Here is a 121095-nt window from a genome sequence, read left to right on the forward strand (position 1 = left end):
AACTAAGACCCAGTGCAGCCTAAATAAATAAATAAACTACTGCAACCCTGATGACCAACCAGGCCCATGAAAAGATGCTCGACATGACTAAGCATCAGGGAAACGCAAATCAAAACCACAATGAGATGTCACCTCGCACCTGTCAGAACAGCTATCATCAAAAAGAACACAGATAACCAATGTTGGCAAGAATGTGGAGAAAAGAGAACCCTTGAACACTGTTGGTGGGAATGTAAATTGGTGCAGCCACTGTGGAAAACAGTGTGGAGGTTTCTTAAAAAACTAAAAATAGAACTACCATATGATCCAGCAATTCCACTCCTGGGTATATACCTGAAAGAAACAAAAACACTAATTCGAAAAGATACATGCACCCCAATGTTCATAGCAGCATTATTTACAATTGCCAAGATATGGAAGCAACCTAAGTGTCCATCGATGCATGAATGGATAAAGAAGATGTGGGATATAGATAGACAGATAGATAGATAGATCGATAGATAGATATAGGTGAATACTCTTCAGCCATAAGAAGGAATGAAATTTTGCCATTTGGAACAATATAGATGGACTTGGAGGGTATTATGCTAAGTGAAATAAGTCAGACAGAGAAAGACAAATACTGTACAATGTCACTTATATGTGGAATCTAAAAATACAACAAACTAGTGAATATAACAAAAAAGAAGCAGACTCACAGAAATAGAGAACAAACTAGTCGTTACCAGTGGGGAGAGGGAAGGATGGAGGGGCAATAGAGGAGCAGGGAATTAATGGGTACAAACTATTATGTATAAAATAAGCTACAAGGATATATTGTACAACACAAGGAATATAACCAATATTTTACAATAACTATACATGGAGGGTAACCTTTAAAAATTGGGCATCACTATATTGTACACCTGTAACTTACATAATATTGTACATCAACTATACCTGAATAAAAAATTGCAGAGGAAGGAACACTCTCAAACTCATTCTATGAGGCCACCATCACCCTGATACCACAACCAGACAAAGATACTACAAAAAAAGAAAATTACAGACCAATATCACTGATGAATATACATGCCAAAATCCTCAACAAAATACTAGCAAACAGAATCCAACAACACATTAAAAGGATCATACACCATGATTAAGTGGGATTTATCCCATGGATGCAAGGATTCTTCAATATACGCAAATCAATCAATGTGACACACCATTTTAACAAATTGAAAGAGTAAAACCATGTGATCATCTCAATAGATGCAGAAAGAGCTTTTGACAAAATTCAACACCCATTTATGATAAAAGCTCTCCAGAAAGTGGGCACAGAGGGAACCTATCTCAACATAATAAAGGCCATATGTGACAAACCCACAGCAAACCTCATTCTCAATGGTGAAAAACTGAAAGCATTTCCTCTAAGACCAGGAACAAGACAAGGATGTCCACTCACACCACTATTATTCAACATAGTTTTGGAAGTCCTAGCCACGGCAATCAGAGAAGAAAAACAAATAAAAGGAATACAAATTGGAAAAGAAGAAGTAAAATTGTCACTGTTTGCAGATGGCATGATACTATACATAGAGAATCCTAAAGATGCCGCCAGAAAACTACTAGACCTAATCAATGAATTTGGTAAAGTTGCAGGATACAAAATTAATGCACAGAAATCTCTTGCATTCCTATATGCTAATGATGAAAAATCTGAAAGAGAAATTAAGGAAGCACTCCCATTTACCACTGCAACAAAAAGAATAAAATACCAAGGAATAAACCTACCTAGGGATACAAAAGACCTGTATGCAGAAAACTATAAGACACTGCTGAAAGAAATTAAAGATGATACCAACAGATGGAGAGATATACCATGTTCTTGGATTGGAAGAATCAATATTGTGAAAATGACTATACTACCCAAAGCCATCTACAGATTCAATGCAATCCCTATCAAATTACCAATGGCATTTTTTACAGAACTAGAACAAAAAATCTTAAAATTTGTATGGAGACACAAAAGACCCCGAATAGCCAAAGCGGTCTTGAAGGAAAAAAACAGAGCTGGAGGAATCAGACTCCCTGACTTCAGACTATACTACAAAGCTACAGTAATCAAGACAATATGGTACTGGCACAAAAAAAGAAATATAGATCAATGCAATAGGATAGAAAGCCCAGAGATAAACCCACGCACCTATGGTCAACTAATCTATGACAAAGGAGGCAAGGATATACAATGGAGAAAAGACAGTCTCTTCAATAAGTGGTGCTGGGAAAACTGGACAGCTACATGTAAAAGAATGAAATTAGAACACTCCCTAACACCATACACAAAAATAAACTCAAAAGGGATTCGAGACCTAAATGTAAGACTGGACACTATAAAACTCTTAGAGGAAAACATAGGAAGAACACTCTTTGACATAAATCACAGCAAGATCTTTTTTGATCCACCTCCTAGATTAATGGAGATAAAAACAAAAATAAACAAATGGGACCTAATGAAACTTCAAAGCTTTTGCAAAGCAAAGGAAACTACGAACAAGACGAAAAGATAACCCTCAGAATGGGAGAAAATATTTGCAAATGAATCAACGGACAAAGGATTAATCTCCAAAATATATAAACAGCTCACGCAGCTCAATATTAAAAAAAACAAACAACCCAATCCAAAAATGGGCAGAAGACCTAAATAGACATTTCTCCAAAGAAGACATACAGATGGCCAAGAAGCACATGAAAAGCTGCTCAACATCACTAATTATTAGAGAAATGCCAATCAAAACTACAATGAGGTATCACCTCACACCAGTTAGAATGGGCAGCATCAGAAAATCGACAAACAACAAATGCTGGAGAGGGTGTGGAGAAAAGGGAACCCTCTTGCACTGTTGGTGGGAATGTAAATTGATACAGCCACTATGGAGAACAGTATGGAGGTTCCTTAAAAAACTAAAAATAGAACTACCATATGACCCAGCAATCCCACTACTGGGCATATACCCAGAGAAAACCATAATTCAAAAAGTCACATGCACCGCAATGTTCATTGCAGCACTATTTACAATAGCCAGGACATGGAAGCAACCTAAATGCCCATCGACAGACGAATGGATAAAGAAGAAGTGGTACATATATACAATGGAATATTACTCAGCCTTAAAAAGGAACGAAATTGGGTCATTGGTAGAGACGTGGATGGATCTAGAGACTGTCATACAGAGTGAAGTAAGTCAGAAAGAGAAAAACAAATAACGTATATTAATGCATATATGTGGAACCTACAGATGAACCGGTTTGCAGGGCAGAAATTGGGACACAGATGTACAGAACAAACATATGGACACCAAGCGGGGAAAGTGGCTGGGGGAGGGGGGAGGTGGTGGTGTGATGAATTGGGAGATTGGGATTGACATATATACACTAATATGTATAAAATGGATAACTAATAAGAACCTGCTGTTTAAAAAATAAATAAAATTAAATTTAAAAAAAAAAGAAACTGGACCACCTGGCCCATGTACTATGTGTTCAATGATATGCTTTTAACTTTTAAAGGATACAGCTGGTATTACACAACCACACTTTGTGGTGACCATGAATTCCCAAACTTGTTCTCTGAAAATCAATATCGAGCTTCCCTGGTGGTGTAGTGGTTAAGAATCCACCTGCCAATGCAGGGGACACGGGTTCGAGCCCTGGTCCGGGAAGATCCCACATGCCGCGGAGCAACTAAGCCCGTGTGCCACAACTACTGAGCCTGCGCTCTAGAGCCCAAGAGCCACAACTGCTGAGCCCGCGTGCTACAACTACTGAAGCCCGCACACCTAGAGCCCGTGCTCCACAACAAGAGAAGCCACCGCAATGAGAAGACTGCGCACCACAAGGAAGAGTAGCCCCCACTCGCTGCAACTAGAGAAAGCCTGCGCGCAGCAACAAAGACCCAATGTAGCTAAAAATAAATAAATAAATAATTTTTTTAAAGGTGACATTTAAAAATAAAAAAATAAAAATCAATATCAATCCTTACGATAATAAATAATGCAGAAATAATGTACAAAAGTAAATGTTGTTATCAAACAAATTAAATTCAAATTGAATCTCACAAAATGTGAAATAGATGACTACAGGTAAACTAGATGTGAAATATCAACTTGGTAAACCATTTTAATGAATATGAAAAATAGCACAATATGCAAAATGTATGGTCGCTAAATGGGCTTTTTTATTTCTTAAAGTTGGTCTGAAAAAGAACATGTTTAAGCTTGAAGTATTAACTCGTAGATCACATTTACATTGCCTATCCTGGATTCAGTACATTTATTTGCAATAGACCAAAGTATTAGAATAAAGTAACTAGCTAGTATAAGGTGGTGTGAAAATGGTACTAAATTAGGAATCACATGGTGTAGGTTCCAATTCAGGCTCTCGAGCTATCCAGAGGTATTAACTTTGGGCCAGATACATCTACTCTTTTGCCTCTGTTTTCTCATCCATAAAACTTTGGGGCTGGGTTTGGAGAGTCCCAACTATTAAGTCCCAAGACTTCATAGTCTTCATGGAAAAAGAATAGAACATTAGAAACTACCTAGTTATCCAAACAAAAGGAAACTGGTTAAATAAATCATGGTATTTTCATATGATGGAATGGTATATTGCCAATGAGAAGCACATTCTCAAAGAACATTTATTAATATTAGAAATGCTTGTGAAATGCTTGCTTCTTAAAGGGGGGTAAGATTCAAAGGAGAAAAATGCAGCATAATCTTAACTTTGAGAGCAGAAGGAAACATACCAATGGTTATCTCTATGTCACTCTCTCTGGGTGGCAAAATTATCTTCATTAGACTTCTCTGTATTTGTTAAGGTTCTCTACAATAAAGCTTAGACTTTATAATCAAAAGAAAATAACAAAGGCAACTGAAATTTTATTTTTAAGACAAGTTTTTGTATATCAACTGATCTTTCAAACTAGTATGAGTAAAGCTACTGACAACTCCACTAAGATTTCTGTTAATTTGCAAAATTCTAATTAATTCCTTTAGGTATATGCATAGCCTTCAGAGGCAATTTTTAAGACATTATAATATTTAGAAGTTTTTTGAAGATTATGCTCCCAAGGTGCAAGGAACTAAGTTGCCATGAACTTACCAGACAAGGCATAGTTCACAATGGTGAGGGCTGAAACCTGCGTTTCACATGACAACTACTGCAAAGAATATACACAGCAAAACAGGGCAGATTACAATAGCCAGATCATTCCGATTTTTTTAGCAAAACTCTGCGTCAGTACACTGAACAATCACTTTCTAAATCTCCTGCCCAGGACTCTAAAAAGCAGCCCTTCTACTCTCCTAGTCAAACTTTAGAGACTACAAAGTCGGCCCGTTGGGGGATAATACCACCAAAATGTGTCCCATCGCCCAGCACTTGCTGCAGGCAGGCTTGAAACTAAATCGAGCCCATGCCCTGCGTTATAAAACAATGCGTAGAAAAGTTGCTTGTAAAATCTCTACTTGTAAACATTGAACCAGTTGACCACTTCGTGTCATAAAACCCCAGAGCAGTCCTAATTCGGGGAGAACCGGGTAGAAGAGGGAGGGAAGCGATCCCCAGCTGACTAAATTAGAGTCTTTTCTACCGGACGACCGTGCTCGACCATACTGCCGGCGGGATGGGTCCTGGAGCTCGCGCCGAAGGACTCCCCTGCTTTACAGCGGTCCTCACATTTTGCAGTGTTCTGACTCCCGCATCTGCCCTCTTGAAGCAAAGAACAGGCTCTGTGCGCGGGAATTTCTCCACACACACATCTTTATTTTCTTTCTCCTCATTTTCATATTTACTGTAAAACAACGAGGCTGCCCAATCTGTCTTTGGTCAAACGCAGTTACGATCTAAGCCTCAGAATCAACGTCTCAATCTCAAAAGATGTTATAATAAATCAACTCGCTAGTTTGTCAATTCTTTAAACTCAAAATTCTATATAAACTTTTGGTGGTGAGCATGCTGTAGGGTATACAGAAGTACAAATATAATGTTGTGCACATGAAACGTATAATGTTATAAACCAATGTTATCTCAATGAAAAGCAAATCTAAAAAGAAATAAAAATAAAGTAACATTAAAAAAAATTCTATATGACGTCTGAGAGTCTTGGCCCTTCCTGGACCCCTACCTCCTCCGACAGGGAAAGAGAAAGGATAAAGGATCAACTTGTCCCAGAAAGTCAGCACCAAGTACTTAAAAAATAAGTAGCCAAATCTCAAAAGCTCACACGTTCTGGCATCCCGGGAGAGATGGTGGGAAACACACCCCACCCCCCGCAGCACTGCTGCAATTTGAGGTTGCCAAATGCAGGCTCGCTCTTCCAGCAAAGCAAATCCTCTTCCTCCAAAGAGTGTCCCAGCCGCTAAGCCAAATCGCTTTCCTGGAGCAACAAGCGGTGCTCAGCAGCTGCTTGTGACGCATGCACACGAGGCCTTGAAAAAAAGTTCAAAGGAAAAACCGCTGCTGCACAGAACTGCTCTGGAGCTAAAGCGTGGCACGCCGCCCTCTGGAGGGCGCAGGAAACAACCGCGGTGGCCCACCCTCCTGCGTGAGGACGGCTGTTCTACGGCCACGAGAGGTCCTGTAAGGAAACACCGCCCTCATGCAGGAAACGAGGCCGGGCCTCACCACGTGCTGGCGCCACGAGAAAGCCGCCCGGGGACGGAGCCAGCTAAGGGTCACCTCAAGTCCCAGGGACGCCATGAACCCTGGAGACCTGAAAGCCCCAGGATCCCCTCCATCCCCCAGGACGCCATGAACTCGGCAGACACCTCGAGCCCCAGGATCCTCTCAAGCCCCTGGGACGCCATGAACCCTGCGCCCCGCTGCAAGCCCCAGATCACCTCAAGCCTCCGGGACGCCATGAACCGTGGGATACCGGAAGCCCCAGATCTCCTCGTGCCCCTGGGATGCCATGAACGCTGGGACCCCGGAAGCTCCAGATCGCCTCAAGCCTCAGGGACGCCACGAACCCCGGGGACCCCAGAAGCCCCAGATTACCGCAAGCCCCTGGGAGACCATGAATCCCGGGACCCCTGAAGCCCCAAATCACCTCGGATCTCAGGGACGCCACGAACCCCGGGGACCCCAGAAGCCCCAGATCACCTCAAGCCTCCGGGACGCCATGAACCGTGGGATACCGGAAGCCCCAGATCTCCTCGTGCCCCTGGGATGCCATGAACGCCAGATCACCTCAAGCCCATGGGAGACCATGAATCCCGGGACCCCTGAAGCCCCAAATCACCTCGGATCTCAGGGACGCCACGTACCCCAGGGACCCCAGAAGCCCCAGATCACCTCAAGCCTCCGGGACGCCATGAACCGTGGGATACCGGAAGCCCCAGATCTCCTCGTGCCCCTGGGATGCCATGAACCCCAGATTACCTCAAGCCCCTGGGAGACCATGAATCCCGGGACCCCTGAAGCCCCAAATCACCTCGGATCTCAGGGACGCCACGAACCCCGCGGACCCCAGAAGCCGCAGATCACCTCAAGCCCCTGGGAGACCATGAATCCCGGGACCCCTGAAGCCCCAAATCACCTCGGATCTCAGGGACGCCACGAACCCCGGGGACCCCAGAAGCCCCAGATCACCTCAAGCCTCCGGGACGCCATGAACCATGGGATACCGGAAGCCCCAGATCTCCTCGTGCCCCTGGGATGCCATGAACCCCAGATTACCTCAAGCCCCTGGGAGACCATGAATCCCGGGACCCCTGAAGCCCCAAATCACCTCGGATCTCAGGGACGCCACGAACCCCGGGGACCCCAGAAGCCCCAGATTACCTCAAGCCCCTGGGAGACCATGAATCCCGGGACCCCTGAAGCCCCAAATCACCTCGGATCTCAGGGACGCCACGAACCCCGGGGACCCCAGAAGCCCCAGATCACCTCAAGCCTCCGGGACGCCATGAACCATGGGATACCGGAAGCCCCAGATCTCCTCGTGCCCCTGGGATGCCATGAACCCCAGATTACCTCAAGCCCCTGGGAGACCATGAATCCCGGGACCCCTGAAGCCCCAAATCACCTCGGATCTCAGGGACGCCACGAACCCCGGGGACCCCAGAAGCCCCAGATTACCTCAAGCCCCTGGGAGACCATGAACCGTGGGATACCGGAAGCCCCAGATCTCCTCGTGCCCCTGGGATGCCATGAACCCCAGATCACCTCAAGCCCATGGGAGACCATGAATCCCGGGACCCCTAAAGCCCCAAATCACCTCGGATCTCAGGGACGCCACGAACCCCAGGGACCCCAGAAGCCCCAGATCACCTCAAGCCTCCGGGACGCCATGAACCGTGGGATACCGGAAGCCCCAGATCTCCTCGTGCCCCTGGGATGCCATGAACCCCAGATTACCTCAAGCCCCTGGGAGACCATGAATCCCGGGACCCCTGAAGCCCCAAATCACCTCGGATCTCAGGGACGCCACGAACCCCGCGGACCCCAGAAGCCGCAGATCACCTCAAGCCCCTGGGAGACCATGAATCCCGGGACCCCTGGAAGCCCCAAATCACCTCGGATCTCAGGGACGCCACGAACCCCGGGGACCCCAGAAGCCCCAGATCACCTCAAGCTTCCGGGACGCCATGAACCGTGGGATACCGGAAGCCCCAGATCTCCTCGTGCCCCTGGGATGCCATGAACCCCAGATTACCTCAAGCCCCTGGGAGACCATGAATCCCGGGACCCCTGGAAGCCCCAAATCACCTCGGATCTCAGGGACACCACGAACCCCGCGGACCCCAGAAGCCGCAGATCACCTCAAGCCCCTGGGAGACCATGAATCCCGGGACCCCTGAAGCCCCAAATCACCTCGGATCTCAGGGACGCCACGAACCCCGGGGACCCCAGAAGCCCCAGATCACCTCAAGCCTCCGGGACGCCATGAACCGTGGGATACCGGAAGCCCCAGATCTCCTCGTGCCCCTGGGATGCCATGAACCCCAGATCACCTCAAGCCCCTGGGAGACCATGAATCCCGGGACCCCTGAAGCCCCAAATCACCTCGGATCTCAGGGACGCCACGAACCCCGGGGACCCCAGAAGCCCCAGATCACCTCAAGCCCCTGGGAGGCCATGAATCTCGGGACCCCTGAAGCCCCAAATCACCTCGGATCTCAGGGACGCCACGAAACCCGGGGACCCCTGAAGCCCCAGATTACCTCAAGCCCCTGGGACACCATGAATCCTGGGAGCCCTGAAGCCCCAAATCACCTCGGATCTCAGGGACGCCACGAACCCCGGGGACTCCAGAGGCCCCAGATCACCTCAAGCCTCCGGGACGCCATGAACCGTGGGATACCGGAAGCCCCAGATCTCCTCGTGCCCCTGGGACGCCATGAACCGTGGGACCCCGCCAGCCCCGGATCGCCGCCAGCCCCTGGAAGCTATGAACCCTGGAACCTCGAAAGCCCCAGAGCTTCCAGTCCCCGGGACACCATGACCCCAAAAGCCCCAGGACCAGCTTCAGCCTCTGGAACGCCATGAACCTCGGGTACACCCTGAGTTCCGGGGATGCCTCAAGCCTCAGTGACGCCCTGGACCCAGGGCTAGACTCTGCCCGCAACACCCAGGTTCCCACGCGCGCCCTGACCAAGCTGGGACCGCAGCCGAGAGGCCACCACCTGACGCGCCGTGGCCGACTACCAGCTAGTCCCGCGGTCACCTGTGTAGCCCTCTGGGTGGGCTGGGTTCGAAATCTGTTAGAGCCGTTCCCCGGGCGGGGTGAGGAGAGGCAGAAGCTATTGGGAAAGCTTCGGGGAGGGCCCCTTACCCTGCTCCTCAGACATCGTGAGGCGGGGAGCCCAGCTCTGAGTGCCTCAGGCTCGGCGTCTGCGCTGCGGCCGGATCGCGACTGAGCCCACCGGATGACGGCAATACCCTGAGGCGTCGAACAGAAAGCGCGCCAACCGCCCAGGTTTCTGCGCCTGCGCAGTAGCGCCGGGCGTGTGCACTCGCCTGCAAGGGAGGGGGGCCGAATGTGCGACGGCAAGTGTGGTGCCTGGCTTCCCTCACTTTCTACCTATATGTAGATGTTTTTAAGTGTACCTTTTTCCACACATACAAAAAGCAATGTGACCTGGTAGCTACCAGGGTAATTCCACCCTTTCCAAAATGTTCTTCACATACAACACGTCATAGAAAAAGTGTAGACTGTAAGAGATTCGAGTTCAGACTTTGTCTAACGTTTTCCGGGGTTTGTACTCACATCCAACACCAGCTGTGGGAACAAATCCGGGAATAATCCAACTTTTGAAATGTGCCCTTAATAAGGCCCACTAAATCTGTGCCACCCTGCCCTTCAGCTGCACCACTCTCTATTTGCCATTTTCCACTGTAAGAAGTCAGTATTGCTGTGCCATATTAAAGATGAGAAAACTGAGGCTTAGATAGTTTCATTAACTTGCTCAAAGCCACAAGGCTAGTGGCAGAGCTATCATTTGAACACACGTATTACCCCCACCCCATAGCACATGCTCACATCCCCTGTTATTCTACCTCCTGCTCAATTGCTTCTGGAACTTTCTCACATCCCTTGAAGCCTGTTCCAGTAGGACATCTGTTCTAATAAAACCTACACCAAGACACTTTCCTACAGCCCCCTGGTAAGGAATGAGTAGCTCTTTCTCTAGGATTCCACAGTGGGTTCCCGTCACCTCCTTTTAGCACTTAAGTCACTTTGCCTGTTATTAGAAATCTTTGTAGACAGTCTTCTCGCCTAAGTTCCTGGAGAGAAGCACCACATCTTAATTATATTTAAATGGCACTTCCTTCACAAGGTTCTAAGAATTAAATGTTATGAAATATAGAGCACCCACCACAGTGCCTGGAATTTTGGTTCCGTTTCACTGTGGCAGTTATACAGTGACTCTTGGCACTGTGCATCTCCTCATTTGGGGGGAAAAGTGAGAGAGAGTTTCTTCACTCGTAAGTTTCTACCCACTCCTTGGGTAGAAATGTAGAGTTGCTTCACTGGGGTGTGGGAGTGCAAATATGTGTAAGAGGGTGCACAGGGAAGCTGAGTAATAGAAAGGATGCACTATGCTGGTGTTAAAATCAAACACAAACAGAAACCAGTCTTGAAAATTCCCTGAGCATACAAAACCAGTTTAGTCACACAAGCAAAGCTTAATTTAGTTTATTTTGCAAAGCAAGTGAGACTAACTTAACCTGGGTCACTTCTTGCTTATGCCTCTGAAAATCATAGGTGAAACTTAAGTTATTCCCCAAAATTGATGAGGTGACCACTAACCAATTCCCCTTCATTTAAGAAAATTCTAATATTATAACCAATCACTGTGAAGAAAATCACTGCCTCCACACTATATAAGCTGCTTTATAACAATATACTTCTGAGTCTCATTCTATGTTTTGGTTTCAGTGCTCCTGGTTTGAAAACTGTCCTTTTGGTGTGTGCAAAGTAAATTTTTTACTAATCACTGCCTCAGTGATTCATCGGTTTCACTTTTTTTTTTTTCCTGAACTTTTGACACTGGTACTCCCTTTCAACTTCACATTCACCATTTAGCCTGCTCTGTGGAAATGGATATGGACCCTTAATTTTTCCCTTTGCCAGTAGCACAGTTTAAGCTTCTTTCAGTAGGAGGTGCTGGAGAGAGGTTGTAGAGGGAACAAGTTTTATCCTACAGGGCATATTGCTGGCAAGTTCCAGAGGGTCGATTTACAGCAAGTTCCACCAGTACAGCAGCACAGTGATTTGTATCATTCAGTCCTAGTTGTGCCCTCTTGGGCCCACTATCAGCCTAGAGGTAGTAAGTGTTCCTCACAGCTGTTATTCCTATATTCTTTGGAGTTTTCTTTTTTTCTTACTAGCCAATCCCTCATTACTCCAATCCACTGTTATACTTAATACGTCTTTGTATTAAACTTTCTCTGTTCCAATTATTGTGTGATTTTTTTTCTCTTCATCGTACACACAGACTGATCCACTTACCCAATGTACCCAATGTCTGTTCCTGGAATGTAACCGAACATCCAGCAGATGCTCAACAACCCCTTCACTTTCATTTCTAGTCAGACCTCTCCCTTCTTTCACTTGCCCCCTCTTCTCCATGAAGGGACACAGAATGGAAGGTGGAAACGCTTTCTTAACCGTGGTTCTCTCCTAAGGCCAGCTTTCTTCTCCTAGTCTACCTAAGCTGCATCAACCTGACTGAGTAGGGTGGAACATAGTGCCCAGGAGACCTTGCAGATATGGGAGAAGTGGGAGGAGACGCTGGTAGTGCCATCAACCTAGGCTTAGGTATGAGCTGAGCCACCGTCCCTACAGAAGAGGATGTCTTTCTTTCTTTCTTTCTTTCTTTCTTTCTTTCTTTCTTTCTTTCTTTCTTTCTTTTCTTTCATTTTGGCTGTGCCAGGTCTTAGTTGCGGCACGCAGGATCTTCATTGCGGCATGCGGGATCTTTAGTTGCGGCATGTGGACTTCTTAGTTGCAGCATGCAAACTCTTAGTTGCAGCATGCATGTGGGATCTAATTCCCCGACCAGAGATCGAACCTGGGCCCCCTGCATTGGGAGTGTGGAGTCATGCCCACTGGACCACCAGTGAAGTCACCAGGTTGCAGTAGTTTTGATGGAGTTGGCTGGATGGAGTTTTGATGGATGGTTCGATCCCTGGTCCGGGAACTAGATCCCACGTGCATGCCGCAACTAAGAGTTCCAATGCCGCTACTAAACATGCCACAACGAAGATCCTGCGTGCCGCAACTAAGACCCAGTGCAGCCTAAATAAATAAATAAACTACTGCAACCCTGATGACCAACCAGGCCCATGAAAAGATGCTCGACATGACTAAGCATCAGGGAAACGCAAATCAAAACCACAATGAGATGTCACCTCGCACCTGTCAGAACAGCTATCATCAAAAAGAACACAGATAACCAATGTTGGCAAGAATGTGGAGAAAAGAGAACCCTTGAACACTGTTGGTGGGAATGTAAATTGGTGCAGCCACTGTGGAAAACAGTGTGGAGGTTTCTTAAAAAACTAAAAATAGAACTACCATATGATCCAGCAATTCCACTCCTGGGTATATACCTGAAAGAAACAAAAACACTAATTCGAAAAGATACATGCACCCCAATGTTCATAGCAGCATTATTTACAATTGCCAAGATATGGAAGCAACCTAAGTGTCCATCGATGCATGAATGGATAAAGAAGATGTGGGATATAGATAGACAGATAGATAGATAGATCGATAGATAGATATAGGTGAATACTCTTCAGCCATAAGAAGGAATGAAATTTTGCCATTTGGAACAATATAGATGGACTTGGAGGGTATTATGCTAAGTGAAATAAGTCAGACAGAGAAAGACAAATACTGTACAATGTCACTTATATGTGGAATCTAAAAATACAACAAACTAGTGAATATAACAAAAAAGAAGCAGACTCACAGAAATAGAGAACAAACTAGTCGTTACCAGTGGGGAGAGGGAAGGATGGAGGGGCAATAGAGGAGCAGGGAATTAATGGGTACAAACTATTATGTATAAAATAAGCTACAAGGATATATTGTACAACACAAGGAATATAACCAATATTTTACAATAACTATACATGGAGGGTAACCTTTAAAAATTGGGCATCACTATATTGTACACCTGTAACTTATATAATATTGTACATCAACTATACCTGAATAAAAAATTAAAATTATAAAATTAAAAAATTAAAAAACAAAAAACCCCAAATGAAATAATTGATTATATTCAATTCAAATTATTCAATTTTAAATAAATAAATTTTTAAATTATTGATCCAGCAAAAAACAACAACAACAACAACAAAAACCAACGCAACCCGGGGACGGATTTCACAAGGCAGTACTGAAGGTTGCCAATCAGCCTGAAACGCTGGGGGCTGCAGAGCCCAGGTGTGGAACCTCACACTTGACCAAGACCTCTGTCCCTGCATCCTTGCTGCCCCCTCCCAACTCCCACCCCACGGGGCCACGACGGGGCTGTTGGATCCAAGGCCTTAAGAACACTTCCCAGTGTGGGGGGGCGGGGGAGGGGTGGCAACAACACAGGAACAAGTTTGACCAACTTACACTCTCTTTGTAGAGACAGGGAAAGGCCCAGGAGAGGCACAGAGCACAGCCTGCGTCCCAGCGGTTGTGAAACTGGATCCCATTGGGTCATTAACGCCGAGATGTGTGTGTGTGTGTGTGTGTGTGTGTGTGTGTGTGTGTGTGTGCGCGCGCGCGCGCGCGCGCGCGCGCGCGCATGCGTATACGTGCACGTCGGGGTGGGGGGATGTGCGTGAGAGAGAGTGGGGGGGAAGATGGGGCTACGTTGGGGGCTGAGAATAGAAAAGACACTCGAGGGGGGACACAGGGGTAAATAAGAGCCAACCCCTCTCCACTGCTGTGTGACCTACAAAGAGGTGGTGGCGTCGGGCGACGAAAGGGTGACAACAGCTTGTGTGCCTCCCAGGCTGAGCCTGGGCCTGGGACCCCGGCTCCGGGCAGCAGTGCGGCGCCCCCACCCCGCCCCCGTCCAGGTGGTGGCACAGGACTCGGGGCCTCTCCTCACGTGCCTTCTTTCTGGCGGCGACTCGAGCCCCACGTGGCTTCCTGGCCGCGGTGCGTGGCTCCTGGGCGCCTGGGTGGGGTGGGGAGACCCGTCCACACCCCATCACCTTTTCGTGCCAAGAAGCGGCCGCAGCGCACGCCGCCCTCCCCATCGGGCCCGGAACTTTCTGCTCCTGAGCGCGGTGCGTCCGGGTCGGCAGCGTGGGACCCAGATGGCCGGCGGTCGAGGCTTCTGGGTGCCTTCCTGGGTTCTTCCCCGGCCCGAAAGCTCGTCTAAGACCCCTGCCAAAAGCTGGCCTTCCCAGACCTCGGGCGATCTGGAAAGTAACCGCTAATATCATTTGAAAGGAAAAGGTGGTTGTGCTGGACCGTCTTCGGGCTGTGCTGAACCCAACAAACAACTCGGGCCGCCCTCAGAGGGACGCCTACGCCTCTGAGAAGAGCTCAGAAAAGGTGGAATGAAGTCGCTGGAGTCGCCCGCAAGGACAATACGTGGATGGGATGACGTGGAGGGCACGGCGCACCGTGGGCGATCGGTTCCCTTTGCTGAGAGCTCTCCTCCCCGCCCCCGAGAGCTGCAGGTCCGTGTGACCCCTCCCCCATTTATAATCTTTTAATTGCCTCCCACAGCCCTTGAGATTCGTCTGAAACTGACATACGGGCCCTCCAGTTCCAAGTTCATAATGGCTCCCCAACACCCATCCCTATTTCATTCTTTCTCAACACTTTGTGGTTTCCCAAATGCCTAAAGATTACATAGCCTGGCAATGACCTGGAATGCAAGGAATCTGTTGTCCTTTAAGTGTGGCTCCAAGTGCTCCAGCGGTCAGCTGAGCTTGTGCAAGGACGAAGGAAGGATTTGAACCTTGAACCAGGGTGGGCTGAGGGAATGCTCACAGGCAGAGCCAGATTCTTAGAAATGCAGCCCTACCTCACAGATAAATAAAGGGCCATTCAAGATCCCAAGTTCCTAGGCCAAAGAGCTAATTAAGATCTTAATGTTGGTGGCACATAGGTCCAATGAGACCTGCAAGCACATTTTGTTTGGCCTGTGTTTTCATATACTTCAGCCTACATTTTTAAATCGGGAGATTTCACATTAAAATCTGCTTTTCCACTTGCTTTTGAAAAATTGGAAGAACTGTAACATAAGACTCAAAATCTTGCATGGCAACGGTTGGGCTCCTGCCAGACGCAGCCCCTCCAGTCACCTGTGCACACCTATGCACTACACCCAACCAGCTTCTCCCAGTTAGGCCACCAACCTGGCCCAGCCCCAAAGCATGTCTGCAATCATTTTAGCCTGAAAAAAATGTTTAAACCCTTGTGGTAGAAACAATGTTATGTGTTTACCAAATCTTGCATTTTCTTCTTCCTCTTCTTGAGAAAGCCACTCTACCCAACTCTCTTGCACTTAAGTAGGGCCATGTAACTAGTTCTAACAGTGGGCTCCAAGTAGAAGTGCCACATGTCAGCTCTGGGCAACAAAAAGATTCTTGGAGGCCATGTGTTACATGGACAGAGTCACAAAAGAAGTGGTAGCTCTCAGGACTTCCCTGGCTTAGACTCCGCACTTCCACTGCAGGGGGCACAGGTTCGATCCTTGGTCGGGGAACTAAGATCCCACATGCCGCATGGCAAGGCCAAAAAAAAGAAAGAAGAAAAAAAAAAGCAGTAGCTCTGGAGAGTCAGACTTTGCCTGGGAGAAAAGCAAAACCACTGAGATTTCAGGGTTGGTTTGTTACTGCAGCAAAGCACAGTTTATCCTGGCTGATATAAGCGTAGTCACCAAAACCACACTTAATCAGGCAGTTTACTTATTACATAATAATAAAGCTTAAAATCCTTTGCACAATTGTCATGAGCGTGTCCCTTTAGCAGGTACTTAAACATTGGCAATGTCTGGAGTGGAACTGGGTGCTAATTGCCGCCATTGCCCACCCTGACCAGGGCCTGTTCATAGTGCCCAGATGGGGGGAGGTTCATATGTCACTGACTAACTCGAGCATTTCAGGAAAGGATTATATCAAGACACTCTTTTCCGACCAGAGTCATTCCTTACGTTCTTGCACTTTTTCTAAGAGCAACGTTGCTATTGATTTGGCCAGCATCCATGCTAACTTCTGAAATATACTGATACAAAAATTAATAAAGCCAGATGCAACACTGGAAACCAGTAAGCCTCACTTAATGAACACTTCTAAATGGTGACACTCATATGCTGATTGTACATCATAGATCAGTTTTCCACATAGAAACGAGATATATACTCCTGTGTGAGGAAAGCAAGCAACAACAAAATATTTTTAAAGGAAGAAAAGGCAAAGAAGAAAAAGTAGAAATCAATCTACATGGACATACATAACTTCCCCTTAAAGCATATGCCGTAACTCCTTCTCTCTGGGAGTTGACGTTCGGTCACACACAAACATTGAAAGACAAGTGAAAACAAGACCCAGGCACTCATCAGAGATAAGATCTAAAAATAACTACTGGAGCAGGTTGCACATATCAAATATTTCATGCACCAAGAAGAAACTTTACATATTTTCCTTTTCAAGGAAGAGCAGTCACTCCCTCAAAATCTCACTGGGACTTTTGGCGAAGATTTTCACACTTCAGATTTGAGAGATCAGGGCTTTAAACAGAACACTGCATGAATGTAGGATGATAGAAGGGAATTGCTAAGTTTTTAAATAAACTTTTAATTTTAGAACAGTTTTAATTTACAGAAAAGTTATTAAGATAGTGGAGAGAGTACCCACACCCATTTTCATCCATTATTAGTATTTTATATTGTGGTACATTTACCACAACTAATGAATCAATATTTGTACATTATTATTAACTAAAGCCTACACTGTATTCACATTTCCTTTTCACCTTTTTCTGTTCCAGGATCCCATATTATGTTTACTCTTCATGTCTCCTTGGGCTCCTCTAGACTGTGACAGATTCTCAGACTTTCCTTGTTTTTGATGACCCTGACAGTTTGGAGGAGGACTGGTCAGGTATGTTGCCGAATGTTCCCCAATTGGGATCTGTCTGATGATTTTCCTCGTGATGAAACTGGGGTCATGGGTTTTGGGGAGGAAAACCTCAGCGATAAGGGGCCATTCTCATCCTATCATATCAAGGGTACATACTATGAACAGGACTTCTCGCTGTTGATGTTGACCTTGATCCCCTGGCTGAGGGTGTTTGTCAGGTCTCTCCCCTGGACAGTTCCTCTTTTCCCCCCTTTCCATGCTGTCCTCTTTGGAAGGAAGCACGTACTTCTCTGCACAGCACACACTTAAGGAGTGGGGAGCAATGCTCTAGATGACTTGGGATTCTTCTGCACACATTTCTCTCTTCTCCCCTATTTACTTATTCAGTCGTTGATTTACAGCAGTATGGACTCAGGGATATTTGTTATACTTTGGGTTATAATCCAATACTGCTTTATTTTGTTGCTCAAACCGTTCCAGACTCCTTGGCCACTGGAAGCTCTTTCAGTTCGCTCCTGTGTCCCTTTGACATTCCTCATGGTTGTGCTTTTTTGGAGCACATCCTTCGACACTTACAAGATGCTCCAGACTCAACTTGTATATTCCCCGTCCCAGTCCTAGAATCGGTCATTTCTCCAGGGAGCCCTGGTTCCTCTCATTACAGCATGGTGTTAGAAATGAATTATTAATTTTTAAAGTGTGATAATGGTATGGTCACTTTTTAAAAAGTTTATCTTTTAGATGTACATACTGACCTATTTATACATTAAATGATCTATCAGATTTGCTTCAGAACAACGTGGAAATGGGAGATGTGAGTGGGAGTGTGGATGAAACAAGATAGATTATGAGCTGATAATTATTGGAGCTGGGTGGTGTCCCTTCGCTATCCTTATTTTCACATGTACTTGAAATGTACTACAATAAAGCTTTTTTAAAAGAAAGGAGTAGTTGATAGAGCTAATATTTGCTCATTGAGTCAGGTGTTTTACAGGAGCTGTCAACAGCGAGCACAACTTTGACCTTCTATATTTATAAGTTCCAACTCCAAAGCATGAAAAAGGCGGCTCCTAAATAGGAGAGAAAAATATTAGCCTGGCTCGATAAACATGGAGCCACCCAGCAACTGGTTTGCAGACATAAGATATAAATTGTCAGTAGGACATGGGACAGCTTTGTTAAACTTAAGGGTTTACAGCTCACAGTTACACCTTCAAATCCTAGTTAAACACACACACACACACACACACACACACACACACACACACACATACGCATGCAAAACACCAACAGATTTACTGAAAGCACTTCGTTTGTGTCTCTGACAAATCTTTCAGTATCTTCATAAAGATGAGGGATTTTTTCAATTCTCCTACAACAAGCCCAGAATCTCTGGGCCTAACTGCCTTTGCCCTGAGAGCCCTCTGCATCGGCCATCTCCCATTACCGTTCAGACACATCTGAGCTGCTCCATGGTGGTGGCGGGGAGCCACACTGCATTAATGAAGCACAAGCATCAATAAAAATGAGTTTCTTGTAAACTGGGAGAGGTACTGGAAACGGCCGTGTTTCTAAGAAGAAAATTTGCTTTTGTGTTTTTTTCCGTCAACCAACATCTAAGTATCTATTATGTAGGAGATAGTATGCTAAATCCTGGGAATACAATAATAAATAAAAGTATCAGCCCTGGAAGTGCTCACAGGAAAGAAACTCAGCACTTCTGAAGTGGCATCTGGCAGCAAACTCGGGAAACAACAGATTGGGGGGCCCAGACAAGAGAGAGCCGTGAGAGGTAGGATGCCTGGGACCAGGTGACCTCAGGGGTGTGGTGGGCTGTGGGCAATGAGGAGCGGAGGCCAACCCCGGCAGTCACTCTGTCAGGCGCCCGGATGCATCAGCGGGTGAGGCGCTGTTAAGGCAGGGACTGGAGACGGGCACATCAGCAAAGGAAGATGGGAAAAGATTCAGGTGTGATGAGGAGGAGATGCTGTGGGCTTGCAGGTGGAGACGTCAGTAGACAGTGACATACCCAGGCCTAGAACTCAAGGAGAAAGTTCAGGAAAGAAGCTGTGGCTACAAAGGTAGGGGTGCTTATTGTTTTTCTTGTTAGCGTTTCAGAAGTATCTCATTAACTTCTGAATTTTATGTCCCAGACTGTAGCCTGTCCTAACTTTGTTTCCTGTGATTCAGAGTGTTCTATGTAGCTTAGCATGTACTCAATTTTGTGAAAGCTCCATGGATTCTTAACAGTGAATTTTCTTTTTGAATCTAATGTCTATCAATAATGCCTTTTTAATTATACCAGTATCTGCCGTTTAATTTTGCTTCCTTATGTCAAAGACTGATTGATACAATAAAGTCTTTTTGCTGTTGCCTCTTGTACAGCAGGGAGAGTGGGCAAGCTTGGTCTTAGTATGCGCTCATTGTGGAGAGCTGCTTTCAGGGTTCAATTTCATCAAAATGCTGGACAAAACAGGGGAAACGTCAGGAGGGATCAGATGCAAACTGTCCACCATGTGTTCTGAAGGTGGGCCCTGGCTTACATGTCCTCCCTAAGAGCTCCCTCCATTCCCTGGATCAGCGTCAGAGCACTTAAAAATATAAGCAAGTCCTAGCATCACACTGTAGAAAACAGCCCCAGAGATTTAAACATACTTCATTTACTCAACCAACTGTGAGTACAGTCCCTTATGTAGCTTGAAAAAGCAGCACTTTTCCTCCCATAATCACTGTTCCTAGTCATGATGTTTAATTTTTAATTTCTAATATTACAGAAGGGCATGGTTTTTTCATGTTTACAGAGGGAGTCCCAATTTAAAAGTCTGGGAAATTCTATTCTGAACCATGTACCATAAGACTGTCCAACAATTAGAAATCACGTAGACAAAAGACAGAAAAGCACATGCTCAATGTGCCCAGAGGGCTTTAGAGCTCAAGTTGCAGAATCCTGCTGCCCACAGAAAGTTGAAGAATGGACTGAGGGGGAAAACTAGAGCAAAGATAACTAAGTTCACAGGTAACCCGCGCTAACACGGCATGATAGTTTCTGGACAAAAATTTACAAACCAGATAGTGAAAATCGACACCTCCATTCCAGTTACTTGAGCTCATCATCCCTGGGGCCTCAGTTAGGGCCCGGTTGTCTCCAATGAACAGCAGTAAGAGTTTCTGGGTTCCAAGGCAGCAGCTCCTGGTGCGGGTGGGCTGAGGGGTCGGATCTTGAAGGTGATTCAACCACAACCCTGAGCCTCTAGGGCTTTTCCACCAGGTAAGCTGGGAGAGCTGAAGGCTGAGTAGCAGTATGGCTTCTGGCCCCCAGTGGTAAAAGAGCAGCCAGAATTGCCAGCCAGATGCATGAACTCAGGTAGGATGAGATATATGGGGGCACTGGCATTTTCTAGCACACTTGCATCACTGCCAACTAACTTGAGTACAGATAAAGCTCATTGATTTAACTTCTTACTGCTTCCCTGGGGTCTCATTTAAGGCCCCTGCAAAAGATCAGCCCCTTGCTCCTAGGAATGGCAAGTGTTAAAACCAAGTATTTGGACATATAAAGCCACAAACTTACTAGAGTGCTGCTTTTTCAACTATAGCTGATTCATACATTAATATAATGTGGTGAAAGCAAGTAAAATCAAATCTGAGGCTTTGACATTAATGGCTGTGGTTATTAAACTTTATTATATTTTAAAATCTGAAAACTGTAAAACAGTATTTATACAAACACCTGAGGACTGTTTAACTGGGCACAGCATCTTCACACAAACAATTTGAGAGAAGACCAAGTTTAAATTAGAATTTTGTCTTATAACACAAAATGAATAACATAGATGAAACCACCCTTTAAATAGTAGCATTCTCATATAAAGTACATTTGGTTTTCTAAAAAAGAAAATGTACATTCTTGCCCCTGGTGTACATTTTATTGGCATTTATAACAAATGGCTAATACTTTTAGCACAGATTCTCATAGCTTATTAACATTACACCAAACTTATACAAAGTAATAACAATAAACATATAGCACCATTTCCCCTTGAAAGTTCTAACTTTAAAAATAAAGCCCAAAATGATAAGTCTGAATTAATGCATCTTCCAAAATTTAGCAGAATAAATGGCTCAGAACTAAGCAAATTAACTAGCAACATTGCATAGGACAGAGAACTTCCCTGTATGGAAACCAATCTATGGATTGTTTCTTATCCCCTGAAGACTAAGCTGAGAGGTACTAGTGATAGCAAATGATGCACATATATTTTTCAGAATAAAAACATCCAACTATATAAATAGTTCACCATTACCTCTGTGGCAGTGCAAAGTGCCATATTAAATTCAAAAAGAACAGATTTACTTGTTTGAATACCTACGGGTATAGAATAATATATAAATATGGTATAGTATCCATATGAAGAATAAACACAGACAATAAAATATATATATTTTAAAAATTTGGGCACAGGTGTCCTCATATAGAGATATGAGAAATGAATGCCTAGTTAAATGTCTAAGCTTAGAGAAAATATGTAAAGTTTTGAAATAATAGGTATTTCACTGAAAAATTTTAATCAGACTCCATCCAAACCACCCTTGTAGTAGTATAATATCTCCTGCATAAAACAACCATTCTATCTTACAATTGTTTGAAATTTATCAAAAACTGGTAAGAACACTTTATGAAAGTTTATAAGCTTGTTTTTTTTCTTTAAATATGAACAAACACAACATACAGAGAAATAAAAACGAAAGGAAAATAATTTATATGGCTATTCCCTTTCCGGAAATTGGTAGAACACGAACAGAACATTGCAGTAACAGACATAAAATATTTGAAAAAGAGGTGATATCTACAGTTGCATCTTTAAATTCTTTTCTAAGGAAAACTTCTCATGGATTTTATTAGAGAGCCTGTCAGTCCCTGATACTTTCCCCTTTGGGATGTAGCTGTTTTGGTTTTATATATGAACATTAATCAAAATCAACGGTGTTTCTCTGTTTCCTGCATTAAGTATATTTGTAAACTGTACAATTAAATAATAAACTGTAAAGTGTAAAATAATAATAAGACATAAAGGACTGCCAAGTTGAATATGCTAATACTAACATGTTAATGTGTTTTAAAGAAGTAGACTGGACTTGCAATGTAGTTCTGCAATTCTGGATATAACGTAGTTTTAGAGGAACCGTCTACAAAACAAAAACTGCTACGAGAATAAAAATACTTTTAAATTAAAAAGTTATCAAGACAATTGAAAATTATGTCTAATCTAAACTTATACATTTTTTTTCAATTATATTTGCCTTCTTTAAGTTTTTCAATATAGTAACATAACTTTAAGGCTGGCCCCAACTTCAGCCCCATATACTTCATCATCACATCACTTTTGAGTAGTAGCAGAGCCTTCCCATCAATCTCCTACAGAGAGAAAGAAATTATAATTACTAATACTGATTTCATGTTTTGTCACGTTACGTACATATAAGAACATGTAAAATAGGGAGCAGCTGTACATTCTCAATATATATTCTCTGAATATGCATTTATTTCCTGAAAACTATTAAAAATATAACTTATATGCGAAGCATCATTTGCAAATTTCTAAATTCACTTCAAATTTTAAGAAAAAGGAAATTTAACCCAGTATCTTTGAAAAGTGGCCTTAGCATCAAACTCTGATTTTAAATACTATATGTTGAATAAAATACCACGTATTTATGACAAAGGGTAGAAAACTGTGAACTGTAGAAATGAATTTCAGACAGTCATTAACTTTCTTAGAAAGGCTGGGAATATGAGTATATCAGCATTAATGCAAACTGTAAATGTGCTATACAGTGTTGTCATTATGTTGAAAGCTATTCAGTTAGTTGTGTGAAGCTAATTAGATACGAAAACTTATTACTGATTTTCTTACAATGTCAAAAAGGAATACATAGATATTTGGTCATGAATTTGATTTATTAGAAAAGACTATAAACATTATTTAACAGACACAAGGCATCCTCCTAAAATTATTTCCTTAATGAAGCAATTTATGTCGTGGAAGCATATTATTTGGTTTTCATGAGTTCCTATTTAAAATAAAGCTGCACTTAATCTTTTACAGTTACTGGATTCATCGGGCATCATAACAAGGAAGACACCCTGTCACAGCTGTGGTCACCCCTCCTACTCACGGTCCTGGGGCCGAGCAGGGAGCAGGTGGGGAGGAGGATCCTTGTAACTGTTGTTACAAAGGAGAAGACACCTGAGAGCGGCCATGCCGAATCATCTTCTCTTGAGAACTTGAAGACTTGTAGTATTTTAGGTACTCGGGTACCCATTTAAAGCACAGATCCAGCCTCCACCCTTTAAGGCTCTAACTTTGGGCAAAGTAAACTTTCTCGCATATGGAAAAATCAGTTGATAGGGTTCCCCCACCATCCACACTAATCAGTATCCAACTGAAGGGCCTGCACAGAGGTCATTCAAAGTCATTACGGCAGGAAAACCGGATCAAAAGATACATTACATGTTGCATGAAGAGGTCGGCGAGGGGGCCTGATATCTGAGGATCTTTATGTTTCATAAACTGTATCACTTCATCCACAGACCAGGTTGAAGGGTCCTTAGAGAAGCCTTGTTTCAGGACACTGGGGTCAGGTACAGCTATATAACTTGGAGCTTCAATGGGGGGAAAAAAGACAAATCATACTTGACCTGATCATTATCCTGAAAGAAGAGATGTTAGGTAGGGAGTAATTGTCTCATTCCTGGAACCTTCTGTGAAGTACCCCGGCATGGACCCAGGACTCCAAGATAAAATCCAGGGAAAGCCTAGTAAAGATGACCTGAGGATGGCTACTCAAGAATGTCCCACCTGACCTCCCCCAAACAACAAAAGCAGCTTCGGAAGACACCTTGCAGTTCCAAAGATCATAAAAGAGACTGAGCAATCCGAGGCCACTTTGGCCACAGGAAAATACAGCAAAAGATCTGTTACTTGGGTTAAATTAGGTTAATCTAAGCTAACTTACTGCTTTCTTACTTTAAATATTTCAAAGAATTTCTCTCAATCTTTCTCCTCTTGATATCTCCAAATTAGGTTTATTTTACTAGCTAACTGCAATGGAAATCCCCAGAATTTACAGTTTGATCATTGCTTAAATTTATTCACTTTAATGTATTCAATATGGATGGTTTTTAGCATCACTCTATTCTTTAAATTCCTGTCTCTCAAGCCTGATATGCTTATCTGAATTTTGAAGAAAACAAGATTATTTTGTGCTTAGCTAGGTCAGAAGTAACTTTAACATTATACTGAATGCCTCTTTCAAGTTTCACTGCATAGTAAGAGATATTTTGGTTGAAGGTTTATATGTTTAAAAAAGAAGTAACTAAGACATGAAACAATTCAAGTGCTCATACCTCAAAAAGTTATAGCTGTGCCGTTCACTACGTTGTATTGAAATTTCTTTGTGTCCAGACAGGTATTCATTTACTCAACCAGAGTGCTTGACTCTCTAAAGTTAGTGTATGATAAGAGAAGTGGGTTTTGTAATTTGCTAGGAGGATTTGTTTCTCTAAACAAGGACCGTCAATACAAATTTAATATTTTTGTATGTGTGAATTAGCCAAAAGTGCACCTTTTCTTTCCTATCCTCTGGGCTCTGGCCATTTTATGGGTATTTTGAGTATTCACCCAGGGAAAGGGCAAAGAAAATCAGAAGATAAAAGAACTCACAATGGTAAATTTTACTTATTTTCTTTTTAAATAGCGTAACTTTGATATGAAATAAAAACTCTTTAGTAAAATCTATCCTACTTTCTACTTGTCAGAGATAAAAATGTTGGTCTACCAAGAAATGCTGCTGGGCTGTATCAACCCAAGTAAAAACGATGATGGTATAGACCATGCCATGCCTAAGGCATTCTAACAATCTAGACAGAAAAGTCTTCTCCTTTAACTCAAAACAGACTCAATTTAATACTTAAAAAACTACTGGCAAGGCTAACCATACCTCTAAATTAACTTATATTTGTGTGGGATTTTTGGTTTCTGTCATCAGAATCTGGTATAGTTATGTTTTGAAAAACATATAACTACTTTTACGGATTACTACAAATAAACTATATGTAAAGATATGATTTCTGGTATAAAACTATAATTTTATATTAAAAATAAAACAGGGGCTTCCCTGGTGGCGCAGTGGTTAAGAATCCGCCTGTCAATGCAGGGGACATAGGTTCGAGCCCTGGTCCAGGAAGATCCCACATACCCCGGAGCAACTAAGCCCTTGCACCACAACTACTGAGCCTGCGCTCTAGAGCCCGCGAGCCACAACTACTGAGCCTACATGCCTAGAGCCCATGCTCCGCAACAAGAGAAGCCACCGCAATGAGAAGCCCGCGCACCGCAAGAAAGAGTAGCCCCCGCTCGCCGCAACCAGAGAAAGCCCGCGTGCAGCAACGAAGACCCAACACAGCCAAAAATAAAATAAATAAAATAAATAAATTTATTTTAAAAATTTAAAAAATAAAAAATTTAAAAAATAAAAATAAAACAACCGTGAGCTCATCTATTTCTAATCTATCATGGAAAATAATTTAATTGGGCCCACATCTTCCAAACAATCAGAGAAGGCTATGAACATTATTTTAGTGTTATTCAAATAATTACATGAAATAAAAAATTATGTGAAAAATAATCAAAGTCCAGTCATGCTCTTCTCCTTAATGGCTCTGTCTCATATACACTAGGAGATCAGAAGGCCTGTCTTCATAAACTCATATATTGTGAAAATATCTAAAAATTCAGGGTACATTACCCCTTTATAAAATGAACATCTATCTTCAGTCTCTCTACAAAAATCACTCCAAAACCAGAGACAATCTACACGGAGTAGGAGATGGGGGTGACGATATTAAATGTATCACAGCATGTGTACAGTGCAGTTGCCCATAGATAATATCCATTATGAAAGGCAGGGGAGTTAGTTGATTCCTACTTCCTTTACTCCTCAACCTTGCCTAGATGCCTATCTGGTGACAAAAGACAAAACACTTATTCCCCCCACCACAGCACCCTTAACCCTTTTAAAAGGGTACAGGATAGTAGCTATCTTTGCACATGGAAGGCTGCTCTGGCTCTTTCCAAATGAAGAGTAGGATACTGTCCTGTTTATACATATCATGTTCTCCTGGGGGGTCTGAGGGAACGACTGGGAGTGTGGAAAATGGGGAAATGGCTGCAGCAACAGGATGCCAGAGCCTAGATCTGGGAACCACACACAGGCTGGGGCCAGGAAAGGTCTCAATAGGGACAAGGAAGAGAGTACGTCAGAAAGAAGAGGGAGTGCATCCTTCCAGGCCTCAGAGTCATGCGAGGGTTGTGAGTCCAGGCAGTAACCAAGGAAATGATAAATTACAATGGATGGAAAAGCACTAAACTGCGAAGTCTCCATCAGAAACATGGTTGGTGATCCAGATTCCCAGAAATAGTTCTGTAATGCCATGAGGATTAGAGCATGTGTAGCAGCTTGGCCCTGAAAATGATGTGAAGGGGAGGACTCGACCTCCTCACTTTTGGCACTTTCTCCAATGCGATAAACTCTCAGGGGATGTTGTGGGGCATGGAAACCTTAAGGGGAAAGACAAACACACTGGCTGAGAATCACTGTTTTTGAATATACCTTCACTTTTCCTCTGCTTCTGGAATGTAACTTCATGGTGACCGCTCTTGGAAGATGATTTGGTCCCCACCAGTGTTGAACTCGAGGTGCATGGCACACTTTGAAAAACACTCCTGGAGACTGGAGTATGAGTGCTTACAGGACTTCTGCTGGCAGGATTCAAAGAACTTGCTGGATTTAGTGGTGAGTTCTTGGACTCTTCAGAAAGCATTTCCCCTTTGGGCATGCCATTTCCCTCAGCAGATAATACTTCTTCTACAAGAAAAAAAGACAAAGGCAATAAGAAAAAAGACAAAGGCAATTATCTTCAACAGACTTACAGCTCGAATACTATTAAAAGGTCAAAAATCCCCTAACTGCCAACAACAGTTCACTTAAGCCATACTATACTGAACCACAAACCTCTAACACAAAGCACATGGCCATCCCTTTCTTGGTGTTTATAGTAATGGACACTGTCCTGAAATCCAAATTGATTCTAATGACATCACCTATTTTTCTCATGGCAACTAACCCTTGCCAGTCTTGCCACCAAGACTATGAACACCTCACTAAAGCATTTATTTTTAGGAATGCAGTTCTTCACAACTCTTTGTTACAATATGATCACACAGTTGGTTTCTAACATTTGCTTACTCCTTGGGCACTTATTAAAACTTTCACTGGAGAAATGTACTAGGTTTTTCTATTCCTCTTTCTATCAGCTTTTAGCAATACAAAGCCGAATGGAAAATACGCCTATAACTGTTTTTCTTTAATCTAAGGAGAAATGACAACTGTGCACTTCTGAAGGGAATGAAGTGCTCAACAAAGCTGCCAAAGTAGCAGCCTAACTGCCAAACTGATTTGGGGGAATATACTCCCCTACTTCCAGCATCAACACTCAAGAGCATATAAGTGATAGAAGAGTGACTTTTCTCCCCAATCTTGCAACATGTAAATACTATTTACCTTCAGAGGCATGCACCTTTGTTTTGGGGAGCTTAGGAGAGAGAGGAGCAACATAAGGCAGAGGTTGCTGAGAAGGTCGTTTGGTGCTTTTCTTTTCTGTTGTATCTTCTTTTACTGTTTTCAAAAAAAGAAATGTCTGTTATAACTAATTAATATACTCAAGCGTTTTCATATCATCAGCATAAAACACTTTTGTTTCTAAATCATTTGCCTACTATAACTTCATCAATAATTTATCGATTATTTATGAACAAGATGTGTTCATTTCATCCTATTAAATATTTCAGTGATATTATATTCAAGGGTTAAAGGCATTATGTCTAGGCTTCATTTATTCTCGGGTCATCACATCTTTCTAACTCTCTCAGGCCAACAGTGAGGCAACCAATTGTAATGTGTCTAAAAAGACCTGGGAAAATTGCTCCCATGAGCAAGAAAAGTTAAGAATTCAGAGAAGTTAAAGAGAAGATAGGGTACAATGAACACTCCATTTTACAGGCAACAATCCTGGCCTAGGGGTACCCTTACAACAATTCTACTGCTTACTTATCATTCACCCAAATGCATTTCTTCCTAAAGGACCACACTTTAAGGCATAATCCTGAAAGTAAAGACATTTCAATTTATTAATTACACTATTACACTATATTAGACTACATTACACTACATTATCGATCGATATTTTGATTTAATCTCCAACTAAAAGGAAAAATAAAGTGCAATAGAAATCTATAAAGTAGGATAACAGACCTCCAGAGAGAAGAAAGACTGCAATGAGAAAGTACCAAAGTCAAACTTCATCTAGTTCAAAATGGCTGGGGGCCAGGCATGCCTCTCAAAGTCGTCTGATGAGCAATCTTTAGCCATCCAGTTACTGACTGATTACTAATGAGTCTAAGAGAGCTCTCACCATTTGATTTTATTTTTAATCATCAACTACAAAACCAACGGGCAAAACATACTTCAGTGAATGAGAGATATTTCTACAATTCGGACAGTTAAATTCTAAGAAGAGAAATAATTGACTTTTTTCATACCCATTTAATGATACAGAAAATTGGAGTACTAAAATATACAGTTTCTAAAGTTTTCTATACATATTTACCTCAGAATCATAGCAAGATCAGAAAAAGTCTTTACTTATCTTTTACTTGTAATATTATAATACTTTCTTTATGAAAAGTTTATGAAGCTGGTATATGGTCTACTATCTGGGGTTGATACAAACATAAAATTGATTCTTGACTTCTGCTTCTGGGTATCGTAGTGAGCTCAGGCATGAAATTGTTCCTGCAGAGATAACTAGAAAAAGCCAGATAATTTACAAAGTACTTCATAGAGAAGTCATCATAGAGACGCAACTTCCAGGATGACTGATTAAGGACTTCAGAAAATCCACTCCTTCATAAAAATAATGACAGCACTGGCAAAGTTAACTTTTTCAAAATTCTGGACGTTAACTAAAGGATTACAACAACCCAAAAAGCATTTATTCAAGAAAAATGGCTGAATCTCAGAAAGAACAACAAATTCTGTGGCATTTTAGCTTCCCTAATATAATCCCATTCACCCCAGTTTTGCAGCAGCCTTGCAAACCAACAGCTTCGCAACTACAGTAGCTGTGAAAGCCAGCAGCCAGCCTAGCACTGGAGGGGGCACAAAGGATTTGGAACTCTCCAAAAGCTCCACCCCCAGAGAACTGTCACTATTTGATCAATCTTGCAGCTCACTGAAAACCTCTGATCTCTGGGCTTGTTTTATTTGACCTAAATCAGAGCCTGCTCTGTGTAAACAGCCCTATCCAAAGCACTGGTCAAAAACCAAACCAAAACCAAACCAAAAAACCCACAACAATGGCAATTGTTTAACACTGCAGCTCCCAGAGGTAGTATTACCAGTTGGGGCTGACAAGAAGCTGACCAAGAAGCTTAAAAGGAAAAACTGGAGAATGAGATGTCCATGAGGGGACTCTGAAAAGCACTGAGATATTCCTGGGAATCTAGAAGGCCATATGTATGTACATGGTTGTATGAATGCTCAGGAAAGACTTTAGAAGGCCCTAATCTTTCATTTTTTGCTGACCTTGAAGCCCTGCACAAAGCAGATTTGTAAACTGTCTCCTGGAATGTTCAAGGTAAGTCCCAACACACACTAAGAACCCCTTGGCAAAGGCCGGGAGACATACTGGTTCCAGGCACTTAAGAAAATCCCTGTCCAATTATTAGCTGACCACTAAGCTAAGTGAACAGACTTCAGTAGCCACATATAACAAAATTAGACCTGGAAAAGTCATTAAATTAGTCCAGGAGAGTCACTAAAAATCCAAACAGCACCAGCAACAACAACAGAGCCTAGGAAGGGGGAGGGAACCTAATTTTCAGAGTTGCTGCATTATATTACTTTTAAATTTCAATTAAAAAATTAGGAGACATGCAAAGAAGAGGAAAGTATGACCCATACACAGGGGGAAAAAAGTCAACAGAAACTGCCTCTGAGGAAGCCCAGACACTGGACTTACTAAGCAAAGATATCAAGTCAGTTATTTTATATATGTTTAAAGAACTTAAAAAAAAATCATGTCTAAAGAACTAAAGGAAAGTATAAGAACAATGTCTCACACTATCGATAAAGTGATAAAAATTATAAAAAGAACCAAATAGAAATTCAGGACTTGAAAAGTATAATAAATGAAATTAAAAAAAAAAAAAAACCCTAGAGGGGCTCAACAGCAGATGTGAATTAGCAGAAGAAAGAATCACCAAATTTTTTAAGAGGTCAATTGAGATTATATAGTCTGAGGAACAGAAAAAAAAAAGAGAGAGAGAGAGAGAAAAAAATGAACAGACTTCAGAGACCTGTGGGACACCATCAAGCATGCCACAATAAACATAATGGGAGAGTCCTGGAAGGAGAGGACAGAGAGAGTAAGGAGCAAAAAGACTATCTGAAGAAATAATGTCTAAAAGCTTCCCAACTTTAATGCAAAACATTAATCTGCATAATCCAAAAAGCACAAGAATCTCCAGTTATAAATGCAAAGATATCCACACCTAGAGTCAAACCACCAAAAGCAAAAGACAAAGAGAATCTTGAAATCAGCAAGAGAAAAGCAAATCATCACATACAAAGGAGCCTCAGTAAGATTAGCAACTGACTTCTCATCAGAAACTACACAGGCTAGAAGGAAGTGGGATGGCATATTCAAAGCACTGAAACAAAAAGATGGTCAACCAAGAATTCTATATCTAGCAAAACTAATCTTTAAAAACTGAAGGAGAAAATAGGAAATTCTCCATAAAGAAAGACTGAGAGAATTCCTCACTTGTAGAGAGCTACCCTATAAGAGATACTAGAGAGACTCCTTCAAGTTGAAATGAAAATAGAGAATAACTTAAATCCACATTAAAAAAAAAAATAAACAGTACCAGTAAATATATTTGTGTTTATAACTCTTTTCTTCTCCTTTCTCATTTAAAAGACAACTACATAAAGCAATAATTATAGGGCTTCCCTGGTGGCGCAGTGGTTAAGAATCTACCTGCCAATGCAGGGGACACAGGTTCAAGCCCTGGTTCGGGAAGATCCCACATGCCGCGGAGCAGCTAAGCCCGTGCACCACAACTATTGAGCCTGCGCTCTAGAGCCCGCAAACCACAACTACTGGAGCCCGCAAGCCACAACTACTGAAGCCCACGTGCCTAGAGCCCGTGCTCCGCGACAAGAGAAGCCACTGCAATGAGAAGCCCATACACCACAACTAAGAGTAGCCCCCGCTCGCCGCAACTAGAGAAAGCCCACACGCAGAAACGAAGACCTGATGCAGCCAAAAATAATAAATAAATAAAATAAATAAATTTATTTTTTTTAAAAAGCCGTAATTATAAAACTGTATTTGGGAGCTTATAATGTATAAAATATGATTTGTATGACAATAATAGCACAAAGAAGTGGGCAGAAAACAAAACTATGCTGGAGCAAAGTTTTGGCATAACATTAAAATTAAGTTGGTATTAATCCAAACTGGATTGTTTTAAATTAAGATGTTAATTGTAATCCCCAAGGCAACTAACTAAGAAAATAACTCAAAAAAATAGTAAAAAGAACAAGGAAAATAAAATGGTACACAAGAAAACATCTACTTAAAACAAAAGAAGGCAGTGATGGAGGAAAAGACTAGCCCCACCCCCCCCAAAAAAAGAGAGACATAAAGAATGGTAGATGTAAGTCCTACCTTATCAGTAATTAAATTAAATGTACATGAAATAAACACTCCAGTAAAAAATTAGATTGGCAGAATGGATTTTTTTTTAAAGTTGTATTACAAACTTACTACACTTTAAATTCAAACACACAAATAGGTTGAAAGTACAAGGATGGGAAAAAATATACCATACAGACAGTACTTAAAAGAGGACTGAGGGGGCTTCCCTGGTGGCGCAGTGGTTAAGAATCCGCCTGCCAACGCAGGGGACACAGGTTCGAGTCCTGGTCCGGGAAGATCCCACATGCTGCGGAGCAACTAAGCCCGTGCGCCACAACTACTGAGCCTGCGCTCTGGAGCCCGCAAGCCACAACTACTGAAGCCTGCACGTCTAGAGTCCGTGCTCTGCAACAAGAGGAGCCACCACAATGAGAAGCCCGTGCACCACAACGAAGAGTAGCCCCCGATCGCCACAACTAGAGAAAGCCCATGCGTAGCAACGAAGCTCCAACGCCGCCAAAAATAAATAAATACATAAATAAATTTTAAAAAACAAAGAAACCCCACAATGATACACCTTTCAGGTTTTGATTCTCAAGTTAATTATGAATTCAATAAGAAATTACTTTTCCACTTTGAATGAACAAAAACTATATATTATACATGTCTAATTAGTTCACTGTGGCTAAAAGGTTTACTTTGAGGAAGACACAGGAAAAACTGAATTATATAAGATTCTCAAGTTAATGTAGACTCTAATATAAAATAGAAGCACAGTATAAAATTTTACATTTTCTCTTATCTGATTTATTTTGATCATGCTCTGCAGGACTATGACCATTACCTCTGTAAGAGCTAAAAGGCTGGCTACTCAAAAGGTTATCACACTGCAGGCTGTGGCACAAGGTCTCAAGAAAGCGAAGAGCAAATGATGCACTGTTCACTGGAGGGAGCTGGATGGAATGAGTTTCCCCATCAAAGGAGGCTATTATAGGGAAGAAAAGATGTCAGAGTTACATCACAGAAAGATGAGAACCACATCAACAAAAATAAAAGCCATCAATTTAGGAAATGTATTATAAATCTAATGTGTGGTTTTTGTAATTTATAAAGGAATAATCTTAAATTATAAAAGTTCCTCTCATTCAAACACAATAGTCTGAACTAGTAAAAGCATTCTCATTTAAAAATATTCATAAAGTAAACAACAACAACAGAAACCCACTGATGTACAATAGTTCCTGCTCTTCCAAACATTCCATGGGTACAAATGCAGTATCTGATCATACAATCATGAAAGCCATGTGTATCTTACCTCTTACTCACTTCTTGAATCACATTTTTATTTAGAGATTCTTACAGATTAGTCTGTTTTCTAAAAAAATTAAAATATATTAAGCTCACTTTATCTATAGTGAGCTTAATATAGCAGGTAAAAGGAAAAATCTGTACCTCTTACCTCAATATACAGCATTACTCTGACATTATTTGTCTATATTGAAAGTTAAACTTTCCAAACCAGGGTTAAAAGTCTATAAACATATAATTATTATACATATTCTATTACATTAATATAATATTCAAATATTATAGTTAACAGAATATAAATTTATAAAATAATCTATGTATTATAAAATCCTTGCCTTCTTGAAACCTACAAACAAATTAGGGAATAAAACCTCATAAAGGATTAGATGAGCATACCGGTTATCACTTCTCCTCCACGATGATCTGGCTTAAGGAATCCAAAAACAGTCTTACTTTGAATGGCACAATCCACGCAGGCCTGCACCGTCCGCCGGAGCACCACATTGACAGGGCCTGGGCCAAAGTGGTCGGGCAGCTGCTGGATTTTCGTCTGATCCAGGTGAGGGCCACAGTTTCCATGTTTGTTTACATAGACACAGACTTGATGAAAAATGTGTATTATATAGATATAACAAACAATGAGATTGGTTAGAAGGAACATAAACACTACATAATCAATCACTATATATCCCATTAGCCACGCTTCACTCAAAGAGAACCTAAACATAGTTACTATCGGTGATCCTTTCTGCTACCTAAAAATATATATGTAAATATATTTTCACATTTTGTAAATATATTAAATCTAGAAATAAATAATCCAAATGCTTATTCCATTTTCTAGAATTCTGCCCAAACTGATTATAATAAAAACAATACAAGTTTTAGTAGCATCACAAAACAATTCTGCACACATTCTCAGATTATATAAAATGGCTTAAAGACAAGAATATTTTCACTTTTTAACAGTAATCACACTATAAGAATTTTCTTTCAAAACTGGTCATATTAGCACACTCCTTTTGGACTGAATTTATTTTAAATCAACAATATTGCACTCTCATTATATAGTATTTTCTAAAGTAACCAAATAATTTCAGATATGTGTCACAGTAAGTTCTAATGACCTAGAGAAATTTTTTTCATTAATTTTTAAGAAAATAAAAATGTTCTTTATATACATGCTGAGGTTCACGGACGAAAATTTTAAAAATAAATGCTTTCCTTCGTATAATAAAAGCATTTAGAATTTAGAAGCAAATAATCTATAATCACAATCAGTCAAGTTTCTATAATTTTTCTTCACTGAGTATCAACAAATACAAATTAACACACAACGTAATATGATTATTAACAAACAGAAAATATATTGTCCCCCTAAATCAAGAGGCACATTATTTTTATCCACTACTCAATATATTGCAAAATTTTCATGTATACAGTCTATATTTAGTACAATAAAAACCCATTAATCTCACTTTCACTATGTTGAAATATATAATTAAGCTTTGTGGCAATAGCCAGAGGAAGGATGGACTCTGTCACAGAAATGAAACACCTATTAAAAACTTAACTTGAGGTGCTGATGGCATGGACAAAGTTCTACTGAACACAAGTGAGCTAAACAAGGATTTCAATGTTTATACTCGTTTAGCTAGGCTCCCCTCCTAATGGACTAAAAATCAGAAATAATAAAGAGACAAAATGAGGTATGTTACGGGCTTCCCCGGTGGTGCAGTGGTTAAGAATCCACCTGCCAATGCAGGGGACACGGGTTCGAGCCCTGGTCTGGGAAGATCCCACATGCCGCGGAGCAACTAAGCCCGTGCACCACAACTACTGAGCCTGCACTCTGGAGCCCGTGCTCCACAACAAGAGAAGAAACCACTGCAACGAGAAGCCTGTGCACCGCAACAAAGAGTAGCCCCCGCTCGCCAAAACTAGAGAAAACCCACGTGCATCAACAAAGACTCAACACAGCCAAAAAAAAAAAGGGGGGGGGAGTATGTTACAATAATCATTTTTAAAGTGATTTCTATTTCAAAAAATTAAATTAAATTATAATTTCTTTTTAATAAGAAAAGAAAAATTGAGGGGAAATGTCCAAGGAACAGAAGAATGTAAGAGAGATAATTAAGGGTCTAGGAGAGGGAGCAAAAAAACTTGCTTTAAAAAACAGGAAAGGAATAAGGAAATTTGCAGGAAATGACAAATAAAAGGGACTGATTAGTTTGGGTGTCTGTCATTTCACACTCTTCACATAGCAAAGAACAATTTAAAGTCATCATGCCCCCTGACAGGCAAGGATCTGTGAAAATTTTATAAGGCATTAAAATAAGGTTTGAGGTACCTTAAAAATACATGAAAAACAAAAAAGACAAATTGTGAAATGAGATAATGGGAAAACAAGAATAGATTTGACAATAATGTAAATTTTATAAATCTTACCAAGAGGGATAAAATATCTTAAGGGTGTTGAATTTTCAAGTGACTTATGTATTTAAACAGATTGTTTTTCCTTGACATCAAAATGAACAATCAGAATTTCAAAATATTTTAATATGAAAAATGCTAAAAGAAATGTTTACTATCATCTTTTTTCCCTCTTATTTTATTTCCAAGACTTCAAAGACACTGAAAATAATACAACAAAAGATAACTAATTTTATACTCTTTTAAAAATATTAATTTACCTGTAGACATCACTATTTTAGATGACCCAGCAACAGCATCCTTATCATATGAAGCACCACGACGTTCTCTGGTCAGCGTACTGAGAGGAGCTGAAGATGTGGAACATACAACAGGAATACATTTTTCCTGTTAAAAAAAAAAATTCCTAGATAAGGAGGTCATAAAATTATTGGCATCACTGGTTCACAAATGATCAGTTGTCTGAAGTCCTCTGGGTTGGAAATCTCTGTGTCACAAACTGCGGTACTTTTCAAACTGTGCTCCTAAGAGGGGCCCATAAGCTGGTCAGGTAGGAGAGGAAGAGACCAAGAGGCTGGGATTCCCAATGCTACCCCCTGTTCCAACTAGTCACACTTTAGCCAAAATAATTCACTCTGTAAAACTTGTTTTATTTTTTATTTTTTTTTGAGGTTCCCAGTAAGTTTTTTACACTGCTAAAGTAGTTTGGAAATCTAATCCAGCAATCCATCAGATGAGGGTGGGGGACCTCAACAAGGCAGAGGACAAAGTTTGTCTTCAGAAAGCAGTCACTCATCTGGGTTTTACCATATCTAGCCTGCATTTCTCCATATTACATACGATAATTTTGACAAAATTGTAAGTGGCTTGCTAAAGTCCATACAAAATTATGCCTATTGTATGTAAGAACCAAATGTCTTCTGGGTATTGTTAACATCACTAGTGTTTTGTTTATTTTACATCAACTCTTGGGGTTTTCTAGGAGCTATCTTCAAACACAACTCTTCAGTATCAGAGAAGGGGATCTTGTGCCTAGAAAAGGTAATAATAGAAGATATTTTAAAAGGCAGGGAAAAAGGAGAAAAAAACAAACACTCTGTTGTCGGATTTTTCTTTATTTGTTTAAATTAGTGACTGTCATTTGGGTTCACAGTACCTTAGTAAATTATTTTGAAAATACTAAATTACAATTATTGTGTCAATATATTCCCGTTCTTTCAGTATTTTAAAAATCTAACATCTAAACCCTTTGACTTATGACATACCAAAATAGTGTGTTTGCACTAACAATGTAAATTGAATAGTTATTTGGAAAATATGCTTCCATACTTCCATACTTCTAGAATGCTTAAGGAAGGGAAGAAAATAATTGACAAAGGAGAGTACAGCAAGAACAATTCCTACTCTAGTTCAAAGAGTTGAATCTCCATCTTTTTATGATGAAATAATGAAGCTAAAAAAGATGAAGGTGAATTGAAATGCTTCTTTTGCAACAAAAAAGTTTATTATCAAAAAAATTACATTATCTTTCCCTTGCCCCTCCTCACCACCATACAACAATATTTTCAAAAAGATTTCTTTAAAATTGTCAAATCAGCATTGGAATTATTTGAAAGTAAAAGAATGAAGAGAAACTTTCTGGAGTTATCATATCTTGACCATATACCAGCTAATCACAAAGACTTTTTTCAGCAACTGGAAAATATGTACTAAATATATGCATCAATGACACCCTTGATACATTTTAATTTTTAAAATGCATTTAAAATAAATGATTTGCCTTTAAATTTCATTAACTTTCCTTAAGTTTATACAGTTTATTTTTTAAAAATATTTATTTATTTATGTGGTTGCACCGGGTCTTAGTTGTGGCAGGAGGGCTCCTTAGTTGTGGCAGGCGGGCTCCTTTAGTTGCGGCTCGAGGGCTCCTTAGTTGTGGCATGCGAACTCTTAGTTGCGGCATGCATGTGGGATCTAGTTCCCTGACCAGGGATTGAACCCAGGCCCCCTGCATCGGGAGTGCGGAGACTTAACCACTGCGCCACCAGGGAAGTCCCCTTATATAATTTATTTTTAATTTAAAAAATGTCAGCTGCTAAGAATTTACATTAGAATAATCTGCTTATTTGATTTTTTCAATATTTATGATTTTATATTTGAAAAATATTCAGTTTTATTGACTTTTCATTTTTATTTTATAAATTTTGAATGCCTTTTAAAATAAAATACCAATATTAATGTAAGTTTTTTAAATCAAAATGGTATTGTCATTTTGCTCCATACTGCAAACATTAGTTGTAACAAAATAGAAACGTTATATATATTGATATCAGGTGGCTGAACTCAGAAATGTTTAAGGTAATACTGCTGAAATTTAATTCAGTTCTAACAGATCTAGAGAGATTCTATGTCTTTATATTTAGAGTGTATTTCTTGTAGACAGGATGTATTTGGATCTTTTAAAAAATCCATTTTGATAATCTCTGTCTTCTAATTGAAAAGTTTAGTTTACTAATTTTTAAAGTAATTATTAATAAGTTTGGGTCTGGGTCTACCATTTATTATTTGTTTTCTGTTTGTTTCCTCTGTGTTTTGTTCTTCTGTCTTACTTTCCTCTTTTTTGTTGTTGTTGATTACTTGAATAGTCCTTAGAATTCCATTTTAATTTTCCTATTGGCTTTTTAGCTATATTTCTTTGCATTTGTATTTTTACAATATGCTCTGGGAGTTTCAATGTACAATCCACATAAAGTTAATATCGTACTACTTAACAGAAAATGTTGAAACCTTGCAATGCTACAAATCCATATCCCCCACCCTGTGGTGGCCCCCAAGCTGTAAGCTTATTCAGCTTTCTGCTTTCCGGAGAACTGCTTGTCTCTTTCTTGGTATGCACTCCTGATGCTGCGGTATTGAGCGTAAAAAAGGAAAATGGCTTGCGGCCAGTTTCGTTCCAGGTGCCTGCTCTGGATCTAAGAGCCCCTGGTTGTTCCCCAGAAGAAGGACGTGCTGCCCTGAGGAGGAAGTCTGTATCTCCAAAGAATGGCCCATAAGGCATGCTGACGCATAGATAGTGGCGCATAGATAGTGGCGCATAGATAGTGGCGACAGAATTATGTGGAAATACAAGGTTTACTGATTTATTGTCTAATATTCGTTCCGTACTAAACCTATATATACATTCATGCTCTTTGAATAAACTTGCCTTGCAACCATCAGTTGTCTTGGCCCTTCTGACCCCATACTGGTGCTTTTCAGTTCCTTACCCCTCACCGCCAGGAACTTCTAGCTTTCTGCAGCCGGTCTGCGGCAAGTGGCGCCCGCACAGGGACCTGAGTGCGTGAGGCATTTCGGAAGATTGCAGGTAAGTAGAACTCTCGAGTGAGATAGTGTGGCCACAAGAAATAATTTCGTTTTTAGGACGGTAACTCGAGAAAGAGTCAGAAGTAAAATAATATGGGACAAAAGGGCTCTAAGGAGCGTGATTTATTTGCTCAGGTTTTGCTTTCAATGTTAAAAGCCCGTGGAACTAAGGTAACTACCTCACAACTTCTGGAGTTTTTGCAATTAGTATATGATGCTTGTCCTTGGTTCCCTGAAGGAGGATCAGTGGACTTAGCAATTTGGACTCGTGTAGGAGATGAGTTATCTAAATATCATGAAGCACATGGACCATCTTCTGTTTCAGTTTCCATTTTTAGCTTGTGGAATTTAATAAGAGATTGTTTTAATCCAATTTATGATTCAGTTCCAAAATTAACAGCTAAATCTGTAGAACATATTGCTGCAGTAGCTACTGCTCCTCCGTTGCCACCGAGGATAAAGAGTGTTAATTCACTTGATGATGATGACTTTTCTTTTGATTTAGCGGGTGAAGAAGCCAAATATGAGGCTGAAAAATATCCTGATGAAAATATTCTTCCGTGGTTACAGCAATTACATGTCTCTGTCCCTATCCCTCCTAAGCTTAGTCCTTTACAACAAGCAGTACGGGGAGCTCTTAATAGAGGGGAAGATCCTTTATTCTGCTGTCCGGTGGTGGAACGACCCAATCCTCAAAATCCACAACAAAATAATCGGGAATATCAGCCTCTCTCCTTTAAGGTTTTGAAAGATTTAAAAGCAGCCTGTGCACAATATGGGCCTATAGCCCCTTTCACTATTACTATGTTGGATACTATTGCAACAGAAGCATTGCCTCCAGCAGACTGGAAATCTATTGCTCGTGCTTGTCTCACTGGTGGCGACTATTTACTTTGGAAATCAGAATATTATGAAAAGGCTGCTGAACAAGCTGAAAGAAATACTGCACATAATGTGCTAGTAAATTATGAGATGTTGATTGGGGAAGGACAACATCAGTTATTACAGGATCAATTAGCTTTCCCTTTTGTGGCTTATGCTCAGATCAATCATATAGCTCTACATGCATGGAAACATTTACCTGCCTCCACTAGGACTGAAGACCTTGCTAAAATAAGGCAAGGGGCAGATGAACCTTATGCTGATTTTGTGGCTAGATTATTACAGGCTGTTAATAGAATTATTTCTGATGGTCCTTCTGGAGCAATTATCGTCAAACAATTGGCTTTCGAAAATGCTAATAATATTTGTCAAGCAGCTATACGTCCATGGAAAAGGAAAGGAAATTTAGAGGATTATATTCGAGTTTGTTCTGATATTGGATCATCTTACTTACAGGGAGCAGCTATAGCTGCAGCCCTAACTAAGGCAGTATTTGGGCCAAATGCTAAAAGTAAAAACTGTTTTAAATGTGGGAAGCCAGGTCATTTTGCAAAAAATTGTACTGTTGATACTCCTAATATGCCTGTCGTAAATTCTGTGCCTCAAGGTAAATCTCCTCCTCCCACAATTTGTCCCCGATGCCAAAGAGGAAGGCATTGGGCTAAAGAATGTCGATCATTGACTCATAAAGATGGAACTCCCTTGTCGGGAAACTTCCCGGAGGGGCCTGCTCCAGCCCCATCAAACAATTGGAGCAATGTCAATAATCCCCCCACAACCTGCTCCACCGCCTCCAGCTCAGACCTTTGTTCCTCAGGGAATGGAATCTCCTCCCTTCAAAGGGCCACGCCAAATAGTGCAGGACTGGACCTCTGTGCCTCCACCCAATTCTTATTAACCTCGGATATGGGACCCCCAAGCCCTTCCTACGGGAACTTTTGGGCCTTTACCCCAGGGAACGGTTGGTATAATCCTTGGAAGAAGTAGTATGTCTATGAAAGGCTTAACTATTATTCCTGGGGTGATTGATGCTGATTATGAAGGGGAATTAAAGATTATGGTTCAAACATCAAAAGGATCTTTTCTTATCACGCCCGGTATGCGAATAGCTCAGCTTCTATTAATTCCATATATACCAGAAGGAAATATTTTACAACATAACAAAAGAGGAACTGGGGCTTTCGGTTCCTCTGATGCAGTTTACTGGATTCAACAAATTGGTAGATAAGACCACAATTGGTATTAAAGATAAATGGAAGGCCTTTTCCTGGGTTATTAGATACTGGTGCTGATGTTTCTGTTATTTCGTTTATACATTGGCCAAAAAATTGGCCCGTGCACCAAACCATTACACAGTTGCAAGGTATTGGCCAATCTAATTCTCCACAACAAAGTTCGCAATACCTACATTGGCAGGATGCTGAAGGTAATCAAGGAATATTCAAACCCTACGTATTGCCCGGACTGCCAGTTAACCTTTGGGGAAGAGATATATTACAACAAATGGGAATCCTATTGCTTAGTCCCAACCCTACTGTAACTAATATATTGTTAAATCAAGGGTATGATCCTAGGAATGGTTTGGGAAAAAATCAACAGGGAAATAAATTACCCTTACAGACTGATAATAAACGGGATAAAACAGGCTTGGGTTTTTTCTAGGGGCCTTGGATTCTCCTCCACCACATGCTGACCCTATAACTTGGATTTCTGATAATCCTGTCTGGGTGGACCAATGGCCCCTTTCTAAGGAGAAATTAATGGCGGCCCATAATATAATTAATGAACAGCTTGCTTTGGGCAGACTAGAAAAGTCTAATAGCCCTTGGAATACTCCTATATTTGTTATAAAGAAAAAATCGGGAAAATATCGTTTATTGCAAGATTTACGTGCTGTTAATCAAACTATGGTAATTATGGGAGCTCTGCAACCAGGTTTGCCTTCTCCTGCAGCCATACCTAAAAATTATATGATTATTATTATTGATCTTAAGGATTGCTTTTTTACTATTCCTCTATTTCCGGCTGATAAGTTGCGATTTGCTTTTAGCTTACCCTCTTTAAATTTTATAGAACCTATGCAACGTTATCAATGGAAAATGCTGCCTCAGGGTATGGCTAATAGTCCTACTTTATGTCAACAGTTTGTAGCTCAAGTTATTGCCCCTGTTCATAAACAGTTCCCTCAGATATATTTTATTCATTATATGGATGACTTATTACTTGCTTATTCTGATAAACATATTTTACTTAAGGCTTATAATTCCCTTCAAAGTCATTTGTCACGATCAGGACTAGTCATTGCTGCTGACAAAGTACAGATGAACCCACCTTTCTCATATCTTGGTAAGTATATAACAAATTATAATATTACACCTCAGAAGATAGAGATACGGACTGACGTTCTTAAAACTTTAAATGATTTTCAAAAGTTATTAGGAGATATTAATTGGCTGCGACCTTCTTTAAAATTAACTACGGGTCAGTTACAGCCTCTTTTTAATATCCTAAAGGGAAGTCCTGATCCTTCTTCCCCTCGTATTTTAACTTCTGAAGCTCAACAAGCACTCAAGCTTGTAAACAAAGCAATACAATCTGCTCAGCTAACTAGAATTGAGCCTTCTTTACCTATACTATTAATAATCTGTGCTACGTCACATACCCCTACCGCCTTATTATGGCAAGAAACAGGAATTCTTGAATGGATTCATATGAAAAATACGCCTAATAAAGTCATTACACCTTATTATGAGTTAATAGCAACCCTTGTTCAATTGGGTCGTAGAAGAAATATTCAGTTGGTAGGATATGAACCAAATTCTATTATTATACCTTATACTATTTATCAATATTCTTGGCTATTATTTGTCTCTGATTTTTGGGCTCTTGCTTTTGCTGGATATTCAGGAATTATTGATAATCATTATCCTTCTAATAAGCTCCTTCATTTTGCTACTCAACATCTATTTATTTTTCCTAAAACTATCTGTTCAACTCCTATTCTCAATGCCCCAAATGTTTTTACTGATGGTTCTGCCAATGGCATCACTGTTGTTATTTCTGATGACTTACTTCATAAAGAACAAACAGATCATACCTCTGCCCAACGAGTTGAATTACATGCGATTTCCTTGGCTTTTCAAATCTTTTCACATTGTTCTTTTAATCTCTATACGGATAGCCATTATTTGGTTACTATTTTGCGTAACATAGAAACTGCTATAATTGGCAATACTGTTGATTCTCAATTGTTTCAGACTTTCTTTCAACTACAAAAGATTATTCGTCAGCATGACTTTCCTGTAGCCATATTACATATTCGAGCCCATTCAGGTCTCCCTGGCCCATTGTCTTTGGGAAATCAATTGGCTGATGAAAATACAAAGATTATAGCCTTAAGTTTATCTCAACCTCAGGATCTTGCTACTCAATCATATAATTTACATCATCAATCTGCTGCTATGCTTCAAAAACAATTCTTTATTTCTAGAGAAACAGCCCGATACATTGTTAAGTCCTGCTCTAAATGTTTACCCCACCTTCCTGTTCCACAATTTGGAGTCAATCCTCGGGGTTTACTCCCTCATCATCTTTGGCAAATGGAAGTTACTCATATTCCCTTTTTTGGTAAATTACAATTTGTTCATGTAACTGTTGATACTTACTCTAATTTTATATGTGCTACGCCTTTGGCTGGGGAATCTACTAAATATGTAATTACTCATTTATTTCATTGTTTTGCATCTATGGATATTCCTAAAGCTTTAAAAACAGATAATGCTCCAGGATATACGAGTAAAGCTTTTGCCAATTTTTGTGCAACTTTCCATATTTCACATAAAACAGGCATTCCCTACAATCCTCAGGGTCAAGGTATTGTAGAATGTGCCAACCAACAATTAAAAATTACATTACAAAAAATAAAAAAGGGGGAATATGATAGATCTCCTCAGATTATGCTTAATCATGCTTTATTTATTTTAAATTTTTTAACTTTAGATGCATTTAGTCACACGCCTTATGAATGATTGTTTACAGGTCTTTCTGGAACCCCTCCTGAAAAAGCGCTTGTTAAATGGAAAGATCCCATGACTAACCTTTGGCATGGACCAGACCCTGTTTTAGTATGGGGCCGAGGCCATGTTTGTGTTTTCCCTAGGGAGGCAGACTCTCCTCGGTGGCTCCCGGAGCGCTTGGTTCGACATTATCATGCCATCACCAATAAACACCCTGACTCGAAGAATGCGTCGCCTGAGGCTCTCGCAATCGACCACAGCACACCCCAACCGGTTCCCCCGGCGGACGAGAAGAATGCGGCGACGGAGTAGGAGACAACTTGTCAGGGAGGCGAGGGGAGATCGAAATCAAATTACTTGGTATCAATTGCAATGTTTAGTATTTCAAGCACGTAGGATTATGGAGGAGAGTGCTCATCCTCGCTCTCCTCTTACCTTTTTTTTAGCCATGATAGCTGTATTGGCAGCCCCACCTATAGAGGCTAAATCTTATTGGGCTTATGTACCCGATCCTCCTTTATTACAACCTGTTACATGGTCTGAAGCTGACCTTCCAATTTTCTATAATGATTCTACTTTTGGAAGAGTGCTAGGAAATTTGCCTATTACTAATACTTCTGTTAATTACTCTAATTGGTTTAATACTCCCCCTGTTTGTTTAAGTCCTATGAGTACCAATTCGGGTTGTGTTAAGGCTGTTGCTTTAGAACATGCTATTTCTTACCAAACCACTGTAAATTCTCAATTTTTTACTCATTTACGTAAAAATTATAAAGCTGTGGGATCTAATATTTGTCTTCCTTGCAAACAGACTGTTTCTAGACGAGAAGATTTATCCACCTTTGTATTTTGGTATAAGGATAACGTTCCCATTCACATGAATGCTAGAGTAACTAAGCTTGCTTCTAATACTTCGTTGGATCATTCTCTATGCATATATCGCTTGAGGATTGAAGATACTGGACATTATTTGTGTATTGAAACTACCATAGGTAATCAAGGGACGTTATTAGCTGGACATCAAATTACGGTCGTAAAGACTGTCACAGGACTACAATTTCCTGCTTTTATGGCTTCTGAATTCCCGCAGTTTAATTTTCCTGTTTGTAATAATACATGGACTAAAGCCTCTGTCTGGTGTACTTTAGATTATGATAATGGCACCATACTAGTTTCTTCTGTCCCCTTTAATAATAACAGCCTTGTTTTTTACAAGCAATGGGAATTCTGGAAACTTGCCTTATCCTTTTCTTATAGACCGGTGATTACTTGCGTCGCTCCTCCTTATGCTTTATTGATTGGAGATTTAATTGTAGAAAACACTATGAATCCTATAGGTTATAATATTACTTGTGTTAATTGTATCTTTAGTAGTTGTGTTTTGCCCGTTAAAGGATCTACATCTGTTATGATTATGAAGCAACCTTCTTATATAATGTTACCTCTTAATTTGTCTGAACCATGGTATCATAACACTGGCATGCAAGCCTGGCTGGAATTGACTGAAGCATTAAAACGACCAAAGAGATTTATAGGTGTTCTAATATGTGCAATCCTAGCCTTAGCAGCTTTAACTGCTACTGGGGCCACTGCTGGGATTGCTCTTTCACAAACTATTCACCAGGCTCATTATGTTAATCAGTTATCTAAAAATACTAGTGTAGCATTAGCCCTACAAAGTCATATTGATACCCAACTAAAAACGGAAGTAGATGAATTAAAAAATGTTCTAATAGGAATAGGGGATCAAGTTATGGCTTTAAAATTAAAAATGCATTTGATTTGTCATGCCAAATATACCTGGATTTGTGTAACTCAACATTTATATAATGATTCACAATGGGATTGGGAAAAAGTAAAAATGCATATATTAAGTGTATGGACTGATGGACACATTAGCCTTGATATTCAAAAGTTAAATGCCGAAATACAAGCTATTCAAGAGGCCCACCTGGACGAAGATGGACCCCAGAATTTGATTCAAGGATTATTAGATCACCTACAAGGGCTAAATCCGATACAATGGATTCATGGAGGGCTCTCAGGCCTGATATCAATTGGTGTACTACTTTTATTGGTGATCGGTTTATTACCTTGTGTTGTTAGATTTGTAATGGGGCGCTTCGCTGTCTTGCGTCAGGATGTTCATGGCTTAAAACTACATTATCAAGCTTTAAAAAATAATAAAAAAGGGGGAAATGTGGTGGCCCCCAAGCTGTAAGCTTATTCAGCTTTCTGCTTTCCGGAGAACTGCTTGTCTCTTTCTTGGTATGCACTCCTGACGCTGCGGTATTGAGCGTAAAAAAGGAAAATGGCTTGCGGCCAGTTTCATTCCAGGTGCCTGCTCTGGATCTAAGAGCCCCTGGTTGTTCCCCAGAAGAAGGACGTGCTGCCCTGAGGAGGAAGTCTGTATCTCCAAAGAATGGCCCATAAGGCATGCTGACGCATAGATAGTGGCGCATAGATAGTGGCGACAGAATTATGTGGAAATACAAGGTTTACTGATTTATTGTCTAATATTCGTTCCGTACTAAACCTATATATACATTCATGCTCTTTGAATAAACTTGCCTTGCAACCATCAGTTGTCTTGGCCCTTCTGACCCCATACTGGTGCTTTTCAGTTCCTTACCCCTCACCGCCAGGAACTTCTAGCTTTCTGCAGCCGGTCTGCGGCACCACCCCTAAGCCTTTATACTATAATTTTTTTATGTATTATATCTATGTATGCTATAAACCCCACAAGACTGTATTGTATTATAATCATTGCTTTAAATAGTCCTATTTTTATAAAGAAATTAAGAGGAAAAAAGCAAAAAGAAAGTCATTAGTATTTGCCTAGAGATAACTTCCTTCAGCATTTCTTATAGTGTTTTTCTGCCAGTGATGAATTTTTTGTATGCTTTTACCTGAAAACGTCTTTAGTTCTTCATTCTTGAAGAGTATGTTTGCTGAATATAGAATTTCGTATAACACCCCTCCTCCTATGTGTATTCCCCCCAACCACAGTCTGTCTGCTTCCATTCATTCTCCAGTGTCTTCGGGTAGCTGCTTTGTCTATTATTTCCAGGTTTTAGAGTTGTTTTCTTTGGGGGAGAGTCAGCTAGGTAGGATGTGACTTTAGCATCACTGAATTTATCACACTGATTTCCCCCTCACCCCCATTTTACTGAGGTATAATCTATGTACAGTAAAATTCACTTCGCATTGATTTTTAAAGTATACGGAGTTTTAAATAAACTGGCTCGAACATAAATACACCCATGCAGTATTTTCAATGTGGTTTTGAAGAGGTCGAACACTATTCAGTTTTAAATTTATCCAAGAAAAGAAATAACAATCTTGATTGTTACACAGGCCTTAAAAAGCCTTATATACTTTTTTTTTTAATTTTAATTAGGTATAGTTGATTGACAATGTTGTGTTTAATTTCTGCTGTATAGCAAAGTGACTCAGTTATATATCCTTTTTCATATTCCTTTCCATTATGGTTTATCACAGGATATTGAATATAGTTCCCTGTGCTATACAGTAGGTCCTTGTTTATCCATCCTATATATAGTTTACATCTGCTAGTCCCGAACTCCCAATCCTTCCCTTCCCCTCCCTGCTCCACCTTGTAAAAAGCCTTATATACTCTTGGTACATTCCTAAAAGGCATCATAACACTCTTAGTAAGTCCTAAACTGTATGTTTAATAATAAGGCACTACGGAGACCTGTAATACAAATTCGTAGGAGATACAACTAACCTTTCTTCCTGAGTTTGGGCCTTTTTTCTTTGGTGTGATATTTTTAACAGTACTCCCCTTCTTGGGGACTGAAGTAGGTGCAGGTGGTTTAATCCGACTTGATTTCCTGATCTGCTGTGTTGGTAATATTACAGCAGTTTTCTGTGGAGACTTCATTGAACACTGGGTTGCTTTGGAAGAATGTGTTTTTGCTATATTCTTTGTAATAGGAACTGAGGGAAAAAACACACAACACAAAAATACAATTAAAATAAATGACATAATTAAGGTATTTTCTTCTTATGATTCAGAAGATATTTAACTCAATCTTTAAAAATATTCCAAAGGTCATTCACTGAAAACCACTTAAAATAAAGGTACCATTTAAAATCACGTTTTAGGTATTTAAGATTTCAGGTTATCAGGAAATAGTCTGATTCTCCAGAAAAAATAAAGAGGCTTTTATAATAAGAACCAGTAACTTCCCACTTAATTAGCACAGTGAAAATTTCTATCAATTTACTTTTTGTCTGCTTCTCATATTTTTAGTCCTTGGCACAGAAAAGAGTTTTTCCTTCAGAAAATACTATCCAATTATGCCATATACAGGAATCATTTTGCCCACCAATATAGAAAAACATAACAAAGCAGCTACCAACGGCTCCTGCGTCATCTTTTAAACGCCAGGGGAATCCCCCTAACTAGATTTTTTTTTTTTAGTGGCTAAAATACATTATGTTCCTATATGTATGTTTAATAGTAAAGCTTCATAAGCCATAATATAGACTCTACATTAACGTTGTCATGGAAGGACCACTATCATGCCCAAGTGATTTGTATCTATCAGTTATTTGTAGCCCAATCAAAACGATTTTAATATTTCAAATGAAGATTACCTGCCAGGTTACTCTTGTATATATTCATAGTTAAGTAAAAAGAGATATTTTTAGTATTAATCCCTTAATAATTTCATTAGTACAAAAAATGAACTTTACATAGTAAATAGTACTAACGTCAAAAAGTCTTTACAGGAGGAGCTGTATAAGTAAAACATTTATACATCTGTGCAAAAAAAATCAACTACTTTTATTTCGAGGGCTTCATTTTACAACTTGAAACTAATCTACCACTTTGCTTCTCCCATCCTCAAAGACTATGTGTAAATGTGACCTTCTATGGAGAATACCACATCTTCCCTGCAGCCTTTTTATCTACCTCTATCAATTACCTAGTCAAGAGGATGGAACAGCTGCCAGGGCAAATGGAGGACCACTTAACTGCCACCATCACTTTCCCCCTCCCCTTATTTATAGGAATTTACCTACTTACACCAGCCTCTGTTTAACTCTTTACCATCATCTACCTCATACTCCATGCCCACTTCCACTTTCTTCAAATAACTCTAGTAACCTAATTCACATTATTTCTTCTTACAGAGTCTCCCTGTTATCATCTTCAGGAATTTAAATGTCATACTTCTGATGCTCCATCATCCTGACCTCATCAATAGACAATTTGTGAAGCTCTTCTATCTCCAAGATAACCAACTGTGCTTCCCTTCTCCACCTCCAACTTCCTTACCTGTCATCTTTGCTTTACACCAACTGATCATGCTTTTCATTCTCATTATGAGATCTAGCCACAAGCCCTCTCCATTTTCATCCAATCTGCTAGCTTTCTTCTGGCTTTACTTTACCCCCTTATCAACCTGCACCCAACTGTCCACCTCCACCAAAACCCTCATAACTAGTATCCCTTACGTTATCACCCCCTGATCTTTGATCATGTCCAACATGTCAGCTCCAACCACTGAGTCACACTATCATTTGCTTTCTCTGGTCCTAAGCAAGGGTCAGTTCTCTCCTTAAGGGGCCAGAGAGTAAATATTTTAGGCTTTGAAGGTCACATATGGTCTCTGTCACACAATCTTCTTTGTCTCTCTCTTTTTTCAAACCCTTTATGAATATAAAAACTATTCCTAGCTCACAGGCTACATGGGCTAAATGTGGCCCTCAGGTTGTAGTTTGCCAACTCCTGCTACAGAACATTGGGATACTGTAGATCACTGTAACATCCATGCTAACCTCAACTGGGGTGTCACTGCTTCAACTCACTGATTTCCAAGTATGTTTCAATGGCAGAACATTTTCCCCTTTTTAAGTTCCCCTCTCCCTCTCACTCTATTCCATTCAGCAAATGACCCTACCGTCTACTTTATGAGAAGATTAAAGGCTATCTTTTGGGAGTGATCATAACCATCCCATTCCTCCATCTTAAAATACTTTTATTTTCATTCATTCTCATCTCTTCCTCTTATATCAAATGAAGTTTTCTCTCTACTCTTCTAAGCCAAATCCCCTTTCACTTTTGTCCTAATAACTATCTTCTCTGGTTCCTCTGGAACATTACAGTTTCAATGATCTCCTCTCTTCATGGTATTTAATCACTTGATCCCCAACTCCTTGCTCTCTCTTACAACCCTCATATATCCCTTATTTTGAAGTTTCCTTCCCTAGTTTTTGGTACTTTCAAGCCCTTGCATGAATCTTCCTTCTACTCACTACCACGATACAAAGAAGAATCGCCTATACTTCATACTTCAGTTTCCTTATTATTCTGGGCTTCCTTAGTCTCCTATAATAAGCTTTTCTTCCCCCAACCATTTAAAAAAAATTCTTTCCAAGGTAATGACCCCTTCCCAGGAATTAAAGCCAAATAAATCCTCATTCTCTTGACCAATCTATTCATCACCACAGTTCTGGTCCCCACCTTTTAATATATGGCACGAAGAAAAGGAAATAGATTGCGCTCTGGACCTGAGTTTAAATTCCTGTACTAGGTTAGTTTAAGACAGAACCTAGGAGTATAGGAGGTCCTCAAAAAATATTTACTAAATGAATGAAAAATATTTTCAACCTGCAAGCCAATGTTATACCTCCAAAACAAGTATATTTTATATAAAGAATTGTAACAAAATATTACTTTGTGGAACATGGCAAATGTAATGAAATCAATATTTGATCTAAAAAATTTGACATTTGATATTAATAAATCTTGGGACACAAAATATTTGAGCCATAGCTTCAAATATTCCCCCAAAATATAATATTCTATTACAATAAAACTCCTTGATGCATGGTATATATATATGTATGACCAAAGTAAGAAAAATGCGTTATAAAAAATTAAAAAGTTTTCACTTTAGAAAGCAAGCTTTTCAACGGCAAAGACTCAATTTGGTTCACTGCCATATCCCCAGCACCTAGAACAAAATACTTTTTAAACTACTTTAACTAAAGAGGAATGAGTAATCATTCAATACACTGAACAACAAAATTAAACTATATACATTATACATGTATTTTTATCTCTCCTCCAAAGAGCAATCATATAACATATACACACCATGCTAAAACTCTATTCAGTATTAATTAAACTATTGAAAAAGAAAATAGATTTGTTTAAAAGATAAGGTGAAAATTATATATAGCACTACAACCATGTGTTCATAGTGGTAACAAAGGGAGTAAAAACCTCTTTGAAAAAAGTATGTAAAATATACAGAAGGATGTGCTAATCATCTTTAATAAAAGTTTTATGTGAATACCTAACACAAAAGATACCTGGTTCCTCAGCTTATCTTCAGGTAGAACAGACAATGTTTGGGTAAGAAAAATGTCCAGGAGATATGAAGTTACTCAGTTATGAAAATGCAAAAGAAATGACTAAATCTTGGGAAACAATCAGAAGGCAGGAAATAAAGTCAAGAGTAGGCCTGGAAGCCTGGAACAGGGGGAACTGAAGAAAGAAAGGAGGTAGATGCCAACATTTACTGGCTACCCATTACATGCTAAGTGCTTCAATATCTGTTATTGCATGTAATCCTCCCAAATGTCCTATGAGGTAGGTATTATTCCCCACTTTATACCTGAGGAAACTTAGGCTCTGTGAGATTAGGTAACTTTGCCAAGATCACCCATTTGGCTAAGAGACTTTTATCTCCTAAGTGCATGCTTCTTCTAATATGCCACCTTGCTTTCTGTCCTCTAACAAAAAAGCCTATTAAATTCACTCCCCGAGTCAAAGTGCATGTGTTTTAAGAAAGAAGAAGAAGAAGGCCCAAAAGACAACCCTGTGAACTCCTATGATAATTCACTAGTTGCTAGGTGCTCTCTGACAGAGGAAGTCTTGGGTTTTTTTAAAATCAGATGTGGAGGCATACTTACAAGGAGAAAACATTAACAAGTACAGACAAAAACATGCTGGTAAAACTTTTCATGCCTGGGGATTTAACCTTATTTAATATTTATTGCCAAATAGTACTCATTAAATGTACGTTTCTGTTGATACATGAAGATGCTTTATTATTGAAAGATACTGCCTGCATTCTCTGAGCTATGAAAAGAGAGTAGCACATACAATTACCATAGAAAAGGAAATACACTTAGAAATGAACAGCAACCCCTATTTCCAGTTACTGTTATACATGTGCTGGTTTGGCTTACACATGGCTGACTTGAAGAGGAACTAAAATGGATTGGAGATATAAATTAATATGTATCTTGCTTTTGATCTAAAAAGACATGATAGAGGTATGGTTGCTTACTGTTCTCCAGATTTTTCCATCCACCATTTACTTAATACCTAGTGTGTTCTTTTTACCAATCTAGGCAATTTAGGAAATCCAGAAGAAATAAATATGGTCCCAGTCATACAGTTCATATTTTATATGTATATTTGTGTGTGTGTGTATATATATATATAATTCCTATCTCCTTAAGTAGACAGATTTATGATTTCCTTCTCCTCAAATAGATTGAATGCTATATATATAACCATATGAAAACAAGGGCAGAAACTACTGTAAAACCAGATGCCTTGAATTTGAGGCTAGAAATAGACAAAATCAAAATATGAATAGCCAAAAATAGAAAAGCAAAATATGGTTTGGAAAAAACAAAATTGAGTAAAAAAGAAAAAAAATCTGTCACTGTAAACATTTGACTTTGGAAACTTTTTCAGACCGAGGAATTCTTTGCAAGTCATCTTCCTTATTTTTAAAAATGCATGTACAATGAAACTGTCATTATTCTAAGGATCTTTCATACTGGTAACTATAAAAACAAAGAAGCAACACAAGCCTCAATTATGAAAAACATGGAGATATCAACAGAGATGGTTACACCTAAACTATCCAACCTGGAGGCCTGGTATTCACAGAAACTCAGTCAAGGTACCCAATGCCCCTACCTGGAACTTTGCTCCCTGTTCCATAGAGCCCATGTTGCCACAAACTGATGGGTCACGGGCAGCAATAAAAGCCAAGGGGAGGCAGAGTCAAGTGTAAACCCTCTGAACTTCGTTCCTTCATTCCTGCTGCCATCCCACACCATAGCACTGGCCTCCTTGACTGGTATCTTCAGACACTACCCTATTTCTTCTCTCCTCTCCCCACACCTGTACCAGAGAAGCCACAATCCTATCCCAGAAACCTTGCTTTAGGAATCAAACGTTCATAACGGACAGAGTTTGCTTTACCTCTGAAACTAGCTTTTTGAATACCCAAGGACTATTACTGTCACATAAGAGTGACTTTACCTTTTCATAAGCATACTGACAGTCTTTTAAATGCACTTATTTCCTTATTTTTTGCAATAAAAAATCCTTTTAGAAAACCTCAAATAAGCTAAGAAAAACTCTTGAAGGAAACCACAAGGGGTAGTTACTAGTGGAAAAGGAAACAAGGAAGCATGCTCCTGACACTTATCACAGCAGGCGTTTTGGAAGGCAGGAGCTAGCTGAGGACTATGAATTTTCTCGGAAGAAGCAGGGTAGAGATCAGATGGACATGGAACTCTGGTACGAGCCACTCTTTACACCTATTCTCTCCCTTGCTTCTTACTATCTAGTGCAGAGACACTGGCTCCAGAGTAATTACATTCAAATCCAGCTTTACCACATAATATCTATGAGAAATAATAGCTTGGGCAAATTAACTGAAATCTGTACGTGGCACATGGTACACACTCAATAAATGTTAGCTGTTATTATCAACACCATCACCGTCCCTGTCTCTATTCTCCCTCTCCCTTCCCAGATTCTGAGGGTGCTCCTTGCCTTCTTCCATCAATGGATTGGATAATGGGGAAACATTGTTGTCAATGCCTAACAAGTGGAAGAAAGAAGTTTCCTCCAAAGAAGGAACTCCTATTTATCTACATTATCTACAGCTAATACCTTCACTCCTTCCTTTTATAACCAAACTTCTTGAAAGACTAGCTCATGGTCACTATTATTGTCATTTTCTCATTTTTCAACCCTCTGCAAGCACACTTCAGGCACCTCTTTTTAGGGAATCTGTGTGCTAACATCACCCATAACCTCCTAACTGCCACTGACAATGATGCTTCTTCCTGATCTTATTTGACTTCCAGCAAGCACTAAACACTTCTTTTTAAAATTCTTTCTTGGATTCCACATGGCCACTCCCTCCTTGTTCTCCTCGTACCTCTGTCACTTTTCCTATGGTGTCCCCCAGGATTAGCTATCTTCTCCCTACCCTCATCTCAGTTTTGAGCACTTTGGTTCACACCCTTGATTTCAGCTACTGCCTACACATAATAATGATTCCCAAATTGTTCTCTTGCTCATTCAAGCATTCACGTGCCTACCTCCCCCCACCACATCCCCGACAGGCCTGTCTCAAGTTCCAGAGCTGTGTTTTCAATAGCTAACAGATAATCTAAATAGGCATCTCAAACTCAACATGTCCAAAAGGAGAATCATCGTGCTTATCCTATATGCTCTATCTTGATGAATGCCATTACCTTTTTTTCACCAAATTACCAGAAGTCAGAAATCTTGAAGTCACCTTTGTACTCTTCCTCCCTTCACATGTCTAACCAAGCCTACCTCCTTTAAGTATTTCCTTGTTGTGTTCTTCTTTATGCCTGTCAATGACTTGGTCCAAGACCTCATGACTTCTCACATAAGCTACAACACTAGCTTCTTAATTGGCATTCCTGGCTGCCCTTTCCAATACGTACTCTATAGTACATCAGCATGACCTTTCTAAAATACAAATTGTATGTCACTTTTCCACTTAAAGATCTTCAGTGATGCCACATTACCCATATGCTAAAATCTGAACTCCTTGGCCTGGTATCCAAGGCCCTCTACATATCTTCACAGCCTCATCTCATCTCTTCCCCATCTATCATTATAGATTCAGCCATAATCATCTGCTTCAGATCCCCAAACATTCTGACCTTTACTGCCTTTGCAGTGGCTGACCCAAGAAAAGTCTTCCCTCCCTTGTCACTAGCTAAACTACCATACATTATTTGAAATTCTGCTCAATCACCAGCTCTGTAAAACTCTAGCACTAAGCTCCGAGGCAAACCATAGGATCTTAATGGTCATATATACCACACATACGGCATTTATCTCTACTGGCACAGATCTTATTAGCATCTTATCTTTACTTACACGTCTATCTGTCTAGACACACTGTGAGCTCCTTTAGGGGAAGGAACCATCTAAGTTCCATTGTCATATCTCCAACATCTGGTCTAGGGTTCCACTGTTATATCTCCAACATCTGGTTATATCCCCAACATCTGCCACATAATGGGCATCCAATAAATGTTTGTTAAATGAATAAGTGTTTAATATTCAAGTTTTGTCTCTGATCTTATATTATTATGGAGACAATTCAGGTAGTTTATGCATTAAATAGATGACCACAGCTTGATCACAACATTACAGATTTCTTGGAAAAATACGCTTCAAATACTAATCAACCAACTTAAAAATCAACTTCTAGAATACACTCCATTCAAAAATGAAGGCAGGACTGCAAGTCAAAACCACAGTGAGGTACCACTTCACACCCACTAAGATGGCTATAATTTTTAAAAAAGGAAAATAACAAGCGTTGGCAAGGATATGGAGAAATCGAAACCCTCATACACTGCTGGTGGGAATGTAAAGTTGTGCAGCTCTGTGAAAAACAGTTGGGTGGTCCATGAAAAAGTTAAATATACAATTGACATATGAACCAGCAATTCCACTGCTAGGTATGTACTCAAAAGAAATGAAAACAAGGACTCAAACAAGTACATGTATGGGCATGTTCATAGCAGCACTATTAAAAGTAGCCAAAAGGTGGAAACAGCCCAAATGCCCATCAATGGATAAATGGGTAAACAAATGTGTGGTATATACATACAATGGAATACTATTCAGCCATGAAAAGGAATAACTGATACATGCTATGACATGGATGAACTTTGAAGACATTATGCTAAATGAAAGAAGCCAGACACAAAATCACATACTATATGATCCTATTTACATGAAATATCTAGAACAGGTAAATCCATAGGAACAGAATAGAGATTGGTGATAACCAGGGGCAAGGGGGAAGAGGGAGTGGGGAGCAACTGCTTGATGGGTACGGGGTTTCCTTTTAGGGTGATGAAAATGTTCTGGAACTAGACAAAGGTGGTAGTTGCACAACACTGTGAATGTACTAAGTGTTTCCGAATTTGTGCATTTTTAAATGGTTAATTTTATATTATGTGAATTTCACCTCATTTAAAAAAAACACACTGGGGGAGAAAAGGGAAGAGAAATTTGTATACTTCAAATGAGCCAGAGACTTCACATATATTATTAAAATTTGTGTTTACAATTTTGTAAAGCAAGTATTATTCTCTCGATTTTACATATAAAGAAATAGAGGCTCAGCGAGGTAAGTAACATCCAATCCAGTATCACACATCTAGTCTAGAAGTGGTAGAAATGGGATTCAAATTCAGGTCTATCTCACCCAAAAGCCCACGCTCTCTGCTTAAACCGGGTACTATTTTTAATTAGTGAGGGAAAAAATGAAAAGACATGGTCTTTTAATTAAAATATTTTCTATAAACTTAATGAACAAAACGCAGAATTAAGTGGTTGGCTTAAACATTTTTTCAGGTTCAAATCTGAGGAAGCTTACATGTAAACAACAAAGAAAAATATTTAAAGTAATACTGAAAACAAACTATCAACATGCCCTTAATAATCCAGTGTTTTAGGTGCTTCAGTTTTTTCAATTCTCTTGGCTGAATATAAACCCTTAAGGAAAAAAATGGCATCAAATATTGGACTATCTTCTGATAGTCTTTCTTTACTCTTTAAATTTTCTTGTGGATTTTCTCTAATTCAAATATTTACAATCATAACACATTTTATATTTATCTATTAATTACTAGAATAACAGAGTAAGACTACTTAAGTAAATGGGACCAAACCAATACAACTCTGTGTACATGGAACAGAATACAACATATGCTTTTGAAGATGTCCTCAGTTGGTCTCAATGAGTCTTGGCAATGAACATTTCTGATTTTTTAATTAAAGTTTCCTAATGCTTATATACCAAAAATATTATCAGTGATTATATCCAGATGGCAGGAATATAAGCAATTTTTAGATTTTACTCATCACTTACCTTTGTTTTCTAAATGTTCTACAATAAATACCAATTTTTGTCATTAAAAATATAAAATGCCCCAACAAAGATAAACAACCTAGCCACTTTTTGAATAAGAATAGAACCAGTCACTCTAAATATTTCGATGTCTCTAAAGAAAACAATTATTCAACATAAGCATTATAATATTCTGTTTTGATAAAAAGCCATACAACTTTTAGACTAGCGTATATGTATCCACTAAAAATAACATTAGAAAAACCTACACAGGTTCACTGCATACCTATAGAGACCTTTAGAATCTACAGCTCAGTCTCCAGCAGTTTCAGAATTAAAGAGCAGACCCCCTCATTACCAAGGCAGAAATCTTTCAGAGAAGCTTACTCAGCAGAACATAATCATAAAAGCATCTCTACTGCCCAAGCAGTTGACCATCAGAGACATATGGTGCCTACCATTCATAGTAGCAGGGGCACTCTCTGTCCTGGTCAGATACCTTCCCACACCTCAATCCTGCCTCCCACAGGTCTCTGCTTATCATTCTTCCTTTTATCATTACTTAAAGACTTCTCTACCATACCACTTTTTTACTCTATCTCTTACTTGCCCAAAACAAACATAGAAGTCCTTTTTTGACCCCCACCCCTTGTTCACTTTAAAAGGTTTATTTGCTTTACCACTAATCACTACAAGGGAAAAAAAGTTACAAAGGAAAACAAGATCTCTAATTTTTAGTGGTAGCTATCCTGGTTTTTATGGAGACAGGACCTGTCTTTTCAAATTTAACCCTTGTTGGGCCTTGCAGCCAGTTACCTATTCTGACCTGAGGGCTCTGCCCAGTTCCCTGCTCATTGACCAAGAAGAGGTGGTTTGGTTGGCGTGGTGAGAGTCCAGTAGCGTGAACAAACCCTTAGTTCCTCCACTGTCCCTCCTGATTCTCCTTCATGAACCATGTAGGTTTCTCTCAACACGAAGAACCACAGGTTTACAGTATTAAAAACACCTTAAACATATAATAAAAGGTAACTTTCACATAAAAAGAAATAAATCATTCACTCAGAAAAATAAAGATCTCATTTAAAAGAACTTGCTTTTGGGGTCTGAGAGAGCGTCTCCATTTGGGAAGTGCTGCTATGTCTTTTCCAGTAGCCTTCAAAAATTATGTCTGGACAACTAAACCAAAACCAAATATACTGAAAGGATCTGTAGCTTTGAGTCACTCCTTCCCCCGTTTCAAAACAGGGCTTGGAGATCTAAGGTAAACAGATTAAAGAAGAGAGAAGAAATTCTTCATACACATACCTTATAAAACATACATTAATCTGCATAGAATATTCTATCTTAAGGTGATTTAAAACTTGTAAAAATGTTACTGGGAAAATTTTTCCAAACAAAATTGAAAGGATAAAGGATAGCTCTCTAACTTAAACAAATTACACAAGTCCAGTTATTTATCTCCATACCTAAGTGAGAATGCCTTTTTTCCTTGGCATACATACAAAATTAAAACAAGAAAATCTAATTTAGTAGAATTTACATTATTTTTCTACCCTGTTATATAATTATTTCTCATATGTATTTAGTCTAGAAAGGAAATCATAAAAATGCAAGAACAAGCTACAAATTACAATTCGAATTTAGAAGGGCTTTAAGAGTGTTGTTTTAAAAATATACTTGTTTTCTACTTTCGGATCATAGATGCTTTGTAAACCACTCCTGTCAGCTTCATTGGGGGTGCTTCCCGTGAAGATCATTTTATTTCACAATTACTACTCATATCTGCTCAGTTCATGGGAAACCAAGATTTTGGTTAAAATGACATTATTAAAGAAGATGACAGTTTCCAAAATCTTTACTATTTTGAGAAGAAAGTTCACACAAAAAGAAGCAACTTCAGTTGTTTCAGGTCAATTCATAATTCACCTAACAAGACCAGCTTTTTTTTTTCCTTTAATTTATTTTATTGAAGTATAGTTGATTTACGATGTTGTGTTAGTTTCAGGTATACAGCAAAGTGATTCAGTTATATATATATGTATTCTTTTTCATATTCTATTCCATTATGGTTTATCAAGCCTGAGCTTGTAAAAGTCACTCAATTTTTAAACCATAACGTCTTTTTTCTTATTGAATGACTTCTATAGAGTGACTTCCATTATGCTCCTAAAAAAAACATAGCAGTCACCACTATAATTTCCACAAAACACATTAAATGTATTGACACAATAATTAGTAAAATATGTTATCCACATTTCTATATCATAAAAGTCCTTTTAATAAGTCTCACGAAATACCAGTGAAAAATCATGTCATATTCCTCAAAGCTATAGAAAAATATTTGGCAACTTTTGATTACAAACTGGAGATTTAAGTGATCAAGTTTGACTTACAATAGGGTTGTTCCTTTCTTATTTTAAACCATTTTTATCGTGGAAACAACCAAAATCTGACTTTTCCCTTGTACTGTAAAACTGTTTTTAGAAGTGACTAATCAAATAATAGTGCCAACAATTTCAGCACGTAATATTTAGAACAAAATAGAGGATTTTTTTTTATATAACAGAAATGACTGGGATATTTAATATACAAAAGCTAACAAAGCAGACAATGAATTTCTTTAACCACACTTCAACTGCAATAGAAAGAAACTTTTGGGGTAATTCCTACCTTTAGAAATATTCCAGAGAAACAAATTGTTGCTGTATTTACCACAAGGGTGATTTAGGTTCCATTTGATAGCCTTTCTCCTCTACCAGGAATAAAACTGCCTTTCTGGAGAAAGCGAGTTAACAACAAAGCCCATGTTGCTGGAGCAAGCCTGAATTTCTAGCAAATGGGATGAAGCTATTTGCATTTGTTGGTTTGGGGGGGGGAGGGGATTAAGAGGGCTGCTAAAGTAATTCGCATATTGTCTGTGGGCTGTATAGACAGTGATCATCAGTCACCTGCTCAAACTTCCTTCACTCCTGCCTTCAGAAAAGAACCAAAGGTTACCCTGGGTCAGAGAATCTGGAAACAAATGAGAAGACATGCAAAAATCTAACTGCCAACCCATTGCGTCTGTAGACAAAGTTATTCCCGCTGGACCACATGTCCTAAAAACCAAGACACTTTAATAGTCTCAAGAGAACTTGTTAAAATATATCATAGAACAGAAACAAGAAAGAAGCTTCAGGCTCTGCTTGCAATTACTGCAGTATTTAGCTGAAAACAGAAAAAGGACATTTGTTTTTTTCTTCAAGATACTTCTTTGCATCATAATAGCTGTCTCATTTGCACAAGCAAAACATTTGTTCCAAGCTGTACATATGAAAAAGAAAATATCAGCTGTTTAAAATTTCTTGGCTTTTGAGTGAATAATTTGGGTTGATAGCATTTCTACCTATTTCTTTTATACCAAACAGGAAAAGTACTAAACATACTAAGCATATTAGTCTGTATTTTATTTTGAGCTACATTAAGGGCAAAAATCTAAACAAATACTCGAATGTTTATTCAGAAGCTTTCTGATAGGACTGATACACCTCGAACTTTTTACAGCCTTAATTTTATGTACCTCTGCTACTTTTGACCCACTATAACACAGAGAAAGGAAAAGTGCTGCTTTATGTGGTGTTTACTGAACACACACAGTCATATAAAAAGAGGGAAAAATTTGGTAAAGATATGTCCGAAAAACTATAAAATCTTAATTTTAAAATTTAGAGAGAGGTGAAGCACAAGTTATAGAAACCACATACTCCTCTGGTTACCCAAACAAAGAGCAAAAGCAACCATAATTTCTGGTTTTGTTTTTTTAAAAAATGAGAATGAGATGGGGGGGTGGGGAGCAGAGCTACTTCTTGTTTGCACATGGAAGCTTTGAAATATTTCTCAAAAGACTAACTTTGAAAAAGAATATATATATGTATAACTGAGTCACTTCGCTGTATAGCAGAAATTAACACATTATAAGTCAACTGTACTTCAATAAAACTTTTTAAAAAGACTAACTTTTAAATAGTTCCAAAGGAAAATGTTACGTAGGAGAAAATAAGACTACAATATAAAATGACTAATTACATTTTTTTAAAAGATCAAAAGTTTAGATTTTAAAACCCACTCCTTAAAATTTTAATTAAAAGCTAAACCATACACATGTGTGCGCGCACACACGACGTAAAATAAACCACCATTCAAAGAAGCAGCTAACAGTGCCCAGGCTAATTATATTTAAAACCTATTTTTCACTTTAATCTTAAGAAGAAAGTTCCTACTCATACAATTTATGTCTGAATTAACAACAAAGAAAATCTAATATGCCAGTTCTATCAATTATTCATAATCAGAAATGTTTTACAAAGTTGTGAAGGAAATGTCATGTTACCATTGAGTTCCACTTGGAAATTAAAGCTGTTTCCATGAGAGGCAGGGGGTCAGGGACCCAAATAAACTGAAGGATTTTTATCAAGAAAAGAGTTAAAATGATCACTGACAGGATATGGTGCCACTAGACAGGAATGCTTGGCTACACCTTTCTGATTCTAGGTTTTCCCCTCCTCTGCATTTCTCTTTGGACCAGAGGAATTCCTCTATACCCCTGGGATCCTGCAACTTTATACTCTAAGCATCTGGAAGCTTGCTGCCCTCTTTCTTGGTTTGTATGGTCACAAATGCTTAAAGGATTAGACTACAAGATGACACTTCACACTAGTGTGGGTCATTAATTTATAATCAATGATGCATAAATCTGAAACTACGTTAAATAAAACTAATTCATTAATGTTTCAGAAATTATATAAATTTAAAGTTTAATTTATATAGTTAACTTTAAAAGTATTTAAGTAGCTTTAAAGCCAGGTAGAATGGTTTATAATATAGCTATATTTATAAAATGAAACAAAAAACTTTGAATATCCCACAATATTAGAAAAAATTTAACATTGGGTCAAATTTTTAAAAAGAATCCTCTGCTTCTGAATTTCCCCAATTTCTCAGAAGACTAAAAACCTACATTTATTGTGTTTATAAAACAAAATAGTAACCTATTTGTTTACAAACTTTCCCAAATAAAGACAGGGAAAAGAAAAGTTTTTAAAAAAAATCATACATAGCCTTTAAAATAACAGGTGTCCCAGTTCTGATGCTAAGTTGCTGGATTCCAAGTCTTGTCCTTCATGTATTAAACATGTGGACTTTAATGAAATGACTGGCTATAAATTCCTATGACTGTATATGCCAGAGACAAAGGAAGGGCAATATGAGAAGAAACCAATAGTTAACCAATAGTTTACTGGGCATTCCTAAATTTCTATCATTTATTTAGAGAGAACTAAGATATGAGATACAAAGGGAGGGGGAAAAATCGAAACAGAGAATAGCAAGATCAAATAAATTTTGCAAGAAAAAAATCTACAATGAACTTTGTTTTAGTTTACTTCACTCAGCCTTAAGTTGCCAAGGACACAGCAGCACACATACTTCTTTCCTCTTTCTCACCAGACACCTTGTGCAGGTCTCTAGAATAAATCTGATGAGCTGTGACAGCACCAACCAGAAGTAAAGAGCTTTGAAAGACTGTAGAGTCATTAACAAGAGCCAAGAAAGGAAAACCTAAATAAACGAGGAAAAAAAGCCACTCAGCTTGCTTTATTTTCTATTGAAGGTATGTTTCTCAGTGGATTTTTATACCAATGATAGGCCTGATAAGAACTTAGCTGTTTCTGATTATAGAAGTGTTAACACCAGCAGAAAAATTGTTAGAAAAAGTTTTAAAGTAAATTAAACCTTATTACTATTCTTGAAAGGAAAACCAGTAAAGCTTAAATAAGGTTTTTAATGTAAAGTCAAATAAAGTAGCACTCATGGAAGCCTCACTACATTTCTTTAAGAAACTATACTAGTGAATTGTCTTTAGTCATTAATTATTTGAAAAGGTTTTATGTGCTGCAGTCTAAAAAAAAAAAATTGGAAAAGCAATTAAACAAAGGTCAAAAAACAAACATTTCCAATGTGTTTAAGAAATATTCAAAACAAATGAAAACAATAGATTTTTTTAATTCATAAAATTCAATTGATTTAATATTATTTGTGCCTTTTAAAATTATTTAACTCTAAGGCCCTTAAATTATTTAATATTCAAGTCAAAAAATTTAATATTTCTGTACATTTTCTTAAAAGACCATAAATAACATTAAAAAGCAAACGACCGAGAAAAGGTTTTTACTTTTATGACAAAGGGTTGATATGTGCAATAAATGAAGCACTCAAACAAATCAACAATGAAAGGAACACTCTAAGAAAAAAATGGGAGAAGACAATTAGGAAAATGCTAGAGGAATATTAATGGCCAAAATACATGGAAAGAAAAAGATTCAACCTCACTAGTAATCTAAGAAATGAAAAATTTTAAAATAACATTTTTAAAATTAGCAAAAATAAGAAGATAATGCCCAAAGTTGACCAGAGAAGGAAAAAAACATTTTCACCCACCACTGAGGGGGAGTGGAAGTGAGTATACCTTTCTGAACGACAATTTGTCAGCCTTAGAAACGTACCCTCTGACTCAACAAACTTATTCTATGTAGATAATTAGAGAGGTATGCAAAGATATATTCTTCATATCATCTACTTTAATAACATAAATCTTGAAACATTCTAAATGCCAAACAAAATAGATGTTTGGTTAAATAAATTATGGTATAGCCATACAATGGAGTAAAAAACAAATAAAATTGAATTTGTAGGGATATATTTCACATGGGAATACAGTCACAAGATAGCATGAAAAAGTAGACAAGAAAGTGGAATATGCAGGATAATCTCTCTTCAAACTGAAACTGTTAATTAAAGATACAAATGTAACATACCAATACACTCTTGTTTAAAAAAAAAAGGCCACAGATAAAAGCAAAAGTCCCCATTACCACTTCCTTTACCACCCTATGCCCCTTTTCAGAAATTATCACTGTTACAGATTTGATATACCGTATAGCCTTTCAGATCTTTTCTGTGTATTTATATACATATATCTACAGTTAAATATAGAAATACATACTACTTGTTTTGTCTTAACTTAATGGTATTATATTGTATGTATGGGGGGGTTGTTTTTTTTCAATTAATACATCTTGGAGAGTTTTCTTTCTTAGTAAACAGGAACACTTTCATTCTTCTAAACTGTTCTATATGATTTTAAAGAATAAATACACCATAACTTAACATTATTCTACTGATTTGGCTGTGTGCGTGTTCTTAAGGTATATGTGTAAAACAAAAAGAAAAAAAGGCACTATGAACCCAAATATAGATAAAACTGTTTGCCATGGTTATCTCTGCATGCTTTTCTCAACTCTTTCCTTTGAACATTACTTTTCCTATTAGAGAAAAATGATTTAAAACTAATAAAAAATAATTTAAAAATATTTGGCTTTCAAGAATATTTCACATTATATCTAAGAAATGATACTTATATATTATAGCTGCCATTTAATGAATGATATATTGGCTAAAGTAAATGTTTTCTCTACTCAAAAAGAGTATTTCACCTAGTGTAAGCAAGTACAGTACTAACCCTATTAATCTATCTGCAATTAATAAGCAATGCTTGAAAAACAATCAAAATGAATCATATATGCAACGTTAAGTATCAACTAACAATCTTTAACCATACTTTTCCCAGAATCCTAAGGTTCTTCTGGGGATTTCTGTGAATCTTTACAAACCAGAATGTGGCACCAGTGGGCACATCTTTGTTTCTACTCTACTGTTTCCAAATTCTACCTTGGCATGGGTTGATTTATTTGTATTCAAAAAGTAGTCATAAATGATACTACAAAGCTAAGGTAACCAAAACAGCAATGGTAGGGCACAAAAACAGACACACATCAATGGAACAGAATAGAGAGCCCAGAAATACACCTACAAACCTACGGTCAATTAATCTATGACAAAGGAGGCAAGAACATACAATGGAGAAAAGTCTCTTCAACAAGTGGTGTTGGGAAAGCTGGACATCTACACGTAAATCAATGAAATTAGAACACTCCCTCAAACCATATACAAAAATAAACTCAAAATGGTTTAAAGACCTAAATATAAGACATGACACCACAAAACCCCTAGAACAGAACATGGGCAAACATTCTCTGACATTAATTGTAGAAATATTTTCTCAGATCAGTCTCGCAAAGCAAAAGAAATAAAAGAAAAATAAACAAATGGGACCTAATCAAACTTAAAAGCTTTTGCACAGCAAATGTAACCATCAACAAAACAAAAAGACAACCTACAAAATGGGAGAAAATATTTGCAAATGATGCCACCGACAAGGGGTTAAGATCCAAAACAAAGAACTCATACACTGAACATCAAAAAAACAAACAACCCAATCAAAAAATGGGCGGAAGACTTAAATAGACATTTCTCCAAAGAAGACATACAGATGGCCAACAGGCATACGAAAAGATGCTGAACACTGCTAATTATTAATGAAATGGAAGTCAAAACCACAATGAGGTATTGTCTCACACCAGTCAGAATGGCTATCACCAAACAGTCTATAGGGACTTCCCTGGTGGCGCAGTTGGTTAAGAATCCGCCTGCCAATGCAGGGGACACGGGTTCGATCCCTGGTCTGGGAGGCTCCCACGTCCAGGAGGCTCCCACACGCTGTGGAGCAACTAAACCCATGCGCCACAACTACTGAGCCTGTGCTCTAGAGCCTGTGAGCCACAACTACTGAGCCCACGTGCCACAACTACTGAAGCCCATGCACCGCAATGAAGAGTAGTCCCCCGCGTGCTGCAACTAGAGAAAGCCCGTGAGCAGCAATGAAGACCCAACACAGCCAAAACTTAATTAAGTAATTAATTAATTTTAAAATCTATAAAAAAAAGTCTACAAATAATAAATGCTGGAGAGGGTGTGGAGAAAAGGGAACCCTCCTACACTGTTGGTGGGAATGTAGATTAGTGCAGCCACTATGGAAAATAGTATGGAGGTTCCTTTCAAAACTAAAAACAGAGCTACCATATGATCCAGCAATCCCACTCCTGGGCATATATCCGGAAAAGATGAAAACTCTAATTCGAAAAGATACCCGCACCCCAATGTTCATAGCAGCACTATTTACAATAGCCAAGACATGGAAACAATCCAAGTGCCCATCAACAGACAACTGGCTTAAGAAGATGTGGCATATATATATATGTGGAATATTACCCAGCCATTAAAAAGAATGAAATACTGCCATTTGCAGCAACATGGATGGACCTAGAGATTATCATACTAAGTAAGTCAGACAGAGAAAGACAAATATTGTATGCTATCCCTTATATGTGGAATCTAAAAAATAATACAAATGCATCTATATACAAAACAGAAACAGACTCACAGACATAGAAAACTCATGGTTACTAAAGGGGAAAAAGGGGGAGGGATAAATTAGGAGTATAGGATTAAAAGATACAAACTATTATACATAAAACAGATAAGCAACAAAGATTTATTGTATAGCACATGGAACTATATTCAATATCTTTTAATAACCTATAATGGAAAACAATCTGAAAATATATATATATATAACTGAATCACTTTGCTGTACACCCAAAACTAACACAGTATTGTATATCAACTGTACTTCAATTTTTTAGAAGTACAAAAACAAAATGAAAAAAAAGTAGTCATAAAAAATGCTTCACAATGTCAAATTACTTGTGACATTTGAAATCCTTAATAATGATAAAACAGTTAAATTATAATATCCAACATTTAAAAATTTTCACAATGAAAGTAAACAACTTATCATTTGTATCTGTGTGGTTTTGCCAAGATTCAACAAAACCCACACCTAGAATTATAAGAGTGAAAATGCAAAACATCAAAGATGACATGAAAATATTAAAGTAGCTAGAGAAAAAAATGACATTACTGTCAGAGGAAAAATAGAATGACAGCTGAACTGTCAACAGCAGTGAAAATCAAAAGGCAAAATAATGATACCTTCAATGTGCTGAAAGAAAACAGCTGTCAACTTAGAATTCTACACCCAGAAAAAATGTCTTTCAAGGAAGGAGGTGAAATAATGACATATTCAGATGAACATAAACTGAGAAAGCATGCCACTAGCAGACCTTCACTAAAGGAAAGTCTCAAGGATCTACCTCAGGCAGAAGAAAATTAATCCCAGATGAAAGGGATTAAGGAGGATTCCTACTAAGGAGGAATAAAGAGCAAAGAACATGTTGAATATGTTGGTGAATCTCAACAAATATTGATTACTTAAACAATAATAGTAATAGTTTATAAGATTACAAAAATATATAATTAAAATATACAACAGTAATAACATGAATTTGAAGGGAGTAAATAGGTAGAGTATTCTAAGTTCCTTTTATTGTCTTAGTGCAGAAGAAAGATATTCATTTCAGACTTCCTTGAAGAAAGCATGTTAAAATTCCTAGAGTATTAAAAGAACGGAAAATATAGTGTATAACTTCCAAACAAGAGGGGAACAAATGGAATAAGAATAAATAATCCAAAAAAGGGTAAGAAAGGAAAACAAAACATAGAAAAGGCAAGACAAATAAAAAGCACAAAATAAGATGGCATACTGAAAACCCGATATATCTGTGATTACAATAAATATAAATAGATTAAAAGCTCCAGTCAGACTGGCTGACTGGCAAAAAAATAAAAATCCGACTATTTGCAAGAAATACATCTCTTTAGATTAGGATAGATAAAGGCTGAACATTAGAAAGAGAAAGAGAGAGAATAAGAACACCAACCAAATAAAAGTTGGTATAACAACAATAACAAAAAGCTGGTATAGCTACATTAATACAAGATAAAAGCAGACTTTAAGCTAAAAAAAAAAACAAACAAAAAACATAAAGAGGATTACTACAGAAGGTTCAATGGACCAGAAAGTTATGAGAGAATTCAAATTTGTACACACCTGATAATGGAGCCAGAAAACAGACAGAGCATAATGTAAACACTAGAAGAACTACAAGGAAAAACAGACCCATAATCATAATGGAACCTATAGGGGAAAAACAATTTGAATAAAAGCAAACTTCTCATCAGAAACCATGGAAGCCAGAAGGAAGCTGCACAACATTTTTCAAGTGCTGAAAGAAAACAACTGCCAACCTGGAATTCTATATCCAGCAACCACCTTTCAAGAATGAAGGGGAAATAAAGACATTCTTAGATGAAGAAAAACTAAAAATTTGTTGCCAGCCAACATACCCTAAAAGAATGACTAAAAGAAGTTCTCTAAACAGAAAAAAAAAAATGATAAAAGAAGGAATCTTTGAAAATCAGGAAAGAAGAACGAACAACTGAAAGGGCAAAACTGTGCATAAATACAATAGATTTTCCTTCTCTTCTTGAGTTTTCTAAATTATGTTTTATGATTGAATCCAAAATTATCACACTGTATAATGCCACTCTCAATGAATATAGAGGAAATATTTAAGACAACTATAAATGGTAGAGGGTAAAGGAACATAAATTGAGGTAAAGGTTCTAAATTTCACATTAACTGGTGAACTGTCTAGTGGGGTAAAGGACAGAGGAGGCATATTTCTGAAAGTATTGAAGTCACATTTTTAAAAACACTTTGCATCTCCTATTTACTCCTCAACTTTCTAAATCTGTTTTTTCAAGGAAGTCTAGCAACCACGCTTTTACTTAAGACCACTAATGAGCTCTCTCTCTTGAGTTTTATGTTGCATTTGATAGTGTTGAATACTTATTTGCTTAAAATCTTTCCTCTCCTGTTGTTGGGGGAATCAACCTAGTGCTTTGCCTACATTTATATACTTTTTCTCAGTGTCCTAAATTGAATTCTATCATCTACCCATCTCTTATTCTTGTGTTTCTCAAAGTCTGGGCTTCAAACCATGTACAATGGAAACACCTGAGCCCCACTCCAGACCTACTGATTCAGAAGCCCTAGACGTGAGCATCAGGATATCAGCCTTTTAACAAGCTCTCCCAGGTGATTCCAGTGTGAGAATTATTGTTTTAAATGTTGACCCACAAGGTTCTGTGGTTGATCCTCATCTACCTCCACCCGTTACACATGTATAAATAAAATCACACGCAAAACTTCCACCACTCACTGCTATCAACAGGATGTGTAAGCTGCCCACCTCCACACCAACTCCCCCGCCAGCACCTATAATCCCACCCGACACAAAGCGTATTTATTTGAATGAACGTGATGATTCTCAAACCTGCTTTGTCAACCAAGACCTAACTCTTTTAGGCTTCATACCTGCATGTACATCCATCCAATGGACATGTCTACCTAGATGTCCTAAATTACCCTGAATCAGTTAGGATTAAATTCAGCTAACAGTAACAGAAAAGCCTAAAACAGTGGTTTATATAACACAGAAATTTATTTCTCTCAAATAATAGTCTGGAATAGGCTAGTATAAAAATTCTGCTCCACAAAGTTCTCAGGGACTCTGGCTCCTTTCTGCTTTCCACTTCGAAATGCCTAGAATACGGTCCCCATTTCATAATCCAAGATAGAGCTCCATCCAAAACAACCACATTCCTAGCAGCAGGACAGAAGCAAGAAGAAGGAAGAGAGAATGGTACATTCACTTCTCTGTAACACACTACCTGTACTTTTATCCCACTGACAAGGACTTAAGTCTCACAGCCATAACTAACTGCTAAAAAGGCTGGAAATCTAGTCTTTATGTTAGGCAGCCAAACTGCGTTATTAAGGAAAAAAATAGGGAGACCAGATACTGAAGGACAATATCATTCTGGGCTACACATTCCAAAGTTACCATGTCCCAAACTGAACTCACCAGTTTTCAGAACACACTGTGCAATTTCACACCTTTGTGATGTGTCCACCCTACCTTTATTTCCATTCTGCCTGGCAAACTCCTTCTCCTCTCTTAATACTCACATTGTGTGTCTTTTTGTGAAGCTTTACCCAACCACCTTTCCGCCAGCCTAAACAGACCAGATGTCTTTCGGGCACCTTCATATCTAGCATACATCTCTAGTTTTACACTGCTAATTCTGTATTGTATTTTTTTTTAAAGTCTATCCCTCCATTCATCCCTCTCCCACTAGAAGGTAAACTTCTTGAGGGCAGAGACTATGCCTTATTTTATTTATTTATTTATTGGCTGCACCACAGGGCTTGTGGGATCTTAGTTCCCCGACCAGGGATTGAACCCATGCCCCCTGCTGTGGAAAGATGGAGTCCTAACCACTGGACCGCGAGGGAATTCCCATGCCTTATTTTAGTATCATACACACATAAATCTGTATCACACTAAATTTTACAAAAATCAACCATTAACATCTCTTTCCTAAAATTATGGCAGCAGGGAACCAAAGAGGTACCTAACAAAAAGATCATCATGGTAGGTAGTATTGTAGTATAATGGGATGTGTTAAAGTTCCAAATTACAGAAGATTCTAATAGCAGTTACAAGAATAATACGGCTATGTGCTCATACCTAGCCACTGCCCTCCTCCACCACACTACCTACTCATTTGCTACACCCATCTTTTTTTTTCTGGTATAAATAAATAAATTTAGTGGGGTAAATTTTAAGTATGTTTACATTTGATTCCACTTATAAGTTTACATTTAACTTAGGCCAAATGATTGGGTTCTGTGCTTAGACTCCACTTAAACCTCAGCAGTTATTCCATCACAGAAGACCAGGTTAGGCATGTCTATGTCCTTGGAAAAGTCAACCAAGGAGCTTCAATATTTTGATGACTTTTCTTTGAAAGAAAATATCTAGACTAGATGACACTATATTCAACTTGGGAAGCACATCATTACAACTGATAAACACATGACGGAAATAACATACTAACCTATGATGGCTTCCACAGTCAAAAATTTTTACGGACATGTAGATTTTACTTAACACTATCAAAGTATCAATTTAACTTGAAAAAACAACCAAAATCATGTAAAACATGTATATAACACTTGTTATGCCCAACCTTTAAAAAACTATCTTCAAGATACAAACAATGGAATGCCATGTGTAATTTTAAATAGACTATCAACTATAAAGGTACCTGAGCACCCCAAAATGTTTCTAGCAGCAAGGCTTCAATAGTCTAAGTGTGACTTGTAGCTTTGTCCATATTCCCCAGTGTGGACTGTCAATTCAGACCATGATGTTGTGTTGGCCCTCAAAAATTCTAATTGTAAACTTTTACCTCCAGTTCTCCAACCTGGACAGTACCCTCGCTGTTCTGCCTGCTGCTCCTCAGTTGGACATGAAATCCTACCCTCAATGCCAAGAGCAGTTAGATCTAACTTCAATAAAATAAAAGAACATGTATTAATTAGTTATTATCTTACCATGAGTTCCTGGTGGTTGTAATACATCTCCTGTCAGGCGACACCACCCAACTGGGAAAATATCTCGACAATAATACTTGCACCAATAATCAAAAGTTCCACTCCAGCCATCGAATGTTATATAAACTTCATCTCCTTTAACATTTCCAATAGTTGCAGGGCAGATCAGATAAGGGTTCTTTTTGTCTATAGCTTCAAGTTTCATTCCCACTTTAAAAGTATTTACAGGTGGCTTTGGTGGTTCCTACCAAAACATTAAAAAAAAGTTTTCATTGTTAAAATGTATTAAGAAGCATTTGCTCAATTGTATTCTTACAACCTTTAGCAACCAAAAATTAAGCTTCATGTTTATCAATTAAATACAGGAAGAAACAGTTCTCACAGATTCCTCTGAAACTCTGCTCTACAATATCTCACTTACTCTGGAGCAGAGCCAAGAACCTAGAAGAAAACAAAACCAGCCTGATAGTAATTCATTCATTCATTCACTCAAGAAGTATGTATTATATACTATGTACCAGGAATTTAGCATTCATAAGTGAACAAAAATATCAAGATCCCTGTTCCGGTGGAGCTTATATTCTAGTAGTGGTGGTAGCAGGGGTAGGGGAGCCAGATAGGATGAAGGGGAGGAAGCAACAACAAGAAATTTTAAAAGAGAGAGTCAAACAAACCTAAAAATATATAAATTATAGGGTATTTTGAAAGATAGTAAGTCCAAAGAGAAGGAACAGCAGCAGATAACATCTAAAAAAAACCTCAAAGTATAAAATGCAGATACAAGAACATGAAAGTCACACAAGTCTGGAGTCATTTATGATATGCAATCCAGAAACAAATATTTAAAAGTATTCCTTAAGGACTTCCCTGGTGGTCCAGTGGTTAAGAATCCACCTTCCAATGCAAGGGACGTGGGTTCGATCCCTGGTCAGGGCACTAAGACCCCACATGCCGCGGGGCTTGTCCTGCTCTATAGCCCATGTGCCACAATTAGAGACAAGCCCACGCACCACAAGGAAGAGCCCGCATGCCACAATGAAAGATCCCACGTGCCACAACTAAGACCTGACGCAGCCAAATAATAAATGTTTAAATAAAAATAAAAGTATTCCTTAGTTACAGAAAGTTAAAGCATGCAAATGCTAACAGGATTCTTAGAAAGCCCAAGTGCTATGTTAAAAGCAACATCTTTTTTTTTTTTTTTCAACTTGCTTTTTATCCTAGTAAATGGCACCATCAGCAATCCAATCACCCAAGCCAGAAATCTGGAAATGGTCCTAGACCTGTGGTTCTCAGCCTGACTGAACATTAGAATCACCTGGAGCCACACTGCCAGCGCTATTGATTAAATCAGTCTAGGTGGGGCTCACGGCATGTTTTAATTGCCCAGATCCAAGGATGAGAACCACTACCCTAGATGCATCCTTTCCCCCTAACACAATCAAAGACCACAACCTGCCAATTCTACCGCCTAGATCTTTAGAATAACGATATTGAAAGTTAAACCTTCAGGGGACTTCCCTGGTGGTGCAGTGGTTAAGAATCCGCCTGCCAATGCAGGGGACATGGGTTCGAGCCCTGGTCCGGGAAGATCCCACATGCCACGGAGCAACTAAGCCCACGCGCCACAACTACTGAAGCCCGCGCTCTAGAACCCGAGAGCCACAACAAGAGAAGCCACCGCAGTGAGAAGCCTGTGCACCGCAACAAAGAGTAGCCCCTGCTCACCGCAACTAGAGAAAGCTTACGCCCAGCAACGAAGACCCAACGCAGCTATAAGTAAATAAATAAATAAGTTAACCTTAAGGAGTGCTTATTATATATATATAAAAAAAGGTAACCTTCAATTGTTTAGTATATGCCAGGCACAGTTTAAATATTTTCCATATATTCATTTAATTCTCACAACAATCCTATGAAGTCAGTGCAATTATTATACCCATTTTACAGATGATAAAACTGATGCACAGTGGCCTAAGACTATACCATAAGTATCAGAGCTAGATTTTAAACTTAAATAGCCAACTTTGTGGAACACCCTACACCCCATCATCTGCTGGGCCAACTCCAACTCATCCACACTTCAAAGCCCAATTCTCCTGGTCTCTTTAAGGCTTCCCTGACCAATGCATGCCCACTCCAAGGCCCACCAAAGAGGTGATCTTGCCTTCAACTGTGAAACTACTGTTAAAATGTGTTCACTCCTCTGAGACTTCCCCGGCGGTCCAGTGGTTAAGACTCTGCCTTCCAATGCAGGAGGCGTGGGTTCAATCCCTGGTTGGGGAGTTAAGATACCACATGCCGTGGGGTGCGGCCAAAAAGTTAAAAAAAAAATGTGTTCACTCCTCTATGAGACAAAGGGATTCTTAAAACCAAGTACCACATCTTTTACATATTGTTATTTCCAGCACAGTATCCAACAGTAAGCATTTTTTAAATGAATGAACCAAGGAATCACCTGGAGAACAGTAAATGAGCTCTCAACTAACTCTTTCACCAAGATATAATTTTAAAAACCTATCTGGTAGGGGCTTCCCTGGTGGCGCAGTGGTTGAGAACCTGCCTGCCAATGCAGGGGACACAGGTTCGAGCCCTGATCCGGGAAGATCCCACATGCCGCAGAGCAGCTAGGCCCGTGAGCCACAATTACTGAGCCTGCGCGTCTGGAGCCTGTGCTCCGCAACAGGAGAGGCCGCGATAGTGAGAGGCCCACGCACCGCAATGAAGAGTGGCCCCCACTTGCCACACTAGAGAAAGCCCTCACACAGAAAGGAAGACCCAACACAGCCATAAATAATGAATTTTTTTAAAAAAACCTATCTGGTAGATTGGTTCCTTTTAAAAATGCCTCCTTTACTGTAAAGCAATTATACTCCAATAAAGATGTTTAAAAAAAAAAAAAGCCTCCTTTAAACCCATCTCAACGTCCCGTGCTTTCTCTTTCCTTTAGCCTTGCAATCTGAAAATTCCTTAATTCTTAGCCTTCAAAGTCCTTTTAGTTGCATACTCTTAATATGATTCTTAAAAACCACCCTGAAAGTCAGCAGGGCAAAAGTTAGACTGATCAAGGATCAAAGTATTTGATAAATAGCTGGTAAGTAAGAAGCAGAGTCACATACTGACACTTCATGAAAGGGCCAAAGGTCCGTTATCACTTACTACATAGGGAAAGAAGCGGGGGGAAGATTTTACAAAGTATAACCATGGAGGGTGATATATTTGTGCTAGACATTCACAGAACGCAAAAAACATTCAAGACACATATAAGGATCACAGGGCCTTACACTGTCATTGAACAGAGTAAGACTTTCCATAGCAAAGTGAACTAAGATCAAATGGCAATATACATTTTCTGCTACAAAACAGATTTAAGACAGTCATGACAAGAGAAACAGAACTAATTTTAAGATTCAAATGTATAACCTAAAAAGAAACCCCAATATGACAGTATGTTATCAATGTCACTATTGGCTGGCAAGTAACAAAAACCGGAAAATGATTACAGACAAAATGCAATTTATTCTCTAAAGATTTTCATGCTGTTTATTAATTCTTCTAAATTTCATGAATACTCTATCAAATTTTCTTACATAAGTACAGCCATACAGGTAAATTTTTTTTTTAAACATCTTTATTGGAGTATAATTGCTTTACAATGGTGTGTTAGTTTCTGCTTTATAACAAAATGAATCAGTTATACATATACATATGTTCCCATATCTCTTCCCTCTTGCATCTCCCTCCCTCCCACCCTCCCTATCCCACCCCTCTAGGCGGTCACAAAGCACCGAGCTGATCTCCCTGTGCTATGCGGCTGCTTCCCACTAGCTATCTATTTTACATTTGGTAGTGTATATATGTCCATGACACTCTCTCACCCTGTCACATCTTACCCCTCCCCCTCCCCATATCCTCAAGACCATTCTCTAGTAGGTCTGTGTCTTTATTCCCATCTTGCCACTAGGTTCTTCATGACCTTTTTTTTCCCCTTAGATTCCATATATATGTGTTAGCATACTGTATTTGTTTTTCTCTTTCTGACTTACTTCACTCTGTATGACAGACTCTAACTCCATCCACCTCACTACAAATACCTCCATTTCATTTCTTTTTATGGCTGAGTAATATTCCATTGTATATATGTGCCACATCTTCTTTATCCATTCATCCGATGATGGACACTTAGGTTGCTTCCATGTCCTGGCTATTGTAAATAGAGCTGCAATGAACATTTTGGTACATGATTCTTTTTGAATTATGGTTTTCTCAGGGTATATCCCCAGTAGTGGGATTGCTGGGTCATATGGTAGTTCTATTTTTAGTTTTTTAAGGAACCTCCATACTGTTCTCCATAGTGGGTGTATCAATTTACATTCCCACTAACACTGCAAGAGTGTTCCCTTTTCTCCACACCCTCTCTAGCATTTATTGTTTCTAAATTTTTTGATGATGGCCATTCTGACCAGTGTGAGATGATATCTCATTCATACAGGTAAATATTAATAAAGCTCTAGAAGAAAACAAATTTTTATTTTAAAAAAAATCAAAGGAACTACTGTTTTAATAACACAGTAAATGAAAGGGCTTTATCTCAAAACAACCTCCTTCCAGATTTAGATAACTGGCAAAATGGTTCCCTCTGCTGTCCACAAAAGGTAATGATACAAACTTGCTTTAAAATGTGTTGTTTTTTTTAAAATAAATTTATTTATTTATTTATTTATTTTGAGCTGCATTGGGTCTTCGTTGCTCTGCGCGGTCTTTCTCTAGTTGCGGCGGGCAGGGGCTACTCTTCATTGTGGCGCGCGGGCTTCTCATTCCGGTGGCTTCTCTTGTTGCAGAGCACGGGCTCTAGGCATGCGGGCTCAGTAGTTGTGGCTCACGGGCTTAGCTGCTCAGCGGCATGTGGGATCTTCCTGGACCAGGGCTCGAGCCCTAAAATGTTTTTAAAGACTATAGTTTGTGGGCTTCCCTGGTGGCGCAGTGGTTAAGAATCCGCCTGCCAATGCAGGGGACACAGGTTCGAGCCCTGGTCCGGGAAGATCCCACATGCCGCGGAGCAACCAAGCCGGTGAGCCACAACTACTGAGCCTGCGCTCTAGAGCCCACGCGCCTAGAGCCCGTGCTCTGCAACAAGAGAAGCCACCGCAGTGAGAAGCCTGCGCTCTAGAGCCCACGCGCCTAGAGCCCGTGCTCTGCAACAAGAGAAGCCACCGCAGTGAGAAGCCTGCGCACCACAACAAAGAGTAGCCCCCATTCGCCGCAACTAAAGAAAGCCCACGAACAGCAACAAAGACCCAATGCAGCCCAAAAAATTAATTAATTAATTAATTAAAAAATATATAGTTTGTCATCATCCATTCTTGAATGACTTCCTAAACACAAAGATATAATTTGCAAAAGCAATAGCTAAAATAAACAAGGGATCATTCTCTTTTCTTTTACTGTAAGAAAATGATTCTGTTCTAGAAGGTGGCTAGCAAAGAATGGCCTTTTAACCTCCCTCCTTGCTTACCTACAATATGGTTCTCCTTACAGGCTACTTTTTCACATATCCCACTGACTGAAGCCAGTCTCAGCATTACCTACATTACCCTTCTGCCTGGAATATTTTTACCCTTGTAGTCTCAAGGTTCATTCTCTCCCCTTCTCCACATCTTCACTCAAATGGCAACTTCTCAGCAAGACCTTCCTGGCCAACCTATCTAAAATGTCACCCTCCCTTCTCCTTAGCATATACAACTATCAAACATAATACACATGTATTTATTATGGTTTACTACAAACTTACCAAGCTAGAAGGTAAGCTCCATAAAGCCTGGAGTTTTTTATAGCTTTGTTTACAGCTATATTCCTAGAGTCTACCTCTGATCACAAACTCCTATCCTTAATTTCTACTTCCTTACTTTTAATCAATTACTTCTTTGACCTCATCAAGAACTGTAGTCCTTTAACCTTCATTTATTCATTTACAAATATTTACTGAGTGCCTACTAAATGCCAGACACTACTGAAGGTTCTTGATATATATTGACTAGCAAAATAAAAATCCCACCCTTGCAGTCCTCACATGCTAGTAAAGAGAAAGATGAGGAACATAATAAGTAAAATATATTCTATGTTATAAATGGTAAGTGCTTTGCAAAAACAGAGAGAGAGAGAGAGAGAGAGAGAGAGAGAGAAGAGCAGAGTAAAGGGAGATCCAGAGAGCAATGTAGGGGAGGGGTTGTGCAACTGTAAACAGGGTAATCAGGACAAGCCTCAGCTGGAAGGTGACATGTGAACAGAAGCCTGAAGGAGGTGATTATTAACCATGCAGTTATCTAGAGGAAGAGTGTTCTAGGCAGAGCCAACAGCCAGGGCCAAGGCCCTAAAACAGGAGATGTGTCTGAAATATTCGAAGAACAAGAAAGCAGAGTGTGGCTAAAATGCAGTATGCAAGTGGGAAGGCAGTAGGAAACGAGGTCAGAGAGATAGTGAGGGGTCGTATCATGCAGAGCTGTGGAGGCCACTGTAAGAACTCTGGCTTTTACTCTGAGTAAAACAGGGAGCCCCCTGGGTGGTTTTGAGCAGAGGAGTGATATAATCTCACTTATGTTTTAAATGGAATACTCTGGTTGCTGTGTTGACTACAGACTGTAAGGTTATAAATATAAAGAGATCTATGAAGAGGTTACCACAGTAATCCAAGTGAGAGATAAAGGCAGCTTGTTCCAGCCTGATAGCAACGGAGATGGCAAGAAGTGGCTGGATTTCAAATATATTTTGAAGGTAGAGCAAATAGGGTTTCCATATGGACTGGATGTAGTGTGTGACAGAAATAATCACCAAGGTTTTTGGCAGAAGCAAATGGAAGGATAGTTGCTACTCCCTGATATGGTAAAGGCTGCAGGTGGAGCAGTTTGACATGTCTATTAGACATCCAAATAGGGATACTGAGTAGGTAGGCTGGATATACAAGTCTGAGTTGGGAGCAAAAGGTCTGGAGCGGAAATATAAATTTGAAAGTCATCTGCATATAAACTGTATTTAAAGCCAGGAATTAGATGAGATCACCAAGGAATTAATACAGATCAGAGTTTCTCAAACATGACACTACTGTTATTTGGGACCAGAACATTCTGTTGTAGGGGCTGTTCTGTGCAGTGTAGGATGTTTAGTAGCATCCCTGATCTTTACTCACTAGGTTTAAGTAGCACCCACATACACACACAGTTGTGATAACCCAAAACGTCCCCTGTTGAGAACCACTGTATAAAGAAGAGAAGAGGGGACTTCCCTGGTGGTGTCCAGACTCCGCACTCCCAATGTGCGGGGCCCAGGTTCAATCCCTGGTCAGGGAGCTAGATCCCACATGCATGCTGCAACTAAGAGTCCGCATGCCGTAACGAAGATCCTGCACGTGGCAACAAAGGTCCCACGTGCTGCAGCTAGGACCCGGCACAGCCAAATAAATAAATAAATAAATAATTTTTTTAAAAAAAGAAGAGAAGAGGACCAAACACTCTAACATTCTATCACACCCGTTCACGTCCAGGTTACAGAGCATCATATCACCACTTTCTTCTCAGCACCCCAAACCAACTTATCCCCTTGCCCTTGTTCTGTTACCTCCAAACCTTAGTTCAATATCACCATCCACTTTATCTATTTATACTCAGTTGCCAAGCACTGCTGGAGAAAAGTCCCACATGCTTATTACATGTAGTGCTACACATATTTAGTCTTCACCCTCAGGTGAACCCTCCAAAATACTGTCATATGTCCCTAGGTCGATCCCTCTCCCATCCCACATGGCAGCTATTCCAAACCTTTATCATTTGCCTTAAGACCAATAATGTTTCCTCATTATACATTCATTACTTTATTTGTTAACTGACTTTCTCCCCAACCACAGAGTAAGCTCTCTGCCTTGGTGTTGGAATATAGTAGACTTTCAATCTATGTATGAATCCTTCCCTCCAGCCTCTGTCAGTTTCCTATTTCAGAGTAAATCGAGGCCATCAGGAATGAACTCTATCAATATTCTGCCCCACAATTACAAATTTAACTCTATCTGAGGACACTTTTCAGCTGGTCTTCAGTTCTTGCTAATGTAACTGATGAATTTCCTATCTACCAAATAGTCAAGAATCAGCTTTCCTTTTAACTGACCTCTACTAAGTACCTGATATGGGTACTTATACATCATAAAGGTGAGTAGGTATTTCTCAAGGTTCTAAACTTGACACTCTTCTCTTTTCCTTCTATATATTCTCTTTGGACTAGCTCATTCATGCTCAAGGCTTCCATCCCTACCGTTTAAGCTAAAAACTCCCAAATCCACGTACCCAAGCCAAACCTTATTGCTAATTTCTAAATACTTTATGTCTAATGTCTGGTGGTAGTCATTCCTCCTCAAACTTCCCAGAGGCACTTCAACATGTCGAAAACTAAACCTATCTTCTCCCTCTCTATGTATTCATCTTCCTGTACTCCCCCATCCTTTCTTTATTCATCGAACAAACAAGTACGTACCAGGATCTATGATAGGCACTGCAAATACAAAGCCATGTTTCAAAAGGAACTCACAGTCTAGGAACCAAGAGACAGTGAAAATAATAATATAATCCAATAACCACAAAGACTGACATATGGGGGACTTCCCTGGTGGCGCAGTGGTTAAGAATCCGCCTGCCAATGCAGGGGACACAGGTTCGAGCCCTGGTCCGGGAAGACTCCACATGCTGCGGAGCAACTAAGCCCATGTGCCGCAACTACTGAGCCTGCGCTCTAGAGCCCGCGAGCCACAACTACTGAAGCCCGCGCGCCTAGAGCCCATGCTCCGCAACAAGAGAAGCCACCGCCATGAGAAGCCCGCAGACCGCAATGAAGAGTAGCCTCCACTCGACGCAACTAGAGAAAGGCCCGCGTGCAGCAATGAAGACCCAACGCAGCCAAAAATAAATAAATAAATAAATTCATTTTTAAAAAAGACTGACATGCACAAGGTGCTACAGAAGTATAAGAATACAGAGGCAAAAATAGGGAAGGTATCCTGGAGGATTTAATGCCTGAGATGAATCTTAAAATAAAAATAGGGATTAACCAGAGATAACCAGCCTAAAAAAAGAAATATGGTATGGACAGGCTATTATAAGCAATTTAGAACATAAAATCCAAAGCAAGAAGTGGCAACTGTAAACCAGATCACAGAGCACCTTAAGGGCCATATTAACAAACTTATACTTCATCCTGAATGCAAATGGGAACTTCAAAGGCGTTTTAAGTATGGAATGATGTGATATGGCTTCTGTATCAGATATTTCTAGCAGTTGTGTTTAAGGGTGACAATTATAGGCAGTTATAAGGCTAGTTGAACAGTCTAGGCAAGAGGAAAGCCTGCACAAGGGGCAGTGGTATTAAAGTTAGAAAGAAGAGACACAACAAAGAAATAATTAGCAAGCTAAGTAGGTGGGCCTTCCTAATTAATTGGCTATCCAGAGGCCAGGGTGAAGGAGGAGTGAGGATTTAAGATGGATCCTGGCCAAGTTCCAAGCTTGGCTGAAAAGAGCACCCCACAAATCAGTAAGAGTAAGAAAAGAAATCCAGTAGAAAAAAGGCAAAGGCTATAATCAGGCGATTCACAGAAAAATAAAAGGCCATTAAACACATTTTAAAAGTTCAATTTCACTGGTAATCGCTTCAATGCAAACTACAATGGGATACCATTACCATTCCCACCTCCAAAAAAAGATTCACAAAATTTTAAAAGATAGATAATATTCATTGCTAGTAAAGGTGTGGGAATACGAATATATCTATACACTTATACTGGAGCATAGTTTGGAACACCCTTTTAAGGTGCAATTTAACAGTATATTTCAACACTTAAAGCATACATTCCCTTTGAACCAGGAATTCTACTTCTAAGAATGTAGGCATTCACACTTACGTAAAAAGTTCTATATGAACTATAGAACATTCTATAAGAATGTCCACTGTAGATGATTTAAACAAGAATATGGAGACAACCTAAACATCAATCCTTAGGGAGAGGTTAAATCACTTACGGTAATCCATACCACAGAAGAGTACAATACAACCTAAAATATATATGAAACAAAATGGAAATTTCAAAAAATCCATATTTTAGGGGAAAAACTAAATCACAAAATATATTCCAATTTATGTTTAAGAAATAAAAGCCCATATATGTTTGTGAATGCACAGATAAAGGTCAAGAAGAACATTTTGGAGAGAACAGTAGAATGGAGGAACGGGATAAATGGACACTCATTTTTCACTTAAGTATATAGTTTGATTTTTTCCCCCCACACAAAGATGAATTACTTTTATAATTTTTAAAATGAAAAACATAATGTGACATGCGGCATGTGACTAGCTGGTAAAGCAACTTAATAAGGAAAATAGATCCAGTGGCTTTTCTAAAGCCACAGCCTAAGCTAATAAGTATTTAATAAAGACTACTACTAAACATCTCTTTTGTTGTTAGCTATCCTCACATATGCTTTACACAATGCCCAAAGGGATTGCATTCACCTGTGCCCCTTGCTGGTAGGGCAAGCCCACTTACAGCATTCATGCTGCTCAAAGCTTATACTCAAAGATTTTTTCTTTGCAATGCAGGAATCATGTCAACTGACACTGCACATCTTTATATCTTTAATCTTCCTGAAAAGTTTTTAAAACCTACAATCAATGTTTACCATTCCTGATATGAATGGTTGTAATAAAATTTAAGTGACTGAGAAAACAATGAGGACAGAGAGTAAGAAATATTTTGACCCGTAATTTAACTAAAACTTGGCTTTCATTCATTGTTTCTTAACACAGTGTACTCTTTCAACATTTTCTCAAGAGCATAAACTATTTTTGGAATTTTCCCTCTTTGTTATATAACAAGTATTTCCTTATAACAAATTCTTTCTGATGACTGTTTATAACATTCTTTTACTTCTGCAACCAAATCTCTCCAAGTAACTTTCAAGTGGTTTTTTTGTCCCATCATTTTCTCCAATATCAAAGAGACGACTAATATAGCAAACTGAGGTGAAGCTTCACTTCTGAAGGTACATATAAAATAATAACAAACATTTGCTTCCAGTAGAGTACCCCTTTTTGTATCTGAGGTCAAGAAAGAAGGTACTAATTCATTTTGACTACTGGATGATTAAAACTGAGCCTTTTTTATGACTTGCTGTTACGGGCTGAATTGTGTCTCTCTGTCTCACCCCCCACCCAACCAAAATTCATATGTTTAAGTCCTAACCCCAGTACCTCAGAATGTGATTGTATTTGGAGATAGGGTCTTTAAAGAGATAACTAAGTTAAAATAAGGCCATTATGGTGGGCCCTAATCCAAATGACCAATGTCCTCATAAGAGGAGGAAATTAGGATGCAGATACGTAGCTCACGTATCTTTTCCTCCCAAAGAGGAGAAGACAACTATCTATAAACCAAGGAGAGGGGCCTCAAAAGAAACCAAGCCTGCTGACACCTTGATCTCAACTTCTAGGCTCCAGAGCTGTGAGAAAATAAATTTCTGTTCAAGCCACTGTTATGGACTGAGTTACATCTTCCCAAAATTCATAATTTGAAGCCCTAACTCCCAATGTGACTATATTTAGAAACAGCACATTTAAGGAGGTAATAAAGGTTAAGTGAGGTCCTAACAGTGGGGCCCTAAGCCCATAGGACTAGTGTCTTTTCTAGAGAAAGGGAAACCAGAGATCCCTCTCTTCCACGCATGCACAGAGAAGAGGCCATGTGAGGACGGAGCGAAAAAACTATAAGCTGAGAAGAGAGGCCTCACCAGAAACCAACCCTGATGACACTTTGATCTTTGACTTCTTGCCTCCAGAAATGTGAAAAAATAAATTTCAGTTATTTAAGCCACCCAGTCTGTGGTATTTTGCTACAGCAGCCCGAGCAGACTAATACACTTGCCAATCAAGTAATTTAAAAAGCATTTTTGCTTTCCATGTCAGAGAAGACAAAGCATTTAAGCACCCACTGAAACAATAAAACCACAGCCCAGTTGATGGAAGCTTTTCATAACATCTTTCTCACCTTCTTAAAGAATGTTGCAGGTGCCATTTCAGATACACTCAGTATTCGCAAGAGGAACATTGGCCAAGATGTTGTGTTCATCTGGTACCCTATTTTATAAAATAAAGCAGAAATCATTTTTTAAAAGCCTCCCTGTGATATTACAGCAAGCTGGTATTAAAAAAAACGTTTCATTTACCATTCTCCTCCAGAGAATGACTTTCTTTTTTTTTTTTTATAGGCATGTCTCATTTTATTGCATTTTGCTTTACTGCACTTTGCAGATACTGTGTTTTTTACAAAATGAAGGTTTGTGGCATCCCTGCATTGAGCAAGTCTATTTTTTTTTTTAAACATCTTTATTGAAGTATAATTGCTTCACAATGGTGTGTTAATTTCTGCTTTATAACAAAGTGAATCAGCTATACATATACATATATCCCCATATCTCTTCCCTCCCGCATCTCCCTCCCTCCCACCCTCCCCATCCCACCCCCCCAGCCGGTCACAAAGCACCGAGCTGATCTCCCTGTGCTATGTGGCTGCTTCCCACTAGCTATCTATTTTACATTTGGTAGTGTATATATGTCCATGACACTCTCTCACCCTGTCACATCTCAACTCTCCCCCTCCCCATATCCTCAAGTCCATTCTTTAGTAGGTCTGTGTCTTTATTCCCATCTTGCCACTAGGTTCTTCATGACCTTTTTTTTTTTTCCTTAGATTCCATATATATGTGTTAGCATACTGTATTTGTTTTACTCTTTCTGACTTACTTCACTCTGTATGACAGACTCTAACTCCACCCACCTCACTACAAATACCTCCATTTCATTTCTTTTTATGGCTGAGTAATATTCCATTGTATATATGTGCCACATCTTCTTTATCCATTCATCCGATGATGGACACTTAGGTTGCTTCCATGTCCTGGCTATTGTAAATAGAGCTGCAATGAACATTTTGGTACATGACTCTTTTTGAATTATGGTTTTCTCAGGGTATATGCCCAGTAGTGGGATTGCTGGGTCGTATGGTAGTTCTATTTTTAGTTTTTTAAGGAACCTCCATACTGTTCTCCATAGTGGCTGTATCAATTTACATTCCCACCAACAGTGCAAGAGTGTTCCCTTTTCTCCACACCCTCTCCAGCATTTATTGTTTGTAGATTTTTTGATGATGGCCATTCTGACCGGTGTGAGATGATACCTCATTGTAGTTTTGATTTGCATTTCTCTAATGATTAATGATGTTGAGCATTCTTTCATGTGTCTGTTGGCCATCTGTATATCTTCTTTGGAGAAATGTCTGTTTAGGTCTTCTGCCCATTTTTGGATTGGGTTGTTTGTTTTTTTGTTATTGAGCTGCATGAGCTGCTTGTAAATCTTGGAGATTAATCCTTTGTCAGTTGCTTCATTTGCAAATATTTTCTCCCATTCTGAGGGTTGTCTTTTTGTCTTGTTTATGGTTTCCTTTGCTGTGCAAAAGCTTTTAAGTTTCATTAGGTCCCATTTGTTTATTTCTGTTTTTATTTCCATTTCTCTAGGAGGTGGGTCAAAAAGGATCTTGCTGTGATTTATGTCATAGAGTGTTCTGCCTATGTTTTCCTCTAAGAGTTTGATAGTGTCTGGCCTTACACTTAGGTCTTTAATCCATTTTGAGTTTATTTTTGTGTATGGTGTCAGGGAGTGTTCTAATTTCATACTTTTACATGTACCTGTCCAGTTTTCCCAGCACCACTTATTGAAGAGGCTGTCTTTTCTCCACTGTATATGCTCGCCTCCTTTATCAAAGATAAGGTGACCATATGTGCGTGGGTTTATCTCTGGGCTTTCTATCTTGTTCCATTGATCTATATTTCTGTTTTTGTGCCAGTACCAAACTGTCTTGATTACTGTAGCTTTGTAATATAGTCTGAAGTCAGGGAGCCTGATTCCTCCAGCTCCATTTTTCGTTCTCAAGATTGCTTTGGCTATTCGGGGTCTTTTGTGTCTCCATACAAATTGTGAAATTTTTGTTCTAGTTCTGTGAAAAATGCCAGTGGTAGTTTGATAGGGATTGCATTGAATCTGTAGATTGCTTTGGGTAGTAGAGTCATTTTCACAATGTTGATTCTTCCAATCCAAGAACATGGTATATCTCTCCATCGATTTGTATCATCTTTAATTTCTTTTATCAGTGTCCTATAATTTTCTGCATACAGGTCTTTTGTCTCCTTAGGTAGGTTTATTCCTAGATATTTTATTCTTTTTGTTGCAAAGGTAAATGGGAGTGTTTTCTTAATTTCACTTTCAGATTTTTCATCATTAGTATATAGGAATGCAAGAGATTTCTGTGCATTAATTTTGTATCCTGCTACTTTACCAAATTCATTGATTAGCTCTAGTAGTTTTCTGGTGGCATCTTTAGGATTCTCTATGTATAGTATCATGTCATCTGCAAACAGTGACAGCTTTACTTCTTCTTTTCCGATTTGGATTCCTTTTATTTCTTTTTCTTCTCTGATTGCTGTGGCTAACACTTCCAAAACTATGTTGAATAATAGTGGTGAGAGTGGGCAACCTTGTCTTGTTCCTGATCTTAGTGGAAATGGTTTCAGTTTTTCACCATTGAGGACAATGTTGGCTGTGGGTTTGTCATATATGGCCTTTATTATGTTGAGGAAAGTTCCCTCTATGCCTACTTTCTGCAGGGCTTTTATCATAAATGGGTGTTGAATTTTGTCGAAAGCTTTCTCTGCATCTATTGAGATGATCATATGGTTTTTCTCCTTCAATTTGTTAATATGATGTATCACATTGATTGATTTGCATATATTGAAGAATCCTTGCATTCCTGGGATAAACCCCACTTGATCATGGTGTATGATCCTCTTAATGTGCTGTTGGATTCTGTTTGCTAGTATTTTGTTGAGGATTTTTGCATCTATGTTCATCAGTGATATTGGTCTGTAGTTTTCTTTCTTTGTGACATCTTTGTCTGGTTTTGGTATCAGGGTGATGGTGGCCTCGTAGAATGAGTTGGGGAGTGTTCCTCCCTCTGCAATATTTTGGAAGAGTTTGAGAAGGATAGGTGTTAGCTCTTCTCTAAATGTTTGATAGAATTCGCCTGTGAAGCCATCTGGTCCTGGGCTTTTGTTTGTTGGAAGATTTTTAATCACAGTTTCAATTTCAGTGCTTGTGATTGGTCTGTTCATATTTTCTATTTCTTCCTGGTTCAGTCTCGGTAGGTTGTGCATTTCTAAGAATCTGTCCATTTCTTCCAGGTTGTCCATTTTATTGGCATAGAGTTGCTTGTAGTAATCTCTCATGATCGTTTGTATTTCTGCAGTGTCAGTGGTTACTTCTCCTTTTTCATTTCTAATTCTATTGATTTGAGTCTTCTCCCTTTTTCTCTTGCTGAGTCTGGCTAATGGTTTATCAATTTTGTTTATCTTCTCGAAGAACCAGCTTTTAGTTTCATTGATTTTTGCTATTGTTTCCTTCATTTCTTTTTCATTTATTTCTGATCTGATCTTTATGATTTCTTTCCTTCTGCTAGCTTTGGGGTTTTTTTGCTCTTCTTTCTCTAATTGCTTTAGGTGCAAGGTTAGGTTGTTTATTCGAGATGTTTCCTGTTTCTTGATGTAGGCTTGTATTGCTATAAACTTCCCTCTTAGCACTGCTTTTGCTGCATCCCATAGGTTTTGGGTCGTCGTGTCTCCATTGTCATTTGTTTCTAGGTATTTTTTGATTTCCCCTTTGATTTCCTCAGTGATCACTTCGTTATTAAGTAGTGTATTGTGTAGCCTCCATGTGTTTGTATTTTTTACAGATCTTTTCCTGTAATTGATATCTAGTCTCATAGCGTTGTGGTCGGAAAAGATACTTGATACGATTTCAGTTTTCTTCAATTTACCAAGGCTTGATTTGTGACCCAAGATATGATCTATCCTGGAGAATGTTCCATGAGCACTTGAGAAAAATGTGTATTCTGTTGTTTTTGGGTGGAATGTCCTATAAATATCAATTAAGTCCATCTTGCTTAATGTATCATTTAAAGCTTGTGTTTCTTTATTTATTTTCATTTTGGATGATCTGTCCATTGGTGAAAGTGGGGTGTTAAAGTCCCCTACTATGATTGTGTTACTGTCGATTTCCCCTTTTATGGCTGTTAGTATTTGCCTTATGTATTGAGGTGCTCCTATGTTGGGTGCATAAATATTTACAATTGTTATATCTTCCTCTTGGATTGATCCCTTGATCATTATATAGTGTCCTTCTTTGTCTCTTGTAATAGTCTTTATTTTAAAGTCTATTTTGTCTGATATGAGAATTGCTACTCCAGCTTTCTTTTGATTTCCATTTGCATGGAATATCTTTTTCCATCCCCTCACTTTCAGTCTGTAAGTGTCTCTAGGTCTGAAGTGGGTCTCTTGTAGACAGCATATATACGGGTCTTGTTTTTGTATCCATTCAGCCAGTCTGTGTCTTTTGGTGGGAGCATTTAATCCATTTACGTTTAAGGTAATTATCGATATGTATGTTCCTATTCCCATTTTCTTAAATATTTTGGGTTTGTTATTGTAGGTGTTTTCCTCCTCTTGTGTTTCTTGCCTAGAGAAGTTCCTTTAGCATTTGTTGTAAAGCTGGTTTGGTGGTGCTGAACTCTCTCAGCTTTTGCTTGTCTGTAAAGGTTTTAATTTCTCCATCAAATCTGAATGAGATCCTTGCTGGGTAGAGTAACCTTGGTTGTAGGTTTTTCTCCTTCATGACTTTAAGTATATCCTGCCACTCCCTTCTGGCTTGCAGAGTTTCTGCTGAAAGATCAGCTGTTAACCTTATGGGGATTCCCTTGTGTGTTATTTGTTGTTTTTCCCTTGCTGCTTTTAATATGTTTTCTTTATATTTAATTTTTGATAGTTTGATTAATATGTGTCTTGGCATGTTTCTCCTTGGATTTATCCTGTATGGGACTCTCTGTGCTTCCTGGACTTGATTAACTATTTCCTTTCCCATATTAGGGAAGTTTTCAACTATAATCTCTTCAAATATTTTCTCAGTCCCTTTCTTTTTCTCTTCTTCTTCTGGGACCCCTATAATTCGAATGTTGGTGCGTTTAATGTTTTCCCAGAGGTCTCTGAGACTGTCCTCAGTTCTTTTCATTCTTTTTTCTTTATTCTGTTCCGCAGCAGTGAATTCCACCATTCTGTCTTCCAGGTCACTTATCCGTTCTTCTGCCTCAGTTATTCTGCTATTGATCCCATCTAGAGTATTTTAAATTTCATTTATTGTGTTTTTCATCATTGCTTGGTTCCTCTTTAGTTCTTCTACATCCTTGTTAAATGTTTCTTGCATTTTGTCTATTCCATTTCCAAGATTTTGGATCATCTTTACTATCATTATTCTGAATTCTTTTTCAGGTAGACTGCCTATTTCCTCTTCATTTGTTAGGTCTGGTGTGTTTTGACCCTGCTCCTTCACCTGCTGTGTGGTTTTTTGTCTTCTCATTTTGCTTATCTTACTGTGTTTGGGGTCTCCTTTTCACAGGCTGCAGGTTCGTAGTTCCCGTTGTTTTTGGTATCTGTCCCCAGTGGCTAAGGTTGGTTCAGTGGGTTGTGTAGGCGTCCTGGTGGAGGGGACTAGTGCCTGTGTTCTGGTGGATGAGGTTGGATCTTGTCTTTCTGGTGGGCATGTCCACGTCTGGTGGTGTGTTTTGGGGTGTCTGTGGCCTTATTATGATTTTAGGCAGCCTCTCTGCTAATGGATGGGGCTGTGTTCCTGTCTTGCTAGTTGTTTGGCATAGGGTGTCCAGCACTGTAGCTTGCTGGTCGTTGAGTGAAGCTGGGTCTTGATGTTGAGATGGAGATCTCTCAGAGATTTTCGCCGTTTGGTATTACGTGGAGCTGGGAGGTCTCTTGTAGACCAATGTCCTGAAGTTGGCTCTCCCACCTCAGAGGCACAGCCCTGATGCCTGGCTGGAGCACCAAGAGCCTTTCATCCACACGGCTCAGAATAAAAGGGAGAAAAAAATAGAAAGAAAGAAAAAAAGAGGATAAAATAAAATAAAATAAAGTTTTTGGGAGGTCTAACGTCTTCTGCCAGCATTCAGTGGGTGTTCTGTAGGAGCAGTTCCACATGTAGATGTATTTCTACTGTATCTGTGGGAAGGAAGGTGATCTCCGCGTCTTACTCTTCTGCCATCTTGCCCCTCCTCCCGAGAATGACTTTCTTATTGAGGAACTAAGGAAATGGGCAAGAGGAGCTGGTGCACCCTCCAATCAGTGCTACTGTATCCACTGTACTATTAGACAAGAATGCTACAGTGAGGGTAGAAATTCTCATTTTAAAGAAGCCACTAGCTAGGGTTCACCAACATACACATGTATGTTGGGAATGGGCCATAATACTAGGAGAAATCCAAGCCAGAGCCCAGGAGAGCTTCCATTCCCCACCAACAACCACACACGCAGGGTAAAAAGGCTGCAAAAGACTTCCAGTCCCTCTTTTTCCGCAGAGCCCCTGCCTTATTTCCTTTCCGAAAGACAGTTTTCTGTCAAACTCAGCAAATGTACACTTATGATGGTGCATTTCACCATATGTAAATTTCACCTCAAAAGGAAAAAACCTGTAAATAAACAGTGAACTCTAGTTAATGATATGCATGCGAACGTATTTAGGAGAAACGCACTGATGGCAATAACTTATCCTGAAGTGCATTTAAAAATATGATGGACTGATGAATCGACAGGAGGACAGATGGACAGATAAGTGATAAAGCAAGTATAGTAAAATGATAACGGGTAGAGCCTAGGTAGTGGGTATGCGGTGTTCACTGTAAAATTCTTTCACCTTTTTTGTAGGTTTGAAATTTTTCATACATTATGTTGGGAAAAAAGACAGCTCTCACTTTAGTAATCTTTGCTCACAGTAAATGATCTTATCTTAGAACTTGTTATCAGATACTATCAAAATAGACTCAACAGGTGTCTTCTCTAGAGATCTCATCAATTAATGGTGAATATCACAGCATCTGGCATGTGCAGCGGGGAGCAGGGGTCTGCTAGTTTTAGTATTTTCTGGGGGCAATCTGTTACATGCAACACTTGCCTCCCTTGATGCCAGAATTGGTGAGAACTTGGCATGCATCCCTGATGAATACATGCATTAAGATAGGGAGGCACATGAATCACGTTGGCAATGGGTCCATCAATAGGATAAAATACGCAAGGAAGTTCAGACAGAAAGTCATCCTATAATAATCATGTACCCAAACACCCTTAATCTGACTAGGAAAATAATTGTTGCTAGGGAAAAATGGGGGAGGGTTGTTACACACTCTCTTAAAATAAATCAGTATTATTAGTGATATCTAATAAATAGTTATCCACAGCATGGATTCTCCACACTGTGGTTAGAATAGTGCATAAGAATCATTCTCTGGTCCTTATGCCTTTCTCTTAACCCCCATCTTATCCTATTACATGATGTACCATGATTTTCTTTTTTAATTTAGCATTTTTCTTAATTCTTTAATTGCCTAAAGTCAAACATAGATTAAAAGGTCAAAAAAGATCAAAGTGCATGTTACAAATTCATAGATAAAACTAATCCATGATATTAGGAAGTCTGGACAGTAGTTACCTTTGGGAAGGAGGAGGATATGACTGGGGATCAGCAGGAATGGGGGGCTTCTAGGGTGCTGACAATGTTCTATTTCTTGATTTGGGTGTTGGTTATACAAGTGTGTTCGTTTATAAGCTGTACACTTTTCTCCATGTATGTTGAAACTTTAAAAAAACCTTTTAGGGACTTCCCTGGTGGTGCAGTGGTTAAGAATGTGCCTGCCAATGCAGAGGACACGGGTTCGATCCCTGGTCCAGGAAGATCCCACATGTCACAGAGCAACTAAGCCTGTGTGCCACAACTACTGAGCCCACACGCCACAACTACGGAAGCCTGTGCGCCCTAGAGCCTGTGCGCCAACTACTGAGCCCACGCACTCTAGGGCCCGTGTGCCGCAACTACTGAGCCTGCGTGCTGCAACTACTGAAGCCCGGGTGCCTAGGGCCCGTGCTCCACAATAAGAGAAGCCACCACAATGAGAAGCCCGTGCTCCACAATGAAGAGTAGCTCCCGCTCGCCACAACTAGAGAAAGCCCGTGCGCAGCAACAAAGACCCAACGCAGCCAAAAAAAACCAAAAAAAACAAAAAAAAAACCTTTTAAATAATAACCTTTAAGGTTTAAATAAATAAACTTTTTAAAAAGGAAAACGAAATAAGTTGTGTTATATTAAAATGGAAACTATTCAAAAGCACCTGATGAGCAAATAGGCAAAAATTGCATTTTTTTTATTATGTGCTGTCAAAATACACACTAATCAGCATGTATTGCTATGTATTTCATATTTTTAATTAATAAACTCTAAAAATAATTTGAAAAAAGAATGATTATAAATCTGGTTATGTGTTTGAAATGCTGACAATCACAATAGCTATGTTTCCTTTAAACAAAATACAAACACATAGTATCATGCTGTAAACAGAGAAATAAAATCCAAACAGGGAAGCACTAAGCCTCAGGTTTATATTATGTCTCTTACAGAATTCTGTATGATTTAAGAAATATTATAAAAATAAACAACAAAAAATGTGAATGATATGAAGAAAGAAAAGGGGAAAAGCATAAAACACATACACCCTAAACCATCTTCTTGGAATAACACATCTCTGATTAGTTTTTTCAAATATTTTAAACCAAATTAGGAATAAGTAACAATTACAGCAAGGACAGTATAAAAAGATATTGCTAAAAGAGTAGTTATTATTATCTTACATTTTTGGTTCCCAGGGAATTTTTCACTAGTAGGAGACAAAAAAATCCATTCTCTCACTGTGCTTTATAACAGAGAATTTTCATTTTTAGCATTGTAAAGAAGAAACAAAAACCGATACCCACCATTCACTCAGAATGTAGAAGTAATAAACTAAATCCTTATATTCTACAGAATACCATGGTACTCTTTAAAAGAGAAAATTTTTGCACAAAATTAGTGTCACAGACTTCTTACCTTTTAAAAACTTGGTCAAAATTGAGAGCTTTGTATTAAAAACCTTTGCTGAAGAGTTCCATCCACCTCCTCCTTTTCAAAGATCTACAGGTACTGGCTCCTACCCCTCTCACTATGACTTCTTCCCACATAGGTGGAATGAAATTCCCAAGTCTGCAACTGGAGTCCCAATGTAAAATCATACCCTTCTGCTGTGCTCATCCCCATACCAAAAATGATGAATGGCTCATTAGACAATATTGAGGGAGGAAGTGACTCATATCAAATGCTACAAACTTCTCCCCCAGAAGGGTTTCTGAATCTTCATGTGTAATCCAGTAGAGCTGCTTTTGACATTTCAAGTTTTAAGGCAGAATGAGTCTTGCCGGAGTGGGGAAACTTTAGCACACAAATGCCAAATATGTACTTAGGTGAAACTCTATAACATATGGTACTGAGTTACTTTCTCAACATTCTCCACAGTAACCACCTGACTATCTATTTGTAAGAATGCCCAGAAGAAGAGATTTTTAAAAGGCCAGTTAAAATTATTTCTATTGAATATTACATTAACAAGAATATGTTATTTTAAAAACTGTTTATCCTTACCCAGTGGAGGCTGAAGTAAGTCCCCCTCCTTTTCACATGTCCCAACAGGCTGTATGTCCGGAGAATCAACAAGCCGCCAAAAATCATTTCTGTTGTCACTACCGTCCAGTCTTAAACGTAGCCTGGCACCAGTAATTCCAACGACTGTGGCGATACATATTGAAGTCATATTGCGAGGGTCACGGGCTTCCAATTTCATACCAACTTTGAAGTCATTAGCAGGTGGAATCTTGGACTATATATAAACACACATATAAATAAAATTTTGTTAAAACCCATCAACTATAAGAAAATCAAATGGTCAGTTATGTTACCAGAATACGCGAGGAACGTTTTAAGTAACAGTCACAGCAGTTGGTGAACAAAGTAAGAGCTATAAGGGTTAAGAAAAAGATCTTCTCCAAACCCTCTCCTTGGCTTCACATGCAGCCTGACTTGGCTGCCCACTGCTGGTCTTACTCATCTGCCCACTTCCAGGCAACCCAAATACAGCCTCAAAAATGCATCCTGAGTGGCTTTCTAAAATAAGAATATGATTAGGCCATTCCCCTTAAAATAAGCCGAACGGCAGCTCACCACTGCCTAACATAAAGTCCAAATCCTCAGTACAGGTTAAAAGCCACCGCACCTTAATCTCATTCCCATATTATCACTTCTACCCACTTTGTGCTTCAGCCACCCCATACCATCCCTTAACACTCAGGTTCTTTTACACCCACGTGCCTTTGCTTTGGATGTTCTCTCTGCCTGGAATATCCCTCCCCTCATCCCAACCACCTCAGATAGCCACCTCTTCTGTAAGCCCTCCCAGTATACTTATCACACTTTTCATAATTAATTATTTACATGTCTGTCTTTCTCTCCAGAGGGGCAGTCATAAGAGCTTAGTATATCTGACATAAAGTAAATTCTTAATGAATGGATGCAAAGAGACCATCTGGTTCTTAAGCAGCACTACCACAATCCCACTATCTCCTCACACTACTAGAACCTAACAATCACACAGGCACCCTTCAACAAGTTAATAGTTTACATCAATATATACAACATGACATCTACAGAATTTTGGCATACCTGTCTGAAACACTCTGAAGGAGCACTTAAAGATCCAGTCTCTTTCAAGTAATTTCCCCAGTGAAAATCATCTGGAAAAAAACACGCAAAAATAGTTTTGTTGTTTCCTTTTTTTGGCCATGCCACGCAGCTTGTGGGATCTTAGTTCCCCGACCAGGAATCGAACCTGGGCCCACGGCAGTGAAAGTGCCGAGTCTTAACCACTGTACCAGCAGGGAATTCCCATTAATACATATAATATGTATACTAACTTTCAGGAATAAAATGGGTTTTAGTTCCATATCTCTTCAAAGAAATACTTCTTAAAGAACAGATTCAAATTTCCTGATCTACATTTGACTACCAGCATGGAAGTAAAAAATAAGACAACTTCCTGATAATAATAGCTCTGATATAAATTACAATCTAGATCATCTTGATGTAATGAAGACTGCAGCACAGTGCTTCTGAAAATGTGAACTCTAGAAATAACTAAAGGACTTTTTATAGAGTAATAGCAAATTCTACTCATATGTCTCAAATATAAATTTACTCAAGACATGTTTTTACCATTTCATCCCATTACTGTGAAAGCGTTTGTTTTTCACAGGGATCTAAAGGTGTTTAGATGTGTGGTAGAGCAGAAATAAAGCAATACTTTGTGGAAAGAAAAACTCTGAGAACCAGCATTGTTTCTCAACTGACTATCAGATCCCCATCCAGGGTGTTAAGAATATGGGAGCAGAACAAAGCAGAAACCAGTCATCAGTGCAATGACTGATAGGCATTGTTGTAATTATCTATATTTTCTACAAACTCTTGCTGTCCTTTCTCTCACTTCGCCTTCATGATATATTATGCTAGAAGAGAAGGTCAGAAAGCAGTATACTTTGCCTGGACACGTCAATTCACTGTGCCAGTCACACTGCCAAGACACTGAAAGACTTGATAGCAGTATTAAAGGTACTATTAATTCATACAAAGTTTAATTCTCATCAACCATGAGGTTTTTTCTATACTCTTGTCTAATTTCCTCACTATAAAAATATTGGGTTCGGCAGTTCCCTCCCTAGGGGAATCTGTGTTACTAGCCTCTTATATAACCTTCAAAGGATGTAACAGTTCCACTTACACACTGCTAATAAATGTTTAACAGCCAACTTTCCAGAAAATACAAACAAACAAAAAGCCTGACTGGTAGTGTTTGCAGATTTCTGTGGTGTAAATACTACCACCATGGCTGACTGCAAGGTGCCAAGGTAAAGTCACCAACCACAAAGTTGGGAAGAAATGTGTACCACCGGCTCTCCCAAGCCGATGTGAGCCAACTTCAGAATACCACTGTTACCTGAAAGTATCCATTTATATGTGCATGTACACATATTATATATGGTATTAAGCATGTCATATGTAACACTGTATACCCTTTTAGAGATTTTTCCACTAAAAAAAAAAAATACTGGGTTTAATTCTTCTTCCAGATAATGTAAAGCAAGCACTACCACAGTGCTGAAAGGTATGCAGCAGAATGTCAAGGAACACAGGCTCTGGAGCTGAACCTGCCGTCTTTCAGTCTGACTCTGCCTCTTACTAGCTACGTGACCCTGAGCAAGTCATTTCACTTTCTCAGCCTCAGTTCCTTCATCTATAAAACGAGGAAAGTAATACATATGGTATAAGGTATTTTGAGAACTAAGTGAAGTAGTATACATGCAAGTAACTCAATAAATGGTTTATGTTATTATTCTAAAACTAAATGTCATAGTTGTGCCTAAACTTAAGAATACTGGATAGCTTTATTAAAAGTGAAAACTGAGATCTGTGGCTCCAAAATTTAACTGACCAGGTTATTTCAGTGACCTCCTAAGCCCTAACCTGACAATCAAGAGACCCAAGGTTCTAACTGAAGCTCTACCACCATACGATCTTGGAGAGCATTACCAAAGAAGAACAAAACAACACATGAATGGGGGAAAAAAATCTGACCAGGATGTCATTAAGGAGCCACCATACCAGGAAGAAAGGAGTATAAGTTGAAAATAATGACTGAGAAATCAAAACCATTTCACAATTATACCTCAAAGAACTTAATGAAGACTCTTCCACAAACCAGTTACATTTGTAAAATTTTTCAATGACATTGGAAAATACTTTATCCAACACAATTTTTAAAATATTCTATTACCATTTGTGTCTTAATGGGCTATAATTGGAACTAGCAAATCCTTTATACCAGTGCTCCATAATACGATTATTTTCTATTGCACTGCTAGTTAATTTAACCTTTGGAGCCTTAATTTTTTTCTTTATTCATAAGGCAAAAATTTTTAGTCCACAGAACCGTTCAGCTTGGTTGCCCATATGATGAGAGCCTGCCAATAACATGGGGGAAACACACATAGCAAAAGGCTTTACTAATTTAGATTTGATACATCTACAGTATCACAGCTGGAATTGCTGACCAGGAGCCAAAATAGTCAAAGTCACAGACAAGCATGAAGTTCCCGTCTGCCTCTGCATCTTATCCTCACTGACAGATCTGGCGGGGGGGGGGGGGGGGGGGGGGGCGGGGGGCGGATTTACCCTCTCTCAGAAAGGAGCCCTGGGAACTGATAGGCCTGTTCGTGAGACAGATGTACATACATACATAACTTTGTGATCTGACTGTTACCTGCACATGTCTATTGTCCTTCTTGTTTGATTTGTACTCTATTCTAGTCCATACATTAACCCAAACACCTTTCAGCAAACTGAACATAATCTATGAGGCCCCCCAGTCTTCTCCAGAGTAAATCAGAATCATAATGTCTTCTACCAGTGCTGGGTTTGGGTTCAGAGGCTATGTAAAGAAAATGGGCAAAACATCTAGAGCTTGAAGCTTCTCAGCTGAATGATCAGCACCCAATACCTCATAGCATTTATCACAACTGTAACTGGGCATTTGTTTAATGTCTACTTAAGCTCAAAGACAGCAAGAATCATATCTGTCTTATTCATCAATGGATTCCCATAGAAGGTCACCAGTATGTGTCAGGCACTGTACTAGGTACTGCAGATGCAGCAGTTAATAAAACAGACAAAACTCCTGGCTCTCTTGGAGCTTACCTTCCAGCAGTCACTCACTGATTTCTAAAATGAGATGTTAGAGTCAGGGCCCTGAGAAATATCTGCAGATGTCTGTCAATTTGATTAAGTAATATCATTTTTCATCAGAATTTCTCAAACAGAGAGTTTGAGAATTTTGAAAAGTTACTAGTTTCAACCTTTAAGCGTATATTTTTTCAAATTTATTTTCATGAAATTTCCAGAGTAGGAAAATCTATAGAGACAGAAAGTAGATAAGTGGTTGCCTAGGGAGAGGCACTGGGAGGAAATGGGGAGTGGCTGCTCGTTGGGTACAGGATCTCTTTTTAGGGTGATGAAAATGTTCGAAAATTGATTATGGTGATGGTTACACAACTCTGGGAATGTACTACTGAGAACCACTGAATTGTATATTTGAAATGGGTGGATTGTGTGATATATGAATTACATCTCAATAAAACTGTTATATTAAAAAAATGGAAAGGAATTTGTAGGGATAAGGAAGAACATTCTAACCTAACGGCCTCCATTTCCTTTGGAGGGTTTTGTGGGTTGGAAGGAAGACCTGAGGAACAAAATAAGGCCAATGAGAAAGAGAGCTAAGGAAACACTGAGGACACAGCTACAGTGAGAAAGAATGACTCCATGGGGATTACCTCTATAGGCAATCTTCCTGTAGGAACAGGAAGTCATGGGTGAACTACTTACTCCAAGAGTAGGGCTGGCAGGGCAGGTACAACAGAAAGACAAGGGGCAAGAGGTTTGCCTGGAAATCTCTGGCAAACACAGTAAGTTTGCTGTAGTATTTTTTTAATTCAGCCTTTTGTCTATGTATGACTTATTTTCTCATTTTCCTTAAGAGCAGGTGCAATGGGTCAGATTCTATCTCCTGCGTCTCTGATGTAGTGCTATATACATGCTGTTCACAATAAAGAAACTTAAAACATGAATTAATAACTCAGACTTCATAAATAAAGTTAACATTTACTGAACATTTACTATAAGCCTAGGCATTATATTAGGTGCTTTACACTCATTTTCTTGAATTCTAATAGTTCCATGAGGTAAGTAGTATTATCCCTGTGCTACACAGGAGAAAAAGGAGACTAAGAATGTTGAGTAATTTGCCCAAGGTCACAAGGCCAGTAAAGAATGAGGCCAAGATCCTAGAACAGGTCTGTCAGACCCCCTCAAGGCCTAAGCTTTAATCCACTGGACTGTCTTTTGACCATCAAAAAAGGACTTTCACATTGACTCTAGTGTTAGAAGGGTTTTTATTAATAATCAAATTATTTTAAATTGGTAATTCATGGTAATTAATAACTATATATCTTTAATTTGGCAACATTTGCACTGAAATACAGGGTTATCTTTTAACTTAATCCCTCTCTACGTGAAACCAAGGTAAAATTTTCAAAATTAAATACTATCTTTTTGACCTTTCCTATTGCTTAGATTTTATACTTACAGGAGCTTACTATACAGAGATTACACCAAAAAGCAATAAGAAAAGAGTTTATATCAACACTGAGTGAGGAAGAAAAATATGTTGTACTGAACTAATTTAAAACCTACCATTTTGCACAGGAGATGTGTCTGACTGAGGAGCTTTCTCTTGATTCTCCTTCTCTGCATCCGTTGACTCTTAAAAAAAAAGAAAGAAAGAAAATAGTGAGAACTAACAGAAGGCCAGAGCAACAGTTTGAAAGAGTACTTATAAAAACCATAAACTAAAACTATTTTCTAATAGAAGCCAGCTTTAATTTTGTAATTAATATCCTCATTTTCTGCATAGGACTTCACTTTCCAATATATAATGTACCTTATAATTTGCTTATTTGTTTATCGTATGTCTCACTTCACTCAAATGTAAGCTCCAAAAGATCAGGAATTTTTAAATTTATTTTGTCTCCTTTGTTCACTGCTGTATCCTCAGTGCCTAGAAAAGGACCTGGCATACAGAACACCCTTGAGCATTTGTTAAGTGAATGAACGAACAAACCAAAATGAGCTGAGCTGATCCTTACAATGTTCAGATTAATGTGCCTCAGAAATAAAGTGCATGCTTTTGAGAATTTAAAACAAAAGGGAAGCTAGAATACAATGTAATTCAATGGACTAGGCAAAGCTTTTCTCTGTGCTAGGCTGAGGAACTCAAACAGTACTGGACCTTGGGACTTCAACAAGTCTAAGATGTATTTCATCCACATTTATTACAGTATATATTTCTTAAATGACTCATTTAAAAATTAATCATAATACTATTATTATGCTGAATAATTAACCAAAATTCTTTAATATTATCAAATAAGTAGTCAGTATTCTCATTTTCCCTATTGTCCTAAATATTTTAAATGTGTCTGTTTCAATCAGGACACAAATAAAGTCCATACAGAGCAATGGCAGATACATTTCTTAAATTTCTTTTGATCTGTAGACTCCTCCTCCTCCTCCTCCTTTTTCCCCCTTCCCCTAGCAATTTTTTTGCCGATGATACCAGTTCAGAGATTTCCAGTCTGGAGTTTGCTGACCACTTCCTCATGATGCTGGGTTCTTCTGGTCCTTACATTTTCTCTAAATTTGTATTGCTATTTCGAGCCAGAAGAGCTTAACCAGATTCAGGTTTGGCTTTTTTGGGAGGAGGAGAGAAGATGACTTCATAGGTACTTCTCACAGGGGGTTCCTAATATACCTAGTTCTCGCTCTTTTTGTGATATGAGCCGCCATGGATGATTATTGCCTAGATCCATTAGTTCATTAGTGGCTGCAAAATGGAGGTATTCTAATTATCATCCTGTCTTTATTAGCCAGAAAACTTCTATAGAGAGAAACCTCCCCTCTTCAACCATTCAGTTACCTTGAGGTAGAGCTCACAAAGGGAAGTCACAATCAACACTTTGTTCTTTTCCTTTATTTTCTAGTTTTCAAAGTAATGAATTGTACCCGTGGGACTTCCCTGGCGGTCCAGTGGTTAAGACTCTGTGCTTCCAATGTAGGGAGCATGGGTTCGATCCTGGTCGGGGAACTAAGATCCCACATGCCGTGTGGCCAGAAAATTGTAAAAATTAAAAAAAAAAAAAAAAAAAAAAAAAGAATCGTATCCATACCATTCTCCACAGATGACAAATAAGTTTTGCTTTGTTTTTTAGTATCATTATGAACTAACGAATTTAACCACACTTGATGTGTTTCCATCTATTGCTGTTTTACCCTTACTGATGCTTGAATTGTCAAGTGACAAGCTTCTTAAAAAAGAATCTATGAATGATGCCAGGTGTACCATTTAAGGTAACAGATCTACTTTCTGGTTATGACTGGGTGACTCTTCAACATACGTGAACACTCAAGAGGGATGTATGGGCTGCTCTCTATTTAAATAATTTGGCTAGTATGAAGACAGTACACATTTATATTTACTAAATAGTTCTACAGTAAGATTTTCACTGTGCCAGTCACACTGCCAAGACACTGAAAGACTTGATAGCAGTATTAAAGGTACTATTAATTCATACAAAGTTTAATTCTCATCAACCATGAGGTTTTTTCTATACTCTTGTCTAATTTCCTCACTATAAAAATATTGGGTTCGGCAGTTCCCTCCCTAGGGGAATCTGTGTTACTAGCCTCTTATATAACCTTCAAAGGATGTAACAGTTCCACTTACACACTGCTAATAAATGTTTAACAGCCAACTTTCCAGAAAATACAAACAAACAAAAAGCCTGACTGGTAGTGTTTGCAGATTTCTGTGGTGTAAATACTACCACCATGGCTGACTGCAAGGTGCCAAGGTAAAGTCACCAACCACAAAGTTGGGAAGAAATGTGTACCACCGGCTCTCCCAAGCCGATGTGAGCCAACTTCAGAATACCACTGTTACCTGAAAGTATCCATTTATATGTGCATGTACACATATTATATATGGTATTAAGCATGTCATATGTAACACTGTATACCCTTTTAGAGATTTTTCCACTAAAAAAAAAAAATACTGGGTTTAATTCTTCTTCCAGATAATGTAAAGCAAGCACTACCACAGTGCTGAAAGGTATGCAGCAGAATGTCAAGGAACACAGGCTCTGGAGCTGAACCTGCCGTCTTTCAGTCTGACTCTGCCTCTTACTAGCTACGTGACCCTGAGCAAGTCATTTCACTTTCTCAGCCTCAGTTCCTTCATCTATAAAACGAGGAAAGTAATACATATGGTATAAGGTATTTTGAGAACTAAGTGAAGTAGTATACATGCAAGTAACTCAATAAATGGTTTATGTTATTATTCTAAAACTAAATGTCATAGTTGTGCCTAAACTTAAGAATACTGGATAGCTTTATTAAAAGTGAAAACTGAGATCTGTGGCTCCAAAATTTAACTGACCAGGTTATTTCAGTGACCTCCTAAGCCCTAACCTGACAATCAAGAGACCCAAGGTTCTAACTGAAGCTCTACCACCATACGATCTTGGAGAGCATTACCAAAGAAGAACAAAACAACACATGAATGGGGGAAAAAAATCTGACCAGGATGTCATTAAGGAGCCACCATACCAGGAAGAAAGGAGTATAAGTTGAAAATAATGACTGAGAAATCAAAACCATTTCACAATTATACCTCAAAGAACTTAATGAAGACTCTTCCACAAACCAGTTACATTTGTAAAATTTTTCAATGACATTGGAAAATACTTTATCCAACACAATTTTTAAAATATTCTATTACCATTTGTGTCTTAATGGGCTATAATTGGAACTAGCAAATCCTTTATACCAGTGCTCCATAATACGATTATTTTCTATTGCACTGCTAGTTAATTTAACCTTTGGAGCCTTAATTTTTTTCTTTATTCATAAGGCAAAAATTTTTAGTCCACAGAACCGTTCAGCTTGGTTGCCCATATGATGAGAGCCTGCCAATAACATGGGGGAAACACACATAGCAAAAGGCTTTACTAATTTAGATTTGATACATCTACAGTATCACAGCTGGAATTGCTGACCAGGAGCCAAAATAGTCAAAGTCACAGACAAGCATGAAGTTCCCGTCTGCCTCTGCATCTTATCCTCACTGACAGATCTGGCGGGGGGGGGGGGGGGGGGGGGCGGGGGGCGGATTTACCCTCTCTCAGAAAGGAGCCCTGGGAACTGATAGGCCTGTTCGTGAGACAGATGTACATACATACATAACTTTGTGATCTGACTGTTACCTGCACATGTCTATTGTCCTTCTTGTTTGATTTGTACTCTATTCTAGTCCATACATTAACCCAAACACCTTTCAGCAAACTGAACATAATCTATGAGGCCCCCCAGTCTTCTCCAGAGTAAATCAGAATCATAATGTCTTCTACCAGTGCTGGGTTTGGGTTCAGAGGCTATGTAAAGAAAATGGGCAAAACATCTAGAGCTTGAAGCTTCTCAGCTGAATGATCAGCACCCAATACCTCATAGCATTTATCACAACTGTAACTGGGCATTTGTTTAATGTCTACTTAAGCTCAAAGACAGCAAGAATCATATCTGTCTTATTCATCAATGGATTCCCATAGAAGGTCACCAGTATGTGTCAGGCACTGTACTAGGTACTGCAGATGCAGCAGTTAATAAAACAGACAAAACTCCTGGCTCTCTTGGAGCTTACCTTCCAGCAGTCACTCACTGATTTCTAAAATGAGATGTTAGAGTCAGGGCCCTGAGAAATATCTGCAGATGTCTGTCAATTTGATTAAGTAATATCATTTTTCATCAGAATTTCTCAAACAGAGAGTTTGAGAATTTTGAAAAGTTACTAGTTTCAACCTTTAAGCGTATATTTTTTCAAATTTATTTTCATGAAATTTCCAGAGTAGGAAAATCTATAGAGACAGAAAGTAGATAAGTGGTTGCCTAGGGAGAGGCACTGGGAGGAAATGGGGAGTGGCTGCTCGTTGGGTACAGGATCTCTTTTTAGGGTGATGAAAATGTTCGAAAATTGATTATGGTGATGGTTACACAACTCTGGGAATGTACTACTGAGAACCACTGAATTGTATATTTGAAATGGGTGGATTGTGTGATATATGAATTACATCTCAATAAAACTGTTATATTAAAAAAATGGAAAGGAATTTGTAGGGATAAGGAAGAACATTCTAACCTAACGGCCTCCATTTCCTTTGGAGGGTTTTGTGGGTTGGAAGGGAGACCTGAGGAACAAAATAAGGCCAATGAGAAAGAGAGCTAAGGAAACACTGAGGACACAGCTACAGTGAGAAAGAATGACTCCATGGGGATTACCTCTATAGGCAATCTTCCTGTAGGAACAGGAAGTCATGGGTGAACTACTTACTCCAAGAGTAGGGCTGGCAGGGCAGGTACAACAGAAAGACAAGGGGCAAGAGGTTTGCCTGGAAATCTCTGGCAAACACAGTAAGTTTGCTGTAGTATTTTTTTAATTCAGCCTTTTGTCTATGTATGACTTATTTTCTCATTTTCCTTAAGAGCAGGTGCAATGGGTCAGATTCTATCTCCTGCGTCTCTGATGTAGTGCTATATACATGCTGTTCACAATAAAGAAACTTAAAACATGAATTAATAACTCAGACTTCATAAATAAAGTTAACATTTACTGAACATTTACTATAAGCCTAGGCATTATATTAGGTGCTTTACACTCATTTTCTTGAATTCTAATAGTTCCATGAGGTAAGTAGTATTATCCCTGTGCTACACAGGAGAAAAAGGAGACTAAGAATGTTGAGTAATTTGCCCAAGGTCACAAGGCCAGTAAAGAATGAGGCCAAGATCCTAGAACAGGTCTGTCAGACCCCCTCAAGGCCTAAGCTTTAATCCCACTGGACTGTCTTTTGACCATCAAAAAAGGACTTTCACATTGACTCTAGTGTTAGAAGGGTTTTTATTAATAATCAAATTATTTTAAATTGGTAATTCATGGTAATTAATAACTATATATCTTTAATTTGGCAACATTTGCACTGAAATACAGGGTTATCTTTTAACTTAATCCCTCTCTACGTGAAACCAAGGTAAAATTTTCAAAATTAAATACTATCTTTTGACCTTTCCTATTGCTTAGATTTTATACTTACAGGAGCTTACTATACAGAGATTACACCAAAAAGCAATAAGAAAAGAGTTTATATCACCACTGAGTGGAGGAAGAAAAATATGTTGTACTGAACTAATTTAAAACCTACCATTTTGCACAGGAGATGTGTCTGACTGAGGAGCTTTCTCTTGATTCTCCTTCTCTGCATCCGTTGACTCTTAAAAAAAAGAAAGAAAGAAAATAGTGAGAACTAACAGAAGGCCAGAGCAACAGTTTGAAAGAGTACTTAAAAACCATAAACTAAAACTATTTCTAATAGAAGCCAGCTTTAATTTTGTAATTAATTATCCTCATTTTCTGCATAGGACTTCACTTTCCAATATATAATGTACCTTATAATTTGCTTATTTGTTTATCGTATGTCTCACTTCACTCAAATGTAAGCTCCAAAAGATCAGGAATTTTTAAATTTATTTTGTCTCCTTTGTTCACTGCTGTATCCTCAGTGCCTAGAAAAGGACCTGGCATACAGAACACCCTTGAGCATTTGTTAAGTGAATGAACGAACAAACCAAAATGAGCTGAGCTGATCCTTACAATGTTCAGATTAATGTGCCTCAGAAATAAAGTGCATGCTTTTGAGAATTTAAAACAAAAGGGAAGCTAGAATACAATGTAATTCAATGGACTAGGCAAAGCTTTTCTCTGTGCTAGGCTGAGGAACTCAAACAGTACTGGACCTTGGGACTTCAACAAGTCTAAGATGTATTTCATCCACATTTATTACAGTATATATTTCTTAAATGACTCATTTAAAAATTATCATAATACTATTATTATGCTGAATAATTAACCAAAATTCTTTAATATTATCAAATAAGTAGTCAGTATTCTCTTTTTCCCTATTGTCCTAATATTTTAAATGTGTCTGTTTCAATCAGGACACAAATAAAGTCCATACAGAGCAATGGCAGATACATTTCTTAAATTTCTTTTGATCTGTAGACTCCTCCTCCTCCTCCTCCTTTTTCCCCCTTCCCCTAGCAATTTTTTTGCCGATGATACCAGTTCAGAGATTTCCAGTCTGGAGTTTGCTGACCACTTCCTCATGATGCTGGGTTCTTCTGGTCCTTACATTTTCTCTAAATTTGTATTGCTATTTCGAGCCAGAAGAGCTTAACCAGATTCAGGTTTGGCTTTTTTGGGAGGAGGAGAGAAGATGACTTCATAGGTACTTCTCACAGGGGGTTCCTAATATACCTAGTTCTCGCTCTTTTTGTGATATGAGCCGCCATGGATGATTATTGCCTAGATCCATTAGTTCATTAGTGGCTGCAAAATGGAGGTATTCTAATTATCATCCTGTCTTTATTAGCCAGAAAACTTCTATAGAGAGAAACCTCCCCTCTTCAACCATTCAGTTACCTTGAGGTAGAGCTCACAAAGGGAAGTCACAATCAACACTTTGTTCTTTCCTTTATTTTCTAGTTTTTCAAAGTAATGAATTGTACCCGTGGGACTTCCCTGGCGGTCCAGTGGTTAAGACTCTGTGCTTCCAATGTAGGAGCAAGGGTTCGATCCTGGTCGGGGAACTAAAGATCCCACATGCCGTGTGGCCAGAAAATTGTAAAAATTAAAAAAAAAAAAAAAAAAAAAAAAAGAATCGTATCCATACCATTCTCCACAGATGACAAATAAGTTTTGCTTTGTTTTTTAGTATCATTATGAACTAACGAATTTAACCACACTTGATGTGTTTCCATTCTATTGCTGTTTTACCCTTACTGATGCTTGAATTGTCAAGTGACAAGCTTCTTAAAAAAGAATCTATGAATGATGCCAGGTGTACCATTTAAGGTAACAGATCTACTTTCTGGTTATGACTGGGTGACTCTTCAACATACGTGAACACTCAAGAGGGATGTATGGGCTGCTCTCTATTTAAATAATTTGGCTAGTATGAAGACAGTACACATTTATATTTACTAAATAGTTCTACAGTAAGATTTTCACTGTGCCAGTCACACTGCCAAGACACTGAAAGACTTGATAGCAGTATTAAAGGTACTATTAATTCATACAAAGTTTAATTCTCATCAACCATGAGGTTTTTTCTATACTCTTGTCTAATTTCCTCACTATAAAAATATTGGGTTCGGCAGTTCCCTCCCTAGGGGAATCTGTGTTACTAGCCACTTATATAACCTTCAAAGGATGTAACAGTTCCACTTACACACTGCTAATAAATGTTTAACAGCCAACTTTCCAGAAAATACAAACAAACAAAAAGCCTGACTGGTAGTGTTTGCAGATTTCTGTGGTGTAAATACTACCACCATGGCTGACTGCAAGTGCCAAGGTAAAGTCACCAACCACAAAGTTGGGGAAGAAATGTGTACCACCGGCTCTCCCAAGCCGATGTGAGCCAACTTCAGAATACCACTGTTACCTGAAAGTATCCATTTATATGTGCATGTACACATATTATATATGGTATTAAGCATGTCATATGTAACACTGTATACCCTTTTAGAGATTTTTCACTAAAAAAAAAAAATACTGGGTTTAATTCTTCTTCCAGATAATGTAAAGCAAGCACTACCACAGTGCTGAAAGGTATGCAGCAGAAGTCAAGGAACACAGGCTCTGGAGCTGAACCTGCCGTCTTTCAGTCTGACTCTGCCTCTTACTAGCTACGTGACCCTGAGCAAGTCATTTCACTTTCTCAGCCTCAGTTCCTTCATCTATAAAACGAGGAAAGTAATACATATGGTATAAGGTATTTTGAGAACTAAGTGAAGTAGTATACATGCAAGTAACTCAATAAATGGTTTATGTTATTATTCTAAAACTAAATGTCATAGTTGTGCCTAAACTTAAGAATACTGGATAGCTTTATTAAAAGTGAAAACTGAGATCTGTGGCTCCAAAATTTAACTGACCAGGTTATTTCAGTGACCTCCTAAGCCCTAACCTGACAATCAAGAGACCCAAGGTTCTAACTGAAGCTCTACCACCATACGATCTTGGAGAGCATTACCAAAGAAGAACAAAACAACACATGAATGGGGGAAAAAATCTGACCAGGATGTCATTAAGGAGCCACCATACCAGGAAGAAAGGAGTATAAGTTGAAAATAATGACTGAGAAATCAAAACCATTTCACAATTATACCTCAAAGAACTTAATGAAGACTCTTCCACAAACCAGTTACATTTGTTAAAATTTTTTCAATGACATTGGAAAATACTTTATCCAACACAATTTTTAAAATATTCTATTACCATTTGTTGTCTTAATGGGCTATAATTGGAACTAGCAAATCCTTTATACCAGTGCTCCATAATACGTTTATTTTCTATTGCACTGCTAGTTAATTTAACCTTTGGAGCCTTAATTTTTTTCTTTATTCATAAGGCAAAAATTTTTAGTCCACAGAACCGTTCAGCTGGTTGCCCATATGATGAGAGCCTGCCAATAACATGGGGGAAACACACATAGCAAAAGGCTTTACTAATTTAGATTTGATACATCTACAGTATCACAGCTGGAATTGCTGACCAGGAGCCAAAATAGTCAAAGTCACAGACAAGCATGAAGTTCCCGTCTGCCTCTGCATCTTATCCTCACTGACAGATCTGGCGGGGGGGGGGCGCGGATTACCCTCTCTCAGAAAAGGAGCCCTGGGAACTGATAGGCCTGTTCGTGAGACAGATGTACATACATACATAACTTTGTGATCTGACTGTTACCTGCACATGTCTATTGTCCTTCTTGTTTGATTTGTACTCTATTCTAGTCCATACATTAACCCAAACACCTTTCAGCAAACTGAACATAATCTATGAGGCCCCCCAGTCTTCTCCAGAGTAAATCAGAATCATAATGTCTTCTACCAGTGCTGGGTTTGGGTTCAGAGGCTATGTAAGAAAATGGGCAAAACATCTAGAGCTTGAAGCTTCTCAGCTGAATGATCAGCACCCAATACCTCATAGCATTTATCACAACTGTAACTGGGCCATTTGTTTAATGTCTACTTAAGCTCAAAGACAGCAAGAATCATATCTGTCTTATTCATCAATGGATTCCCATAGAAGGTCACCAGTATGTGTCAGGCACTGTACTAGGTACTGCAGATGCAGCAGTTAATAAAACAGACAAAACTCCTGGCTCTCTTGGAGCTTACCTTCCAGCAGTCACTCACTGATTTCTAAAATGAGATGTTAGAGTCAGGGCCCTGAGAAATATCTGCAGAATGTCTGTCAATTTGATTAAGTAATATCATTTTTCATCAGAATTTCTCAAACAGAGAGTTTGAGAATTTTGAAAAGTTACTAGTTTCAACCTTTAAGCGTATATTTTTTCAAATTTATTTTCATGAAATTTCCAGAGTAGGAAAATCTATAGAGACAGAAAGTAGATAAGTGGTTGCCTAGGGAGAGGCACTGGGAGGAAATGGGGAGTGGCTGCTCGTTGGGTACAGGATCTCTTTTTAGGGTGATGAAAATGTTCGAAAATTGATTATGGTGATGGTTACACAACTCTGGGAATGTACTACTGAGAACCACTGAATTGTATATTTGAAATGGGTGGATTGTGTGTGATAAGAATTACATCTCAATAAAACTGTTATATTAAAAAAATGGAAAGGAATTTGTAGGGATAAGGAAGAACCTTCTAACCTAACGGCCTCCATTTCCTTTGGAGGGTTTTGTGGGTTGGAAGGAAGACCTGAGGAACAAAATAAGGCCAATGAGAAAGAGAGCTAAGGAAACACTGAGGACACAGCTACAGTGAGAAAGAATGACTCCATGGGGATTCCCTCTATAGGCAATCTTCCTGTAGGAACAGGAAGTCCATGGGTGAACTACTTACTCCAAGAGTAGGGCTGGCAGGGCAGGTACAACAGAAAGACAAGGGGCAAGAGGTTTGCCTGGAAATCTCTGGCAAACACAGTAAGTTTGCTGTAGTATTTTTTTAATTCAGCCTTTTGTCTATGTATGACTTATTTTCTCATTTTCCTTAAGAGCAGGTGCAATGGGTCAGATTCTATCTCCTGCGTCTCTGATGTAGTGCTATATACATGCTGTTCACAATAAAGAAAACTTAAAACATGAATTAATAACTCAGACTTCATAAATAAAGTTAACATTTACTGAACATTTACTATAAGCCTAGGCATTATATTAGGTGCTTTACACTCATTTTCTTGAATTCTAATAGTTCCATGAGGTAAGTAGTATTATCCTGTGCTACACAGGAGAAAAAGGAGACTAAGAATGTTGAGTAATTTGCCCAAGGTCACAAGGCCAGTAAAGAATGAGGCCAAGATCCTAGAACAGGTCTGTCAGACCCCCTCAAGGCCTAAGCTTTAATCCACTGGACTGTCTTTTGACCATCAAAAAAGGACTTTCACATTGACTCTAGTGTTAGAAGGGTTTTTATTAATAATCAAATTATTTAAATTGGTAATTCATGGTAATTAATAACTATATATCTTTAATTTGGCAACATTTGCACTGAAATACAGGGTTATCTTTTAACTTAATCCCTCTCTACGTGAAACCAAGGTAAAATTTTCAAAATTAAATACTATCTTTTTGACCTTTCCTATTGCTTAGATTTTATACTTACAGGAGCTTACTATACAGAGATTACACCAAAAAGCAATAAGAAAAGAGTTTATATCAACACTGAGTGAGGAAGAAAAATATGTTGTACTGAACTAATTTAAAACCTACCATTTTGCACAGGAGATGTGTCTGACTGAGGAGCTTTCTCTTGATTCTCCTTCTCTGCATCCGTTGACTCTTAAAAAAAAGAAAGAAAAGAAAATAGTGAGAACTAACAGAAGGCCAGAGCAACAGTTTGAAAGAGTACTTATAAAAACCATAAACTAAAACTATTTTCTAATAGAAGCCAGCTTTAATTTTGTAATTAATATCCTCATTTTCTGCATAGGACTTCACTTTCCAATATATAATGTACCTTATAATTTGCTTATTTGTTTATCGTATGTCTCACTTCACTCAAATGTAAGCTCCCAAAAGATCAGGAATTTTTAAATTTATTTTGTCTCCTTTGTTCACTGCTGTATCCTCAGTGCCTAGAAAAGGACCTGGCATACAGAACACCCTTGAGCATTTGTTAAGTGAATGAACGAACAAACCAAAATGAGCTGAGCTGATCCTTACAATGTTCAGATTAATGTGCCTCAGAAATAAAGTGCATGCTTTTGAGGAATTTAAAACAAAAGGGAAGCTAGAATACAATGTAATTCAATGGACTAGGCAAAGCTTTTCTCTGTGCTAGGCTGAGGAACTCAAACAGTACTGGACCTTGGGACTTCAACAAGTCTAAGATGTATTTCATCCACATTTATTACAGTATATATTTCTTTAAATGACTCATTTAAAAATTAATCATAATACTATTATTATGCTGAATAATTAACCAAAATTCTTTAATATTATCAAATAAGTAGTCAGTATTCTCATTTTCCCTATTGTCCTAAATATTTTAAATGTGTCTGTTTCAATCAGGACACAAATAAAGTCCATACAGAGCAATGGCAGATACATTTCTTAAATTTCTTTTGATCTGTAGACTCCTCCTCCTCCTCCTCCTTTTTCCCCCTTCCCCTAGCAATTTTTTTGCCCGATGATACCAGTTCAGAGATTTCCAGTCTGGAGTTTGCTGACCACTTCCTCATGATGCTGGGTTCTTCTGGTCCTTACATTTTCTCTAAATTTGTATTGCTATTTCGAGCCAGAAGAGCTTAACCAGATTCAGGTTTGGCTTTTTTGGGAGGAGGAGAGAAGATGACTTCATAGGTACTTCTCACAGGGGGTTCCTAATATACCTAGTTCTCGCTCTTTTTGTGATATGAGCCGCCATGGATGATTATTGCCTAGATACATTAGTTCATTAGTGGCTGCAAAATGGAGGTATTCTAATTATCATCCTGTCTTTATTAGCCAGAAAACTTCTATAGAGAGAAACCTCCCTCTTCAACCATTCAGTTACCTTGAGGTAGAGCTCACAAAGGGAAGTCACAATCAACACTTTGTTCTTTTCCTTTATTTTCTAGTTTCAAAGTAATGAATTGTACCCGTGGGACTTCCCTGCGGTCCAGTGGTTAAGACTCTGTGCTTCCAATGTAGGGAGCATGGGTTCGATCCTGGTCGGGGAACTAAGATCCCACTGCCGTGTGGCCAGAAAATTGTAAAAATTAAAAAAAAAAAAAAAAAAAAAAAAAAGAATCGTATCCATACCATTCTCCACAGATGACAAATAAGTTTTGCTTTGTTTTTTAGTATCATTATGAACTAACGAATTTAACCACACTTGATGTGTTTCCATCTATTGCTGTTTTACCCTTACTGATGCTTGAATTGTCAAGTGACAAGCTTCTTAAAAAAGAATCTATGAATGATGCCAGGTGTACCATTTAAGGTAACAGATCTACTTTCTGGTTATGACTGGGTGACTCTTCAACATACGTGAACACTCAAGAGGGATGTATGGGCTGCTCTCTATTTAAAATAATTTGGCTATGTATGAAGACAGTACACATTTATATTTACTAAATAGTTCTACAGTAAGATTTTCACTGTGCCAGTCACACTGCCAAGACACTGAAAGACTTGATAGCAGTATTAAAGGTACTATTAATTCATACAAAGTTTAATTCTCATCAACCATGAGGTTTTTTCTATACTCTTGTCTAATTTCCTCACTATAAAAATATTGGGTTCGGCAGTTCCCTCCCTAGGGGAATCTGTGTTACTAGCCTCTTATATAACCCTTCAAAGGATGTAACAGTTCCACTTACACACTGCTAATAAATGTTTAACAGCCAAACTTTCCAGAAAATACAAACAAACAAAAAGCCTGACTGGTAGTGTTTGCAGATTTCTGTGGTGTAAATACTACCACCATGGCTGACTGCAAGGTGGCCAAGGTAAAGTCACCAACCACAAAGTTGGGAAGAAATGTGTACCACCGGCTCTCCCAAGCCGATGTGAGCCAACTTCAGAATACCACTGTTACCTGAAAGTATCCATTTATATGTGCATGTACACATATTATACATGGTATTAAGCATGTCATATGTAACACATGTATACCCTTTTAGAGATTTTTCCACTAAAAAAAAAAAATACTGGGTTTAATTCTTCTTCCAGATAATGTAAAGCAAGCACTACCACAGTGCTGAAAGGTATGCAGCAGAATGTCAAGGAACACAGGCTCTGGAGCTGAACCTGCCGTCTTTCAGTCTGACTCTGCCTCTTACTAGCTACGTGACCCTGAGCAAGTCATTTCACTTTCTCAGCCTCAGTTCCTTCATCTATAAAACGAGGAAAGTAAATACATATGGTATAAGGTATTTTGAGAACTAAGTGAAGTAGTATACATGCAAGTAACTCAATAAATGGTTTATGTTATTATTCTAAAACTAAATGTCATAGTTGTGCCTAAACTTAAGAATACTGGATAGCTTTATTAAAAGTGAAAACTGAGATCTGTGGCTCCAAAATTTAACTGACCAGGTTATTTCAGTGACCTCCTAAGCCCTAACCTGACAATCAAGAGACCCAAGGTTCTAACTGAAGCTCTACCACCATACGATCTTGGAGAGCATTACCAAAGAAGAACAAAACAACACATGAATGGGGGAAAAAAATCTGACCAGGATGTCATTAAGGAGCCACCATACCAGGAAGAAAGGAGTATAAGTTGAAAATAATGACTGAGAAATCAAAACCATTTCACCAATTATACCTCAAAGAACTTAATGAAGACCTCTTCCACAAACCAGTTACATTTGTAAAATTTTTCAATGACATTGGAAAATACTTTATCCAACACAATTTTTAAAATATTCTATTACCATTTGTGTCTTAATGGGCTATAATTGGAACTAGCAAATCCTTTATACCAGTGCTCCATAATACGATTATTTTCTATTGCACTGCTAGTTAATTTAAACCTTTGGAGCCTTAATTTTTTTCTTTATTCATAAGGCAAAAATTTTTAGTCCACAGAACCGTTCAGCTTGAGTTGCCCATATGATGAGAGCCTGCCAATAACATGGGGGAAACACACATAGCAAAAGGCTTTACTAATTTAGATTTGATACATCTACAGTATCACAGCTGGAATTGCTGACCAGGAGCCAAAATAGTCAAAGTCACAGACAAGCATGAAGTTCCCGTCTGCCTCTGCATCTTATCCTCACTGACAGATCTGGCGGGGGGGGGGGGGGGGGGGGGGGCGGGGGCGGATTTACCCTCTCTCAGAAAGGAGCCCTGGGAACTGATAGGCCTGTTCGTGAGACAGATGTACATACATAACTTTGTGATCTGACTGTTACCTGCACATGTCTATTGTCCTTCTTGTTTGATTTGTACTCTATTCTAGTCCATACATTAACCCAAACACCTTTCAGCAAACTGAACATAATCTATGAGGCCCCCCAGTCTTCTCCAGAGTAAATCAGAATCATAATGTCTTCTACCAGTGCCTTGGGTTTGGGTTCAGAGGCTATGTAAAGAAAATGGGCAAAACATCTAGAGCTTGAAGCTTCTCAGCTGAATGATCAGCACCCAATACCTCATAGCATTTATCACAACTGTAACTGGGCATTTGTTTAATGCTTATAAGCTCAAAGACAGCAAGAATCATATCTGTCTTATTCATCAATGGATTCCCATAGAAGGTCACCAGTATGTGTCAGGCACTGTACTAGGTACTGCAGATGCAGCAGTTAATAAAACAGACAAAACTCCTGGCTCTCTTGGAGCTTACCTTCCAGCAGTCACTCACTGATTTCTAAAATGAGATGTTTAGAGTCAGGGCCCTGAGAAATATCTGCAGATGTCTGTCAATTTGATTAAGTAATATCATTTTTCATCAGAATTTCTCAAACAGAGAGTTTGAGAATTTTGAAAAGTACTAGTTTCAACCTTTAAGCGTATATTTTTTCAAATTTATTTTCATGAAATTTCCAGAGTAGGAAAATCTATAGAGACAGAAAGTAGATAAGTGGTTGCCTAGGGAGAGGCACTGGGAGGAAATGGGGAGTGGCTGCTCGTTGGGTACAGGATCTCCTTTTTAGGGTGATGAAAATGTTCGAAAATTGATTATGGTGATGGTTACACAACTCTGGGAATGTACTACTGAGAACCACTGAATTGTATATTTGAAATGGGTGGATTGTGTGATATATGAATTACATCTCAATAAACTGTTATATTAAAAAAATGGAAAGATTTGTAGGGATAAGGAAGAACATTCTAACCTAACGGCCTCCATTTCCTTGGAGGGTTTTGGGGTTGGAAGGGAGACCTGAGGAACAAAATAAGGCAATGAGAAAGAGAGCTAAGGAAACACTGAAGGACACAGCTACAGTGAGAAAGAATGACTCATGGGGATTACCTCTATAGGCAATCTTCCTGTAGGAACAGGAAGTCATGGGTGAACTACTTACTCCAAGAGTAGGCTGCAGGGCAGGTACAACAGAAAGACAAGGGGCAAGAGGTTTGCCTGAATCTCTGGCAAACACAGTAAGTTTGCTGTAGATTTTTAATTCAGCCTTTTGTCTATGTATGACTTATTTTCTCATTTTCCTTAAGAGCAGGTGCAATGGGTCAGATTCTATCTCCTGCGTCTCTGATGTAGTGCTATATACATGCTGTTCACAATAAAGAAACTTAAAACATGAATTAATAACTCAGACTTCATAAATAAAGTTAACATTTACTGAACATTACTATAAGCCTAGAGCATTATATTAGGTGCTTTATACACTCATTTTCTTGAATTATAATAGTTCCATGAGGTAAGTAGTATTATCCCTGTGCTACACAGGAGAAAAAAGGGAGACTAAGAATGTTGTGTAATTTGCCCAAGGTCACAAAGGCCAGTAGAAGAATGAGGCCAAGATCCTAGAACAGGTCTGTCAGACCCCCTCAAGCCTAAGCTCTTTAATCCACTGGACTGTCTTTTGACCATCAAAAAAGGACTTTCACATTGACTCTAGTGTTAGAAGGGTTTTTATAATAATCAAATTATTTTAAATTGGTAATTCATGGTAATTAATAACTATATATCTTTAATTTGGCAACATTTGCACTGAAATACAGGGTTATCTTTTAACTTAATCCCTCTCTACGTGAAACCAAGGTAAAATTTTCAAATTTAAATACTATCTTTTTGACATTTCCTATTTGCTTAGATTTTATACTTACAGGAGCTTTCTATACAGAGAATTACACCAAAAAGCAATAGAAAAGAGTTTATATCAACACTGATGAGGAAGAAAAATATGTTGTACTGAACTAATTTAAAACCTACCATTTTTGCACAGGAGATGTGTCTGACTGAGGAGCTTTCTCTTGATTCTCCTTCTCTCATCCGTTGACTCTTAAAAAAAAGAAAGAAAGAAAATAGTGAGAACTAACAGAAGGCAGAGCAACAGTTTGAAAGAGACTTATAAAAACCATAAACTAAAACTATTTTCTAATAGAAGCCAGCTTTTAATTTGTAATTATATCCTCATTTTCTGCATAGGACTTCACTTTCCAATATATAATGTACTTATAATTTGCTTAATTTGTTTTATCGCTATGTCTCACTTCACTCAAATGTAAGCTCCAAAAGATCTCAGGAAATCTTTAAATTTATTTGTCTCCTTTGTTCACTGCTGTATCCTCAGTGCCTAGAAAAGGACCTGGCATACAGAACACCCTTGAGCATTTGTTAAGTGAATGAACGAACAAACCAAAATGAGCTGAGCTGATCCTTACAATGTTCAGATTAATGTGCCTCAGAAATAAAGTGCATGCTTTTGAGAATTTAAAACAAAAGGGAAGCTAGAATACAATGTAATTCAATGGACTAGGCAAAAGCTTTTCTCTGTGCTAGGCTGAGGACCTCAAAACAGTACTGGACCTTGGGACTTCAACAAGTCTAAGATGTATTTCATCCACCTTTATTACAGTATATATTTCTTTAATGACTCATTTAAAATTTAATCATAATACTATTATTATGCTGAATAATTAACCAAAATTCTTTAAATTATCAAATAAGTAGTCAGTATTCTCATTTTCTCCTATTGTCCTAAATATTTTAATGTGTCTGTTTCAATCAGTGACACAAATAAAGTCCAGTACAGAGCAATGGCAGATACATTTCTTAAATTTCTTTTGATCTGTAGACTCCTCCTCCTCCTCCTCCTTTTTTCCCCCTTCCCCTAGCAATTTTTTTGCCAGACACCAGTTCAGAGATTTCCAGTCTGGAGTTTGCTGACCACTTCCTCATGATGCTGGGTTCTTCTGGTCCTTACATTTTCTCTAAATTTGTATTGCTATTTCGAGCCAGAAGAGCTAACCAGATTCAGGTTTGGCTTTTTTGGGAGGAGGAGGGAGAAGATGACTTCATAGGTACTTCTCACAGGGGTTCCTAATATACCTAGTTCTCGCTCTTTTTGTGATATGAGCCGCCATGGATGATTTATTGCCTAGATCCATTAGTTCATTAGTGGCTGCAAAATGGAGGTATTCTAATTATCATCCTGTCTTTATTAGCCAGAAAACTTCTATAGAGAGAAACCTCCCCTCTTCAACCATTCAGTTACCTTGAGGTAGAGCTCACAAAGGGAAGTCACAATCAACACTTTGTTCTTTTCCTTTATTTTCTAGTTTTCAAAGTAATGAATTGTACCCGTGGGACTTCCCCTGGCGGTCCAGTGGTTAAGACTCTGTGCTTCCAATGTAGGGAGCATGGGTTCGATCCTGGTCGGGGAACTAAGATCCCACATGCCGTGTGGCCAGAAAATTGTAAAAATTAAAAAAAAAAAAAAAAAAAAAAAAAAGAATCGTATCCATACCATTCTCCACAGATGACAAATAAGTTTTGCTTTGTTTTTTAGTATCATTATGAACTAACGAATTTAACACACTTGATGTGTTTCCATCTATTGCTGTTTTACCCTTACTGATGCTTGAATTGTCCAAGTGACAAGCTTCTTAAAAAAGAATCTATGAATGATGCCAGGTGTACCATTTAAGGTAACAGATCTACTTCTGGTTATGACTGGGTGACTCTTCAACATACGTGAACACTCAAGAGGGATGTATGGGCTGCTCTCTATTTAAAATAATTTGGCTAGTATGAAGACAGTACACATTTATATTTACTAAATAGTTCTACAGTAAGATTTTCACTGTGCCAGTCACACTGCCAAGACACTGAAAGACTTGATAGCAGTATTAAAGGTACTATTAATTCATACAAAGTTTAATTCTCATCAACCATGAGGTTTTTTCTATACTCTTGTCTAATTTCCTCACTATAAAAATATTGGGTTCGGCAGTTCCCTCCCTAGGGGAATCTGTGTTACTAGCCTCTTATATAACCTTCAAAGGATGTAACAGTTCCACTTACACACTGCTAATAAATGTTTAACAGCCAACTTTCCAGAAAATACAAACAAACAAAAAGCCTGACTGGTAGTGTTTGCAGATTTCTGTGGTGTAAATACTACCACCATGGCTGACTGCAAGGTGCCAAGGTAAAGTCACCAACCACAAAGTTGGGAAGAAATGTGTACCACCGGCTCTCCCAAGCCGATGTGAGCCAACTTCAGAATACCACTGTTACCTGAAAGTATCCATTTATATGTGCATGTACACATATTATACATGGTATTAAGCATGTCATATGTAACACTGTATACCCTTTTAGAGATTTTTCCACTAAAAAAAAAAAATACTGGGTTTAATTCTTCTTCCAGATAATGTAAAGCAAGCACTACCACAGTGCTGAAAGGTATGCAGCAGAATGTCAAGGAACACAGGCTCTGGAGCTGAACCTGCCGTCTTTCAGTCTGACTCTGCCTCTTACTAGCTACGTGACCCTGAGCAAGTCATTTCACTTTCTCAGCCTCAGTTCCTTCATCTAATAAAACGAGGAAAGTAATACATATGGTATAAGGTATTTTGAGAACTAAGTGAAGTAAGTATACATGCAAGTAACTCAATAAATGGTTTATGTTATTATTCTAAAACTAAATGTCATAGTTGTGCCTAAACTTAAGAATACTTGGATAGCTTTATTAAAAGTGAAAACTGAGATCTGTGGCTCCAAAATTTAACTGACCAGGTTATTTCAGTGACCTCCTAAGCCCTAACCTGACAATCAAGAGACCCAAGGTTCTAACTGAAGCCTCTACCACCATACGATCTTGGAGAGCATACCAAAGAAGAACAAAACAACACATGAATGGGGGAAAAAAATCTGACCAGGATGTCATTAAGGAGCCACCATACCAGGAAGAAAGGAGTATAAGTTGAAAATAATGACTGAGAAATCAAAACCATTTCACAATTATACCTCAAAGAACTTAATGAAGACTCTTCCCACAACCAGTTACATTTGTAAAATTTTTCAATGACATTGGAAAATACTTTATCCAACACAATTTTTAAAATATTCTATTACCATTTGTGTCTTAATGGGCTATAATGGAACTAGCAAATCCTTTATACCAGTGCTCCATAATACGATTATTTTCTATTGCACTGCTAGTTAATTTAACCTTTGGAGCCTTAATTTTTTTCTTTATTCATAAGGCAAAAATTTTTAGTCCACAGAACCGTTCAGCTTGGTTGCCCATATGATGAGAGCCTGCCAATAACATGGGGGAAACACACATAGCAAAAGGCTTTACTAATTTAGATTTGATACATCTACAGTATCACAGCTGGAATTGCTGACCAGGAGCCAAAATAGTCAAAGTCACAGACAAGCATGAAGTTCCCGTCTGCCTCTGCATCTTATCCTCACTGACAGATCTGGCGGGGGGGGGGGGGGGGGGGGGGGCGGGGGGCGGATTTACCCTCTCTCAGAAAGGAGCCCTGGGAACTGATAGGCCTGTTCGTGAGACAGATGTACATAATAACTTTGTGATCTGACTGTTACCTGCACATGTCTATTGTCCTTCTTGTTTTGATTTGTACTCTATTCTAGTCCATACATTAACCCAAACACCTTTCAGCAAACTGAACATAATCTATGAGGCCCCCCAGTCTTCTCCAGAGTAAATCAGAATCATAATGTCTTCTACCAGTGCTGGGTTTGGGTTCAGAGGCTATGTAAAGAAAATGGGCAAAACATCTAGAGCTTGAAGCTTCTCAGCTGAATGATCAGCACCCAATACCTCATAGCATTTATCACAACTGTAACTGGGCATTTGTTTAATGTCTACTTAAGCTCAAAGACAGCAAGAATCATATCTGTCTTATTCATCAATGGATTCCCATAGAAGGTCACCAGTATGTGTCAGGCACTGTACTAGGTACTGCAGATGCAGCAGTTAATAAAACAGACAAAACTCCTGGCTCTCTTGGAGCTTACCTTCCAGCAGTCACTCACTGATTTCTAAAATGAGATGTTAGAGTCAGGGCCCTGAGAAATATCTGCAGATGTCTGTCAATTTGATTAAGTAATATCATTTTTCATCAGAATTTCTCAAACAGAGAGTTTGAGAATTTTGAAAAGTTACTAGTTTCAACCTTTAAGCGTATATTTTTTCAAATTTATTTTCATGAAATTTCCAGAGTAGGAAATCTATAGAGACAGAAAGTAGATAAGTGGTTGCCTAGGGAGAGGCACTGGGAGGAAATGGGGAGTGCTGCTCGTTGGGTACAGGATCTCTTTTTAGGGTGATGAAAATGTTCGAAAATTGATTATGGTGATGGTTACACAACTCTGGGAATGTACTACTGAGAACCACTGAATTGTATATTTGAAATGGGTGGATTGTGTGATATATGAATTACATCTCAATAAAACTGTTATATTAAAAAAATGGAAAGGAATTTGTAGGGATAAGGAAGAACATTCTAACCTAACGGCCTCCATTTCCTTTGGAGGGTTTTGTGGGTTGGAAGGAAGACCTGAGGAACAAAATAAGGCCAATGAGAAAGAGAGCTAAGGAAACACTGAGGACACAGCCTACAGTGAGAAAGAATGACTCCATGGGGATTACCTCTATAGCAATCTTCCTGTAGGAACAGGAAGTCATGGGTGAACTACTTACTCCAAGAGTAGGGCTGGCAGGCAGGTACAACAGAAAGACAAGGGGCAAGAGGTTTGCCTGGAAATCTCTGGCAAACACAGTAAGTTTGCTGTAGTATTTTTTTAATTCAGCCTTTTGTCTATGTAT

The 121095-nt window shown here is 38.8% G+C and overlaps 1 protein-coding gene and 1 long non-coding RNA gene across 2 annotated transcripts; one reads left to right on the plus strand and one right to left on the minus strand.

The window, feature by feature from the left end:
- Positions 1 to 21255: 21255 nt before the first annotated feature.
- LOC309619856 (sex comb on midleg-like protein 2) lies at positions 21256 to 110665 on the minus strand. Its single transcript, XM_082375704.1, has 15 exons — positions 110603 to 110665; positions 105009 to 105077; positions 99394 to 99462; positions 94756 to 94826; positions 93682 to 93916; positions 84065 to 84153; positions 71992 to 72235; positions 48176 to 48387; positions 36424 to 36550; positions 34127 to 34330; positions 33267 to 33407; positions 28222 to 28335; positions 27271 to 27525; positions 24111 to 24262; positions 21256 to 23014 (listed from the first exon to the last, which is right to left on the minus strand). The coding sequence occupies exons 5-15, from the start codon at positions 93878 to 93880 to the stop codon at positions 22886 to 22888; spliced, it is 1866 nt and encodes a 621-aa protein (XP_082231830.1). The 5' UTR covers positions 93881 to 93916; positions 94756 to 94826; positions 99394 to 99462; positions 105009 to 105077; positions 110603 to 110665; the 3' UTR covers positions 21256 to 22885.
- LOC309619980 lies at positions 44167 to 47008 on the plus strand. The gene is made up of 2 exons (XR_014239333.1): positions 44167 to 44784; positions 45236 to 47008. It is a non-coding gene; the product is annotated as an uncharacterized lncRNA (long non-coding RNA).
- Positions 110666 to 121095: the final 10430 nt, after the last annotated feature.

This window comes from Balaenoptera borealis (genome assembly GCF_965194805.1).
Source record: "Balaenoptera borealis genome assembly, chromosome: X".
Taxonomy (NCBI): domain Eukaryota; kingdom Metazoa; phylum Chordata; class Mammalia; order Artiodactyla; family Balaenopteridae; genus Balaenoptera; species Balaenoptera borealis.

Bases quoted from the DNA above. Each gene is read 5' to 3' on its own strand.
- LOC309619856 (XM_082375704.1), bottom strand. From the start codon at position 93,880: ATGAAATTGGAAGCCCGTGACCCTCGCAATATGACTTCAATATGTATC. The intron at 84,154-93,681 runs GTAAGGATAAAC...TTTATAAAATAG, and splicing joins CTTACTTCAGCCTCCACTGG to GGTACCAGATGAACACAACA. The intron at 36,551-48,175 runs GTTAGTTGTATC...TTTTTTTAACAG, and splicing joins GCCCAAACTCAGGAAGAAAG to GAAAAATGTATTCCTGTTGT.